At 44.9% G+C, this 144,179-nt stretch overlaps 2 protein-coding genes across 10 annotated transcripts in view; one reads left to right on the forward strand and one right to left on the reverse strand.

Annotated features, from left to right (window-relative positions):
• The window catches only part of PICALM (phosphatidylinositol binding clathrin assembly protein), a 227,370-nt gene extending 212,489 nt beyond the window's left edge, over positions 1–14,881 (forward strand). For 8 of the 9 annotated variants that reach the window (XM_082246083.1, XM_082246081.1, XM_082246086.1 and 5 more), the window contains 2 exons: positions 7,694–7,796; positions 13,984–14,881. In XM_082246083.1, coding sequence (XP_082102209.1) covers positions 7,694–7,786 — 93 coding nt within the window. In that variant the 3' untranslated portion in view covers positions 7,787–7,796; positions 13,984–14,881. The remainder of the gene's footprint in view (positions 1–7,693; positions 7,797–13,983) is intronic. The other variant, XM_082246084.1, reaches the window with a different exon arrangement.
• A 9,385-nt stretch (positions 14,882–24,266) lies between these two features.
• CCDC83 (coiled-coil domain containing 83) lies at positions 24,267–89,877 on the reverse strand. The gene is made up of 10 exons (XM_082247130.1): positions 89,751–89,877; positions 77,795–77,879; positions 77,187–77,355; positions 62,340–62,507; positions 59,472–59,563; positions 56,829–56,897; positions 42,410–42,531; positions 39,350–39,447; positions 31,401–31,495; positions 24,267–24,581 (listed from the first exon to the last, which is right to left on the reverse strand). The coding sequence occupies exons 1-10, from the start codon at positions 89,855–89,857 to the stop codon at positions 24,402–24,404; spliced, it is 1,185 nt and encodes a 394-aa protein (XP_082103256.1). The 5' UTR covers positions 89,858–89,877; the 3' UTR covers positions 24,267–24,401.
• Between the last annotated feature and the right edge of the window lie 54,302 nt (positions 89,878–144,179).

The following is a 144,179-nucleotide window of genomic DNA, read 5'->3' on the forward strand; positions in this document are numbered from 1 at the left end:
ACCTAGTTCCTTGCTGGGATCTCTGGTCCTGGCATTTTATTTTCTTTGAAATTGAACTTTTTCCTATTTTCCTAAAACTTTATTTTGTTAGGTCTGCTGTTCCAAGGGCCAATCTTCCATCCTGCTTTGCAGTTGCTGACTGTAGGGCTTGGCTGTTGAAAGCCAGGTGCTGAAGGATAGAGGTTTGTCTGCATTGGTGATTCCCGAGGCTTTTAAAGGCTAGAAAATCGACCTCTAGGAAGATCTACCATTGTACATGAAAGACGTATATTGCGTGGTGTGAGTCTCTTGAGGTTCCCCCTTTTCCTCCGAGGGGTTAAGCAGCGCCTGGCCTTGGGTACCATGAAGGGACAAGTTTCAGCCTTGGCGGTTTTCTTTCAATGTCCATTGGCCACACTTTCCTTGGTGCATACCTTTATCTAGGGAGTTCGACACTTGGCTCCTCCAGTACGGTCTCCTTTTGCTGTTACCATTTCTAGATGGGTCAGCCAGTGATTCATGCCTATTCCATTAGGGGTCAGGTTCCTCCTTTCCCTGTTTAGGTGCATTCTTCTCGGGTGCTTAATGCTTCCTGGGCCTTCTGTCATCAGGCGTCAGTGCTGCAGGTTTGCAAGGCGGCCACCTGGTCATCTGTGCACACTTTCACAAAGTTTTAGAAGGTGGTTGTGTTGGCATCTGCGGATGCTTCTTTTGGTCGCAAGGTTTTGCAGACTGCTGTTTAGAGGACCTGGTCCTCTTTGAGGGTGTATTTGTTTTTTCAGGTGAGCTCCAGTTGTTTATGGTTGAGCTCCATGTTACCTGGTTGGCTATGGTTTAGCCTTGGGAATTTTTTCTTGCCGTTCCCACCCCTCATGTTTGACACTGCTTTGGGATGTCCCAATAGTCAAGAAGATAATTGGTCAATGAACGAAAGAGAAAATGGGATTTTTGACTTACTGTAAAATCTATTTCTCGGATCGTTGATGGACACAGCACCCATCCCTCTTTAGAGTTGGCTGAGAGTGAGAGTATATCTCCTGGGACTGCCCCTTAGGCGTAGTCGAGCTTTTTACCTGCCTAGTGTCCTACTCCTCCTGTAGGGGACAGTATAACCCAATGGTCAATAAGATAAGGAGCTGTGTCCGTCAATGAACATCAGAGAAATTGATTTTATAAGTTAAAAATCACATTTTTTACAACTTCCTTTTAACAGTTTAAGCTGTCGAGGAAAATTTAAAAGAAAAGTATCCCAACACCAGGTGAAATTAATGGGGGAAAAAAACACATAGAAAATGTTTGCTGCCACATTAAAGTAGAACTTCACTCTCCCAATAAGCATGATTAATATTTAATCCTCATGCTGCTAGCATTAGTAATTAGATAGGAAAGTATATCCTATTTGCTTGTTTTTAACTTTTTTTTTTTTTTTTTTTTTTACATTTCTTCAGTTAGCTGATTTTCTTGCCTAGGCAAATTATGTCATACATCCCAGGAGTCTTCATGGGAGGAGGAGGGTCTGCTCAGCTAAGCACACCTTCCTGCATGTTTGAGCTAAGGGCAGATGTATTCCAGGAAGTAAATGCTACATTTAATCTTTTGACCTTACTCAAGATGGCCACGGCCTGAAATGCTAGGGGGTTTTTCAAAGTGATTTCTCAACAAAATAAAGCATGGGGATAGGGCTGGATGGGGAAGTTTGCTTTGCATTTTGCAAATTAATGAAATGGTGTATTTGGTTTGTGGTGCTCCGATGCAGTGAAGATCCACTTTAAGCTGCAAAAGATACCTTTGGGTTTAATAGCGCTTTTGCTAAAGTTTTCTGTCTGCCAAGATGCTTTTAGATTTTATCTTCATTGATTCTGTCTTCTGAATCCATAAAGTATGCCATGTTTTCATTTGCGCAAGAAGAACAGATATCGGTCATGAGATTGAGCGACTAATTCCCCCGTTTTTATGATGGTACCCAATTCCAGGCTCCCATTCTTAGTTGGGCTTATTGATGTGTTCCAATATCCGGTTATAACTGAGGGCTGCAAATACTTACAATCTTGAATGGTTTATTGTCAGGGCCTTGACATATTTAACCACTTCTTACCCGCCTGCCGTCAAATGGCGGCGGAGCGGTGTATCCATTGTTCTGGGACGCGGTCATATGACGGCGCACCAGAACAGCTTCTCTTGCGTGCCCCCGGGGCACACAGAGCGGTGACCGTGGCCGCGCCGTTTTGCTAGGACACAGCATGACCCCGATCTCAGTAAAAAGTCAATGAAATGACTCTTTACCCATGTGATCCGCTGTGTCCAATCACAGCCAGTCACATGTAAATCAGGAAGTGCTGTTATTCGGCTCTCCTCGCCTCACACTCTGATAGTGTGAGGTGAGGAGAGCCGATCAGCGGCTCCTCCTCGCAGGGGAGACAAGGACATGTAATCAGGGCACTGATCTTCAGTGCCCTGATTACAGAAAAGCGAAATAAAGTGCCAATCAGTGCCCATAGTGCTGCCCGTCAGTTCCTGCTCATCTAGGCACTGATGAGCACTGACTGGCAGCACTATGGGCACTGATGGTGCTGCCCATCAGTGCTCATCAGTGCCGCCCAACAGTGCCCATCAGTACGGTATATTAGTACCTCCTCCTCAGTGCCGCCTCATCAGCACACATCAGTGAAGGAGAAAAACATTTTATTTTAAAAATTTACTCACCGAAAATAAAACTTTTTTATTTTTATTTTTTTTAATTATCTGTCTTTTTTTCTTTTTTTTTTTTTTTTTTTTTTTTTTTTTTTTTGTAAGAAATAAAAAACCCAGCGGTGATTAAGGCTGCATTCACATGTCAGCGTATGGATCACGAGCAGAATCGCTGTGATTCCGCCCGCGATCTGGAAATCATTGCAAATCGCGGGACGCCTGTGCGTTGCCCGTGATTTGCAATAGTACCTCAAACGCTGAGCGATGTTGCCGCGTTTTCCGCCTGCCGAATTGCGGTAACATCGCGCGCAAAAAAAAAACCGCGGGACGCATTACGCTCCAAAGAAGCTCTTGTACTTTTTTGGGCGTAATGCGTCCCGCGATTTTTTTTTTTTTGCGCGATGTTACCGCGATTCAGGCCTTGTGTTTGACACCTGTGCTCTAGGGGCATCAGCCAAGTATGTACATAGTCAGTCATGGTCAAAGTTGAACCAATGTAACGATGTTTAGCATATCCATACTTCGGATTACCATTTAATTTGTGTGTGGTGTCAGGCATTTTTCTGTGTATGTAAGACCTAACCATGAACTTCTTGTTTGCTTCCCTTTGGTCTGTTAAATATGCCAATTCTTTCTGGCAAAAAATATTTATTTGTTTTTCCTGCTAATGTGGGATTGCGTTTTAAGGTTCCTTTTGCATGGGCAGTCCAGCAATCCATTTTTGACCTGTGATTACACAAATCAAAAACAGTCAGCAGTATATCACTGTGGATGGCTGGATGCATCATCCCACATCCAGTTTTATTCAGGTTTGTCAGAATGCATTAAATTTGTGTTGAGGTCCACTTTTAACGTCTTCCCGCCCGCCCTATAGGCAATTGACGGCGGGAAGGTGGTTGTATTATCCTGACCCGACGTCATACGTCGGGCAGGATAATGCGCTCTGCGCGCCTCCGGTGCTGCGGTGTGTCACCGTATCTCCGATCTGACGTAGGCTCTTTACCATGTGCCCAGCTGTGTCTAATCACAGCTGGTCACATAGTAAACAGGAAGAGCCGTTGATTGGCAATCAGGTCTCAGGGAGCCTGCCAGTGGTGCCTTCCCATTCAGTGCTGCCCACCAGTGCCCATTATTGCCCATCAGTGCCGCCTACCAGTGCCCTCCAATGCTGGCTATCAGTGCTGCATATTAGTGCCACCCCATCAGTGCCTGTCAGTGCGGCCTCATCAGTGCAGGAAAAAACGTATCCATTTACATTTTTTTTTTTTTTTCTTGTATTTTTTTTGTTTTAGCAAAAAAGAAAAATCCTTGCGGTGATCAAATACCACCAAAAGAAAACTCTATTTGTAAGAAAAAAATGACATAATTTTGGTTTAGGTACAGTGTTGCATGACCGGGCAATTGTCATTCAAAATGCAACAGCGCTAAAAGCTGAAAATTGGCCTGGGTCGGAAGGGGGAAAAGTATTGAAGTGGTTAAAGGCATCACCAGAGAGCGGATTTTTAGGAAAATAAATGTCTGCTTCCACTCATAGGGATTACATTACAAGATGGAGGAAAAGTGGAATGATTACAGATGCCACACATGTGATATCTGTGTTTGTTCTGATGTTATCTGACTTAACAGTGGGTCAATCTAGGATCCACTGCAGAGGAAGAACGGAGGTGCTTGGTTTTAAGTGACTAAGTGGCGGTTCACACTGGTACAAATTTGATGTGTTACAAAAAGCCTAGATTTGCATGTCATTCAAAAACCCATTGTGTTCAATGACGGTCGTTCACATCTATGCGTTGCAATTTGCTATGTAAATGCGATGTTGCAACAAAAGGGTTCTGTGCCAGTTTACTGCGTTGAGATGAGATTTTCCTCTCCATAGACCTCAATGGAAACCGACATGAAATCGCTTCTTGTTTTAAGATGTGTGCGAATACTGCTTTTTCTGTGTAGATTTTTACATATTTCCCCCTCGCAGAAATCGCAACTGCGGCCTATCCCTTCAGAAAATGCATTGAATTTGCATTACAATCACACTTAGCACACATCACAACGCAAAATCGCACTGAGCGCCAGCAAAAATCTCCAGTGAGAATCGCACCCTTTGGCATCGCATAAATGTGAACCCTAGACTAAAGGTTATATTGCATGGATCACTTAAGTGACGCATGAACTTTATTAAACAGCTTTATTGCAGTATTTTTAAAAGTATGTGATGGTTACTTCATAAAGATGCTTCTGTGCCTTTTAAAATTTTGCTGCTTTCTCTTTGGGAGATTTAAAAAGTATCCATTAATGAGACTGCAAAAAGTGGAGAAAGAACAAAATTAATGAGAAGTAAAATTTTCCAGTCGCTTGAGGGAATGAATGTGTAATGCACTGTATGGCCAAAGGTTTGTTGACACCTATTATATGACCCCATTGTATGCTTCCAACCTGGTGGTACCAGTTTGAAGGCCCGTTTCTGTATGTCTGTACCCCTGTGTACAGAGCCAGTTCTAAAAGACATTGGGGTTGATTCACTAAAACGGGAGAGTGCAAAATCTGGTGCTGCTGTGCATGGTAGCCAATTGGCTTCTAACATCCGCTTGTTCAGTTAACCACTTTACCACCGGAGGATTTTGCTGTCTTGCGTCCAGGCCACTTTTTGCGATTCGGCGCTGTGCGACTTTAACTGACAATTGCGCGGTCGTGCAACGCCATACCCAAACAAAATTTACGTCCTTTTTTTCCCACAAACAGCTTTCTTTTGGTGGTATTTGATCACCTGTGCGATTTTTACTTTTTGCGCTATAAACAAAAAAAGCGTTTATTTTGAAAAAATAACAATATTTTTAACATTTTTTTTATATGAAATTCCCCCCCAAAAATATGTAAAAATCTATTTTTTTTTACATTTTTGGCCAATTTGTTTTCTGCTACCTATGTTTGGTAAAAAAAATCACAATAAGCGTATTTTGATTGGTTTGCGCAAAAGTTATTGCGTTTACTAACTAAGGGAAAGATTTCTGGTGTTTTTTTTTTTTTTTTTTAACGAGTAATGGCGGCGATCTGCGATTTATTTATTTATTTTTTTTTGCGGGACTGCAACATTGCAGTGGACAGATCGGACCCTTGACTGACACTTTTGGGGGTACCAGTGACATTACTGCAGTAATCAGTGCTATATATATATATATATATATATATATATATATATATATATATATATATATATATATATACTGTTACTGTAAAAATGACACTGGCAGGGAAGGGGTTCATTATATTGGAGAGGGAGGGGTTAATGTATGCCTGGTGCTTACTAACGTGTGGGGGGGGGAGGTGACTGTGTGACACAAGGACAGATCGGATGTTCAGCTATGCCGAACACTCCGATCTGTCAGTCCCTGTCACTTAGGAGATCTGCCCGCTCTTTTTACACAGGCGGGCGGATCTCCAAACTAGATTCCCCGACGATCGATGCGATGTGAATGAAAACAGCGGGAGCGTGCCTCCGGCGGCGCGCGAGCGCCGCCTACAGGGGGAGGAGTCCAGCGACGTAGGTCTACGTCGCTGGACAATAACGAGCCACTGTGCCGCAGTAGAGGCACAGTGAGCAGAGGTCAAGTGGTTAAGCTTTGACAAAAAAGAAACCCTGGAATTTGGTTTCTTTTGAGAGCTGCACCAGATTTTGCAGTCTCCGGTTTTAGTAAATCAACCAAATAGTTTGGTGTTGAGGAACCAGAGTAACCTGCATAGATCCCTGACCTCAACCCTACTGAACACCTTTGGGTTACCGTTGGACTGCTAGTTGTGAGCCAGGTCTTCCCTAACCTCAGTACCTGAATTCACAAACGCTCTAATGGCTGATTGGTCACAAATTTCCACTGACACGCTCCAAAATCTTTTGGAAAGCCTTTCTAGAAGAGTGGAGGCTGGTATAGCTGCAAAAGGAGACATACTCAATATTAATGCCCATGGTTATGGAATGATATACAAGAAAAGAACAAGCGCTCTGAGTAATAAGCTAGTCGGGGTGATGCAGGACTGCAAAAAAAAAGAAACACAGATATAGCTGGACTGCAATTATAAACAGTCTATGGACTAGGTATGAAGGGGTATAAGTCCAATAAAAAGTCCAAAGGTGTAGATCAGACTGTCTAAATGCTGCTGTAAGGGCTGCTCCGTAGGACACAGTGAAGTCGGTGCTGTGGGACAATGTAAAGAAAACAGAAACGGAGCGCCTTTAAGTGCAGCATTTATTGAACAATATCAGACACATAGTAATGGCAACTCACATGTTGAAGGAAAAAGACAAGCTATGAAAGCTCCGGTGGTAGGCTGATGGAAATCCAGGGGTCCCGAGGAGTGGAGATGCCGAGAGCCGGTCTGAAGGGCGGAACTACACTGTCCTGGGAATCGTCCGTCTTCCGGATGCGGCTGAGCGCCAGAGGACCAAGCTGGAACGCAGCGTGCGCTGTGTGACGTCACCGGAGGCTATGGGATGACACAACGCGTTTCAGAGCTCGCGCATGGCTCCCACTGGGCATGCGCGCTCTTTTGTCAAGTGTAAAGCTTTCATAGCTTGTCTTTTTCTTTCAACATGTGAGTTGCCATTACTATGTGTCTGATATTGTTCAATAAATGCTGCACTTGGAGGTGCTCCGTTTTCTTTACACGGTTATGGAATGGGATCTCCCAACAAGCTGTGATGGTCAGGTGTCCACAAACTTTTGGCCATATAGTGTATCTATGTATGTAGGATTAACTGTTTTTTGATTATCAAATTCGGAGTTAAAAAATGTGATGTGTATGTTTTGAAGATAACCATTTTCATGAGAAAAAAATAAGTCCAGGCCAACTGGTATAGATGGATAGAACTGGTATAGCTGGATGTACCTGAAAGATAATCAGTTTGTGCTTTTCTTCTGCTTTGCTGTCTGTCGTCCTCATTCTGTGTGAGTCTCCATTTCTCTGGTGTCATGACATTTTCCGCTTTCATATTCTGTCATTCTTAGACTTGTTTCTCTCTGCCTCTCCTTTCACCCAGTTGTCTGCAGCATCCAGCCCATCCAGTCAGAGTCCTCACAGAGCGCCTGGGACGGACCCCTATCCACAGCTCTCATTACAGGATTTCTTGTAGGACCATTTAGGTATAGTCAGCTACAGCTCCTTGAGTCAAAGAGAACATGGTACCTTGTGTTTTTAAAAAATCATTGCCATCCAGTCTGAGCATTCACACTTCAGCTTTGGTCCAAACCCAACCTTGAGATACGCTTGTTGAAATGTGGGTTAGGAACAGACATTTTGCTTTAATTTTCCTTTTGCACACACTGGCTTCTCTAATGCATATGTTGCAGGAGGTCAGTTTTCTGCATTTTTATTTTTGCTTTGCCTGAATATATATGCTTTCATTGGTTTATTAAAATATAGAATTTTGTTTGAATTTAGTTCAGATTACATCCAGACATGTAATTAATTTTTTTTTTAATTACCTGTATAGAAGACAACTGCCAGCCTCTTCATGAGTTAAAAAGAGGAACTTATAAATGAATGGCGGTACTGTCAGCTAAAACATTGTGTCCACCCTGCCAAAACCGCTAAGATTGGGAGATGAATTGCTCCCTTTCGAACAAATCTGTTCTTCTGAAAAATACAAGAACAGTATCTCAAATGATGAATGAATAGGAGCTTTTAAAAAAGCCAGACTCTTATGTGAGCATTGATTTTCATCAGTCATTAAAGGATAAGTTAACCTTTTAAACATGTTAAATTCCCACCCGTATTTAGTGTGGAACATGTAGCCTGTTTCTAGGTCCTGCCTCCTCTCCTGCTCCTGTATGATAGCAGGCAGGGGATCTTCTCCCTGCACCTGCTGTCAGAATTTAAATACAGTGTGGCTGTGCAGGGTTCTGCCCACAGATCCCCATGAATTATTCATAGAGTACTGTGAATGAATGAACTACAAGTTTTGCCGACGGTTTGTAGTTCTCAATGAAGTATGAGGGAGCTGCTGAGCGCTCTCGTAGTCCATTGATTCTTCCTGCCATTCAGTAACAGCCTGCCCGTATTAGAGGTACAGGCAGACATTGTACTGAGAATCTGCAGGATCCTGGTATTGCATGAAAAATAAATGCACTTTTTTTGCACATCTTTTTGCATGTATTTTACTAATATATATATATATATATATATATATATAAGGGATCGACTGGCATCACCCTGGTACAGTTTTTTTTTTTTTTTTAGAGCCGACGGTCGACTTTCTTGAAGTTACAACCGATGCAGCTAAGCAGACGCTCAGCTTTTATTACAAGCGGACGTCCCGCTGCTCTGCCCGGGTCTCCCATCCCACCAGGACCCCCGAGCAACCAGCCGACACGTCGGCCAGCTGGCTGGAGACCCAAACAAAGCCAGAATTGGCTCTGATCGGGTCTCTGATGTAGTAACCGGAAGAGATGTCATGACATCTCTTCCGGTTACTGGAGCCTTAAAGGCGCCAGTTTTTTTTTAAAAAAATGACCGTATTCAAAACAGCCAAACTTGGCGTTTTGAATGCTTTTAAATGCAGAGGAGGGGTTTGAGGTCCTCTTAGACCGCAAATCTCTCCATAAAGAGTACCCGTCACTGCCTATTACTGTCACAAGTGATGTTTACATTCCTTGTGACAGCAATAAAAGTGATAAAAAAAAATGGGTCTGTAAAATGGCTCTGATCCTGCATGGCCCCTCTCATGAGTATGTCAAGGGCTCTTGACTCCGTGCGACCTCTCCCATGAGTCTGTCCAAGGCACTGACATTGCATTGCAATTATGCTCGAGAGTTCAGTGAGTAGGAGTTTTTGACTCTGACCCAATGCTGCCTTATTTAAGTCCATAAAGGCTCTGACCTAATACAGCCTGTCACCCAAGTCAGTGAAGTTCTTGTATGTGCAAACCTGCTCACTACTATTTTTTTTCCACACAGCCATGCATAAGGCTTGGAGTTTGAAGAATATAGGATAAAGCGAACGTTGTGAATGGCCTGCTTTTAAAATGTATTTCAGGGTGAAAAAAAAACATGGCGTATGCCTCAGCAATACATGCATATTTCCCATGTTTTACCCTTTTAAAGACCTTGCAAGTACAGAAAATACATTCAGCTCCCTGGTCCTGTTCTGAGAAAACACAGCATTTTTGTGGACTAAGTGGTGTCAGCCCTGCCCAGTGGCCTTTTGCTAAAATACTCAACCCCTTCCACTCTTTCAGCTCTACAATATAAAAGAAAATCATTCTTTAATTAGAAGAGAGCTGAAAGGGGTAATTATGCTCCTTGAGATAAGACAGGAAATGTGCAGGAAACACAAGACCGCTCTGAATTTTAGACATGACCAACTGGTATTTTTTGCACTTTTTAAATAATAATAAAATTATTTCAATGGTATATTTAACGGACCAGAAGGAGGAAAAAAGGGGGTGGTCAGTGTTGGAGCTTACTTAAACTTTAAGACAAATCTGCAATTAGAACAATCTCTGAAGTAAAAGAATACACTGAACTCAGGGCTATTGCGAAGCAAGAAACTGGACAACACTTAGTGTTACTAAACCTACGACATTAAAATCAGTCTGTATATTCAATATAGCAGGGGTACTCAAATGTAAACTTGAAAGGTCCACTTAGAAATTTTCCATTCAGTCCGAGGTCCGGAAAAGTGACCGTCAAATTCCAAATACAGAACGCCAACAACAAAAAAAGGCATTCCCCAAAACTTGCACCCATCCAATGCAGAGCGACCAGCGTGCGTGCCCCCATTAATGCAGAGCAACCAGCGTGCGTGCCCCCATTAATGCAGAGCGACCAGCGTGCGTGCCCCCATTAATGCAGAGCGACCAGCGTGCGTGCCCCCATTAATGCAGAGCGACCAGCGTGCGTTCCCCCATTAATGCAGAGCGACCAGCGTGCGTTCCCCCATTAATGCAGAGCGGCCATGTGAGTGCCCCCATTAATGCAGAGCGACCAGTGTGCGTGCCCCCATTAATGCAGAGCGACCAGTGTGCGTGCCCCCATTAATGCAGAGCGACCAGTGTGCGTGCCCCCATTAATGCAGAGCGACCAGTGTGCGTGCCCCCATTAATGCAGAGCGACCAGTGTGCGTGCCCCCATTAATGCAGAGCGACCAGTGTGCGTGCCCCCATTAATGCAGAGCGACCAGTGTGCGTGCCCCCATTAATGCAGAGCGACCAGCGTGCGTGCCCCCATTAATGCAGAGCGACCAGTGTGCGTGCCCCCGTTAATGCAGAGCGACCAGTGTGCGTGCCTCCATTAATGCAGAGCGACCAGTGTGCGTGCCTCCATTAATGCAGAGCGACCAGTGTGCGTGCCCCCATTAATGCAGAGCGACCAGTGTGCGTGCCCCCATTAATGCAGATTGACCAGTGTGCGTGCCCCCATTAATGAAGAGTGACCAGTGACCCATGCCCCCATTAATGAAGAGTGACCAGTGACCCATGCCCCCATTAATGAAGAGTGACCAGTGCGGATTAGAGCAAAGCATGATTATAAAAAGTCAAGTCATCAGCGGGGGGCAGAATGGAGAGGATCGGAGTGGCTGTGTCTTACACTGCCAGCGCTGCATGATTACAAAAAGCAGAGTTCTTCTGCTTACCCGGCGGAGAGGATGTCATACAAAGTCCCGCCTCCTGGACACCGGCTCCTATGATAGACGTCACCAGTGTTCTGTCTATCATAGGTAAGAGCCGGCCCAGGAGGCGGGACTTTGTATGACAGCCTCTCCGCCGGGTAAGCAGAAGAACTCTGCTTTTTGTAATCATGCAGCGCTGGCAGTGTAAGACACAGCCATTCCGATCCTCTCCATTCTGCCCCCCGCTGATGACAGAAGTAAGGAGACCGCTTCGGCGGTCCAGATTTAAGTCCGTGTGGGTCCGAAGGCGGCCCGGAGTCCACCTATTGAGGACCCCGGCAATATAGCATGCTTGTTATTCTCACTGTTGAAACTTAGGGGTTAATCCTCTGCATTGTGTAAAAAGACTGTTTGATCCTGTCTTCTCTTATCCTCCCCTTTTACTGTCCCCAATCCATCTGCTGATAGAACAGATTCTTGGAGGGACTCTGCACATGCTCAGTTTGGTATGTATTGCTAGAGAGGTTTTGGGAGAGTGCATGTGATCCGCACAGGGCCAACCAGCACCGTCAGGGGGTCATGCAGCCTCATAGGACAGTCAGAGCAGAATGAAAACTCCTCCTGCAAGCTTTAACCAGGCACTGATAGAAGTCACAAGACTGCTATATACTGCTGATGAGGAAAGGTATTTAGCAGTGTAAAGTTACTAAAATGATAGCGTTTCCATGTTCTGTGTACTGTGGGAGACCAGATATAGTGAATGTAGGCTCCTGGATTTAATAATACTTTAACTATGGGTGCTGCAAGTCCATTGAAACCAGTACGCTCACCCAATTAAAAAAAGTTGGTCTTTGGATTTTATTTTAACTTTATCTCCTTCCTGATTAATAGCTGGCTAGTAATGTTTTTGCCTGAACAATACATACATATAAGTCCCTTCATCAATTAACTTAAAATTGATCTTCACCCTCCAGATCATGATCCCTTCTCCCGTCTTCTTAAAAGAATTAGGGCTGTTTTTTTTTGTTTTTTTGTTTTATTATATATATATATATATAATATAGTCTCATCCCCCTTGCATGTCATTCGTCTAGGCGAACGATGTGCACTCTCCTCCTTTGCCTCCTTGGGACATGCACTTCACATATCCCAAGAGGCGTAACCTTTCATTGAGAATAGGAGGAGGGAGCGAGCCTTTCTATGCGTCATTGGGCGGTGTGTCGGCTCAACCCGAAATGGCTTGCAGCCTATCGATGATGTCACAGGGGGCGCTGTCAGAGAAGAGGCTCTCAGCTGGACAGCGCTTGATCCGATGGGTGGGTGAGTATCTAAAATTAGAAGAACTCCCCACCAGGTAGATAGGGGTTTAGAATAAAAAAATAGGGAGCGGAGGGTGGAAATCCTCTTCAGGGTTGGAATAGCATTGTTTTCATTTGTGTTTATGAGCTGCAGCATTGTTTGCACTGATTGTTGCAAACCACTGAAAGCAGGGTAATAGAATGGGGGTGCAGTCACTGTTGGGTGGAATTTCCTTGTGTGTAATGATTAGTTTGCATTCCGATATCTTATAAAAACATATCGTCTGGCAGGTCACCATCTGAAAGCTTTGTGGAACATTGCACTGTTTTATCTTTTGAGTGCTGCACTTGGAAACCCAGACAATTTATGCGTCTGTCACTGCATGTTGATGTGTTAATGATATATAGCATCCAAACGTCATTGTAAAGAGGGGGGCATGACTCGGGCAAAGTTGCTGACTCTTTCTGTTGACTCCTTTCCTATGAGCAGAATGTGTGCGTGTTGTTTTTTTTTTTTCGTTTTTTTTTTTTCTTTTTTTTTTTTCTTTTTTTTTTTTTTTTTGCATTTCAGTGTTGCTGATCTCCAGTTTCCTTTTAGCCATTTCTTGTCCACATGCACTAGTCCTAGCATCAGCTGCACATTATTGTTCTGGATCGGCTTCCTGATGGTGACAACAGTAGACCATGCCTGTGCCATGTGTCTACACAACTGCTTGCAGCCCCAATTAAGGGACTCAGTGATTGGCTGATAACACAGGAGCACAATTAGGAGACCATTTTCACCCCGTTCCAGGAAATGCCTGAATAAAGATTTTTATACCACCCTCTTGGTGGTGACTATTGCAACAAAAGCCATTTTATTTGATCTTTTAATGGGTTCTTTATTGGCGCTTTTCTGCTGCATGGAACCGAACGGTTCGGCTCGCTTTTGTGCTTTTCCACTGCTGGTACCACATGGTATAGTGTAGGAACGGTACGGTACGGCGGCGCTTTTCCACTGCATGGAACCGAACGGTACGGCTCTGAAAAAACAGTACCTACTCGATTTGTGGTTCCAACAGGTACCATAACTGGTACCATATCCCACAATCCTTTGCATGCAGTCACTACTAGCCACTGATTGGTCAGAGAATCCCACCCCCCCCCCAGTTGTTATCCCACCCACTTAACTTTAGTACTACTTTAGTGGAAAAGCAAACCATACTGTACCGTTCCAACACCGTACCATGCGGTACCAGCAGTGGAAAAGTAAACCGGGCCAAGCAGGGCCGAGTAGAGCCGAGCCGGTACTTGCAGTGGAAAAGTGCCATATGTTTTGTGGCTAAAGTTCTCATTTGTATAATTTTGGAAATGACATGAACATTTTATACTGGTCAGGTATGTCTTCCGTTCAGTGCATTGACCTTCTCTGTTTGTGTTCCAGATGCAGTTCATGTAATCAGCTGGATGGGAGCTCCCTTTTAGAAGAGGCTACGTAACAAATCCCTACTTCCAGTCAAATTCAAAGCTGCTAAGCTCTACACTTCCACACAAAACGGTACCAGAACGAGCTGTTGGGGCCGCCAGCAATACGGAAGCTCTCCCTAAGAAGCCAGGGGTGGGGGGGATGATAACACAGCAGTCCCCCCCCCCCATCCAGTAGTGTGCTGCGGACAGATTGCAGAGAGAGTCCTGTATTTGGCTCTGCTGTGTGAAGTGAAGGGGTACGCACATTCAATTCCCCTGGGCAGTACAAGGGAAAAAAAAAAAAAAGAAAAACACGAACACTTCTCATCAACCATGCCATCACGTCCTCTCCTCCAGATTTTACTCACGTAGGCCGTAATTAAGGGTAACACTTTCTTCCCCATCTCCACACTTTGAAATATATAAATATATTCAGTTTGCAGTAGACATTCCTTATGTATTATTTGTATTTATTTATGATTATCAGTTTAACAATTAATGTATCAAACACCTTTATGAAATATGTATGGATGTATACAGTTTTTTTTTTTTCTTCTTTTTTTTTTTTTAATTCTGAAAATGATTCCATACCAAGCACTAAATATTTTAAGTCTATACTGCTAACAGGGAGGGGTCAGGTTTATTTCCATAGTCCCACATTTTACGGAGAGTTTTTAAGATGGATATTTAAGAGATGAATTGTACGCTGCTTTATTTCCGATAGATATGTGCCTAGGAATCTGCAAGGGGGTGGGGTGTCTGATTAGGACGATCACTACATTTTAAATCGTGTCATCGGGAATTAATCTTATTGCTTTGTGCTTGGCAGAATATTATTTTACATTGACATGTTAATGCCTTTTTTTTCTTTTTTTTTTAAGAAAATACAAAAAAAAAAAAAAAAAGCAAGAAAACAAATGAATGTGAGGAATTGCTTTCACTGTGTAATTTCCTTTTAAACAAGGGGTGAGGAGTTTAAAAGGCAACCAGTCAAGTTGTCTTAATCCTTAGGGTATACAATGCCTTCAGGAGAGCTGAGATCAGGCTGGCTGTGGATTGAATTAGTTGGCTCCACTGTTGGTGACCTCGCTGCCCTGGAAGCAGACTGAGGCATACGCAAAGCTATGACTTCTAAGGCAGCATGAATTGGTCTGTAGTGGGTGCTGTGTACTTCAGAAGACTGACTGGTTCTCTTTAAATGGTCAGTACACTTGAAACTGTTTCAGGTTGAAGCTGGCAAGATCAATATCCCACTGGCTTAAAGGAGACCTGTGCTGAGGGAAACATAGAGGCTTCCATTGCTAGTTGCTTGGCTGAAAAGCTGAATCTTTGGTTTCAGCACATTGAGTCGCTTAACTGGAAAAATCCTGCAGCCAATGAAGCTGGAAATTACTAATCTGCATCCTTGTTTCAGGTAGGTGACTCAAAAACAGCTGAAGACATTAGATCGGCATGGCAGCCAGGCCATTGTCAAAAGAAGACAATAGCAGCATGCAGGTTTCCTTTAAATTCTCTCAGGCTTTCTAGGCAATGAGATCTTCTTCACCAGAGTTCCCAGCTCTGCCTACCCATTGCATCCATCGTAATCCACAAATGCAACATCTGCCCAATGTGGCACTGCTAGATGTCTTAGGTCAGTCTACCCAAAAAAAGATTTCAGCTGAAGATCAGCACTCCTGCTGGATTTTTAGATCCTCCTGCAAGTGTCGCTAATGAGATTTAGGTCAACATTTCTGGGTATGTTGCTGCCCGCCTTGGGGCATTTGCTGCTCATGCTTCCAATGGCACTTTTCCACTGCAAGTACCGGCTTGGCTCTACTCAGCCCTGCTTGGCCCGGTTTGCTTTTCAACTGCTGGTACCGCATGGTACGGTGTGGGAACGGTTTGGTACGGTATGGTTTGCTTTTCCACTAAAGTAGTACTAAAGTTAAGTGGGTGGGATAACAACGGGGTAGGTGGGATTCTCTGACCAATCAGTGGCTAGTAGTGACTGCATGCAGAGGATTGTGGGATATGGTACCGGGTATGGTACCTCTTGGAACCACAATCGAGGTGGTACTGTTTTTGAGAGCCGTACCGTTCGGTTCCATGCAGTGGAAAAGTGCCACCGTACCGTACCGAACCGTTCCTACACCATACCATGCGGTACCAGCAGTGGAAAAGCACAAAAAGCGAGCCGAACCGTTCGGTTCCATGCAGTGGAAAAGCGCTTCAACATAATTCTACTCCTTCAGTGTAGCATTCAGCAGACCAGCAAACCCAGGACCAATGGTCTCACTGCTGAGCTCCTCCAGAGAATCTGACACATTTTAGTTCCTCAGGAACTGCCAAGAATTCAAATATTCTTGGTTTGTTTTGTTCACATGGACTTTAGCTTTTTTTTTTTATCAAACTATTGTGGACATCAGGCTTTTGTAAAGATGTTGGCACACTTGGATCAGCTTTGTTGAAGCCTTTGAAGAAAACTAAGTTCCATTATAGGGATGTTTAATGTTATTGTGAGTGCTGACTCTCATTATAACCTTGTTTGAAAACCTTTTAGCAGCTTGTTTAAACAAGCTGATAGCAGGCTTCAGTAAGCACTACTTTAAAGTGACGACGTGCACTGCCATCAAGATCTCTCAGCTGAATTTAGCATTAAAGGCTTTAAAAAAGGTTTTTGAAACTAGCCCAAAGCTTTGGAAAAGCTTGCTGCTTATACTGCTCTTATACAAGCTGAAGCCAAAGAGAACAAGGCCAATCTTTCCAACAATGCTATACACACTTGGCTGAATGTTTTTAGTACAACCTAAGGAAACCATGAGACACATTTTAAATGAATATTTGCAAAAGAATTGCATTTTTTTTTTTATTATTAGCTTTTAAAGTTTTATATTGAGCCGTAGACTCTAATTATAAAGGTCCTGTCCCTACATTTTGTTAGACAGGGTACAGACTTTAGTTTGTACAACGTACAAATATAGACAGCATTGTTCATAACCTTTTATCCATTCTCTTTGGGTACCTTTAGTCTCCCTAACTTGACTAAATGACTGAAGCTGCGGGGCATCACAAGGAAATTTTGGTGACAAGAACTCCCTGCCAGAGCCCTCAAGTGGTTTAAGAAGCCAGAGTCCATGCAGATTTTAATTTTTACTTTAGGGTGGGCAAGTCTGTAAATGTTGTTGGGGAGAGCTTTTAGCAATCATCACTTTAAGTGCCATAGCATGTATTGTATATTCAAAGTTTGTAGTACGGAGAGTGAGGACCCCACCTTCCTCTTCATAATCTTGCTGTAACCCATTGCTGATGTTGGCTGGTGACACGGATCCTACAAAAGTCAAGTCGGAGCCCTCTGTCATGCAGTGCCTTACAGCCTCCACACGCGCAGTACCGTCACTCCCAAACACTAAGCTCTGTCTGGCCCCTGTGTCCACAAGGAACTCGGGAAAACCCAGGTGCTGTTGATCAGCACTTCTCATGTAAATAAAAAAAACAATAAATCTTGTGGAAGGAGCATTGGAAAGGGAAGTTCTAAGCATGAAAGCAATTCTGTACATGAATCGTGTACCTGCTGCATTATCTTTGCAGATTCTATTTTTGTTTAAAATATAAATTGTATGTGGTCAGGAATTGGTGGATTTTCAAATAAAATCAGCTTCAACAGGTTTCTGTGTGTTCAGTGTTTTATTTTGTGTTGGGCCTCTTGGCTTGTCTTTCGCCTTATATTCAGGAGAAAAAGCAACGCAAGTGCCTGTGTTTCTGTCAAGTGGTTTTTGCATTCCCAGACAAGTCTATGGGAATGTAAGATCCACTTGAAGGCCAAATGCACATTTATCCAAATATTAATGTAAAGGAAGCCTCTACTGGGGAAGTATGAAGACCTTCCATTACTGACTGTGCCTTTCATACTAATCTAAATATTTTTTTACTGTGGGTCACTGACCCAGAAAAAGTTTGAAGATCAAGAGTTCTGGCTTCTCTCTCTCTCTCTCGATTGTCCTGATGCACATGCTTTTTCCAGTATGTCCAAAAAAGAATTGGAGACCATGTTGAACATCAGGCAATAACCATTTTTAGAACAAGGTCAACATTGGAATAATTTCTTACAAAACTTAGAGAGGTCACCTGACTGGGAGCTCTTAGGTCCATATGAAAAAACTAAAACTATAATGCACATAATGTTGTTCAGCTTTAACGTCATTAGTCATGTTGTAAGAAAGGCATTCAGCCAATCTTAAACGTCCCCTCAGCAGAGATAACCTGACCCGTTGGCCTTTGGTCAGTGGAATGGACCAGCACTGGTAGAAGCCAGGAGTAGCGTTTTCTTCAGACATAATCATTCAGCCCTTCCGTTACTCTTTATTCAAGTAATTCTGATATTAAAATACATACTTTGGTTTACCATCTGTGGGGGAAGTTGCTTGCTTCAACAGTCAGCAGATCCAGAGTAACAGACAGCTGAAGTTATAGGCAAAACTGTTTTCTCTGTCGCTCATTGACAGATGCAGTCCTCTTGATTAATATCAAATCGGGTTATACTGCCCTCTACAGGAGTAGGACACTAGGCAGAAGGAAAACGTTCTGGCCACACCTTAGGAGCAATCCCAGAGGGTATATCCTCTCTCTCCCTGCTACAGGATGTCAGTTTTTTTCTGTCTAGTTAGGAGTAAGGACCTAAGTTCCTGGGATCTTTGGTCCTGGCAAGATTTTTTTTAGAAATTTTTTTTTTTTAGGCAGCTTTTTTTCTCCAGTTGTTCCTGTGAGATCTTCAAGCAAGTATGCTGAAACTGGGCTACGGGCTGGATTTTGGATCCAGTGGTCACCCCAGTCAGCCTACGAGCGCGTGCAGGCCCTAGCTCCGCGCTGGGTCGGCCGCGACATAGTCCCACTGGACGGGGACTGACCCTGCGAGTTAAACGTCTCGCCTGGACGCCAACGACCAGTTGGAAACTGAGTCACGGCGTCCGTATTGGTCGACAGCCCCCCCACTTCTGTGGAGAAGGGTTCTGTCAGGAGTTGGCGCCCGTCTCGAGGAGTAATTGGGAGGCGCCGGAAGGCGTGTAAAGGGGCGTAGCCGCCTCCTTTACCTGGGAAAGCAAGCCAAAGACTTCCTGTCTGTAACAGACAGTGCTGGAAGCAGGTTGATAGAAACCTCTGTGCATCAGGTGGTGAGCCTTGGGGTCTCTCTCTCTCTCTGTGGGGTCCAATCAGGTAACACTGAGGGGTGCTGGGGGATTAAAAAAAAAAAAAAAAAAGTTTTTTCTTTGAAATTATTTTTTTGTTTGCTGGCAAGTGTCTTATATAATCATGGACCCTGCCACACATGTATCCCCACCTGATCCCCTCGAGGTGGCCGCAGGACCCTCCAGTACCCCGCTTGTGATTGATACATTATCAGCAGTTTTGGAGTCTTTGGTATTCCGGGTGGAGGTAGCCTGTCAGGGACGGGGGTCAAGGAAGCGACCCCCGCCTACCCCTATTTCATCTGATACTTCAGATACGGATTCTGAGCTGGTCACTGCAGCTGCAGGTCCCTCTGCTGGGGCTGCTGTCTCGGGTACGGTCTCCTCAGATAGTGAGGACGTTTCTGCCTCCGCCATAGCACAAAAAGAAGCGTTAGTGAACGCACTAGTCATGTCTGTCCGGGAAACCTTAAGTCTTGAGGTTACACCGGCAGAGGTAGATGACACTGAGATTCCCTTTGGTACCAGCAAGCCTACCAAAGTGGCGAAGGTTTTTCCCTTGCCCAAATGTTTTGGTAACCTAATTAAGGAGGAATGGGATCATCCAAAACGAACCCCTGCTATTTCCAAACACATTGCTAGACGCTATCCGTTTGAGGAATCCCTCCTTAAGAAATGGACGGTACCACCAGTGGTGGACCCACCAATTTCCAGACTAAATAAAGCCACTGTTATCCCGTTGGAGGACGCTCCGTCCTTTAGGGATCCGGTGGATCGAAAAGTGGAAGCCGAATCCCGCTCCATTTTTTCCCTGATAGGGTCAACATTTAGGCCAGTGATTGCCATTGGTTTAGTTTCACAAACATTGACAGAATGGACCAAATTGTTACGCCGTGACATAAAGGGGAGAAGTATCCCCACGGCAGTAACAGATATGCTGGAGCAGATTATACAGGGGCTACAGTTCCATCTGTGACGCCACTCCCTTGCTAGGGCGTGCATCTGTTTCAGCAGTGGTCCTCAGACGTGTGTTATGGTTAAAGTGCTGTTCGGCTGATCAAGGTTCCAAAAAGACTTTGGCTAATCTTCCCTTTAAGGGGGATCGCCTGTTTGGGGCCACCTTGGATGAGATTATAAAGGATCTCACTGGGGGTAAGAGCACTTTTTTACCACAGACCGCTAAAGGTAAAGGACCTCGTAACAGGCGAGGACCTTCCTTTTCCGCTCATAAAAAGTTTGTTCGCTCCGCTGGGGCGGGCGATAAGGGGAAGTCCTCCAAAGCCCCTTCAGGGGGTTTCAGAGGGCGCTGGTCGGGAAAACAAAAGCCAGACTCAGCCAAACCTGAAGATAAGACAGCCTGAAGGTGCGCCCCCACCCATCTCTGGGGTGGGGGGACGTCTTCACCGGTTTCCGGATCCATGGCTTTCCAGAATCCCAGACAAAGGGGTTTGCGAGGTCATGCGGTCGGGATACAAAATCAGGTTTCGATCACTTCTACCGCTGCGATTCTTCCCTTCCAACATTCGACTATCCCCGGATCGCTTAAAAGCTTTGCGGGGAGCAGTAATAGACTTGATGCAACAGGGAGCGGCAGTTCCCGCTCCTTGAGCAGAACGTTTTCTTCACTTTTGCAAAAGATCACAAAAGGAGATTCTTTTCAGATGAAATCAGAATCCCGATTCTCTGGACAATCGTATCCGATTGAGCAAGCGGACCAGAAAGTCTCTGGTCTGGTAGCTTCGGTCTCCGATGCTCAGCAAGGGGAAGTCATTTCTTCCGACAGAATCCAGGTTACCGATAAATGTATTGGAAGTGAGAGCGATCAGACTTTGTCTGATTCTCTGGAGCAAGTAGCCTCAGGGCAACCCGGTTTGGATTCAGTTGGACAAGGCCACAGCCGTGGCTTATGTCAACCACCAAGGGAGCACCAAGAGTGCCCTGGCGGCCATAGAGGTGGCCAGCATTCTTCATTGGGCGGAACGGTTTGTTCCGGCTCTCCTCGCAGTATGCACTCCGGGGGTGGAAAATCGGCAGACAGATCAGGTCAGCCGTTAGATTCTGGATTTTCATCCAGAGATATTTCACCAGCGGTGCCTTCATTGGGGCACCCTGGAAGTGGATCTGTTGGCAGCTCGGCTCAACAGGAAGGCGCAGAGTTTTGTAACCCGCTCCCGAGATCCGCGACCAAACACAGCAGACGCGCTGGTCGCCCCGTGGGGACAGTATCAGCTACTGTATGTCTTCCCTCCTCTCAAGCTGAAGCTTCTTCGCAGGATAGAGGTGGAAGGAATCCCAGTTATCCTGGTAGTTCTGGACTGACCTCGTCAACCCGGGTACGCCGACTTCGTCAGGCTGGTCGCGGACGCTCCCTAGAGACTTCCTCTCAGGGAGGATCTGCGGTCTCAGGGACCGATCTTCCATCCTGCTTTACAATCGCTGGCTTTAACGGCCTGGCTATTAAGACTCAGGTGCTGAAGGACAAGGGATTGTCAACTTCAGTTATTCCTACTGTAATTAAAGCAAGGAAAGCGACTTCTAGAAAGGTCTATCATCGCACATGGAGGTCTTATATTGCGTGGTGTGAATCCTTTGGATTTCCTCCACGGGCCTATTCGTTGACCTGAATCTTGACTTTTCTGCATCAAGGAGTTGAGCAGAAGCTGGCCTTGAGTACTATCAAGGGTCAGGTTTCAGCGTTGGCAATCTTCTTTCAGAAACCTTTGGCTACTCATTCCTTGGTGCGGAATTTCATCCAGGGGGTGCGGCACTTGGCTCCGCCAGTGCGCGCGCCCTTACCACCCTGGGATCTTAATTTAGTGTTGTCGGTTCTTCAGAAACCTCCCTTTGAAAATATCAGGGAGATTCCATTGCTTACTTTATCCCAGAAGGTGACCTTCTTGGTGGCCATTACTTCTGCACCCAGGGTGTCAGAACTGGCTGCATTATCTTGTCGTTCCCCATATCTGGTGTGGTTCATAGGGATAAGGTGGTTCTTCGACCGAATCCATCCTTCCTTCCTAAAGTGGTTTCAGAGTTTCATCTGAATGAGGACATTGTATTGCCTTCCCTATGTCCTAAGCCCAGTCATCCTCGGGAGTGTGCGTTAACATTCCTTGGATGTGGTTCGGGCAATCAGGGTATACCTGAAAACTACGGACTCGTTTCGTAAAACGGATTCACTTTTTGTGATCACGGATGGCCCCAAAAAGGGGTTGCCTGCATCTGCCGCGACTATCTCCAAATGGATCAGACAGACGGTGGTACAGGCTTATTCTATTAAGGGTCGGAATCCTCCGTTCCCTGTTAAGGCGCACTCCACTCGGGCGCTCAGTGCTTCCTGGGCCTTCCGCCATCAGGCGTCAGTGGTCCAGGTTTGCAAGGCGGCTACCTGGTCGTCGGTTCATACCTTTACAATATTTTATAAAGTCTCATCCTTTGGTTTGATGAGCCTTTAAGACTTCTAGTCGGCACCGGTTGGGCCTTCTGGATTTAAAATTTTGTTTTCTGTTATCCCACCCCTCATTTGTGGCACTGCTTTGGGACGTCCCGATTTGATATTAATCAAGAGGACTGCGTCTGTCAATGAGCGACAGAGAAAAATGGATTTTTGTAAAATCTTACCGTAAAATCCTTTTCTCTTAAGCTCATTGACAGACGCAGTACCCGCCCCTCTACTTTTGAGTTGGGTTGGGTTAAATTCTGACACTGCTTTGTGACATAACTGACATCCTGTAGCAGGGAGAGAGAGGATATACCCTCTGTGACTGCCCCTAAGGTGTGGCCAGAACGTTTTCCTTCTGCCTAGTGTCCTACTCCTGTAGAGGGCAGTATAACCCGATTTGATATTAATCAAGAGGACTGCGTCTGTCAATGAGCTTAAGAGAAAAGGATTTTACGGTAAGATTTTACAAAAATCCATTTTTCCTATAAAAGCAGAGGCTCCAGAGCTTACCTATTGATCAGTGAATGGTTTTCTAAACCAAATAGGCTCATTTCAGGTAACATTTGCGCTACAATGATATATGTTAAAAGCCTCCAGAACATTACCTTTATAGACCGAATGAAGCCTGCAAACCAATACTGCATCAAGAGCCCATGTGGTCATAGCTTAAAGGACCAATAAGAAGGCTAAGGGTGGTTGAGGCCAAGTTGGAGGTTTAAATTTTGCCATCCTCCAGTCCAATGAGACTGATCATTGGACAGTAAGGGCGCTCTCATTGACTTAGGGAGATTGTATTGGGTGGAGCTGCAGAACAAAAAAGGCAGCTGCAATAAAGGATTGCAGTTGTCAGGCAGTGGATACCTATAGACTATGTGGCTTGACATGGAGAAAAATGTAAAATTATTCATGTAACTTTATTAAATAACAGACTAAAATAGATACATCAAGAAGGCTACAAGATCTATAAAATACCCTTCACCACCACCAAAAAAGACAATGTCACAACAGAAAAACCTACATATATACAACGTAGCATAGCACATATAGTGTATGTAGGCTAGGAGGGCCATCATATGAATTGTATTCCTCTCTCAGCAATACATAATCCAAAGTTCCCCTTAATAAAATGCATCTCCCGGGAAAACAAAAATAGTAACAAAGATGGCGAAGGCAAATGTTTAAAAAATGATCTATGCACTTCCAATTATGTCTACAGCACCATACTGCATTTATGGGAGTATATCTAGGTTGGTTGGTCTGTCCACTGGCTAATGTGTCAAGTAAATGTCCATTTATCTCCCAAATAGTATAGAAATGCTTGGTTAGTAAGCATAGAAGTGACGAGTGCTTGGAAATAGTTAACCGTATTGAAGACTGCCAATTACAGGTGATAGACTTGGCCAATGACACATTGGCTTGGGGGATTGCATAAACCTATAGATGTGTGTGGAGCCTAGCTATGAAGTCTGGGAAAGTCAAAGTTATAAAAGATTATGGGTTCGCTTGAAGGGTAACTTCCCCAACCCCCCTTCCAGCAAAGGTGTTAATACACCTTAAATGGTTATGCTTTGGAATTTGATCATTTTCCTTTTAAATAAACTGGAAGCCAGCTTTCATGTAAAAAAGGTCAGAATGCCTATCTTGGGAAACTCACATTGGAGGTACAGAGACATAATAGACTTTCCTGCCATTGTCCCACTTGGAAGATAACAAAGATACAGCTGAATGAAATTCACATTTATTCTACATACAGTAACTTTTTACAGGCTGGGAAGAGTAACATTTTAGTTAGGATGGAAAAGCTGATTTTATCATCCTTGCTGTAACTGGCCATTTTAGTTTATTCTGACAGGATGGTCTTTCGGTCTGATCAGGATTTTTGGCCTCTGCACTCTCCTTGTGTAGTGGCACAGCTTGTCCTTCGATGCTTAACAATTTTAGCTCCAGTGGGCCCAGGTGTAAGTATTCCTGCAACACAAAATGGGTGTTTGTTAGAGCTTCTGGCAGTAAATCAGCAGCTTTTTATAACCCTTTTTTTTTTTCCCCAGAAGTTAATAAAGCCTAAATGCCTAGGCTAAATTTAGCAGTATATATCTGGTAAGTATGAGGCTTGGGTTGTCCACCTTAATCCTTTTTGGAGAATATTTGGTTTACTGTGTTAATAAGCCCTGCAGTTTGTGTTCTAAACCAGTGGTCTCCTAACTGCGGCCCGGAGACTGGAGGTGGCCCCTTGCCTGTCTTTATCCGGCTCCTGGGGCACTATTCCCCCAATGATACCAATGAAGGGGCACTCCATCTCCCCCCCCCCCCCCCCAAATACCAAATGTGATGCAAGTAAAATGCCTACTCCCACTGGCCTCAGTCCAACCCCCCTAAAGTTTGAAGAACAATAAACTGATCCCTTGTGTTTAGAAAGTTTGGAGATCCCTGTTCTAAACTGAGAAGTGTACCTCTTTTTAAAATATACTTATGTTAGACGATTACAGCGTTAAACAGACACGCTGCAAGCTGAAACCATCTGAATGAAGGCATCAACTTCATTATGTCATAGCTTAAAATGATCAGGAACCACTTTCAACAGCTTTGATCCTCTAATGATCGGAAACAAAGCTTGAATATAAGTGCAGTGTTGGAAGTTCACCTAAAATGTATCTATAAACCACTTTTCTCTTTCGTTCATTGACAGACACAGCCCCTGATATTCTTAACCATTGGGTTATACTGCCCCCTACAGGAGTAGGACATTAGGCAGAAAAAGTCTGTCTACGCCTATGGGCAGTCCCAGGGGGTATACTCCTGTCTGCTATGGGTTTCTGCCTGGTCAGGAGAAAGAACCTAGTTCCTTGCTGTGATCTCTGGTCCTGGCAATTTTTTTTTTTTCCTCCTGGATTTCTCCTGTGAGATCTACGATCATCTGCTGGACTAGGTGACAGGCTGCATAATTTAGATCCAGTGGTCACCCCAGTTTGGCCAGCGAGCGCACGCAGAACTCTGCGCTAGGTGACCTTGACATAGCCCCAATGGACGGGGGCTGGCCTGCGAGGGTAAATGCCTCACGAGTTCGCATACGCCCGGGTCTTGGCCCGAGTTTCAGCATTCCTCCTGGCCGATAGCCCCCCTGTTTGGATGGAGAGAGGTTCTGTCTGGAGCGGTGCCCTCCCAGGTCCTGGTATGGTGAGTAGCTGTCCCCTGCCCCCCCCCTCCACCTGGAGGGTTTTGGGGTGGAAGTGGCCCCTCCTCGGGATGTTCAGAAGCCTGGTTTCTCCTCCTTACCGTCAGGCACCCTCCTTTCATCTGTCCCCCCATCCTCCCCCTCCTCCACTTATGCTGGGGCTGTTTGGGTGGTCTGGTCCACCTGGGGTGAGGGCAGGGCGCTTTACTGGCCATGGGGGCTGGCGACTCAATGATCAGCTATTTAGGGGAGTGGTTGTACCTGGTGGGGGGCTCTTGTCCTACCTGGGTCAGTCTCTGAGGCCTAGGGGTCCCTCCTGGAGCCACCATTTTATTGTAGCCTGTGTTTCTATGCATAAAGGCCATGTTTGTCCTGTCCAGTGGCCATTTTGTGGTGGTTTGCTGTTGAAATTAGCGGTGGCCATGACAGTGGAGCCCTTCCTCATCCGCTGTTGTTAACTCCTTGATCCTTTTACTGTCTGATTGCCGCGCGTGCAGGGCAGAATATACTGGTGGCTGCAGGTGCCTATTTCTACTTGATAAGTCTGGTGGGGTTCCCAAATGTGCCAGTCACCAGCGTTTTCTCCACTTTGCCGTGGGAGAGAAGCATTATCAGTTTGTGACGTTACCCTTTGATCTCGCCTCGGGTCTTCACAAAAGTGTTAGCCCAGGTGCTAGCTTTGTTACGCCAACGGGGGATTGTGGTGCTGGGCTACTTGGATGATCTGTTACTGCTCTGGTGGAAAACCTGGAGATAACCATACAAACTATGCGCTGGTTCTGTCCACAAAGCTGGACTATCTCGGCCTGACTCTGGACTTGGCCTTAGCCAGAGTGCTCCTTCCTCTGAACAAACTCCAAATATTGCATGCTGCAATTCATCTGCTGTCCAGCAGATGGTCATCCCTCCAGTTTTGCATGCAGGTGCTGGGCCTGATGGGGTCTACCTTTTTTGAGGCGGTTCCGTTTGCACAGTTCCATATGAGGTCCCTGCAAAGGAAGATTCTGGCCAAATAGGACAATATTGTGTGTATTTATTGAAGTCCTCTTTTTTGAAAAGTGTGTTGATGTAGTGTAGGTAATTAGCCCTTTTTTGCACTCCTATGAATATCGATTAATTTTTAGTGTGAGAAGGGTAGAGTCTAAATCGTTTATTTTATGTATTGGGTTTCTCTGCCTTCCCCTCCTCGATATTTAATCTAAGGTACACATGGTTTGTAGGACCTTAAGGACTTGTACTGTATATGATGTTTGGGTAATCCCTGAAAGCCTAACTGCAGGTTTAGTTTTGGCCAAGCTCGCCCAGATTAACTATTTCCTATATGCACTGATGTGGCTACTTTCAGCACTGTATTCATCTGCATATCATATACAGCACTGTGTTGTGATTCAAAGGAAGCCTTGTATTTTTATCAATGAATACAGGGCTTTCTCTGATTGGTGGTTAAAAGGATAATGCCACAGCCTGGAAAACAATATAAAGGAACAGGGCAGAGTCCATAGTGTAGTAATTAAAATTAAAACATTTTTTAGATGTAGCCAAATCCGCCTAGCCTGGAGAAGACTGTTCCTTCACACCTCCACCTCCTACCCTGACCATGAGCAGTGGAAGGAGAATACTGCCAGGAGGAGAGGACACAAGGGGTTGTTTTACTAAAACTGGAGAGTGCAAAATCTGGTGCATCTCTGCATAAAAACCAATCCCCTTCCAGTTTTTTGTTAAAGCTTAATTGAACAAGCTGAAGTTAGAAGCGGATTGGCTACCATGCACAGCTGCACCAGATACTGAGTGCACCAGTTTTAGTAAATCAACCCCACTGAAGAAATTTATCAGACGTCTTTGCTCATTCAGGTAATGGGAGTCGTCAGGAACATGTTTTGCAGAAGAAAGAAACCAACCTTCTTCAATCTGCTCTAGAGGACTACCTTCCCGCCCATTTATGTATTCGCCAATAGTAGATAAATAGACATGGGGTAGTCCTATAAATCAGGCTGATAAAGAGGATTTGTTGCACCCCCAAAACGTTTTCCTCATGACTAACATTACCTAAAGGGGTGAAGCCTGCCAATGAACCCCCATGTTTCCATTCCAGCAATGTGAGGGGGGGGTGCGTTAAACATTAGGTTGTTTAGGTGCCTGCTGTGACAAAAAAAAAAAAAAAAAAAAATCAGCTTAACAAACAAATTGTCAGTAACAAGTGAAAATACCTAAAATTTAGCCCCATAAGCATGAGTAAAAAAAAAAAAAAACTCACTAAGGAAATTAAAACCCCAAAACTGCAGCCTGAAACCAAAGCCCACTGTTTTAAAGTTGGAAGTATTAGGGCAAAAAAAGCCATATCAAAATAAACAATGGAAAGCAAGCCTTGCAGTGAAAAAAAAAAAAAAAGATTTGTATGGATGGATGGATGGGAGAGCAGCTAAAAGCTGTACAAAGAGCTAGCAATCAAAATGAAAGTACAATTTCCTACCAGACTCTAATCTCTCCCTATGTTTTCTCTACAACACTTTCCAATTCACTGACACTATAACTGCTGTGTGCGTCCCCCTTTAAAGTAAGAGAGCTGGCTTATCCAAAAGCCCCCTTATTGGCTCTTCTAAGCCAAAGTTTAGAGGTCAAGCAGTGCATTATGGCTTAAAAAAAAAAAAAAAAAAAAAAAATCTCCAGGCAAATCTGCACAAAAATGCCCTGGCACCCAGTAATCTGGAACTCCCGGGATTTGCCTCAAACCCATGGTAGCGGTGAACCTAGACCCCATCCTTAGTTTGCAGTGACCCTAATTTGCCAGGCTGTGTCAGAGTGGTTTAGGTACCTCCAAAGGGATTTCTCCTCAACTGTGATAAACTCCTCTTCAGAAAAGTTGGAGCAAATGCCTGGAGCCTTAAGCCTAGTACACATGCAACGATTATCGGCCGACCGATCGTCCGTCTTTAGTCCAGAGTGGTGTTTTGTTGGTTGGAATGTGCTCTAGACTGCACACAAATTTTCTCGCTCGACAAAACTCTACTTAAGAAGTGATGTCATGTGTTGGTTTGCTTTCTTTGTGTTCTTTCTTCTCTGAGCATGCCCAGTCTTGCGCATTAGATTTTTCCCTGTCGAAATCTGTACTGACTGCACGAAAATCGGCTGTGTTTTGACGGCGGTCAAAAATTTTATAGCCTGCACACCAGATTTTTTTCGGCCGAAAAGTCGGAGTCGGTTGTCGGAAGCATCATACTAACAAGCCGAAAATCGGCAGATTGGTGGTCGGACGAAAGTTCCCTGCCGTTTTTCGACACGTGTGTACGAGGCTTTATGCTTCAGATGAACTATTTAAACTATTATCCTGTATGGATCTTCTGTCCATACATATGTGCAAGGCATCATGGTTGTACTACTGGCATGCTGATGATATAGTTAAAAAGCATCTGACAAGGCTGGCCTTCAGAAGACGTCAAAATTGAGAGCGATTTGTCATTTTTCCCTTGCGAGTGGAGTCTTCCCCTCTGCCAGTGAGATGGCACCTTAAATCTTGGTATGAAGCATCAGGTTAATCTTCCATGCTCTCCCTTCTAGTCTTGCTGACAGGTTTCCCTGTCAAGTAGGGGGCCCCTCGTGCTTCTAGAAGCACCGGAGCTGTGGGCAGCCCCAGATCCACTTTGTGAGGCTTGAGGTTTTTTTTTTTTTCTTACCCTTTAGTTGGACTGCTGACCAGCTGTATGTGAATTCCTGTGTCCCTCAGTAGATGAAACAGAAAATGGGATTTTTGTATTTACCATAAAATCCATTTCTTGGAGTCCATTGAAGGATACAGGTCTCATCCCTCTGTGTTCTTGCTGATGTCTTTAGTACTTCTTTACCACAAAACTGAGACATGCTGGGTAGAGGAGGGATTCTACTGGGACAGGCTTAGGTTTTTCTTTCTGTTTGGCAGTGTCCAATTCTCCTGTAGACCTAAACCCCAACTGTATCTTAATTTCTTTGTCCCTCAATGGACTCCAAAAATGGACTTTATGGTAAGTAAAAAAATCCAATGGAGTCTAGATGTAAATTGTCTTCTTAATCCATTGTTCAGATCTTCTGTAGTCAGGGCAGTAATTTCTTCTTGTGTTCTGGAAGATCCTGACCACAGAAGCCAGCTTATTGGCTACTGGGTAGTCCTTGGGCACCTTGTTGGTTTTTGGTGGAATATTACCTTCTGATCAACATCTTGGAGTTTTTGGCAATTTGGACCATCCAGTAAGAGGGCCAATCTGGATCCAGTCAGACTATGCAATGGCATCCATCAATCCTCAGGGAGAAACAAGAAGTTTCACTGTAGCAAAAGAGAAGGCCAATCCTGTCCTTGGCAGAACTTCATATTCAATCTTGTCAGCCCTTTACATTACCAATGTAGACAACTGACCGGCAGATTTTCTCAGCCAGCAGCGTCCGGACCCAGGTATTGGGCCCAGGTATTTGCTCCCAGATGTGTTCCAGGATTCTCATGGTACTGCTTTGCTAAAAAAAAAACAGGCATACTGATAGTAGGAGGGGTTAAACTTTGGGCAGGCCTACAGGTAATTTGTTTGACAGTGTCAATCTTCCTGTAGGTTGAAGTATAACCCAAAAGTTTAGGGCTTCCTGTGTTCCTCAATGGACTCTTAGATAAGGATTTTGCGGTGAGTACAAAAATCATATTTCTCTCAGAGGAAGATTCCTATAAACTGAACTCGTAAGCTGGATACACACTATACAACTTTTGTTGTTAAATTTCCTTTAGATTTACCTTCAACTATGTAGTGCAAGGGCCTGCCTGACTGCAAACAAATTGAAAGTCTTTAGGTTTGACCTCAAATTATATGATTTTAGTAAATCTGAAGGAAAAAAAAATCTAAAGACAATTGTATAGTGTGTATCCAGCTGTAGGGCTCTTTCACACTGGTGAACTCAAGCTCGGTTCACTATGATGCGATGCGGGAAGGCTGCGAACTCGCAGCCTGTTCCCGCATCGCACACGCACCCCCGGCAGTTCACACTGCCATATGCGATCCGCTGGGGGTGTCAATGTAATGTTAACGACACCCCCAGTTTGATCGCATATCGCAGTGCAGTGCAAATGATGCAAAAATGAATACACCCCATAACAAAAACTACTACATCCAGTATTTTTGTATGACCTCCATGATTGTAAGGACAGCACCAAGTTGTCTAGGCATGGAATGAACAAGCTGGCAGTATATTGCAGCATCTTTTTTTTTTTTTTTTCCCATGCTTCAAGAACGATCTCTTTTTAGAGCCTGGATGCTGAATGGAGAGTGATGCTCAACTTGTCTCTTCAGAATTCCACATAGGTATTGGATTGAGTTTAGATCAGGACACATACTTGGCCACTGAATTACTCCCACCCTGTTCTTCACAAATGCAAAAATGGCCTTAGATGTGTATTTTGGATCATTGTCATATTGGAAAAGTGCACGATGACCAAGTGATGGTAGCATCTTCTCTTCGAAATAGAGCAGAACATCTGAGCAGTTTATAAAAAATATCTTTTCTTGTCTAGCTGTGATTTTTGCTAAACTCTTGGGGACATGAGATGTGACATCACACATACAACGGTAATGTGCATAGTGCAGTCATATGGAGATTCCACTTACTTTGAAATCCTTTTCATCCTCGTGATGTAAGTGTTTCAGATCAAGAGAGAGCTGGGAATCTCCACCCTCAGAGGTGGGGAGCTGCCTGTCTTCACCTAGAAGCAAAAGATAAATGATACAGATATCCATGTTCTGCTTTTTTGGTTCAAATTAAAACCAGAATGCTCCCTTGGAAGCAACATAACACCTACTATACACACAAAGCTCCAGCTAAACAGTCCACCAATATAAAGCCAATGGGTGCAGACAAGTTTGTGATTTCTCTCTGCATTCCCCATCTCTGGATACACATTGTGCACTCAGTTAAAATAGCCTTTTCTAAGAGAAATATGGGAACTTCCATTGCAGATCCCTTCTGAGAATGCTGTTGACCCTCCAGCCTCTCTACTGGAAGCTCTCATCTATAATCCGATCTTGCTGATGCATGTTGCCACACTTTTTCGGAATTTCTTTTTATTTGCCATTATTACTTTCAACGGTTAATATATGCGGTATTAATCCTTGTATGAGTTTGGGGTCTTTTATAACCGTATCTATTTAGTTGCACGGAGGTGAGGTTTTGGACAACTGTCCTCACCCTAGTCTCCCTTCCAATTCCACCCATTTTTCGGCTACTGTTCATTATATTTATTACTTTATTTATTTCAGGTTATTTGAAGTTTTTTGTCCTATATTAGGTTTGGCAATCCTACCAGGCTCTTTGCTCCAACTACAGCGCACCGATCCCCCTCGTTATTATTCCTTCTAGCCTTTAAGGCTTGATTCATCATAAGTTTCTTTCACCTGAAATATCTCTCTCAGGTACGTATTCTGTTTAATATATGATTGCAGCTCTGCTCATCCCATTAGAATACCCCATTCTACCATAATATGAAGCCTTGGTCCCTACGTTTGGCTCTATGTCTGCGGGCCTGGCTAGCACTCCCAAGCATTCAGGCTCCTTTTTTCCCCCCCTTTTCATTTCTACCCTTTCTCCCTTTCTGGTTCACTTTTATCTTCCCCCCCCCCCCTTTTCTTTCTTCTTTCTTCTTTCTTCTCTGCCCTCTTATCCTTACTTTCTTTTTCTATTATCTCTTGGTCCTCTGGTGTGACAAGGGTATGGCACGTAGCCTCAAATGTAACCATGTGTTGACTGGTCATTAGATCTATTCAGTCATGACTATATAATAACTCTTATAAAAATGTAAACATTTTGTCTATATATAAGGATATTCATTGTCATCGCTTTGTCCTTATGCAGATGTTTGCCTTCATCATATGCTCCAGAAGAAGCTTACTAGGTTAAGCGAAACATGTAGGGCAGCTGGGATTCAACCTAACATCTGCATCTACTATGTACAGACGACCCTTTGGAGACGGCTATCCCTTCTCCAGGGCCGCCTCATGAACACAGGTCATTCTTGTATCACTTGTGACTGCTGTACAAATAATCAATACCTGATAAGGCTATGTGATTTGCACAACTGTTTTGAGGCTTTGCCGCCTTATTGTAATAATTGATGTACATGATATGTTGTCCTTTTTATATGTTTCTTCTTTTGTGTTTTGCTATTTATGTGCTTTTGTAAATTTTCTAATAAAGAATATACTATTTTAATATTGGTGCCTATAAAGTCCAATCTCTTCCCTCCACTTTCATCACTTTATAATCCGATCTTAACAAACATCAGTTTTGGAGTGGTCACTGAACCCATCCCAGGATCCTTTAGAAGGTTCTGACACTATGCTCTACAACACGTGTCAAACACAAGGCCTGCTGGCAGAAATTGGCCCAGCTGAGGCACCCCCCTTGCCTCCAACCCCACCCTGTCTCAGCAGCTGACAGCAGAGAGGAGGACAGAACTCCTCTGCCAGATTCTGCACCTCTCTGTGCAGGTGCAGCAAACCCTCGTCTCCACCTCCCCTGGTCTCAGCATTCAACAGACTTCTGCAGCTGACAGCAGTCGTCCTCCAGACCCTGCATTTTATACTTCCCATTTCCACCTCCAGCCCAGTAGCAGCACATGGTACGGGGAATGCACTGTGATGTAAAGAAGACTGTTGACTTCTGATTGGGGTGGCTCTGGACATCTAGTCTTACAGATACAACTGGCCCTATGAGAGCAACCATAATGCTGATGCAGCCCGTAATGAAATAGAGTTTGACACCCTGCTCTACATGATATCAGACACAAATATAGGAAGCTCAAAGGGCTGACTGGCAGTGATATCAAAAGCACAGAGGATAGTGTATCCATTAAAAACAGTCTTGGCTTATTCCGCACACAGTTAAAAAACAAATGAGATGAACGGTGGTTACCAGTTGATGACCAACCCCATAACACAGACATGCAGGATCTACTAGGAAACCGGGTTATCGATGAGGACCATAGGATCCACGTTGGAATATTCTTGCCAACCGCAGCAAGGAGGCGGGCAGGTACACATCACCAGAAGTGACGTAGCCAGAACCTGTGGTGGTGGACACTTAGACTGTGACACAGCAGAGAATCACGCCGATTGCCAGGATAACATGTTTTTGGGGCATGCCTCTTTGTTAAATCTACTGTTCTGGTAACCACCAATCATCAAATTTGTTTTTTAATTGTGTAAGGAATAAGCCAAGACTGCCAGCCAGCCCTTTAAGCTTCTATATTTGTGTCTGATATCTTGTAGAGCACCAGTTACCAGAACAGTGGATTTGACAAAGGGGCGTGCCCCGAAACATGTTATCCTGGCAATCGGCGTGATTCTCTGCTGTGTCATAGTCTGAGTGTCCACCACCACAGATTTCCTTGTTCTGGCTGCCTGCCTCCTTGCCGCGGTTGGTGAGAATATTCCAACGTGGATCCTACAGTCCTCATCGATATCCCGGTTTCCCAGCATATCCTGCATGCCTGTGTTATGGGGTTGGTCATCAACTGGTAACCACCGTTCATCTCATTTTGTTTTTTAATTGTGTGTGGAATAAACCTAGACTGTTTAAATGGATACACTGTCTTCTGTGCTTTTGGGCTTTTGATATCACTGCCAGTCAGCCCTTTGAGCATAGCTCCCTACTGTCCCTGATTTTGAGGGACTGTCCCTCTCTTCTCATTTGTCCCTCATTTTGGTATGATCTACAGTATCTCTCAAAGGGAAGTACACCCTTCACATTTTTGTAAATATTTGATTCTATCTTTTCATGTGACAATGTAAAATGTAGTGAGTGTACAGCTTGTATATCAGTGTAAATTTGCTGTCCCCCCTCAAAAAAACTCAGCACACAGCCATTAATGTCTAAACCGCTGGCAACAAAAGTGAGTACACCCCTAAGTGAAAAATGTCTAAATTGGGTCCAATTAGCCATTTTCCTTCCCCAGTGTCATGTGACTTGTTAGTTTTACAAATTCTCAGGTGTGAATGGGGAGCAGGTGTGTTGAATTTGGTGTTATCACTCTCACGCTCACATACTGGTCACTGGAAGTTCAACATTGCACCTCATGGCAAAGAACTCTCTGAGAATCGGAAAAAAAGAATTGTTGCTCTACATAAAGATGGTCTAGGCTATAAGAAGAGTGCCAAGACCCTGAAACTGAGCTGCAGCACGGCAGCCAAGACCATACAGCAGTTTAACAGGACAGGTTCGACTCAGAACAGGCCTTGCCATGGTCGACCAAAGAAGTTGAGTGCACGTGTTCAGCGTCATATCCAGAGGTTGTCTTTGGGAAATAGACGTATGAGTGCTGCCAGCATTGCTGCAGAGGTTGAAGGGGGGGGGGGGGGTCAGCCTGTCAGTGCTCAGACCATACGCCGCACACTGCATGGCTGTGGTCCCAGAAGGAAGTCTCTTCTAAAGATGATGCACAAGAAAGCCTACAAACAGTTTACTGAAGACAAGCAGACTAAGGACATGGATTAATGGAACCATGTCTTGTGGTCTGATGAGACCAAGATAAACTTACTTGGTTCAGATTGTGTCAAGCGTGTGTGGCGGCAACCAGGTAAGGAGTACAAGTGTGTCTTGCCTGCAGTCAAGCAAGGTGGGACTGGGAGTGTCATGGTCTGGGGCTGCATGAGGGTTGCCGACACTGGGGAGCTACAGTTCATTGAGGGAACCATGAATGCCAACATGTACTGTGACATACTGAAGCAGAGCATGATCCCCTCCCTTCGAAGACTGAGCCACAGGGCAGTATTCCAACATAACGACCCCAAACACGCCTCCAAGATGACCACTGCCTGGCTAAAGAAGTTGAGGGTAAAGGTGATGGACTGGTCAAGCATGTCTCCAGACCTAAACCCTATTGACCGTCTGTGGGGCATCCTCAAACGGATGGTGGAGGAGTGCAAGGTCTCTAACATCCACCAGCTCTGTGATGTTGTCATGGAGGAGTGGAAGAGGACTCCAGTGGCAACCTGTGAAGCTCTGGTGAACTCAATGCCCAAGAGGGTTAAGGCAGTGCTGGAAAATAATGGTGGTCACACACAATATTGACACTTTGGGCCCAATTTGGACATTTCCACTTAGGCGTATACTCACTTTTGTTGCCAGTGGTTTAGACATGAATGGCTGTGTGTTGAGTTATTTTGAGGGGACAGCTAATTTACACTGTTATACAAGCTGTACACTCACTACTTTACATTGTAGCAAAGTGTCATTTCTTCAGTGTTGTCACATGAAAAGATATAATAAAATATTTACAGAAATGTTGGGGGTGTACTAACTTTTGTGAGATATTGTATATAGTTGTACAAAAAATGTGCAACTATTTATAAAAAAAAGTGTTTCCCACTGCTAAACCTTTCATCCAATTTCTAAATTGCTGCATTTGTAGATTTCAAAAGCCAGTATAAAGGGATAGTAGTGGTAAAAAAAAAAGCACTTGCAGGTTTAACAAATTATTTTTTTATGTAATCCTCCTTTAAGGGGGCGTGACAGGGGGTGTGTCCTATATCTACATACTTTTGCTAATAGGTGTCCCTCATCTCAGAAAGTTGGGAGGTATGCTTTGAGGTCTTCATATCATATCGTGCATATATGACACCCACATATCATTTCAGAAGTGCCATGTCAGAGTTATGGTCTCATGCGTTTCTCGCCACTATCCCAGTGGTCACTCTGAGGCAGCCCTTCTGGATCAATAATGGCGATGGACTTTTCATCAAGGTGGAGTCAGTCTAGTGTCTTACAAGGCTGTTTACAAATATAAAAGCACTGCTTTTTTTAGGCTGAATTCACGCAGTTCTATGCATTATAGTGTGTGTGGGGTAATACCCAGGACTTTTTTCAGTAGGAATGCAGGGGAACGCTGTTCCTGCACCTCCAGCACAAAATGTTTGTAATGGCAAAGGGTGCTTGAGTGTACTGAAGGGTCTACTGTTGCTGGCTGCTGGGGGATCTATTGTTGCTGAGGAGGTCAGTTGCTACTCGGAGGGATCTGTTATTGCTGGCTGCTGGAGGGTCTGTTGATGCTGATGGGTGTATTGCTGCTGAAGTGGATCTATTGCTGCTGGGGAGGTATTTTGTTGCAGAGGGGGGGGGGGGGTTGTTGCTAGGGGATTTATTGTTACTGACTGCAGGGGGTCTATTTTACTGCTTTTCTTGTTAGCATTAACAAATTCCATACAAAGTACTTAGCACCACAAAATACTTGTTTCTGTATTCTCTAAAAGGAGTGGTATTGGGAGGTGGGTAGGGGGCGGAATCAAGGGACGGTGCTTGAAGATAGGTAGGTAGTAGAGCTAAGGGGTGACCTGGAAGGGGATTGTAGCATGCACCTATTCTATGTAAAAAAAAAAAAAAAAAACCCTGGAAATACCTATAAGTAGATGTGTATGGACCCATAAAGTTTCCCTGTTAACCACTTGCTGACTGCCTACCACATATTTACTGTGGCAGGTCGGCTCTATTGCGCAAACTCATGTACCTGTACGTAATTTCGTGCAATACCCACTGGGTAGCGCGCCCACGCCTTCTGAGGCGTGATCATGTGCTGATTGGACACGGGGTGCCAATCAGCGGGTCTGGCAGACCCAATGTTCGCCGCCACCCACGATTGTTCCCCAGAGAGGCAGAACCGTGATCTGCCTATGTTAACAAGGCAGATCGCCATTATGACGGAAGCAGCAACACCGATTTCTGTCTTCATCCAGTCAGACCATCTCCCACACAGTTAGCAAGCACCAGCTAGGAGCACACTTAACCCTTTGATCGCCCCTGATGTTAACCCCTTCCCTGCCACTGTCATTTATACAGTAACCGTGCATATTTTTAGCAATGATCACTGTAATAAGGTCACTGGTTCCCAAAAAAGTGTCAGGTAGGTGTCCTATTTGTCCGCCACAATGTTGCAGTCCTGCTTAAAAAAAAAAATCGCTAGTCGCCCCCATTACTAGTAAAAAATAAAATAAAAACGCCATAAAATTATTCCAGAGTTTGTAGACGCGCAAACCAATCAATATACACATATTGGTATTTTGTTTTACCAACAATATGTAGCTGAATATATATTGGCCTACATTTATTAATAAATTTGAATTTTTAAATTTTTTTTTTATTGGATATGGTTTATAGCAGAAAGCAAAAAATATATACATTTATTCCAAATTGTCGCTTTATATATAGCGCAAAAAAATAACAACCGCAAAGGTGATCAAATACCACCAAAAGAAAGCTATTTTTAGGGAACAGTGTTGCACGACTGCGCAATAGTCAGTTAAAGTAACGCAGTGCCGTATCGCAAAAAATGACCTGGTCAGTAGGGGGTAAAACCTTCCAGTCCTTAGGTGGTTTAAAACACATGTGAACCAGACATAAAATTGTATTTTTACTTGTAGTGCCAAATAGAATCAGCCAACCTTCAAGGAGTATATTGCCAGCTTTAAATTGGCCATATACTGCTGAATTTAAAGAGGTTGTAAACTCGTTTTTTTTTTTTTACACCCTGCAAGAGAAAGACATAATGAGCTAGTATGCATCGCATACTAGCTCATTATGCAATACTTACCTTAGGACGAGCCCCCGCCGTGCCGCTCACTCACCTCTATGACGGGCGACATGTTCAGTCGCCCGTCTTCCGGGATCGCGGCATCCGGCCATCTGATTGCCCGGAGCCGCGGTGACGTCACTCCCGCGCACGCGCGCGGGAGCCGACAGTCACGGCACGGGGCTCTGAAGGAACGGCACGATCGGCCGTTCCTTCAGAGCGCATGCGCCAGTGACGTCACTGGCTGCATGTAAGGTAAATAGGTAAGCCTTATCATAGGCTTACCTATAGGTACAAGTGTCCGAGGAGGGTTTACTTCCTCTTTAAACTGCCAAATCTCCACAGTAGGGACTATTTGTTCTGTAGTGCAAGATAGAAAACAGCTAGAACTTGAGAATAAAGCCTCGTACACACGCAACGAATTTCCGCCAACCGGTCGTCCGTCTTTTGTCCAGAGTGGTGTCTGTTGGTTGGAATGTGCTCTAGACTGCACACAAATTTTCCCGCACGACAAAATTCTACTTCAGAAGTGATGTCATGTGTTGGTTTGCTTTCTTTGTGTTCTTTCATCTCTGAGCATGCCCAGTCTTGCTCATACGATTTTCCCCTGTCGAAATCCGTACTGACTGCACGAAAATTGGACGTGTTTTGACGGTCGACAAAAATTTTATAGCCTGCACACCCGAATTTTTTCGGCCGAAAAGTCGGAGTCGGTTGTCAGAAGCATCATACTAACAAGCCGAAAATCTGCGGATCGGTCGTCGGACAAAAATTTACGGCCGGATTTCGACGCGTGTGTACGGAGCTTAACAACGGCAGACAACACAGGGCAACTCTGAATTTCCTACAAGATCAACAGGTTTTTTTTTTTTTGCACTTCTTAATAAGATATAATACTCTCAATGATAAATTTAACAGACCAAACGTTGGGCAAAAAAGAAAAGATCATCGTTGGAGTTTACATACACTTAACTGACAATTTACTTTACATCTATGACAAACCTTCATCATCAGAGGTTGTATCCTGATCCTGTTTGACCAATCTGTCCTCCATATCTTCTGGTGGATCCAACCCAACACCCTGTGTTAGGAAGACATTCCTGGAAGAGATGGGGAAGTAGAAGAAAACTGTGTTCTGGGTTTCCCAGTCAAATTTTATTTAGGAAAAATTCCACATCTGAATTAATAACACTTCTGGTTTTATTATTCTACAGCGGTCTGGGCGTTCTGAACCCATATACAGTGCAAAAGGCAACTAGACGGATGAATAAACCTTATCTCATATACCAGCTCATTTCAAAGAGAAGCAAAATAGTAACTGATGAGATCACAGGATCAATTCTATACACTGATATACAATGGCACAAATGCCTATGTATAGAAATACGATTATATACAACCACACCAGTGTATACAAGCATGCATTCATGTATACATATTCTTACACACACTTACTGTACATACATCAAATAACACATTTACAAATATACAGACATCCATTTTCCAATGCCTCATTTACACGGGTGGCTGGGGACCAGTAAAAAAGAACAGGGCAGCTTTGATACCCCTTTTCTTCCCAACTGTGCGGTGTGGCTTGGCAAAAATTAAACCACAGGTTGTGTTCCTTGGGCAGTACCTTTTCAAGTGAAAGGGGCCATGCAACAACAACAGGAGATTGCAGTATGATGGTGCGGCCGTTCAAGGGTTAAAACAGGTGGTGAGGCGCAAAGTGTTGTCTCTGAGCTGCCTGTCAAATGCCTCCAAAAAATTATCAACTGTGGATCATTTTTCAGAGGGGTGGTGAACACCACCACAAGTGCAAACAAGCCCAACTCCAGCCCAATTTTTTTTATTCTACCCGAGTGGGGTAGAGTGACTTTTTATTAGTGATCGACCGATATCGGTTTTTCGTTGCCGATACCGATATTTTGGTCATTGCATATCGGTATTGGCCAATATTTTCATTTTTTTTTTTTACTTGACAGGTATTCTTATGGAGGGACCTGGGGGTCTAAAAGACCCCAAACCCCTCCTCTGCACTTTAAAGCATTCAAAACGCCAAGTTTGGCTGTTTTGAATGCTGTCAGTTTTTTTAATCCGGCGCCGAGTACCCGGAAGGGATGTCATGACATCACTTCATTGCTTATATCTTTAATTTGTACATATGTGCATGGCATGTTCAATAACATCTGTAAATGGAATTATGCTATGTGACATCATTTTACCCTTACATGAGCAATATTTGTAATATCGGCAATATCGGCCAGTTCCGGGGCCGATACAGATATATCAGCAAAAGTCAATATCGGCCCTCGATATATCAGCCTTGCCGATAATCGGTCGATCCCTACTTTTTATGTCTTTCTGTGACTCCAATAGGGAGATTCTCACTTGTTTCCCGTCCCCGTCCACACAGGAAATGATGGGGTGGTGGCTTCAGGAGGACAAGAAGGAGCACAGAGCCATGAAAAGACACAAAAACCAAGTCAAAAGCCGCATTCCTTTCTCGCTCCTATAAAAAAGCTTTTGTCTGTCTCCACATTGGAGAGATTTCCCATCACTTTGTGACGTGAAAGGAAGCAAGAGGAAATTTCCTCTCCTCCTAATTAGGGTTGCCACCTCATTCCTTTAAAACCGAACACATATTACTTACACAGGTTCTGTGGCTGGTTAAAGCGGAGTTCCGGCTTCAAAATCGATTTTGGGCCATCCGGTTGCTGAGGGTCACCTGAAAAAGAAATGGATGATCCCTAATTTTTTTTTTTGTTCACTTACCTTGTTTTTGAAGAAAATATACTCACCTTCCTTCCACTTCCTCCCTCTGCGGCCGCGGCCTGCGCCGTCACTTCCTCCTTGCATTGATTCCTGGGAGCTGAACGTCATCGCTCCCAGGAGTCAATGCGCCTGCACCGGCCCCGCTCGTCACTTCCGGTGCAGGTGCGTCATTCCCTGCTAAAAAGCTTGTGGGCATGCTCAGAAGCTGTGGAGGGATGCCGTGCCTGCACCGGAAGTGACAAGCGGGGCCGGTGCAGGGCATTCTGGGACTCCAACGTCACCGAAGAGGAGGCAGAAGAGGACGCTCTGGCTTCAGCTGCCCACACCTGAGATGGCAGCGCTGGAGAAAAAAATTTAAAGGTAAGTGCGACCCAGGACAGTACAGAGGCTATCCATTATGGAATGTACTAGCCCTGACTGTCCCGGGGGTATTTTTATCTAAAATTCACCCCTGAGGCAGGAACTCCGCTTTAAGGTGATAATTAAAGTCACTTGGTGCCTTATCTGCAATAAATTAGCCTCAGAACCTGTATAATGAATATGTTTTTGGGTTGAAAGGGATGAGGTGGCAACCCTACTCCTAAATAGGGACACAGCAGTAAAAACCCAAGGGGCTGTTGTTGATCCAGTTATGGTCCAATTTTAAGAAGGTGCTTAGGTCTGCTTGGAAACCCCTCCATGTAACTCCTGGCATCCAAAGAAGCCAGGTCTTGGATCCTTCGAGGATAACAAAAATAAAACAATCCCTGGTCTGATTAAGAGTCCATTCAGACAAGCGCGACTTGTCAGGCGACTTGGTCGCCTGACAAGTCGCGGTCGGTCGCTCGCCATTGAGTAGTACAGGACCCATTCTAATAGGAGCGATTCAAGTCGCTCTGACTTAGAAAAAGGGTCCTGTACTACTTTGGGGCAACCTGGAGGCGACTTGCATTGACTTCAATTATATGAAGTCCGTGCAAGTCGCGCCGAAGTTGCGGTGCACAGACTTCACAGGTCGCCCCACAAAGTCGTGTCGCGCCAGTCTGAATGGGCTGTAATGGAAACAAGTGTGTTTTGACTGCAGTCCACCTGCTGTTTTTACCAGTTTGCTCTGAGATGGGGACCCCTTCAGATCATTACACACAACGCAATCAAATTGCCAATTTTATTTTACCCCCAACATTGTCAGTTGTGTGATCCACAAGCTTCTCTGTGCTGGGAACCTGGCATTACTCCAAGGGGTTAATCCCTCCAGCATTCAAAGCTCGAAGAATATTTATTACCCCGCATGTGCACTTAGGAGCATACCTGGATATTTTTAGATCCTGAAGCCGGCAACTGAAAAGATGACTTATTAATTGCAAATTTTCTTGCTCCGTCTTATAAACAGTCTTCTCCAGATCTTGAATGTCTTTACTGTAAATTGCAACCTGGAGAGGATGAGAAATGCAAATAAAAAAAACCTTTAGGACGCAGAGCCCTAAATGGAAAACCTTTTAAGGAGAACAGGTTTTATTGATGACTGAAGATCCCCCTCATTCCTTAAAGCTGAACTCTGGGAAAACCGCTAATTACATAGATTAAATATAAATAAGAGGTCTGTTTTACCCAGCAAATAATTTTTAATACTGTGCAATCCAACATGTGACTTACACAGCTCCCGAACACAACCAGCGATCCAGACCGGACTTTTCTCTGATGTAGTTTTGCAACACAGGTCACCTCCCCGCCCCCCACTTGTGAATGAACAATAAAGGAGCTGCAACAAACCATCAAAGTAACTCTTCTGCTCTATCCTCCTGTTAGCATATTACGTGTCAGCACACTGCAAATAAAGGACCCCTGAGTGGCCCCAAGTATATAGTGTAGCACTGCCCCCTAGAGGACTGCTGGTTTGTTCACCTTAGGATCCCTCTGGGTTACTGTTAGCAACTGCAGCATGCACAAAATAACTCTTTCTCTGTCGCTCATTGACAGATGTAGTCCTCGTTGATTACTAACAACTCGGGTTATACTGCCCTCTACAGGAGTAGGACTAGACAGGAAAGAAGACATTCTGGCCACACCTTAGGGGCAGTCCCAGAGGGTATATCCTCTCTCTCTCTGCTACAGCAAATCAGTTTTTTTCTGTCTAGTTAGGAGTAAGGACCTAGATGCCTTGCTAGGATCTTCGGTCCTGGCAGGATTTTTTTCTTAGAAAGATTTTTTAGACAGCTTTTTTCTCCAGTGTTCCTGTGAGATCTTCAAGCAAGAAAGCTGGAACTGGGCGACGGGCTGGATGTTGAGATCCAGTGGTCACCCCAGTTCAGCCTACGAGTGCGTGCAGGCCATAGCTCCGCGCTGGGTCGGCGCGACATAGTCCCACTGGACGGGGACTGACCCTGCGAGTTAAACGTCTCGCTTAAACGCCAATGACCATGAGTCACGGCGTCCGTATTGGTCGACAGCCCTCCCACCCCGGTGGAGAGGGGTACTGTCAGGAGTTGGCGCCCGCCTGGTTCCGGTATGGTGAGTAGTATGTTCCCCCTTTTCCCCCTGACGGTTTTGTGGTGAACGCGGGCCCCTCTCTGAAATGGTAAGGATGGGTCTCCCCTCTATCCTATAACATGTCACAGATCCCCCTATTTGAGTGTGATTTTTGTGAACAAGAAACCAGGAGGCTTGGTTTGGGAGCTGACAATCTAATGTCATTTCAAAATTGTAAAGATGACTGAAGTCAGTGGCAGTACTAGAATATTACTGTGATAGCATAAGGGAGGTGTTCACAGGGCGATGTCTATGCATGTATAACTGCAGTCCAGATCGCATTCCTCCAGCAAGGGCAGGCTGCCTTCCGACGGCCCACGGACCGCATGCGGCCCGCCAGGGTCCGGTACCGCCAGCCAGGCTGATCACCATTAGGGTGAAGGTATGTGGGGCCGAGATACTCCCGCAGGCCGCCAGACACGCCGTTATCCTGTACAGGCCGCCGCCATTGTCTGGCAGATCGCACGAGGCCGCCATATTGGCGTAGCCTCGTGTCTCCAGCATGGGGGCGGCCATGTTTGAGGTGACCAAAACACCTCGTGGAGCTAGGGGAGGCGCCGGAAGGCGTGCAAAGGGGCGGAGCCGCCTCCTTTTTGCCCGGGAAGCCAGCCAAAGACTTCCTGTCTGTTATAGACAGTGCTGAAACAAGTTGCATTTGAAACTGAGCATCAAGTGGTGAGCCTTGGGGTCTATCTCTCTCTCTCGCTCTGTAGGGGTCCCTAAGCAGGTAACACTGAGGGGCATTGTGGCGCGGGGGTCTGAAAAAGAAAAAAAAAAGTTTTATTTTTTTTTGGCAATTGATTTTTTTCCGGGTAGTGTCTGGAATTATCATGGACCCTGCCACACAGGTACCCCCACCTGTTTCCCTCGAGGTGGCCGCGGGACCCGCCAGTGCACAGAGTAAGGATGCATTTACAGCAGTTTTGGAGTCTTTGGTGGCTCGGGTGGAGACGGCCTGTCAGGAACGGGGGTCAAGAAAGCGACCCCCGCCTACCCCTATATCATCTGAGACTTCAGATTCAGATTCTGAGATGGTCATTGCAGCTGCAGGTCTCTCGGCAGGGGCTGTTGTCTCAGGTAAAGTTCCCTCAGACAGTGAGGAGGACGTTCTTGCTTCCGCCATAGCACAAGAAGAAGCATTGGTGGACGCACTAGTTGTGGCGGTTCGGGAAACCTTAAGACTTGAGGTTTTACCGACAGAGGCAACTGAAATGGAAATTCCCTTTGGTACCAGCAAACCTACCAAGACGGTGAAGGTTTTTCCTTTACCCAAATGTTTTGGTAATAAGATTAAAGAGGAATGGGATCATTCTAAGCGTACCTTTACTATTTCCAAGCGCATTGCTAGACGCTATCCGTTTGAGGAATCCCTCATTAAGAAATGGACGGAACCACCAGTGGTGGATCCACCTATTTCCAGACTGAATAAAGCCACGGTTATTCCGGTGGAGGACGCTTCGTCCTTTAAGGATTCAGTGGATCGGAAGATAGAAGCGGAGTCCCGCACTATCTTTTCCCTGATAGGGTCAGCCTTTAGACCAGTAATTGTCATTGGTCTAGTTTCTCAGACATTAACGGAATGGGCGAGATTGGTGCCCCAGGACCTGAAGGGGAAAGGTATCCCCCAGGCAACATCTGATTTGATGGAACAGATTATACAAGGACTACAGTTTGTCTGTGACACAGCCTTGAATGCCACCCCCCTATTAGGGCATGCATCTATGTCAGCGGTAATCCTCAGACGTGTGCTGTGGTTAAAATGCTGGTCAGCGGACCTAGGTTCCAAAAAGACCTTGGCGAATCTCCCCTTTCAGGGGAATCGCCTATTTGGGGCCACCCTAGATGAGATCATTAAGGATGTCACTGGGGGCAAAAGCACTTTGTTGCCACAGGCTGCTAAAGCTAAAGGACCTAGTAACAAGCGTGGACCTTTCTTTGCCGCTCATAAAGGGTTCGTTCGCTCTGCTGGAGCGGGCGGGAAAGGCAAAACCCCTCTAGGAGGGTTCAAGAAGCGCTGGTCGGACAAACAAAAAACCGACTCAGCCAAACCTGAAGCTAAGGCTTACACAGCCTGAAGGTGCGCCCCCACCCGGCTTGAGGGTGGGGGGACGTCTTCACCGGTATTCAGAGCACTAGATCGAGCATCAATCACTGCTACCGGTGCGTTTCTTCCCTTCCAACATTTAAGTACTACAGGAAGCGGTAGTTACCGTTCCCTGAACAGATCATTTTCTTTACCTTTTCCAAAGATTAGTCTCAGTTCCCCACAGGAATCGGATCCGGTTGAGCAGACAGACCAAGGAGCCTCTAGCCGGGTGACTTCGGTCTCTAATGTTCAACCAGGAGAAATCATCACTCCTGATAGGAATCAGGTGTCTGATAAATGTGTGGGAACAGAGAACGATCAGACTTTGTCGGATTGCCTGGGCCAGATTGCTCTAGGGCAGCCTGGTTCGGATCCAGTCAGACAATTTTTTCAAGGCTGCGTCACAGACAAACTTTAGTCGATCACCAAGGAGTTCACCATCTGTGTCTTCTTCAGAGCATCCCGGAGGCGCGGAGATTGGTAACGCGCGCCCACGATCCTCCAGCGGACGCAGCAGACGCGCTGAACGGCCTGTTAAGGCAGTGTCAGCTATTAGAGGTATTCCCTCCTCTCAGATTGCTGCTGAGAGTTCTCCGCAGGATGGAGATGGAGGGAACTCCAGTTATCCTGGAAATTCTAGGCTAGCCTCGTCAAGCCGGTCAGGCCGACTTATACATGCTAGTCGCGAACGCTCCTTGGAGACTTCCTCTCAGGGAGGGTCTGCGGTCTCAAGGACCGATCTTCCATTGTGCTTTACAGTCGCTGGTTTTAATGGCCTGGCCATTGAGACCCAAGTACTGAAGGACAGAGGTTTGTCAGCTTCAGTTATTCCTACTCTAATTAAGGCAAGGAAAGCGACTTCCAGCAAGGTCTATTATCGCACATGGAAGACTTATATCGCGTGGTGTGAATCTTTGGGATTTCCTCCACGTATCTATTCGGTGACCCGGATCTTGGCTTTTCTGCAAAAGGGGGTTGAGCAGAAACTATCCTTGAGCACCATCAAGGGTCAGGTTTCAGCATTAGCAATCTTCTTTCAGAAGCCCTTGGCTACTCATTCCTTGGTGCGGAATTTCATTCAGGGGGTGCGGCACCTGGCTCCACCAGTCCGCGCGCCCTTACCGCCCTGGGATCTTAATTTGGTTTTGTCGGTTCTGCAGAAACCTCCCTTTGAAAACATCAGGGAGATTCCCTTGCTTACTTTATCCCAGAAGGTGGCCTTCTTGGTGGCTATCACTTCTGCACGCAGGTTGTCAGAACTGGCTGCATTATCATGCCAGTCCCCATATTTAGTGGTTCATAGGGATAAGGTAGTTCTTCATCCAAAGCCATCCTTTCTTCCAAAGGTGGTTTCAGACTTTCATCTGAACGAAGATATTGTGCTACCTTCCTTGTGTCCTCAGCCCAATCATCATCGGGAACATGCGTTGCATTCCTTGGATGTGGTTCGGGCAATCAGGGTATACCTGAAGGCTACGGAATCGTTCCGTAAAACTGATTCACTTTTTGTGATAACGGATGGCCCCAGAAAGGGGTTGCCTGCATCTGCCGCGACTATCTTCAAATGGATTAGACAGACGGTGGTACAGGCTTATTCTATTAAGGGTCGGAATCCTCCGTTCCCTGTTAAGGCGCACTCCACTCGAGCGCTCAGTACTTCCTGGGCCTACCGCCATCAGGCGTCAGTGGTCCAGGTGTGTAAGGCGGCCACCTGGTCGTCGGTACATACCTTTACAAAATTTTATAAAATTGATGTGATGGCATCGGCGGATGCCTCATTTGGCCGCAAGGTTTTGCAGGCCGCAATTTGAGGAGACCGGTGGTCTACCTCGAGGGTTTTTTTCCGTTGGAATTTCTGTTGAGTCTCATCTTTGATTGATGAGCCTTTAGAACTTCTAGTTGGCACCGGTTGGGCCTTCTAGATTGGATTTTGATTTCCATTTTCCCACCCCTCATTTGTGGTACTGCTTTGGGACGTCCCGAGTTGTTAGTAATCAACGAGGACTACGTCTGCCAATGAGCGACAGAGAAAAATGGATTTTTGTAAAATCTTACCGTAAAATCCTTTTCTCTTAAGCTCATTGACAGACGTAGTACCCGCCCCTCTGTTTTTGGGTTGGGTTAAATTTTCTAAACACTGCTTTGTGACATAACTGATTTGCTGTAGCAGAGAGAGAGAGGATATACCCTCTGGGACTGCCCCTAAGGTGTGGCCAGAATGTTTTCTTTCCTGTCTAGTCCTACTCCTGTAGAGGGCAGTATAACCCGAGTTGTTAGTAATGAACGAGGACTACGTCTGTCAATGAGCTTAAGAGAAAAGGATTTTACGGTAAGATTTTACAAAAATCCATTTTTACTCTCTGGCTCAGTCAATGTACAGTGTAGGGGATGTAGTTGTTTTTGTGGTTTTATTTAAATTAGGGATAGGAGAAGGGAAGAGTGGGATACTCCAGAATTGAACTATTCACAAAAGATGAGGACTCCTGTCTGTAGATGCAGCCAGGCTGCTGGTTCATCCTGCCACTAGATGAACTTTAGGCTTAAGTCTCTGAATAGATGACTTGTTTGGATAACTATCTTCAGGGTACACACCTAGCACCCCTTTTCACTCCAACAGCTGACACCCATCCTCTGACTCTACTATTCCGGGGTGGCCCCCTCTCAGGTCAGGCCCCTAGACATGATCTCTTGTACTAACAATACTGTTTTTCTAGGGTCTCCAGTGTCTCAACCCCTCCAGTCAGTACTCCTGGACCTCTAGGTTCAACTCCTTCCTTCTGGTTCACCAGGCTGACAACCTGTGACCACACACCAACTGCTAGAGAGGAGGAGGCAGCCGAAACCCTCCTTCTGGGACTCTGCTCACCAGCCAAAGACCCCGAGCACATTTGCTCCTGGGTTTTATACCACACTCCAGAATGCACCAAGACAACCAGTCTGTGCCAATCACTGAGGCTGTATCAAAATCTGTGTACCCATTGGCCTGGTTTCCTCCACTGTCCAATATGCCTCCCTATTGGGCCAGTGTGAAACACTCCCTAGACCAGATGAATCACACACTGAGCACCATGAGCAGATCTAACTCACAGATCCTGCTCTCTGTTAAGCAGAAAGCTATATAGAATTTGCCTTCTGCTCCTCTGATAGGCAGACAGAGCCAAAAACTATACTCTCTCTCTAGCACCTACCTAGGAGGATGCTACACTCAACCCCTGGCAAACCGAGTCATGTCCTCACTGGCTCTGGGGCAGCCGCCTCCTACAAAAATTATTTCTCAAAATTTCCAATGGAGTATCCCAGTAACCTGGAAAGGGGGGAAAAGGGAAATAACAAATGTACCCAGTCAATAGACATAATAAATAACGTGGAAAAAATATATACATCTCTGCTGTACAAATATTCACAAGGTTATCTACACACAATAGGTGCATTTAAATCAATGCACCCCCCCAAACAAAAATTTGTCTGTACAGGTAAGAATAGCATCCTGTTTGACTAACTAAATACAATATTGACATTGCACAAATGATGAAGGGCCTAGCCAGACCCGGAAATCCAGAGCAAGCCTGCAAAGGAAATGTGAATTAAGCATGTATTAAGCATGATTATTTGAACCAGTGAGATTGTCCTCTCCTTGGAGGCGACCTTCTCACTACGTACTTTTCAACTATACATTCATGTAGAAGTCACTTCCAACACACTTGGCTCGGCGTTCGACTGTTACTCCTGGGTCAGCTAAGAATGGAACCCTACCAAGCTATCTATCTATCTAGACTTTACACACCATTCTTGGTGACTTAATGATAGGCACAGTCCCTCTTCCAGCACTAGGCCACTGACTCTCCACCTATCACAGTCAAACTCACAAGTTCAGAGTGAAGACATGCGTAGTCCACCCGACTGATGCTGACAGTGTCCTCTCCTCCTGTAGCACCGAGGCAACATGTCTTCTATTTTGCTGGAGCCTGAGCAAGCTTGTCCAACCTTTGAGTATTACAGGTCTCTCCAAGGGGTCCCACTCATCCTGACATCCCCTTCTCCGAAGATACTCTAAGCCACTACCTGTTCTCCTGAGGTAGTAACTTACATAAAGTTCCTTCCTACTGGTCCGACAGAATCTTCACAAAGTGTCCTTTAGGTAAAGTATCTTTGTGAAAGGATCCTCTTCCTCTGTACTTCCTCCCATGGCCTGATGGCCCAAGTCTCTTTGTAGAGTGTCCCCTTTAAATTTGAGGTAGTGAATGATCCTGGCCCAATGGCCCAAAGGATCTCCAAAAATTGTTCAGTACGAATAACATCCTGTAGCAGCTGAAGAATAGATCTGCACAACTACTGAAGTCTTTTGAACAAAGAGTCTCTTTCAAAGTTAGAGGGTCAGCCCTCTCTTGGTGATACTACCCAGTGGTAGCAGTTTAGTTGATTTCTCGATCCCTTTTGCAAGGATAAGAGGAAAAGGATTATTGGGAACAGGGCTTTGGCCCTAATAGCAACAGCTTGAACCTTGAATTTTAACTTTAACTGTAACTTCGGGCTCTCTAGCCCTTCTTCTTCTTCAAGAAATTCTTAGGCTAGCCAGCCTTAACACTGAAACCCTGTAAAGGTGAAATCCTGCATCTTCAGCAGTAATAGTCTGGATGAGGGATTCGGACGGTTTTCTCCTCAGGGTCCTTGACATGGACAGACCAAAACTGGCCAGATTAGTTTTGGGGGCAGACCTCCACGCAGTCTATGTAAACAGCTCGTCCCAAGTTCCAATTTATTTTTACAGAACAAAAAAGGTGTCCCATATATCAGGCCTCTCCTTGTTCCGATACAGTCTAGGAATGTACAGGAACCTCCCAAATGGCATTTTTGCACCATTCTTCCCTCTTGGCCTCAATCTCCAGCATTATCTCCCAAGGAGCATAGGGGTAATCGTACCCATCCTCTAGGGCCACCTTCCTCTGAATGACGCGTTGGCATCTTGAGAACCTGGGGAGGGTCTGCCTGTTTCCTCTCCCAGGTGCGGAATATAGGGCTTCTTCTCTCCTGATGAGATTAGCAGAAATTCATGGCGCATGTCATGCGTACCACTGAATCCCTCGTCTCCTCATCAGGCAAGCTAGGACTGGCTGAACTACTCCTCTCATCCATTCCCCAGTCCCACTGTTTCCTCCTCCGACTTCCAAACATCTATCCCTTACTCCAAGGATCCATACTGATGTTGAAAGCTGGGGGACCCTACAATGGAGACCCTACAGAGGGCCCCAGCCTCCTCTTCACTCGTCACACTGGAGGCCCTCTTTCCGGGGGCCCGTTGATTCCCCTCTGTCTTGGTTGGAATTCATTCTGCCTGTGCAGAGCCCTTCTTCCAGCCGCGACTCGGCCTGAAACACCTGGGTGCACTTCACCTCCGAGGTGTGTCTACCTGATCCAGCATACGGCAGTGTAAGTCTGCATTCCTGGCCCCGGCTCCAGCAGCGCTCACAGCTCCGCCCTTCCTCTGCCTACAGGGATCCTCATGGGCATCAGCACTTCCCGATTGACTCCCGTCTCCCACATCACACACAGCTTTCTGGGCTGACAGTCACTCTTCACAGCCTGTCACCACAGTGTCCGCATGGACTCCAGGCCTGCAGCTGCATGGACACATTCAAGCACCGAACACATACCAGTCCCAAGTGCTCCTTGTCCTTTCCGCTGCACATCGCCAGTCCTCCCCTGGGCACCAACCGCACTCAGGTGTCCCACGGACTGATTCCGGTGACTCTTCCAACCATTCAGGTACTCCGCCAACACGTGGGATAATCTCTGTGCTCCGGCTAACTCCGGCACTCGCCATCTTCCTCCTCCACACATGTGTCTCTCTCTCAGCTACACCCAAAGGTGGAAGTGATGTCTTGGCTCCCTTCCCCTTTCGGATTGGCAGCTGGTGGGCGGCGACTCCACCCACAACTCCAAATTAGCTGTCTCTCTGGCAGTGGCTCCTCCTGTTAGGCAGATCTCTTCAGCGCGTGCTTTACCGCGCAGTACAGTAACCTCTTCACTGCTGCTCCAACACTGTTCAGCCAGTATGAAGATCACTGTACAGCAGATTGTGTTCCCCAATCCACATGCATCCGCCATTACTGTCTGTACCTGGGCCTCAGTTGCACTTCCATCTTGCCAAGCCAACTGATCTCCCTTGCTGCTTTGGAAAATTGTTCCGCTGTCATGAATTGCACGGCGAACATTTTTCTTTACAGCACATGTACAGACATAACTTCCTATACTGTTTTGGGAAACAGTCCTGCTGTCATGAATTGCACGGTCAACATTTTTATTTGCAGTATATGCACAAATATCACTCTCCACACTTTTCAGGAAAACTGTACCGCTGTCAGGAATTGCACGGTCAACATTTTTCTTAATAGTGCATGTACACACACGACCCCCGACACACCGATCCCTTTTTGCACAATATGGTGCATCTCCTTTTCATCAATTCTCCTGCACCTTTCTTGTAAGAACAGATTTTTTCCTTGACAAAAGTCCATCCGTTGCCATTGGCAACCATCATTGTGAACTTGACCTTCCATCCCACTCTCCCTGGTCCCTATAGAGCCAAAATCACTCTTCACTGACACTTCAGCACATTTCTTGAAAAAGCATGACGTTATTTTGCAAGATTTTCTTTTGCGGTAACCCAGAGGTGAATCCCAGACGAGCCCCCAAATGTAGCACTCTGTTTACTCTCTGGCTCAGTTAATGAACAGCCTAGGGGATGTAATTGTTTTTGTAGTTTTATTTAAGTTCGGGATAGGAGAAGGGAAGAGTGGGATACTCCAGAATTCAACTATTCACAAAAGAGGAGGACTCCTGTCTGTAGATGCAGCCAGGCTGCTGGTTCATCCTGCCACTAGATGAACTTTAGAAATAAGTCTCTGAATAGATGACTTGATTGGATAATTATCGTCAGGGTACTCGCTTAGCACCCCCTTTCACTCCACCAGCTGACACCTGTCCTCTGACTATACTACTCCGGGATGGCCCCCTCTCAGGTCATGCCCCTAGACACGATCCCTTGTACTCACGATACTGTTTTTCTAGGGTCTCCGGTATCTCAACCCCTCCATTCAGTTCTCCTGGACCTCTGAGTTCAGATCCTTCCTTCTGGTCCACCGGGCATTACTCCTGCTGCTCCTCTGATAGGCAGACAGAGCCAAAAACTATACTCTCTCTCTAGCACCTACCAAGGAGGGTGCTACACTATCATATACATATATATTAGTTAACTGCTTGGCTTGGTGTCTTCCTGTTCATATAAACAAATAATATAATTCATTAAAATATCAGACACTGAGCTCCTGTGTTTAAAGAGGGGTTGAAGGCTCATGTGTTACAAGTCATAGACTGGGCACCAATGAACTATATCAGCATTTTTCAACAGTGGCGGTGTTTGGGCTCCCCCATGGTGCCGTGAATATAGGATGCTGTTTGCCCTGAATCAGCATCATGTGTCATGGTGCAGGCGGGCTGACCACCAGCACCATAACAAACCAATATGTCTCTAATGGCACTGATCTACAGTGGGTACGGAAAGTATTCAGACCCCCTTAAATTTTTCACTCTTTGTTCTATTGCAGCCATTTGCTAAAATCATTTAAGTTCATTCTTCTTCCTCATGAATGTACACATAGCACCCCATACTGACAGAAAAACACATAATTGTTGACATTGTTGCAGATTTATTAAAAAAGAAAAACTGAAATATCACATGGTCCTAAGTATTCAGACCCTTTGCTCAGTATTTAGTAGAAGCCCCCTTTTGATTTAATACAGCCAGGAGTCTTTTTGGGAAAGATGCAACAAGTCTTTCACACCTGGATTTGGGGATCCTCTGCCATTCCTCCTTGCAGATCCTCTCCAGTTCTGTCAGGTTGGATGGTAAACGTTGGTGGACAGCCATTTTTAGGTCTCTCCAGAGATGCTCAATTGGGTTTAAGTCAGGGCTCTGGCTGGGCCATTCAAGAACAGTCACGGAGTTGTGGTGAAGCCACTCCTTCGTTATTTTAGCTGTGTGCTTAGGGTCATTGTCTTGTTGGAAGGTAAACCTTCGGCCCAGTCTGAGGTCCAGAGCACTCTGGAGAAGGTTTTTGTCCAGGATATCCCTGCACTTGGCCGCATTCATCTTGTCCCTGCAGCTGAAAAACACCCCCACAGCATGATGCTGCCACCAACATGCTTCACTGTTGGGACTGTATTGGACAGGTGATGAGCAGTGCCTGGTTTTCTCCAAACATCCCGCTTAGAATTAAGGCCAAAAAGTTCTATTTTGGTCTCATCGGACCAGAGAATCTTATTTCTCACCATCTTGGAGTCCTTCAGGTGTTTTTTAGCAAACTCCATGCGGGCTTTCATGTGTCTTACACTGAGGAGAGGCTTCCGTCGGGCCACTCTGCAATAAAGCCCCGACTGGTGGAGGGCTGCAGTGATGGTTGACTTTCTACAACTTTCTCCCATCTCCTGACTGCATCTCTGGAGCTCAGCCACAGTGATCTTTGGGTTCTTCTTTACCTCTCTCACCAAGGCTCTTCTCCCCCGATAGCTCAGTTTGGTCGGACGGCCAGCTCTAGGAAGGGTTCTGGTCGTCCCAAATGTCTTCCATTTGAGGATTATGGAGGCCACTGTGCTCTTAGGAACCTTAAGTGCAGCAGAAATCTTTTTGTAACCTTGGCCAGATCTGTGCCTTGCCACAATTCTGTCTCTGAGCTCTTCAGGCAGTTCCTTTGACCTCATGATTCTCATTTGCTCTGACATGCATTGTGATCTGGAAGGTCTTATATAGACAGGTGTGTGGCTTTCCTAATCAAGTCCAATCAGTATAATCAAACACAGCTGGACTCAAATGAAGGTGTAGAACCATCTCAAGGATGATCAGAAGAAATGGAAAGCACCTGAGTTAAATATATGAGTGTCACAGCAAAGGGTCTGAATACATAGGACCATGTGATATTTCAGTTTTTCTTTTTTAATAAATCTGCAACAATGTCAACAATTCTGTGTTTTTCCGTCAATATGGGGAGCTGTGTGTACATTCATGAGGAAGAAGAATGAACTTAAATGATTTTAGCAAATGGCTGCAATATAACAAAGAGTGAAAAAGTCCCCTTTTTTTTTTTTACTTTTCGAACCCTATTGGTATCCCTCTGGGTGCCTCGTTTGGTTCACAACACATACGCCATTTGACTATCCTTGTCTTATCTCTCCTCCACATCCGTGGGTAAGACGTATTGTGGGGATCCCGGGCTCTCTTCCTCCTTGGTGCACTGCCGGGTGACGATTTGTGGTGATGGGCTGTGCATTGTATACACAGGAGCCGCATGTGCATGTTTAACCATTAAGTTGTATCTTGTTTGTTTGTTTATTACCTGTTTTGTTTCTACATAGGTCTATTAAGACTCTCTTCTTATATAGCATGTTACAGACCCCTGAAGAAGCAGCCCCAAATAGGCTGCGAAACATGTTGGGTTAATTCTCCGAGGTCCTGCACATCGGATGAGCTATATATTTATCATCGCCTATTGTCTATACCTTTGTTACTGTATTGTATGTACTCGTTGATATGTTTTTATACATTTACAAATGTCTTCCCCTACCTGGTTTTTAATGATGTATAAATAAAATACTTGATTTTATCACCTCTTCTATGATTTTTTCTACGGTACCATTAAAATCCCACCAGCCCTCATCATTTTTTCTTGGATCTTTGTTCTGCTCCCCTTTTTTTTTTTCTTCTTTTTTCTCATCTTTCTATTCTTGCCTCTTTGTTCTTCTCTTTCTTTCTTTTTCCTCTTTTTCTTTATTCCTTCCTTGTTCTCCTCCTGTCCCCCTTCTCTCCCCCTCCATTTTCCTTCCTCTCCATTTCCTTTTCTCTCCCTTTTTTACCCAGCCTTTGTTCTTCCCCTTCTCTACATCTCTCTCCTTTCTATGCTCATTCATGGCCTTCCATGTATTTTCTGGATGAAGGCTCGGACACCTCGAGCCCCCATCCATCTTTTTTGGTAGTCTTTTTCTACCACAGATTGATTAAAGAGTGAAAAATTTAAGGGGGTCTGAATACTTTCCGTACCCACTGTAGGTAAGGCGGCATGCAGGTAGAGGAGAGGACAAAAGTCCATCACTGCCCAGACTTGCAATGCCTCCAGCTACTGTAGGCAAGGATTATAACAGCCTTTGTTGCCGATTCCTACCTTTTGTTATTCTGAAGAAATCACTGTTTGTTTATCTGTGCCCCTGTGTTGAGTGGGTCTTATGGGAGTGGTTTCATAATTATCAATCTGCTTTGCAGCTGCAGAGCACTAATGAGGAAAGCTGGTGGGTCTGCATCCCTTTAGGCGTGTTCCTATTGGGAGTATCCCACCAAAAATTACATTTTTGTTGCAGGGGATGCCTGAAATCTGATTTGTATCTTAGGCAGACTTCTGGGAAAATCAGTTAGCCAATCACACCAGCAGGAAATTATGTTTCTGGGGTGTGGTCAGTATACATTCTGTGTACACAACACCTCCAGGTGGCCATATTGCATTGCATTTTCAGAAAATGACTGATTGAAAAGGAAAGGTCATTTTAATTACTTTTAATTACAATATGATTTGTGTTGCATTTGTATATGCTATATTTTTTCTTTATTTGCTATTATTTTTCTCCACCAAAGTGGAGTAACCCTATAAGGTAAGGTTCTGATGGGAAAGGTAATGGGGTGTCTATGATGAGAGGACTCTAATGTGATGGGGGACTCTCATGTACTGGACAGGCTTTGATGTATAGGGGGAACTCTGAGGGAAAGTAGAGGGCTTCTGATCTGATGTGGGGGCCTCTGGTGGGAAGGGAGACTTCATATGTGATTGGGGAACTCTGATATTACTGGGGGGAACACTGATGTGAAAAGAGCTTCTTATTTGAAGTTAATTTCATCATGGCATTGTCTCAGGCTCTGGTTTCCCATTGACATTTTCATTTTTTACATTTTAGACTGGGGTGACTTAAGATTTTGCATATTGGTAAAGGATGCCACAATTAAAAAAAGGTGAGAAAAACCAATCTATTTAGACCATTCTGGAAACATATAATTTCATACAGCAAGGCCCTAGTTACCTCTCTCTTCATCCACTCATTCTCTTTGATTTCTTTCTGGCTTTCCAGGTCAATATGCTTCACTGCGTCCTAGGAAAGTATTAAAAAATAAATGTTCACTTTTATCTTCTGTTCTCTGCCCAACATACTTTTATGGCTAAAATGTATTAATTGAAGAGACAAGAACTCACTGCTCAAGGTGGTGTAATTGCCTGATGACTCACACCGGTGCATGCCCCGGCTCGCCTCCGTGGAAACTTGATAAAGGAAAAGGAATTGGCAGCACTCCAGGTTGAGTCAAAACCAGATTTATTGACTGGACATCCAAATATGACAATCGTGACAAGGTAGACGCGTTTCACACACTGACTGTGTGCTTAATCATTACCTAATGATTAAGCACACAGTCAGTGTGTGAAATGCGTCTACCTTGTCACGATTGTCATATTTGGATGTCCAGTCAATAAATCTGGATTTTGACTCAACCTGGAGTGCTGCCAATTCCTTTTCCTTTATAAAATGTATTAATGCAGGCAAAGTTGCTAAGAGTATACGTGATCTCCCCTGTGGTCAGCCATTGCCGGCTGACAGAGGGGAGCAAGATGATGTGATTGGACCAGTGGGACCCTGAAAATAGGTAAGTATACAGATTTTTCCTACAAAGGTTAGTCAGAATAGGAGTTAGGAGAGGGGAGGGAGCATTTTTAAGAGGAGTTTTTAACTGACATTCTACTTCAGGAGATTTTACCACAATCCATACACAAACTCCAGCAACCTTAGCCCAAGCCCTGATGAAGAGGTGATTCTTTGACCCCAGAAAGCAGTTACTGCATTTCTACTGGTTGTTATTGTACTGTCGAGAATAAAGATAAACTTCATTGTCAAAAGTATTGGGATGTCTGCCTTACACGCACAGGAACTTTAATGGCATCCCAGTCTTAATCCTTTCTTTCTGCACTGGTGCTCATGTTGGAACAGGAGGGGGCCATCCCCAAACTGTTTCCACAAAGTTAGGAGCATGAAATTGTCCAAAATGTCTTGGTATACCGACGCCTTAAGAGTTCCCTTCACTGGAACTAAGGGGCTAAGCCCAACCCTGAAAGACAACCCCACACCATAATCCCCCCTCCATCAAATTATTTGGACCAGTGCACAAAGCAAGGTCCATACAGAGCGAGTTTGGGGTGGAGGAACTTAACTGGCCTGCATAGAGTCCTGACTTTAACCCAATAGAACACCTTTGGGATGAATTAGAGCAGACTGCGAGCCTTCTCACCCAACATAAGTGCCTGACCTCCCAAATGCGCTTCTGGAAAAATGGTCAAACATTCCCATAGACACACTCCTAAGCTTTGTGTACAGCCTTCCCAAAAGAGCTGAACCTGTTATAGCTGAAAAGGGTGGGCCAACTCAATATTAAACCCTAAGGATTAAGACTGGGATGCCATTAAAGTTCATTAGCGTGTAAATGCAGGCGTTTTGACAATATAGTGTATATGGACTTTTGAGCTGATCGGTTGGCTCTCTATTTCTTCTGAAGTTGGGAGGATCCCATGCAGTAGGATCATCCCCATATTGTGTTTTCCAAGTGGTCGAGGTCAAGCTGGTAAGAGTTATCGTCAATTTGTATATGAAATTGATGAGACAGCCAATTTTTAGTCCAGCGCCTTCATTTTTTTCTTTTTTCACCTGTTTCAAACTCTATACTCCCATATGCATGTCCTGACTTTCCAGAAATGGCCAAGATTGACTCTAACCCCCACCCGCTTTCCTATTATTAGTTGATGTCATGCTTCACATTAAAGGACCAATAAGGAGCCACAAGAGGCTGGAAGTGACAGGGCCAGACTTTATTTGAAAAAAGATTTGCATATAACTGTCTCTATCTGTAGATCTCTTAAACGCTGAAAAATGGGGCGGACTCAGCCAGGAGTCCGTCTACTCAGCTGGGAATCTGTCCACTGATTCCCGCTGAGCAGGCAGATGGCTTGTCCATGTCCACTCTGCTTATGCAGAGCTGTCACAGACACAGCATGCTGTCCTCTATGGGCAGTCTGATCCACCAGATGGATGGGGAATGGATCCCCCATCTGTCTGTTTTTGCTGAATAGGATTGGATCAGATGTCGGTGGGTGTCAACAGACACATGTCTGTTGACATCCGCCGCTCCATAGAGGGCAATTGATGTTCCGATCAGGTCCGCCTAAAAGACTGACAGGTGGACCCGATCTGTCTGCGTGTGTGAAAGGGGCCTTCAGTATAAATGTTTACACACATACAGACAAAACTTAGTGCAAAAGTCCATACAGAGATTTGATTAGTCTGGTGACCGATTCACATTCAAGTGATTTATCACTTTAGAAATAAAAAAGCTGCAAGCAGATATAAATTGCATGAACATACCTGCAGTAGCTATAATATAGTTTTGCTATGGCCCAATGTCAGGCCATTCTATACAGACAAAGTTTTGACATTTCCAGGTAGTGTTGGAGCCTGCCTTTGCCCTCCTATTTTGTTTAAATCTACCACTATGATGGGCTGCCACATTGGCCACCAGGAATGCGTGTGAAGCCAGGGGGTGTAGGCAAGTTCTCTCACTTTGGTGCCCTCTTAGGGGCTTTGATTATGCCTGAAGTAACAACTATAATGAAATGCCATGTATACCAATGTGGCCATCTCTCTTGTCAAACCCATCTTCCTCTCGGTCTCCTGGTCTATCTTTTCTTTCGTCACCTGCAGGTTTTTTCTGAAATGCTCTGGATGAATAAGAGAAGAAAACAGAAACATTTAACAAGGGGTTTTAAATGCATAGAAAGAAATAAAAAATATATATAGCTTGATTCCCTCCATGTCATTTTTGGTTGTACACTGGCCTAGGTGTTACCCACTCCTGCGCCCTGCGCGATTGCATTTCTGAGTCCTGCGCCCTGTGTAATATGCACTCCTGAGCCCTGCGCCCTATGTGATATGCACTCCTGCGCCCTATGTGATATGCACTCCTGCGTCTTGTGTGGTATGCACTCCTGAACCCTGCGCCCTATGTGATATGCACTCCTGTGCCCTGTGTGATATTCCCTCTTGAGCCCTGCACCTTATGTGATATGCACTCCTGCGCCCTGTGTGATATACCCTCCTTCACCCAGTACTATTGAGCTCTGTGCCCATGTGATATGTACTACTGAGCCCTGCACATTATGCGATATTCACTCCTGTGCTCTGTGCCTTATATCTGTGGTCCTCAACCCTGGCCTACAGGGCCCACTAACAGGCCAGATTTGCAAGATAACTGAAATACATCCCAGGTGATATCATTTGCTGCTCAGTGATTGCAGTACTCTAGTCTGCATCTCCCCAAGGTAATATTTAAAATCTGGCCTGTTAGTGAGCCCTGAGGACCGGAGTTGAGGACCACTGCCCTATATGATATGCATTCATGAGCACTATGCCCTATAAAATTCGCGCTCCTGGGGCCTGCACTCTGCATTACTCCTGGACCTTGCACCCTGTGCAATATGCAGTTTTGAGCCTCGGCAACACCTACCATTTGAAGCGGCGCACACCACTTTGCTGTTCTCTCTCACACACATTTTCTAAGAAAAAGCCCTGCCAACCAGAATACATGTCTGATGAATGTAATGATCTGATTAGTAATTATTGGCTGCCATGCATCAGTGCTCTTTGAGTTGCTTGAGCGAGGATAGTGTTAGAATAAAAACTTTAAAAAACATGGCTCCTACAAAGAAGATGTTTAAAGTACACCGATCAGCCATAACTTTATTACCACCCACATAATATTGAGTAGGTCCCCTTTTTGTCACCAAACAGCTCTGACCCATTGAGGCATAGAAGCTACTGGACATCTGAAGGTATGTTGTGGTTTCTGGCACCAAGCTGACAGTAGCAGATCCTTTAAGTCCTGTAAATTTCGAGGTGAGGCCACCATGGATCACACTTGTTTTTCCAGCACATCCCAAAGATGCTCAATTGGATTGAGATCTGCAGAATCTGGAAGCCAAGTCAACAACTCAAACTCGTTGTTGTGTTCCTCAAACCATTACTGAAACATTTTTGCAGTGTGACGGGGCGCATTATCCTGCTGAAAGAAGCCACTGCCATCAGAGAATATTGTTTCCATGAAGGGATGTACTTGGTCACCAACAATGTTTAGGTAGGTGGTACGTGTTGAAGTAGCATCTACATTAATAGCAGGACCCAGGGTCTCCCAGCAGAACATTGCTCAAAGAATCACACTGCCTCTGCCAGCTTGCCTTCTTCCCATACTACATCCTGCGCCATTTCTTTGCCAAGTAAGTGCATGATTCATTAGACAAGGACACCTTCTTCCATGGTGACTTGATCCAGTTCTGATACTTACGTGCCCTTTGTAGGCGTATTTCAGTGTGGACACGGGTCAGAATGGCAACTTGACTGGTCTGCGGCTATGTAGCCCCATGCACCACAAACTGGGATGCACATTTTTATTTCTTTTGCTTTCAACTCATCAGCATCAGGTACAAATTGTTTACTTGCTGCCTTATACAGTATATCCTACCAACTTTCAGATACCATTGTAATGAGATAATCAATGTAATTCACTTAACCTTAATTAGTCCTAAATTTATGACTAATTTGTATAGCCAAAACTTTTTTTTTTCATTTTGGATACCATCAGGAAGGATGAGAGCCACTACCAGGTTATTTTTTTTTTTTTGTTGTCTGCATGTGATTGGGGAAACTTCTCTTCACTTCCTGTCCCAGACACAACACAAAGTTAGTAGAAATCTCCCAAAGTGAGGAAAATTACCTTCTTGGACAGTTGTCCCTTAACCAAGTGTCCCCAATATAAGATTTCCACCTACCTCTTGTTCTGGGAATTTTATGCTTCGGTGAAAATGGTCACCAGTACAAATCGAGGGGTGAATCTCCTCAGTGGGGACATAGAAAACAGTCCAAAACTAAAAAAAAGATATTTGCCTAGAGATACGTTTTCATACTCACCTCTACTGCATTGAGGAGAAGACACCCATGGAAGAATTTTCTGAATCCGACACTTCTAGGAGTGTCAGATTTATGTCCCCCCCCCACTGCGCTGAGGTTTCTTCCACCATCCTCTACAACATTGGTTCTCAACCATGTTGAGACCAGGGCCTGGTAAACTGTAGGGGCTAAGGACTCTCAGGGGGGCATGAGGGAAGTGTGGGAGGTTAAGGGGCAAAGTAGGCCACTATGAGGGGGTGGCAGTATGGGAGCTGATAGGTGCTGTGGGAGGTTAGGGAATCTGCAGCTGGCTAGAGGCCCAGGAGGATGGCGGCTGCAACTTGTTGGTTGAGAACCACCACTCTACCAGATACAGTTGTGACGCAGGGGCTGGCGGAAGGAACCTCAGAGCACTTGGGGCCAGGAGCCTGACACTTCTGGAAGTGTCAGATTCAGAAGATTCTTCTCCTTATTACCGCTGGAGCAATCAGTGGTGCGGGTAACAGGAGAGGCGATTTTTAAACATTTTTGTACTTGAACTCATCTGGGACTGACCATTTATCTCTGTGAAGTTCTGTGACATATGCTTGATTTCCTCTTGCAGGAGATGAATCTGCTTGGCATGCTCTGGGCTCCCCACATTCTTATATTCTTGCCAATAATCCCTCTCTGTCTTTGCCACTGTAATCTGTTTGTCCAGATGCAATATTTCTTGGCTGATCTCTGAAAAGCAAAAATTGAAGAATAAAAAGAAACGTTTACAGAGATGTGCTTTTCTTTCCACGTGGAGATGCGTGCCTGAGCTCCCTGTGTGACCCCGGCACAGACATTTCCACTTCAAGGTCATCACTGGAAATATACAATCAAGGTGGTCATGGACGCTGCATTTTTGTGGCAATGTTTGCAGTTTTTCTCTTTAACCACTTTACCACCGGAGGATTTTGCTGTCTTACGTCTGGGCCACTTTTTGCGATTCGGCACTGTGCGACTTTAACTGACAATTACGTGGTCATGCAACGCCGTACCCAAACAAACTTTACGTCCTTTTTTTCCCACAAACAGAGCTTTCTTTTGGTGGTATTTGATCATCTCTGCGATTTTTATTTTTTGCAATATTAATAAAAAAATGCGACAATTTTGAAAAAATAATATTTTTCTACTTTGACAGTTAAAAAAATATCCAATATATTCAATTTTTGTCATATATTTAGGCCAAAATGTATTTAGCTACATGTCTTTGACAAAAAAATTCTCAATGAGCATATTTTTAACCGCTTTAAGACCGGAAGATTTTACCCCATTCCTGACCAGGCCATATTTTGCGATTCGGCACTTTGCTAATTTAACGGACAATTGCGCGGTCGTGCGACGCTGTACCCAAATTAAATTGACGTCCTTTTTTCCCCACAAATAGAGCTTTCTTTTGGTGGTATTTGATCACCTGTGCGATTTTTACTTTTTGCGCTATAAACAAAAAAAGAGCGACAATTTTGAAAAAATAACAATATTTTTCACATTTTTTTATATGAAATTCCCCCCCCCCCCCCCCCAAAAAATGTAAAAATCAAAATTTTTTAACATTTTTGGCCAATTAGTTTTCTGCTACATATTTTTGGTAAAAAAATCGCAATAAGCGTATTTTGATTGGTTTGCGCAAAATTTATTGCGTTTACTAAGGGAAAGATTTCTGTCATTTTTGGTGTTTTTTTTTAACGAGTAATGGCGGCGATCTGCGATTTTTTTTTGCGGGACTGCGACATTGCGGCGGACAGATCGGACCCTTGACTGACATTTTTTACACTTTTGGGGGTGCCAGTGACATTACTACAGTAATCAGTGCTATATATATGCACTGTTACTGTAAAAATGACACTGGCAGGGAAGGGGTTAATTTTTATTGGAGAGGGAGGGGTTAATGTATGCCTGGTGCTTGCTAACGTGTGTGGGGGGAGGGGACTGAGTGACACAAGGACAGATCGCATGTTCAGCTATGCTGAACCCTGCAATCTGACCCTGCCTGTCACTTAGGAGATCCGCCCGCTTTGTTTACACAAGCGGCGGATTTCCACACCAAGAGAGGGGAATGTCTGGTGACGTAGGTCTACGTCGCCAGACGGTAACGAGCCACTGTGCCGCAGTAGCAGCACAGTGAGCAGTGGGCAAGTGGTTAATTTCAGGTAAAATACAGGTGAATCTCATAAAATTAGAATATCATCAAAAAGTAATTCAATTTAAAAAGCGAAACTCATATATTTTATATGGATGTGTTCCACACAGAGTGATATATTTCAAGTGTTTCTTTCTTTTAGGCTCCATTCACATATAGGCATCTCGGATCGCGGACAGAATTGCCGCGATTCTGCCCGCGTTCCCGAACCATTGCAAGTCGCGGAACGCCCATGCGATTCCTGTGACTTGCAATGGCACCCCAAATGCGGCACGATTTTGCCGCGATTGTCGTCCGACGAATCCCGGTATAATCGCGCAAACAGATGCCTGTCGCCCAAAAATAGTACAAGGACTTCTTTTGGGTGTCAGGCATCCCGTGATTCTGTTTGCATGATTTTACCGCAATTTGTTGGGCGACAATCACGGCTAAATCGCGCCGCGTTTGGGTGCCATTGCAAGTCACAGGAATCGCACAGGCGTCCCTCGACTTGCAATGGTTCAGGATAGCGGGCTGAATTGCGGCAATTCTGCCCACGATCTGAGACGCCTATATGTGAATGGAGCCTTAATTTCGATTACAGGCTTACAGCTAGTGAAAACCCAAAATTCAGTATCTCAGAAAATTAGAATATTAGATAGGACCAATTAAAAAAAAGGATTTTTAATACAGAAATGTTGGCTTACTGAAAAGTATATCCATGTACAGTATAGTATGCACTCCAATAATTGGTCGGGGCTCCTTTCGCATGAATTACTGCATCAATACAGCGTGTTATTAGGGGCGATTAGCCTGTGGCACTGCCAAGGTGTTATGGAAGCCCAGGTTGCTTTGATAGCGGCCTTCAGTTTGTGTACATTGTTGGGTCTGGTGTCTCTCTTTTTCCTCTTGACAATACCCTACAGATTCTCTATGGGGTTTAGGTCAGGCGAGTTTGCCAGCCAATCAAGCACAGCGATACCATGATCATTAAACCAGGTATTGGTACTTTTGGCAGTGTGGGTAGGTGCCAAGTCCTGCTGGAAAATGAAATCAGCATCTCCATAAAGCTGGTCAGCAGAGGGAAGCATGAAGTGCTGTAGAATTTCCTGGTAGAGGGCTGCACTGACTTTGGACTTGATAAAACACAGTGGGCCTACACCAGCAGATGACATGGCTCCCCAAATCATCACCGACTGTGGAAACCTTGACCTCATGTAACTTATGTTCTGTGCCTCTCCCCCCTTCTTCCAGACTATGGGACCTTGATTTCCAAATGAAATGCAACATTTTCCACAGTCCGTGATCATTTACGGAGTCATGTTGTCTGCTAGTGTTGCTCTACTGTGTTTTATAAGACAGTAATACACTGTCTTACCCTTCTATGCACATGTTCAGTTGCTCTCTATTTTTAGGCACTGCTGAGCTTAGAGAGGCCAATCTGCTGACAGTCTTAACCACTTGCCGACCGCTCACTGAGCTGGTACTGCATCAAAGTGGCTCATTATCGTCCAGCGACGTAGACCTACGACGCTGGATCCCACCCCCTCTCGGCGGCGCGCGCCGGAGGCTCGCTCCCGCTGTATTCAGACACAGCGGGAGTCGGGCCATGGGAGGAGAGCCGGGGATTGAGTGAGGAAATCCGCCCACTTGTGTAAACAAAGCGGGCGGATCTCCTATGTGACAGACAGGATTCAGCATAGCTGAACCTGCGATCTGTGTCTGTGTCACACAATCCCCTCCCCCCACACACGTCAGTAAGCATGAGGCATACATTTAACCCCTTGATCACCAATAAAGTTAACCCCTTCCCTGCCAGTGTCATTATTACAGTAACAGTGCATATTTATAGCACTGATTACTGTAGTAATGTCACTGGTACCCCAAAAGTGTCAAAAATGTCAGTCAGGGGTCCGATCTGTCTGCCGCAATGTCGCAGTCCCGCAAAAAAAATTGCAGATCGCCGCCATTACTAGTAAAAAAAAAAAAAAAAAAAATGATAAATCTTTCCCGTAGTTAGTAAACGCGATAACTTGCGCAAACCAATCAAAATACGCTTATTGTGATTTTCTTTACCAAAAATATGTAGCAGAAAACAAATTGGCCTAAAATGTTAAAAAAATTAGATTTTTTAATTTTTTTTGGGAATGTTATATATCAGAATGTAAAAAATATTTTTTTTTTCTTCAAAATTGTCGCTCTTTTTTTCAAAAATTAAAAACTGCACAGGTGATCAAATACCACCAAAAGAAAGCTCTATTTGTGGGGAAAAAAGGACATAAATTTATTTTGGGTACATCGTCGCACAACCGCACATTTGCCCGTTAAAGTAACGCAGTGCCGAATCGCAAAATATAGCCTGGTTAGGAATGGGGTAAAATCTTCCGGTCTTAAAGTGGTTAAAAATACGCTCATTGAGAATTTTTTTGTCAAAGACATGTAGCTAAATACATTTTGGCCTAAATATATGACAACAATTTAATATATTGGATATTTGTTAACAGTCAAAGTAGAAAATGTCAATTTTTCTGCAAAATTTTTGCTCTTTTTTTATTAATATCGCAAAAAATGAAAAGCGCAGATATGATCAAATACTACCAAAAGGAATCTCTGTTTGTGGGAAAAAAAGGATGTAAATTTTGTTTGGGTACGGTGTTGCATGACCGCGCAATTTTCAGTTAAATTCGCGCAGTGCCAAGTTGCAAAAAGTGGCCTGGTAGTAAAGCAGGAAAATCCTGCGGTGGTAAAGTGGTTAAAGCCTAATTAAACCCTCCTATCCTTTACAGCCAAGGAAGCTGCTTCTGTTTAATCTGCAACTAACAGTTTGGTTGAGGACACAAGCAAATGTAAAAGTTAGCAATCAAGGCATTCCAGGAATGTAACTTTTTTTTTTTAAACCGCCGAGTTTAGTTTAGCCTTATGATTTACTACTGTTCAGGGGCTCTTTTAGCAAAATGGCAGCCTTCAGCAAGAAGAAACAGGAGCAATGCTGGAGGCAATTTACAGCACACACTAATTTTGGAAGCATAATTAATAATGTGGAATGTATGTTCCTTTCTAAAGAATATTATTTTTTATCACATTGTCATGGGTAAATTTTCGCTTTACAGTGGATCATTCAGTAACTTTAATGGGTATGCACATCTTTTCATGAAAAATAAAAAGGTGAACTTGCTCCAGGTATCCTGGCTACCTTTCCGCACCCTGCTGCATATAGTTGCTGCGGTGCCCCGCGCTGCTGGTGTAGTGGTCCATACACCAAAATTACACAGCCTCGGAGTGATTATCCATCAACATGCTCACAATGGCGACTGCTCATTGATCAGCAGAGCTATGTGACCATGCTGACCAATGACAAGTGCATCTGAGGCTTCTCTTTCTGGTAAGGGCTTTTCAGACAGGCAGTAATGCTTACTGTTCTCTGAAAAGCAATCAGCAGTTGATCACTTTTCAGAGGGTGGCATACCAATGGCAGTCAGGAGGTGCTACTACTGCCTTTTTTTTTTTTTTTTTTTACTTTTTCTAAATTGTAGAATTACAATTTTACATTGTGGGATTACTGATCCCAAAGGAAGCGTTAAAACTGCCACTACATATTCATTGTCCTGTCAGACCGTAATGTTAGAATTCTGGTGGGTGGCCAGAGGGTGTTAAAATTGCAGCTCAGCCACCTGTTTTTTACTGATTCTTTGGCTGCCAGTGTGAAAGAGCCCTTTACCATCCAAGGAGAAACGAGCACTTTGGGGTTGATTTACTAAAACTGGAGAGTGCAAAATCTGGTGAATGCTGTGCATGCGTGGTAGCCAATCAGTTTCCATGTTTTATTGTCAAAGCTTAAATGCTCAAGCTGAACTTAGAAACTGATTGACTACCATGCAGAGCTACTCCAGATTTTGAACTTTCCAGTTTTAGTAAATCAACCCTAATGTGGCAGGGTGACAATGCAGTGGTACATTTTGGAGACGGGGACAGGGCATTGTCCCCCCCCCCCCCATTACAGGAATTGCCTGAGCAAGGATCTCTAAAGCAGGATCACTATTTTAAAGAGGTTGTAAACCCACATATTTTTTTTTCTTCACCCTGAAAGAGAAACACATAATGAGCTAGTATGCATCGCATACTAGCTCATTATGAAATACTTACCTTAGAACGAGCCCCCGCCGTGCCGCCTGCTTACCTCTATGACGGGCGACATGTCCAGTCGCCAGTCTTCCGGGATCGCGGCATCCGGCCATCTGATTGGCCGGAGCCGCAGGAACGTCACTCCCGCGCACGCGCGCAGGAGCCGATAGTCACGGCACGGGGCTCTGAAGGAACGGCACCAGCGGCCGTTCCTTCAGAGCGCATGCGCCAATGATGTCACTGGCTGCATGTAAGGTAAATATCTCCTAAATGGTACATGTTTAGGAGATATTTACAGTACCTATAGGTAAGTCTTATCATAGGCTTACCTATAGGTACAACTTGCAGAGGAGGGTTTACTTCCTCTTTAATAAAGGGGTAGGCAACCTCAGGACTCCCAGAGGCAGAGGCATGATGGGATTTGTAGTGGAGAGGTTGCCTATCCCTGTTTTGTTGAAAACTGCAGAATTTAAAATATTGAAAATTGGATTGGTAATGACATTAACATGTAAAGATTAGATTACATTTTGGTGATTGGGCTAACATCTACCTTTCTTCTGCAGCTCACTCATAGGAGACTCTTCTGCCTGCCTGCATCCATCATATTGTTTTTTTTATTTATAACTGACCACATTCAGTAAAGCTATTTTAATCTACATAATTGAAAGATTATATATATATATATATATATATACAGTATATATATATACACATACACACACCGATCAGCAAAAAAGTTATGACCACCCACCTAAAATTATGTATGGCCCCCTTTTGCTAAAACAGCCCTGACCCATTGAGGCATGGACACCGAAGTAACAACCACGTGAATGGCAGGACCCAAGGTTTCCCAGCAGAACATTGCCAAAAGCTTTACATTGCCTCTGCCGACTTTCCTTCTTATACCATATCCTGGTGCAATCTCTTCCCCAGGTAAGTGACGCACACGCACCCGGTCATCGATATGATGTAAAAGAAAACTCATCAGTAATTCATCAGACCAGGCCACCCTCTTCCATTGCACCATGGTCCAGTTCTGGGGTGCACATTGTATAAGCTTTTGGCTGTGGACATTGGTCCATACACAACAAACTGCGATACCCATTTTTTTTTTTCACCACAATATATCCACCTAATATATCCCCTCAATTTGTAGAACAGTGTAAATTTGCTGTCCATTCAAAATAACAAACCCAAACACACCTCCAAGACGACCACTGCCTTGCTAAAGAAGCTGAAAGTAAAGGTGATGGACTGGCCAAGCATGTCTCCAGACCTAAACCCTATTGAGCATCTGTGGGGCATCCTCAAACGGAAGGTGGAGGAGCGCAAGGTCTCTAACATCCACCAGCTCTGTGATGTCCGTAAGTGGAAGAGGACTCCAGTGGTAACCTGTGAAGCTCTGGTGAACTCCATGCCCAAGAGGGTTAGGGCAGTGCTGGAAAATAATGGTGGCCACACAAGATATTGACACTTTGGGGCAATTTGGACATTTCAAATTAAGGGTGTACTCACTTTTGTTGCTTTGTTGTTTAGACATTGATGGCTGTGTGTTGAGTTATTTTGAGGGGACAGCAAATTTACACTGTTACAGCCCATTCAGACTGGCGCGATCCGACTTCGAGGGGCGACTTGTGAAGTCGCGGTGCACTTGCAGGGACTTCACATAATGGAAGTCTATGCAAGTCGCTCCCAGGTCGCCCCAAAGTAGTACAGGACCCTTTTTCTAAGTCGGAGCGACTTGTGTCGCTCCTATTAGAACGGGTCCTGGGCTAATCAATGGCGAGCGACCGAGCGCGACTTGTCAGGCTGACAAGTCGCGCTAGTCTGAATGGGGTCTTATACAAGCTGTACACTCACTACTTTACATTGTAGCAAAGTGTCATTTCTTCAGTGTTGTTACATGAAAAGATATAATAAAATATTTACAAAAATGTGAGGGGTGTACTCACTTTTGTGAGATACTGTATATATATATATATATATATATATTTTTTTTTTTAATAATAATAAAAATATATATATAAATATAATCTAAAAATCTATACAATCTAAAGCTATATAATTTCCTCTGTATGGTGCCTCAGTTACAGTCTCTCATCTGCTGGAGTAAAAATACAAGTCTCAGGCTGAGTCTCACTCCTCCGCCGTCGGCTGGATTTAAATGCTCCTGAACTAACAGACTTGCAGCGAGGAGAAGGAACAGGGGAGGCTCGGAGCTCTGGGGAGATAATTGTTAAGTATTAAAGCTGCGCTGTGCTAAGAGAAAAGACAAATATAAAAATAACTTTATTCCCCAGCTAATATCAATGGAAACTCTGCAGAAGAGAGAGGAGACTGCAGAGTGATGCTGTCATGAATTCTAAATATTTCCGACAGCAGGCAGCAGTATAGAGGAAATAAATTCCTAGAAATACTCTATAAACAGTCTATACAATCAAAAGTGCTATTTCACATATAGGTGGAGTCTGGCAGGCTAGATCACCTAGAGAAAGCAGAAAGCAGCGTCTACTAAATGTAGCTTGTACAGTTTAATGAGGGTTTAAAAAGGTAATTCACTCACAAGGATAAAGGATAAGCCAGCATAGTAAGTATGAACAGGTTGTCTGCAGTATCTCTTTGGACTGGTGACGGATGATGGAAGTGGCTGTGACGATGCGCTGATGGCTGTCAGCGTCTTCAAGCAAGCGATGGTGTTTCCACGGCGCCCAGGTCTGTGCAGAGGCGCGGGTGACGTCACATCAGACAGCTGAAAAAGCAAAAGGAATTGGCAGCACTCCAGGTTGAGTCAAAATCCAGATTTATTGACTGGACATCCAAATATGACAATCGTGACAAGGTAGACGCGTTTCACACACTGACTGTGTGCTTAATGATTAAGCACACAGTCAGTGTGTGAAACGCGTCTACCTTGTCACGATTGTCATATTTGGATGTTCAGTCAATAAATCTGGATTTTGACTCAACCTGGAGTGCTGCCAATTCCTTTTCCTTTATCAAGTTTCCACAGAGGCGAGCCGGGGAATGCACCTGTGTGAGTCATCAGGCAATTACACCACCTTGAGCAGTGAGTTCTTGTCTCTTCAGCTGAAAAAGCAGGAGGAGCGTGCGTTCGGCGCATGCGTGCTCCTTCATTAGGCTCTCATTGATAACTGTTTTGGACCTTTTCATAATCAGTCTCATCCCCAACAGTTGTCTTATTATATACCAGCAGTCCTGTCTACACTAGTAGAGCACCATAATATATTGTTGTAAACTAGATCACCTGCAAGCATCTTTTATCCCATGGGGGACACCCACCAGAGATGTATGATGAGTCTTTTTTTTTTTTTTTGCAGGCTGCTTGTTTAAGAACTCCAGATAGATATAAAAGACACAAAGTAAAGCCTGGTACACATGTTTATTTTTTGTTGAACGAAAAAAAAAAACTGAGGTCTCTGTAGTAACTATGCAATGTTGGTATAGCGATCTCCCCGCTGTGCTATTGTGTTCTAACAGAGGGACCGCCCCCCAGCCAGAACACACCCATCAGCGCTCGCAGCCATTGGCTGAGAAACCTGATCGGATGCCATTCTGCTGCTAGTTTTCCAGCATGCCCGTTGGACAGAAGCTGGTCGTGAGATCAACTTCTGTTGGACAAGCAGCTCTACACACGGGCCAAAAGTCAGCCGGTTTTTACTGTAGCAGCTGATAATTGGCTAGTGCACGCATGTTTAACAAATCGTTTTAGGCCTAAAATTTATGTAAAACCCCCCAAAATATTATATATTTTCTGAAAGTAGACACCCTAGAGAATAAAATAGTGGTAGATCAAATTTTATATGCAAGAAAATATTAACACAACAGTTTATGAAATGCAAAATTTCATACATGCAATAAACTACCCAATTTATTTGGTAAACAAAAAAGAGATGAGGTTGCGCCAAGTAAATAGATACCCAGCACGTCACGCCTTAAATTTGTGTGTACCCGTAAAACGGTGACAAACTTTGGTACCCTATATTTTCCATAGGAGATGCTTTAACCACTTACCGCCCGCCCGCCGTCATATGACGGTGGGACGGTGCGGCTATTATCCTGGGCGGCCGTCATATGACGTCCGCCCATTCAAGCAGGGCAGGCGCGCGATCGCGGGCGCGCCGCCGTGCATTGCCGGTGTCGGCGTGTCCCCGGGACACAGCCGATCACCGGCAGGGGGGAAACAGTCAATAGGCATGGCTGTTTCCCACGTGATCGGCTGTGTTCCAATGACACAGCCGATCACAATGGAGGCGCCCGGGAGATGACCGCGCATGCGCGATCAAGAGCGCGCAGCGCGGTCATGTCGGTGGCACTGTGTTCCGTAGGAACACAGCTGTCACCGGCGGTAGTAAACAGTCACTGACAGTGACTGTTTACTATGTGATCGGCTGTGAATCCATTCACAGCCGATCAGAAAATGTAAACAAAGAGCAGTAACTCAGTGTTACTAGCTCTTCTCTCCTCATACAGTTTCCAGTATGAGGGGAGAAGAGCTAGAAATAGTGAGTTACTGCTCTGTACCCCTGTAAAAAGTAAAAAGCACACAAATAAAGGTCCCCCACACACAGTCCTCAGCCCCCCCCAATGTCCCCTGTCACCCAACAGTCACCTCATCAGTGCCCAGAAATTGACACCCATAACGTTCACATGTGAGAGTAGCGATCGCAGGCAGAATCACCGCGATTCTGCCCGCGATCCGGAAATCATTGCAAATTGCGGGACGCCTGTGCGCTGCCCGTGATTTGCAATAGCACCCCAAACGCTGTGCGATGTTGCCGCCATTTCCGCCTGCCGAATCACGGTAACATCGCACAAACATCGCATGACGCCCAAAAAAGGTACAAGAGTTTCTTTGGGGCGTCATGCGTTGTTTGCTTGATGTTACCTCGATTCGGCAGGCGGAAATCGCTGCAACATCGCACAGCGTTTGGGGTGCTATTGCAAATCACAGGCAACGCACAGGTGTCCCGCGATTTGCAATGATTTCTGGATCACGGGCAGAATCGCAGTGATTCTGCCCATGTTCGCTACGCTCACATGTGAATGTAGCCTAAAGTTCACCGGTCACCAGAGACTGCCATCAGTACCGCCGTGCACCGTTACCTGTCACCCATCAGTGACCATCGCCCGTCACCTGTCACCCCATCAATCACCGTCACCTGTCACCCCATCAGTCATCGTCACCTGTCACCCCATCAGTGATCGTCACTTGTCACCCCATCAATCATCGTCACATGTCACCCCGTCAGTGATTGTCATCTGTCACCCCATCAATCATCGTCACTTGTCACCTCATCAATCATCATCACCTGTCACCCCATCAGTCATCGTCACCTGTCACCCCATCAGTCATCGTCACCTGTCACCCCATCAGTCATCGTCACCTGTCACCCCATCAGTCATCGTCACCTGTCACCCCATCAGTCATCGTCACCTGTTTGCCATATACATGCAATCACTTACTGACCGCCTAACGACTATATGCGTCGGCCATTAAAAGCTAAATACTGGGGTTATGGCAGCAGATAGCCCCCATAACCCCGGTATTTTTTGAAACGGCGGGCGGTCGGCTTTCAGATAAGGGTGGTCCCAGTGGCAGATTCACCGCGGAATTACCCTTACGGTGCAGGGGAAGAGGTGCCCCCCCCCCTCCTCCTGCCGCGTCCCAGACGTTTTCCCAGCTTACCGGACCCGCCGGCAGCGGGGAAAACTATCCGGTCCCGGATCCTCAGAGACAGGAAGTCGAGTGAGGGCAAGATGGCCCTCACTCAACTCTATGGTCTTGGAGGACCGGAGCTACGTCAAAAGACGTTGCCTAGCAACCGGTTTAAAGGGCCGCTTTTTTTTTTTGCTTTTTTTTTTTTCCTCTTTCAACAATTTTTTTTTTTTTTTTGCTTTTTTAGTGTAGTTGTGAGGTGTGAGGTCTTTTTGACCCCAGATCTCACAATAAAGAGGACCTGTCATGCCTATTTCTATTACAAGAGATGGTTACAAAATGATCAAAACATTTTTTTTTTTAAACTGTGTAAAAATAAAAAAATAATAAATAAAATAAATAGAAAAAAAAAAAAAAATTAAAGCGCCCTGTCCCCGTTAGCTCGCGCGCAGAAGCAAACGCATACGCAAGTCCCGCCCACATATGTAAACGGTGTTCAAACCATACATGTGAGGTATCGCCGCGATCGTTAGAGCGAGAGCAATAATTTGAGCCCTAGACCTCCTATGTAACTCTAAGCTAGTAGCCTGCAGAAATTTTTAAAATGTTGCCTATGGGGATTTTTAAGTACCAATGTTTGGCGCCATTCTGTGAGCATGCGCAATTTTGAAGCATGACATGTTGGGTATCTAATTACTCGGCGTAACATTATCTTTCACATTATGGAAAAAAATTGTGCTAAATTTACTGTTTTCTTATGTTTTAGTTCAAAAAAGTGAATTTCTTTTTAAAAAAAAACGCATTTGGAAGACTGCTGCGCAAATATGGTGTGATAAAAAATATTGCAACGATCTCCATTTTATTCTCTAGGGTCTCTGCTAAAAAAAAATATATAATGTTTGGGGGTTCCAAGTAGTTTTCTAGCAAAAAAAAATGATTTTAGCTTGTAAACACCAAGTGTCAAAAATAGGCCCAGTCTTAAAGTGGATAAATGGACAACTTTGTGTAAAGCGCTACTTGGATGTTAGGCCTATGTATGTGGCCAGGCTGTGAAAAAGTGTTACAAATGTGGTATCGCCATACTCAGGAGGAATAGCAGAATGTATTTTGGGGTGCAATTTTTGCTATGTACATGCTATGTGTTAGAAATATTGCATAAATGGACAGCTTTGTGTAAAAAAAATTTGTTTTCATTTTCTTTCCACATTTTCCAAAAACTTGTGGAAAAAAATGACATATTCAAAAGACTCATTATGCCTCAAAAATTATACGTTGGGCTGTTTGCTTTCTAAAATGGGGTCATTTTATGGGGGTTTCCATTGTCCTGGTGCTCCAGGGCCTTCAAAAGTGCGATAGGTTGTCAGGAAATTATATGTGTAATTTGTGCTCCTAGAATGCCGGACGGGGCTACTTGAATGTTAGGCCTTTGTATGTGGCCAGGCTGTGAAAAAGTCTCACACATGTGGTATCGCCATACTCAGGAGGAGTAGTAGAATGTGTTTTGGGGTGTAGTTGCAAGTATACATGTGCTGTGTGAGAGAAATAACCTGTTAATACGGCAATTTGTAAAAAAAAATAAAAAAAAAATAAAAATCTTCATTTTGCAAATCATTGTGGGAAAAAATTACAACTTCAAAAAACTCACCATGCCCCTTATTAAATACCTTGGAATGTCTACTTTCCAAAAAGGGGTCATTTGGGGGGTATTTGTACTTTCCTGACTTTTTAGTGTCTCAAGAAATGAGATAGGCCTTCAGTACATCAGGTGTGATCAAGTGTGATCAATTTTCAATGATTCGCACCATAGCTTGTGGACTCTATAACTTTCACAAAGACCAAATAATATACACTTACTTGGGTTATTTTTACCAAAGATAAGTAGCAGTATAAATTTTGGCCAAAATTTGTGAAGAAAAATTACTAATTTGCAAAATTTTATGACAGAAACAAAGAAAAATGCGTTTTTTCACAATATTTTCAGTCTTTTTTTATTTATAGCACAAAAAATAAAAAACCCAGTATTGATCAAATACCATCAAAAGAAAGCTCTATTTGTGTGAAAAAAAGGACACAATTTTTGTATGGGTACAGTGTCGCATGACTGAGTAATTCTCAGTCAAAATGTGAGAGCGCTGAAAGCTGAAAATCGGTCTGGGCAGGAAGGGGGTGAAAGTGCACTGTAGGCAAGTGGTTAAAGGTCTTCAGTTTAGAGCTAACATTGAACAATGATCCTAGAATTATTGCTCTCACTACAGCATGCTCAGAGCTATGTAACATGTGTAGTGCAATCAATGTTTTCATGTGTAGGTGCCCAAGTTTTTCTTTTTGCGGGGGGGGACTTCTAGTGCACTGGTGTATCTTTAATTTTTTACACTTTTTTTTCATCACATAGGAGACAAAGAGTCCCCCAAGTGATGGATTTTTGGTGACAGGTTCTCTTTAATGAGACATCAGGGGACTAAAATACCCCTGATGTCTCGGCAATCCTCCATTGAAGCTAATGGATTGCAGATCACACTCTGTTAGCTTCTTCCCCAGCCATACTGGGGAAAGTGACACTAGGACCCGGGTCGTTAGCAGGATCTTCCTCCTCTCTCCTCGGCAGCACCTGCCACACCGGTCCCGGGTACGCTGATGGGCACACGGAGGAGCCCAATAAACATTGCCGGGGCGCATGCAAGGGGCAGGAAACTGACACATACTGGGTGCACAGCCGCTGGATCACTTCACAGTCAGTTTTTTCAGATTTGCACACACTCCCAGCGGCTGCAGTACATATGGCAGTGGCAGAAAAAGGGTTAATGCAGAAATGTATTCAATAAAACATCAACAAGTGCATCTTTTAAAGCCTAAGGGCTCTTTCACACAGGCGATCCGATCAGATCCGCCTGTCAGTTTTTTAGGCGGATCTGATCGGATCCTCCATGCAGCTCTATGGGGCAGCGGATGTCAGCGGGGGACACCTCCACTGACACCCGCTGCCATCCGTATCCGATCCTGTCCGTGAAATCTGGACGGATGCAAACTCTATTTTTCCATCCGTTCAGTAATCGGATCGGATCGGATGAGAGCGGACAGGCGGTCCGCTCTCATCCGATCCCCCATAGAGGGCAGCGGGGGTCTGAGACACCTCCCTCTCCACTCTGCAAGCGGAGACGGAGCTGTCATCTGCCGGCTCAGCGGGGATCGCGGATCGATCCCCGCTGAGCAACACGGATCCGCCTACGGAGGCGGACCGTGTGAAAGAGGCCTATCTGAACTTTTAATTTAAACCAAGTGCTTTAAAACAAAAGGTGTGTAAAGTCTTAGGGGCTGTTTATATTTTTGTGGTGCGTTAATGTGCATTATGTCGTGTGTTGCCATGCATTGTGGTCCGGTGCAATGAATGGCATTGTGATGCAGTAATGCATGCAACATGCTGCTGCACGTTACAGATATGTGGATATATTTGTTGTACCTTCAAGCAGATTCTCCTTCTGCCGAATAAAATCCCATTTCTCCTTCATCAGCTCGTCGACTTCTTCCCGGTTGACGATCTCTTTCTTAGCCAATTCCCGTTCCTGCGCTTTGGCTTCATTTAAGAGTTCCTTGACATGCCCTGTCTGCTCGGCCTTTAGACGTTCATTCTGGATGCAAAAACACAAGTTTTATCTGGATGAATTGGAGAGATTCCCACAAGTAGAAAAGCATTGGGGAGAATCTCAACAAAAATAAAGTTCCTATTGCAGGGGATTCCTAAAATTTACTTGTAACTTATTGGGGCCCCCCAGGTCACCAGGACTAGTTTCCCCACTGGAAAGTTTTACTCCATTACTTTTCTAGGGACAACCCAAAATTTAGGATTTTTTCTTTTTCTTTCACTTTCAATAATAATGGTAAACAGGATAAATAGATAGGAGGAATCTCCTCAACGGGGGCACAGACTGCAATAAAAACGGACGGGTGTTCTAATCCCTCTACATTCTATTCAAAACTAAAAAAAAAGTTTTGCCTTTAGTTATACTTTAACTAATTTAGAAGCCTAACAGATTCTCTTTAAGCGCATTCCCTTATAATAGCACATACCCGTTCCTTGTATCTCATATTCTTTTCTTCTATTTGTTTCACCTCAGCCAAGAGTTCTTCGATCATAGACTCCTTCATCTGAATTCTGCAGGCAGTTATATAATACAATAATCAGTTTCCTGTTCATTGTGAAATTATAGTTACAGTATATTAAATTTACCTAAAAATGTATTTTCTTTTGAGATTGTTGCACCAGGTTTGTGCGCCTATACTTTAAATGATGGTAATGTAAAGTTTATATCATTATATAAATGTGTAGATGCACCTTCTAGAGCAGGGGTATCAAACTCAATTTCATTGCGGGCCGCATCAGCAGTATGGTTGCCCTCAAAAGACCGGTTGTATCAGAGGTGCGCTATGTACAGAGTACAGGGCTCAGGAGTGCGTAACATACAGAGTGCAGAGTTTAGGGGTGCGCTATGTACAGAGTACAGGACTCAGGAGTGCATTACGTACAGAGTGCAGAGTTTAGGGGTGCGCTATGTACAGAGTACAGGACTCAGGAGTGCGTTACGTACAGAGTGCAGAGTTTAGGGGTGCGCTATGTACAGAGTACAGGACTCAGGAGTGCGTTACGTACAGAGTGCAGAGTTTATGGGTGCGCTATGTACAGAGTGCAGTTCCAGAGGTGCCTTATGCACAGAGCGCAGGGTTAAGGGATGTGCTATGTGCAGAGTGAATGGTTTAGGGGTGCGCATTGAACAGAGTGCAGGGTTCAGGAGTGTGTTACATACAGAGTGAAGAGTTTAGGGGTGTGCTGTGTACAGAGCTTTCTTTCCAAAGCTTTCTCGCATCTCTCTCTCCTACCTGGCCTGGCTCTAGTACCTCCATGTGCATGCAGCTCTAGTGCATGCAGGGATCTGTTAGATCTGGAAGCCGCTGAGAACAAAGCTCTCTCTTATGAACACAGAAGGCTTCTATATTTACAAGTGAGAGCTGGAGGTAGCAGAATGGAGTTCCGCCATGTTTCAGCTGTGAAGGCCACATGACCAGGCCTTGTGGGCCACATATTTGACACAGTTACATAGTTAGTCAGGTTGAAAAAAGACATAAGTCCATCTGGCTCAACCAATAAAAAAACAAAAAAAAAACAGTACTGAAAACCCAACCATACAATCCCATATACACAATCCTATACCTGCAGTTGATCCAGAGGAAGGTGAAAAAACCCCAGCAAAGCATAATCCAATTTGCTACAGCAGGGGAAAAAAAATTCCTTCCTGATCCCCCGAGAGGCAATCTGATATTCCCTGGATCAACTTTACCTATAAATATTAGTACCCACTTATAATAAGTACACCCAGGAAAGAATCCAGGCCTTTTTTAAAGCAATCTACTGAGCTAGTCAGAACCACCTCTGGAGGGAGTCTATTCCATATATGTGATCTAAATGCCTACAATTACCTGTATTCCAGGGGCTGTCACACTCCCTATTCACAGGAATTATTAAAGATGAGGGAAGGCTGGGATACACAATTTATTCTAAAACCTTCAGATACAATGCAGTGAACACGTTTCAATTGTGAATGTGGTGCAGAAAAGGCTCAAAGGCAGCTAGTTTATAAAACAATCATTATAAAAATCATTGATTTTTCTATTTGACAGTGACTAATATTTAAAAGTGATCCGTGTCACCATATGTCATTACTACCATTGTTACTAAGACCTGATTTTCTACTGAATTATGGGAAATTCAGATATTATGTGTACAACAGGGAATGAGACTTAGGCCAATGAGAACTGTGCATGCCCTTTTTAGCTGTGACAAATCTTTTAACTATAGAAAAGTGATAAATGATTGAATTGATCCATTTATAAATATTCTCCCTTACATCACCACCCTTGTAGTCCAGCGTTAACTTCTTCTAGCCCCATAACTGAAGGTCTGTATCTCCGTGTGGACCTGGGACTGGAGGAAGAGTCTGAAGTCAGGAGCCTATACCACATTGCACTGGTCATGAATGTAGGACCAATGCAAAAAATTGAAAAATGCACATTTTTCCTTTTAACGATGTAGGTGCATTTATTAATTTTTTTTGCAAAATCTGACTATGCACTCAAGTCCTATATTCTGCATAGTAGACACCTAGAGCTATATTGTTATATATATATACTGTAGAGTTCCACAGGAGGCACAAAACGAATGAAGCGCTAGTATGCAAATAGCAACTGTAGCTACACCACACTTGGGAGCCGCAGGTGAATTGGGATCCCCCACCCTGCACAGCCAGGTACACTGAATCTACACAGTATCTCCGCAGTGTCAAGAAACAGTCCAGTGCTTGCTTTTTTGTTTTATTGAGGGGATAAAACTTGGATAGAGTAGAGAAAACTATGGGATGCCCACTTGACTTCAGAACTCTTTGGGGACAACTTTCCTATATACATTCTATATGGGGGCTCAAATTTCAAGTCCTGAGCTATTAGCCAGACCTTAAAGGTTACTCGCCACCAGTTGCCTCACCCAACTGCTATCTTGCCTCGCCCCTAATTCCCCCCCTAAACACGCCCTCATAAATTATGTCATGAAATGACACTCTTAAATGTTTTATGGAGAATTAAGTTTTAAAAATAAATACTAACAACAACTTTTTCAGTGCCCATCAATGCAGCCTCACCAGTGCCCATCAATGCAGCCTGATCAGTGCCCATGTGTGACTGCAGCCGGCTCTCCTCTTCCTCTCCACTCTCTTTCCCAGGTTCCTTGGGCGAACGGCTCCCATTCAACCCCGCCTGCCGAAACTTTTTCCACTTGCCAAATGTGAGCAGGCGAGTGTAAAAATTTGAGGGCTGGTCTATATACACTCCTTTTCCTCTAGTACTCAGGTGCTTGCAGAAAACAACACAGACCCAGCTTGAACGCTGTTTGACGAATCTGACAAAAGGCACTTAATCAGATTAAGCATAAGCCCTTTACAAGCAAGGACCGCTGGGCGCTTTGGTTGTATAGAGAAAAGTCCAGTGTCCAGCTACATTCCTGTGGCTACTGATCTCAGCACCACCTCTCCAGGCACTGCAAGCCGGCCTGGCTGTAGCTGCCTCTCTCACTCGCCCTCTTGGCTACTTCTCCCACAGTTCTCACAGACTTTACACTCATCAGCCCACCTGACTTCTCCTGCAGAATCCTGGATGTGCTAGCTTACTCCTGCTGTCCTCACTCTTGCTCCCATGCGTCTGGACAGGACTCCACAGTGTGTTGTAAAAGGACCCCACCAGCACCCGAGCCCCAGGTCCGAGGTCTTCCCCCAGCAGACTAGGGAGCACCCTCAAGGGCCTCCAACAGCTTTCCCAACAGTTCTTCTCCATCTTCCACCCAACTGCCCTATCACGTACCTGGTGAAGACTGGAATGTTGTGGAAGTCTCTCTTGCACCTCCCGCCTAACACTTCTGAATGTGGGGATAGGGAGTGAAAAGGCAAGGAATGGCATGAGTGCCGTAGCAGCTAGCTGGTGATGTCCACTCTGTAGGTGGGTAGAGCTGGTAGTTGCAGTCCTTAGAACTGGATGCAGTAGCAGCTTGGCACCAGAGCCTGGGATGGGAGCAGAACCAGGAGATGAGCAGCAGTCAGCGGCAACTGGGCAGTTAGGTACCGACTCAGCAGGCAAGCAAGTCCAGGATTTAGGCCAAGGTTGTTAACAGCGGGGCAATGCACTACAAAGTCAGCAGGCAGATCAGATCCAGTAAACAAGCCAAGGTTGGAGTAGTAGGTAACAGAGCTAGAGTATGTCCAAAGGCAAGCAGGGTCATACACGGGTAAGCAGAAACAACAGATCAGGTCTTGGGAACACAGGAATGAGCTGAAGACCATTCAGCAACTGCTCACAGTAATAGAGCAGTTTAAATAGGCCACTGGGCGCCAAGTGCTAATTAGTATGTGCACAAATTCGCGCATGTGCACGATGAACTGGTACTGCAGAAATGACATTGGTCTTTTGCTTATAAATATTAGCACATGTGCAATGTGCATGATAATGAGCACAAATTTGCACTGGCCTTTTGGTGGTAGAAATCTGGTTTACCTTACATGCTCCCTGCTGGAATGACCCCAGAGTATTAAGAGGAGCCTGCCACCTGCCAAGCCACTTGCTGTGGATTGGCTGGGGTCCTCCTTAATACCCCAGAAAGCTCCTTCTAACCTCCCTTCTATTCTTCTGGAAGCTTCTCCAAGGTTCCAGCAGGCTGGCTAATGAGTCATCCAGCCTTGCTGAGTCACTCGCCCTGACCCAGATTCAACACAGGCATGGCTATCAGCCAAGCCTAAATTTACTTGCACTAGCAAAAAAAAAACTATATACAGCCAGCACACTAAACTAGAGGGTGCAATACAACTTTAGTCTCAATCCCTTCTGCACCTCTCTATTGGCCAGTGACCCTGTTCATTACAATGATGTGCAATAGTAGGACACTGAAGGTGTTGAGGGGTGGAGTCAACAGAAAGTCAGGAACTGAAAGGAACACTATTTGAATAATAATAAAGGTCTCTGGTTTTGGGGATCCCTGGTATCTGACGATGCACACAAGCAGTGGTATAACTATAGCGATAGCAGCCCACGCGGCTGAGATGGGGCCCCAGAATGGAAGGGGGGCCCAATTAGGGAAGATGTTAAGGCAAATTGAATGGGTAATGCCTGGAGATGTGACTTCTCTCATAGGTTTTAATGGCCCATCTGTTGTTGGTGCTCCCTTCTCTGAGTTATGTATTCACACAAAATGTCCTGATTGTTACTTTTATTGCTACTACAACTCTTTTTTTTTTTTTTTTACTACTGTATATTGAATGCAGCTTTCAGCACCTGCCTGATGTACAGTCTACACTAAGTCCCTGAGTCCTTTTTTTTAACAGTTATGTTTTTTTTATTTAAACTTTTTCCAGATTTAACCATTAAAGGCTGACTCCGGGAAATCTGAAAATCCTCCCTTTGCAGTTGTGCCATGGCCTCACTGCAGGGATTAACTGTTCCTTTATTCTAGGGGAGAGTAAAAGCATTTTACTTACCAGATCCTCTGCTCCCCGGCAGATAATGCTCCCCCTTTCACCAGCGGTGGACTATGTCTCCGTGTCATCATGTCCAATACAGGTCTATGGACTCTAAATTGGTCTTCATGCCAAGCCACTTGCTTGGCATGAAGACCTTAGACTGGAAGAGCATAGGGGGGAAGATGCTGTAGGAGTGGAGTGTCAGATAAGTAGATCTTCTTTTCCATGTCATGTAGTACCCTCCTCTAGTTAGGCTTCTAGGATAAAATCAAGTTTTTTGGGCTTTACTGCATTCACTGAAGCAGTAATCAATTTTTTTTGTCTGGTCCTGATTTCCTAGTGTTTGATTCCTCTCACCTGCTTTTGGGAGAAGCTTCAAGAATATAGGGCAGGGAGAGTCTATTGTCGAGTATTTATTATGTCACAACCAATCCCTGGAAGAGGGAATTCTAGGGAGGTGATTTTCTTTTCACGTCAGGGTTACATTTCTTCAGGGGCTGCTGCCCCTGGGAGGCAGCTATAGTGAGACTGCCTCAACAGGTGCTAAGCTGAGACCCTGGAGAAGATTAATAATGGATTATTGCTGGAGGGCACTGTCCTGAAGTCGGTATCAGGACAATATTCCCCTGGACATTATCCCCCGGGCAATATCCCCTGGGACAATATCCCCCTGGGACAATATCCCCCCGGATAATATCCCCCCGGGACAACATCCCCCGGGCAATATCCCCCGGGACAATATCCCCCCGGAAAACATCCCCCTGGACATAGGATTAGGGTTAGAGGGGGGATATTGTCTAGGGGGATATTGTCCAGGGAGGATATTGTCTGGGGGGATGTTGTTCAGGGGGGATATTGTCCGGGGGATGTTGTCCAGGGGTGATATTGTCCGGGGTAATATTGTCCGGGGGGATATTTTCCAGGGGTGATATTGTCCGGGGTGATATTGTCCGGGGTGATATTGTCCGGGGGGATATTGTCCGGGGGATATTGTCCTAGAATCCATATACTTACCAAATTGCTTTTTACCAATAGGTGAATGGACACTGGCAAACCAATAGACAGGAAGTTCCCCCTATATAACCCTTCCCATACAGGAAGAACCTCCGTTTTTTTTGCCAGTGGCTTGAAAGTGATGGTCATTTTTTTTTTAAAAGCTCTTCAACCTAAATTATGTCCAAGTAAAGGGGTGTTGTGTCATTGTACTCCTTAAAAAATTCAAGGTAATGTTGTCCAATGTAAGGCCAGGTTACGTCAGATGTCTGCAGATAGGTGATGCAGTAGGTAAAAAATAGATGACAGGTGAGGGGACAGGTACTGTGTTTGTTTCATCTCACCATGAGACATTAAACAATGAATGACCTATTATAAAGCCATCGGGAAATGAGGAAGTGATCATGTAAATGTTGATCTATGTATGCCTGACATGGAAACAATATGTGCATTGTGCGTTTATAATCCTGGACTGTGTTTTCACAAGCATGGGGTGTTTGAACATGTAAGTCATTTCCTTCTATTCTTTTCCTTAAGAACATTTCCTTAGCCTAATCAGAGAGCCTTCATGCTTCATTACATTATAAGCTAAAAGATTTAAAGATGAATTCCACCTCTTACTGTGTTTTTCATATAACCCCTTCTACACAGTCCAAATTTGCTTTACAAGAGTCTGCAGGAGCTAACAACATATGGCACTTTTCCACTGCAAGTACCGGCTCGGCTCCACTCGGCACTGCTTGGCCCAGATTGGCTCAGTTTGCTTTTCCACTGCGTGGTACGAGTCGGCACCTTTCAGCACTGTATAGGCTCTACTCGGCTTGGTTTGCTTTTCTACTAAAGTAGTAAGTGGGTGGGATTACAACAATTCTCTGACCAATCAGTGGCTAGTAGTGAAAAACAATCAAGGCTGCATTCAAAGGATTGTGGGATATGGTATCAGTATGGCCCGCTTGGAACCCCAACCGAGGTGGTACTGTTTAAGCGAGCCGTACCGAGCCGTACCGAGCCGTAACATGTAGTGGAAAAGCGCCGATGTACCAAACCGTACCGAACCGTTCTAACACGTACCGTGCGGTACCATGCAGTGGAAAAACGCCAAGCCGAGCCAAACAGAGCCGTACCATGCAGTGGAAAATCGCCTTGACTGCTAGACATGAGTACTAAGAACCTAAGGTAGAACAATAGGGAAAACATTTTTTATTCACCATATTTGGCTAATATGTATTCGGCTACATGTTTTTGGTAAAAAAAAAAATCCCAATGACCGTATATTGATTGGTTTGTGCAAAAGTTACTGCATCTACAAACTATGGGATAGATTTATGGACTTTTTTTTTTCCTACTAGCAGTGGCGGCGATAAAAGATTTTTAGACATTTTTAGACATTGCGGCAGACAGATCGAACACCTAACTGACACTTTTGACACTTTTTTGTGACCAGTGACACCAAAACAGTGGTCAGTGCTAAAAAAACGCTCAGTCACTGTACTAATGACACTGGCAGGGAAGGGATAACATAAGGGGCAATCCAAGGGTTAAATGTGTTCCCTGGGAGTGCTTTCTTACTGTGTGGGTTATGCTTTAACTGAAGAGAGGCAGAGATCCGGTTTTCTGCTTAGCAGAAACACACGATCTCTGTCTTCCTTACTAGCAGAATGGCGATCTGCCTGCCTTGTTTACATAGGCAGACCGCTGTTCTGCCTCTCTCAGATTGATTCCTGGGGGACCCGATGACCTGAGCGGGCCTCCGGCGGCGTGCATGCGACCCAGAAATCAATCATATACAGGTACATGATTTTGCACTTAAGGACCACCCTGCCTCAGTATATGTACATGGGGCGGTCCTTAGGCGGTAAGGGAATCTCTTGGGGACCCCCAGGTCACCAGAACTATTGGAACATTTTCTCTCTATTACTTTTCTGGGGACAACCCAAAATGTGTGATTTTTCTTTTTTACTTCATTTTCAATGATAATGGTAAACAAGACAAATGGTGTGGTGGGGGGGGGGGGGGGACAGAAAGCAATAAAAACTGACAGATGTTCTAATCCATCTCCCCACTATCCAAATAAAAAAATAAAAAGTTTTGCCTTTAGTTCTACTTTAAGTTGACAGGATAGAGGGGGGCAGCAGTGTGGTAGTATTCAGTATTTTCAGCATATCCAATATCCCAAAGACTTTCTTTTATTTAACATATTTTATTTAAATTGTTATTATTTGAAATTTTTACCGGTATTTGCATTATCTGGTGATTTTATATCTGCCTGAAAGTAAGCTTTAAAGACAAATTTCGGGACACTGAAAAATGATCCCTTGCAGCGTTTTTTTTCTCACAATGCAAGGGTTAATTGCTAAATTAGGTCTAAGAAACTGTAGCGCTCAACCAGCACAGTCACACGCATACCCACAATACAGGCTCAGTCTAGGAGATGCCTTTTTAGAATTTATTGAGGAGTAACTTGAAACAGAAGAGGTGTTTAGGGGTTCAGAACAAACTTCAAGCACGAATCCTTATAGCTGCAGACACACGTGAAAGTCCCAAACACAGGTCTTACTCACAATGTCCTAGGAGCTGTATGCCACACAGCTTCCTTGGGTAGGTCCTCAGTGGGTGAGGTAAGAGATCATTTTCAAGACCAGGACTTCAGGGATTCTAGGACAATATCCCCCCGGACAATATCCTCCCTGGACAACATCCCCCTGGACAATATCCCCCCGGTCCATATCTTCCCTGGACAACATCCCCCCGGACAATATCCCCCCCGACAATATCCCCCCGGAACATATCCTCCCTGGACAACATCCCCCCGGACAATATCCCCCCAGACGATATCCCCCCTGGACAATATCCCCCCGGACCATATCCTCCCTGGACAACATCCCCCTGAACAATATCCCCCCCGGACAATATCCCCCCTGGACAATATCCCCCCGGACCATATCCTCCCTGGACAACATCCCCCCGGACAATATCCCCCCCGACAATATCCCCCCGGAACATATCCTCCCTGGACAACATCCCCCCGGACAATATCCCCCCAGACGATATCCCCCCTGGACAATATCCCCCCGGACCTTATCCTCCCTGGACAACATCCCCCTGAACAATATCCCCCCCGGACAATATCCCCCCGGACAATATCCCCCCTGGACAATATCCCCCCGGACCATATCCTCCCTGAACATCCCCCCGGACAATATCCCCCCCAGACAATATCCCCCCGGACAATATCCCCCCTGGACAATATCCCCCCAGACAATATCCCCCTGGACAATATCCCCCCTGGACAATATCCCCCCGGACAATATCCCCTTGGACAATATCCCCCTGGACAACATCCCCCCTGGACAACATCCCCCCTGGACAACATCCCCCCTGGACAATAACCCCCCGGACAATATCCCCCCTGGACAATATCCCCCCTGGACAACATCCCCCTGGACAATATCCCCCTGTACAATATCCCCCCTGGACAACATCCCCCCGGACAATATCCCCCTGGACAACATTCCCCCGGACAATATCCCCCCCTCTAACCCTAACCCTCTAACCCTAACCCTATGTCCAGGGGGATGTTTTCCGGGGGGATATTGCCCGGGGGATGTTGTCCCAGAGGGATTATGTCCAGGGGGATGTTTTCCGGGGGGATATTGCCTGGGGGATAATGTCCGGGGGGATATTGTCCGGGGGGATATTGTCCTGATACCAAGTATATGAGTAGGGATGAGGCTTGGGCGTGTTTGGATGCTCTTCTGAACCCATGTGGCCAAGCCAGAAAGGAAGCTGTCATCTGTAATGGGCCAATCATTTGCGGCTGAGTTATTTCCCTTTCCACATCTACATGTATACAATCTGCAGGTATATGTGTGGCTGCACGGCAGGGAATGCACATACTTGTTTGCATGTTCCCAGGCTCCATGCAGTCTCAGATATTCTCCCATTGTTCCTCTAGGGAAATCCACCAAACAATGGCCATCTTTAATTAATTAACTCTAGTGAAGAATATACCTAATGTATATTGATAGCCTAAGTACTGTATATTGGATTGCACGGAGCAGTGATTGCCATTTATTGCTGCTTTTACTGTGTATTGTTTTACTGTGCTTTTGATCTACAAGTTAAACAAGCCTTAATGTAGAAGTCCACCCTTACACTAAAATCCCTGCATCCATAGACCTCCACAATCTAACACTAACCTATCTAGCCCTGTAAAGAAGAAATCAGTATACATACTTTTTTTAAGCCGATCCGACCTGATCCCACGCTGAGCTGTCAGCGGCGGCTTTGCTGTGGAGGCGGGTGCAGAAGACTCAGCTGACAACGGAAGCCCCATGGTAAGTCTATGGGTGACGTCACTCTCTATTACTCTCCATTAATTTCCATTACAGCCGTACTCTCCATTAATTTCCATTACAGCCGTACTCTCCATTAATTTCACAGCCGTTGCTGGCTGTGTCCTCTGCAGAGCTTCCGCCACTGAAGACCGGGTCGGATCGGCTTCAAAAAAGGTAAGTATACTAATTTCTTCTTTACAGGGCTAGATAGGTTAGTATTAGATCGTGGAGGTCTATAGATGCAGGGCTATTAGTTTTAGGGTGGACTAACACTTTAAATGGTATTTCCAATTTTGCAGTCAAATTGGAAAAACAGGGATAACACCTTTTTTATATTTTCTACAAATCCTCATTCACATAGCATAACTTAAAAAAATATTTAAAAATTTCAGCTTACCTTTTTAGATGCTCTATTCTGGTACCCTCTAGCAAGAAAAAAATCCTACATAGTACGCTTTGTTTATGAGGGGGCTAGGCAGCTTTTTTTGCTATAATTAACCCTATCTGTGCTGTGCATCTTCATTATCAGATAATTCAATTTGAACATTGTCTGTCCTAACAAAGGGTTAAATGTGTAGGGGCTGGGGTTCTTGCATTGTATGTTAATGAAGACAGACTTGGGACAGACTCACTATCATAACCTTTAAGTCAGCCATGACACCTCCTTCTGAAAAACATCTATTATGTAAGAAATATTTAAAAAAATATGCATGCCGTGTAAATGGGAACACACATATAGTTGGGTTTTCACAAACTTGACTGCAAAAGTGGAAATATGCTTTAGATGCATCTCAAACACAAGGTCGTTTTTTAACTAAATGGATTTTAAAATGCAAAGTATTTGACTCCCCCCCCCCCCCAATGATTCTGATGCCCAGGTGCTATAACCCTCGGTGTCTGATCATGTAAAGCAGGCATGTCCAACCTGCGGCCCGAGGGCCGCATGCGGCCCAGAACCACAGGCAATACGGCCCACTGCCCCCTTACAATTCCTTTTTTTTTGCTGGGGGGGAAGGAAGTCGAGTCGGGAACGGCCACAGTGGCTTCCAACCAACTGTAGGCAGAGGCTGCCTCGGAGCCTCTGTCAATGATAGACAGCACATTGGTGACATCTATCATAGGAGCCGGCTCAGGAGGCAGGACTTTGTATGACAGCTGTTGCCGGATACGCGGGAGATCCCTGCTCTGTGTAATCCAGCAGCTCTCCTCTCTCTTCATTGCAGACTGCATTGGATGGGCACTGATCAGGCTGCATTGGATGGGCATGTACTTGTGAGGCTGCACTGGATGGGCACTGATCAGGCTGCATTGGATGGGCACGCACTGGTGAAGCTGCATTGGATGGGCATGCACTAGTGAGGCTGCATTGGATAGGCATGCACTGGTTAGTCTGCATTGGATGGGCACTGGTGAGACTGCATTGGATGGGCATGCACTGGTGGGGCTGCATTGGATGGGCACGCACTGGTGAAGCGGTGCGGGAAGGGCGCGGCGGCGTTTTATTACTTATATACCTTAACTGTAGTATATATTTTATATGCGGCCCGAGAAAATTTCTCTACACTCAATGTGGCCCAGAGAAGCCAAAAGGTTGGACACCCATGATGTAAAGGGTCATGCCACCCAGGTGACTGACAGGATACTGACTGATAGGCCAAGAGAGCTTCCGCAAACGTCATTTTGTCTTCCTGAGATTTTTTACTTCCTTTCTTTTTCTTTGTTCCTTTCTTTCCTTTCTTCTCGCTCTTCCCCATGGCTGAGGTTGCCTGGAATGAGAAGAATGACAAAAATGTAAAAAATATATTCCTTCCTATGAACCGTATTCTCAAATATGGATATGGAAAGTCCAATTGAACAGTTAGTTCAAAGAATTTTAGGCATGGATATTTCTACATAGTTACATTGGTTCAGCTTGGACAATGTAACTATGCATGTACCATACCTGTGGGATTACTCTAGAACAGGGGTCTCCAAAATTTTCAGTGTGAGGGCCACACTATATATTTCACAAAAAAAAAAATCAGACCCCCCTCCACAAAAAAAAAAAAAAAAAAAAATCAGTTTAAAAATGAAATAATAACAGTTATATGAATGAATATGTTTTACTTGGAACATTTTTTGTAATCAGCATGATATGATTTGGTACAAAAGAGAAAGAACGCCACTAAAGCAAAGGAAAGCAAAGAAATTACAAATACATTTTAACCATTGATAAAAGGTAAAAAATAAAATAAATTCAGTCTGTATCTTTCTCATCAGCTTCCCTTATTACATCAGGGTCCCCCCCTTACATCAGGGTCCCCATCAGAGTCCTCTCTTACATTTGTGTCCCCATCAGAGTCCTCTCTTACATTTGTGTCCCCATCAGAGTCTCTCCTTTTATTAGAGTCAACCCTTACATCAGTGTCCCCATCAGAGTCTCTCCTTATATCAGAGTCCTCCCGTACATTAGTGTCCCCATCAGTCTCTTCTTATATTAAAGTCCCTCTTACATCAGTGTCACCATCAGAGTCCCACACTAAGCAGCATCCCCCATCAGAGAGTCCCCATCACAGTCTTTCTTACATCAGAGTCCCTCTTGCCCCTGTATTTAGGCTAACAGAGGGCAGAGGAAGTTCCATCCCCCTGTGAATCCTGGGGCAAGCACATCACTGCTTCGCAGGACACAGGCGGAGCCTGTGCTCCTGAAGACTGTACTGGGGAGAAGGGGAAACAGAGACTGTAATGCATCAGCTCCCGGCTGGAAAAAATCTTGTTCCTTCATTTTTTTCATTGTCACTTTAAAAAAGCTCAAAATTTAAAAAAAATAAAACTTTTTTCTTTAGCGTACATCACGGGACACAGAGCAGATCATAATAATGACTATCTGGGTTATAGGCCACCAATAGGTGAATGGACACTGGGAAACCAATAGACAGGAAGTTCCCCCTATATAACCCCTCCCACACAAGAAGAACCTCCGTTTTTTCGCCAGTGTCTTGACGATGATGTTCATTGGTTGTTTAAAAGCTCTTCAACGTAAATGATGTCCCAGTAAAGGGGCATTGTGATTGAATCCATTCGGATGGCTAAGCGCTAAAAGGACTCGAGCCTTGGATGGAAAGGAAGGAGGTCTTGCCTGTAATGCGACCCACTGGGTGCTGGACCCTGATAGTTGGAACCTGCCATGATGGGTGAAAATTGGGTCCTGTTTCAGGATCCTGCGGCGGGACTGGTAAGTTTTTTCCCTCTCCTTTAAAAAATAAAAGAGGTGACAGGGAAAAATGTGTGCACTATTACCTCTCCAGTGCCTGCAGTACCGTGTTTGTCTACTAGGGGTCAGTAGTCTCTGGACGAAGATGCCTTGTATAGTGTTGCCTTGTTCTTGTGTTTTTCAGTGATGAGCTCAGCTTTGCCACACACCTGGGTGGACCGTGAGGTTGGTGAGCACACACACGTGCATGCGACAAACCTCCTCTGAGCATGCGCACGCACACTTGATAAACGTGTATGGAAAAGTGTGCGTGTGATGTCACGAGCGTGCACGTGGCACGCTTATTGGCTTGAAAGGTGGGCAAAGTTCGCAGAGCTGCTGGCTGAAGCTGCAAGGAACACAGAGCAGGGTTCACTGGGGCATGTGAGTCTATGGGGCTTGGAAACGGGTGCAGGTACTAGTTTCTGGAGGGGTAGTAACTGTGGTAGCTGCGGAAGGCTGGATCACGGTTTCCTACACAGGATAGTGCAAAGAGGCTTTTACCTCAGATCTGGGTCTTACTTAAAGTAAGCAATGTCTTCCAGAAAATGAAGTGTGGGTGGGCGCAAGCAGGAAGGGGAACAAGTGCTCCACCATCAGGATTGGAGGGTCCTAGTCTTTTTCCTGCTTTGCTATCTTTGCCTGATAATCCTGAAGCAACTAGCCAATCTGAGCGGTCACGCTTGTCAGGTATTGTTGCTACCTCCCATGCCTCTGCCTCAGCCTTTGTCACAAAGGATGACTTGGCTGGTTTGAAGGGTAAAATAGCCGGAATAATTGCCTCTGTATTGTGGGGGGGGGGGGGGGGAATGGTATAGATCTCCCTTTCCTGAGTCTGGGCCCAGCAGGGATCCAGCTGAGCACCTGGACATTTAGGCCCGAGGGGGGACCCCTGGGTTAGAGCCAGAGTGGGTATAGGATATTAAGGAAGTATCTGCATACGACCTGGAAGATGGGCAGGCTGGAGATTCCTCTTCAGAGGGTTCAGGCTCTGAGGAGGCATTTTCAGCCTCTCACTCTGAGGTTGCTGAATCAGTCTCTTACCGAAAGGGCCTGGGCTGGCTTTAAATTGCCCATTAGAGGTGTCAGAAGCCTCCTTCTCTTCATTGGGCTTCTTACGCCCTCAGCAGAGTTCCCAGGCTTTCCCTTTACATCCTCTACTGGAACAGCTGGTGTATGCAGATTGGGATAACCCTGATAGGGCGTTTATGCCTCCAAAAAGATTTTCCTTGCTATATCCTATGGAGGAAAAGTTCAAAAGAAATTGGTGTATGCCTTTGGTAGATGCTGCTATTTCTTCTGTGTATAAAAATATAACCTGTCTGGCTGACAATGCCCAGGTATTTAAAGGTCCCAGCGGATACAAAGTTGGAGTCCTTACTAAAAGCCTCATTTGCCCTTACCGTGTTGGCAGTTCAACCGGCAGAAGCGGCAATAGGAATTTGCCAGTCCTTAAAAGATCGTTTTAAGAGGTTGGCTAGGAACCTGCCTACTCAAGGGGAAACTACCGAGGAATTGGCAGAGCTTCTTGCACCTTGTTTTTTGCAATAGATGCTCTCGAGGATTCGATTCAACAGGTGTCTCGCTCAGTATACTGTACATGCGCAGAGTCTTGTGGCTGAAGAATTGGTCAGTGGGAATTGCTGTGTAAGAAGTTACTGACGGGATTCCCATTCCATGGGGAATATCTATTTGGTGAGGATCTGGATAAATATATCCAAAAGATTTCAGGTGGAAAGAGTGCGATGTTGCCGGTTAAAAGAATAAATAAGCATCCATCTTTTAAAGTCCCTAGTGTTTCTGTGCCTCCTAATACGTCGCCTTCCAAACAGTTTTGACAGCCTCACCCTGTGGGGGTTTGGGAGACCTCAGGGTCAGGGTTAGAAAAAACCCTGGGTCCAGAGGCCTGCCAGGACAGGCTTCAAGTTTTCTTTATGAAGGGGCGCCCCCACTCACACGGGTGGGGAGAAGGCTTCTACAATTCTCAGAGGCTTGGGAAAAGGTAGTACAGGACAGGTGGGTCTTGTCCACGGTGGCTCAGGGCTACAAGATACAGTTTCGGGAGTTCTCTCCCTTTCGGTTTTTAGGTTCAAATGTTCCCACAAGTCCAGTAAAAAGGAATTGCTTGTTCCAGAACCTAGAACACTTGTGCATACGGGGCGTGATTGTGGAGGTTTCCGACCAGCGAAAGGTTTGCGGGTTTTTACTCAAATCTATTTTTGGTGCCAAAACCAAACGGCGAGGTGAGACCCATTCTGGATCTCAAATCTCTGAACCAGTTCTCGATTCTTCTGCATGGAGTCAATTCGTTCAGTGGTAGCTTCTCTGAAGGAAGGAGAATTTTTTGGCCTCCATAGATATCAAAGATGCGTACCTGCATGTGCCAATTTTTGGGCCCCATCAAAAGTTTCTGCGTTTCACAGTGGGGGAGTGTCATTTTCAGTTTGTGGCCTAGCCACGGCTCCCTGGGCATTTACAAAGGTCTTAGCCCCGGTGTTGGCATTCTTAAAATCTCAAGGGATCTCAAAAGTGGGATATCTAGAAGATCTATTACTCAAGAATCGATCAGGCCTAGGGATAACATGGAATGTAACCCTGACAGTCAAGTTCTTGGAAGACCTAGGTTGGATTCTAAACATAGAAAAATCAGCATTGCGGCCAGTTTATGTTTTAGAATATCTGGGCATGATTCTGGACACAGCTCAGGCATGAGTTTTTTTTTTTTTGCCTCCAGCAAAAGTCGTGGCCATAAGAGGTCTCATCTGGTTTACAAGAGGGAGGAAATTTACCTTTTATACGGCTGTGCATGAGATTGCTGGGCATGATGGTCTCCGCGTTCGAGGCAATCCCTTATGCGCAGTTTCATTCCAGAACAGCATTCTGTCCGCTTGGAACAAGAAGCTCCAAGCGTTGGATTATTCAATGGTTCTGTCTCCAAAGGTGAGGCAGGATCTCACCTTGTGGTTGATACCCAACAATTTAGGGAAGGTGAAGCCTTTTATGCCAATAATCTGGAATGTAGTGACCACAGAAGCCAGCCTATTGGGCTGGGGGGCTATGCTGGAGAAAGCATCTGTCCAAGGAAAGTGGTCTCAGGTGGAAAAGCTCTTACCCATCAACATCCTGGAGATCCGGGCAGCTTGGTTGGCACTTGTATTTTGGACTGCCAGGCTGTAGGATTCAGTCCAACAATGCCACTGTAGTAGCTTATATCAACCACCAGGGGGACACCAGGAGCCAGGCAGCCCAGAAAAAGGTGAACTACATTGTAGCATGGGCAGAGAAACACGGACCGTTTCTGTCAGCAGTATTCATCCCGGGGGTGGACAACTGGCAGGTGGACTTTCTAAGTTACCAGCAGTTGTTTCCAGGGGAATGGTCCCTACATCCCAAGGTGTTTCAAATGATTTGCCAACGTTGGGGTACCCCAGACATAGATTTTGTTTAACAACAAGCTGGACAAGTTTGTATCCAGAACCAGGGATCCAATCGCTGTCAGAACAGATGCGTTAGTGATCCCTTGGCATTGGTTCTCCCGATCTATGCCTTTCCTCCAGTCAAATCTCTGCCACGGCTGCTGTGCAGAATACAGGTGGAGCGGAGACCGTGATCCTGGTGGCTCCACCCTAGCCCAGGAGGCCTTGGTACGCAGAGATTGTAAAATTGGCCAAAGGGGAGCCATAGTCACTTCCATGCCGTCCAGACCTACTTTGCCAAGGTCCCATATGCCATCCTGCTTTACGGCCGCTGAATTTGACGGTCTGGCTATTGAGACCAGAATCTTAAAAGGATCCAGGAATTTGAGGTCCGGCTCTAGCTACATTGATAAATGCTAGGAAGCCTGTCTTTAGAAAAATCTACCAAAGATTCTGGGCATCTTGCATCTCCTGGTGTGAGTCCAAAAGATGGCATCCTCTCAAGTATGTTATTGGAAGAATTCTTGCCTTTCTGCAATTAGGAGTGGAATTGAAGCTGGCATTAGGAACTATCAAGGGGCAGATCTTGGCCTTATCTATTACCTTTCCTAGACCGATAGCAACACACTCGATGGTGCAAGGATTTCTGCAAGGTGTGATTCGCATGGTTCCGCCGGTCAAGCCACCCTTATGCCCCTGGGACCTAAATCTTGCGCTCTCTGTGTTACAGGAGCAACCGTTTGAGCCTATCAGGCATGTTCCCTTGGTTCTCTGGGTAAGGAAATTGGCTTTTTTGGTCGCCGAAACTTTGGCTAGAAGGGTGTCAGAATTAGCGGCCCTTTTTTGCAACGAGCCATTTTTTGGTCCTGCACCAGGACAGTGTCCTTGTGTCACCATCCAAGCTTTTTGCCCAAAGTGGTTTCCAGTTTTCATCTACGTAAACCAGGATATCACTATGCATTCCTCTTTTCCGAATCTGCGGACCACAGAAGAAAAATTATTACATTCTCTCGACGTAGTACAGGCAGTCAAGGTCTATTTGAAAATGTTTCGAAGCACTGATGGTTTTTAAACTGACCTACCTGATTCCTACCCCTTCCATTGGGGGGGCGGGGGGGGGGGGGGGCTGTCACATCCTCAGCTCTGGGAGGCTCATGCTAGGACCTGTAGTCCTTAACTTTTGGGGGGGTCAAATCCCCCAAAAATGAAGGACTACAAGTTCCAACATGAACTCCTTAGATCTAAGGATGGGACTCCCTCCAAAATTGGATATAACCCAAATAGTCATTATTAAGGCCTGCTCTGTGTCCCGTGATGTACTCCAAGAAAAGGATTTTTCACCCTTACACCCTTAGATCGCAGGGGTTCATGCTGGGACCTGTAGTTCTTCATTAGGAGGATGGAATCAGTGGCAGTGGTGGGGGTGGATAGAAGAAAAGGATTTTACAGTTAAATTATAGGAAAAATGTAATTATTATATTTGAAATACTTTGTACCAGAATCATAATTTTAATGTCATTTTTGAATAGGATAAATAATGTATACTTTTTATCTGCAGTAGCAATATATAGTTTTAAATTAACACTGATTGTCCATGGATTGCATAAAAAATAAAATTATTTTTACAAGACAATATCAGAAAAAAAGCATTTTTTGTCCTAAAAAACAATGTTAGTATTACTATTTTATCTTCAGTAATGACAAAGTACTTAAACGTGAAGATTGCTGTGGGGGTTGTACAGTGTGAGAGTTGAGCTGCTTAACTAGTTGCCGACCGCCGCAAGTACATATACTGCGGCGGTCAGCGCCGGCCAGGCAAAGTGACGTACTGGTACGTCACTAGCCTGTCACTTACTTGTGAGCCAATAGCGGGAGAGTGCGCACCAGCGGAGGCGCATGCCCACCCCTGCTCGTTCCCTCGGAGGTCCGTGCGTGTGACCGGCGGACCCGATGTCTGCCAGTCACTCGCGATCGTCCGCCGTGAAGGGAGAAAGGCAGGCGGCTAATGTAAACAAAGCCGCCTGTCATTCTCCCCTGTGTAGGAATAGTGATCATACGGTTCTACTATGTAGGACCGTTGATCACTGTTCCTACACCAGTAGCCATGTCCAATCACAGTTAGAAGCACGCCCCTAGGGACACACTTAACCCCTCCTTCCCCAATAAAGTTAACCCCTTTCCTGCCAGTGTCATTTTGCAGTAACAGCAGTGGCGGCCGGTGCATAGGGGGCGCCAGGGCGCCGCCCCCCCCTGAAAAAAGGAAGAAAAAAAAAAAAGATAAAAAAAAAAAAAAAGATTGCAAAACGAGCAATAAAGTTTGAAAAAAAAAAAAATTGCGTTCGCCGCCGCCGCCGCCAGCCGATGTGGAGGGGGTGGGGGGGTGGGGTTACCACCCAGAAGAGGCGCCGATTGGCTGCCTTCTGGGGGGCGTGGGGGGCGTAACCTGGGCGCAAGGCAGATTCCTTGGAAACCCCCACTTCGTGGATTCCTGGCTGTGATTGGTCCAGCCTCCAGCCTGGACCAATCACAGCATCCAGGACATCCAACGCTGACCCCGCTGACGTCACTCGCAGCAGTGGACCGGACCGCGGGCGATGGAGTCGGGTGGACACCGGACGGGAGTGACGGCGGCACCGGAGAGGAGACCAGACCACCGGAGGTCATCTGCTGGAAGAAGACATCACCACCGGTGAGTCCTCGTGGTCCTCCTGTCCTGTCAGTCCTCCATGACCATCCATCCAGCTTTTCCACCGCCATCCCCCTATGCTCTGCCTCATCCCATGAGTCATGGGATGAGGCAGAGCAGAGGGGGATGGCGGTGGAAAGGCTGGATGGATGGATGGTCATGGGATGAGGCAGAGCAGAGGGGGATGGCGGTGGAAAGGCTGTATGGATGGTCATCATGGGCCATGACCATCCATCCATCCATCCATCCAGCCTTTCCACCGCCATCCCCCTCTGCTCTGCCTCATCCCATGACCATCCCTCCCACTGCCATCCCTTTGCCTGATCCCATCTCTCCCACCACCATCCCTCTGCCTGATCCCATCTCTCCCACTGCCATACCTCTGCAGGGGGCATGTACGCTGGTCACTACATTGAAAGGGGGCATGTACGCTGGTCACTGTATTGAAAGGGGGCATGTACGCTGGTCACTACATTGAAAGGGGGCATGTACGCTGGTCACTGCATTGAAAGGGGGCATGTACGCTGGTCACTGCATTGAAAGGGGGCATGTACGCTGGTCACTGCATTGAAAGGGGGCATGTATACTGGTCACTACATTGAAAGGGGGCATGTATACTGGTCACTACATTGAAAGGGGGCATGTATACTGGTCACTACATTGAAAGGGGGCATGTACGCTGGTCACTGCATTGAAAGGGGGCATGTATACTGGTCACTACATTGAAAGGGGGCATGTATGCTGGTCACTGCATTGAAAGGGGGCATGTACGCTGGTCACTGCATTGAAAGGGGGCATGTACGCTGGTCACTACATTGAAAGGGGGCATGTACGCTGGTCACTACATTGAAAGGGGACATGTACGCTGGTCACTGCATTGAAAGGGGGCATGTACGCTGGTCACTACATTGAAAGGGGACATGTATACTGGTCACTACATTGAAAGGGGACATGTACGCTGGTCACTGCATTAAAAGGGGGCATGTATACTGGTCACTACATTGAAAGGGGGCATGTATGCTGGTCACTGCATTGAAAGGGGGCATGTACGCTGGTCACTGCATTGAAAGGGGGCATGTACGCTGGTCACTACATTGAAAGGGGGCATGTACGCTGGTCACTACATTGAAAGGGGGCATGTACGCTGGTCACTGCATTGAAAGGGGGCATGTACTGTGTGGTCTGTGCTAGGGGGTCTGTACTGTGGGGTTTGTACAAGGGGCCTGTACTGTGGGGTTTGTGCCACTCTGTCAGTGTATCCCATAATAGGGCCCCTGCTCCCTATTATGGGATATACTAGTACTGATGGAGCCCTTAATATGTGATATATTGGGAGAATTGGTTCACGCAAGCAAAATACAGGGGACAAAATGGGTGGGGTCTATAAGGGGTGTGGCTTCTGAGAAATGGGAGGGGCCAAAATAGAAGGGCGGGGTCTTGCGCCCCCCCATCTTAAAACTTCACCAGCCGCCACTGAGTAACAGTGCATATATATGGCACTGATTACTGTAGTAATGTCACTGGTAACCCCAAAAGTGTCAAAAATGTCAGTCAAGGGTCCGATCTGTCCGCTGCAATGTCGCAGTACCGCAAAAAAAATCACAGATCGCCGCCATTACGCGCTAAAAAAAAAAACACCAAAAATAACAAAAATCTTTCCCTTAGTTAGTAAACGCAATAACTTTTGCTCAAACCAATCAAAATACGCTTTTTGTGATTTTTTTTACCAAAAATAGGTAGCATAAAACAAATTGGCCTAAAATGTTAAAAAATTTAGATTTTTTAATTTTTTTGGGGGGAATTTTATAAAAAAAAGTTGAAAAATATTGTTATTTTTGCAAAATTGACGCTCTTTTTTTGTTTATAGCGCAAAAAGTAAAAATCGCACAGGTGATCAAATACCACCAAAAGAAAGCTCTGTTTGTGGGAAAAAAAGGACGTCAAATTGGTTTAGGTACAGTGTCGCACGACCGCGCAATTGTCCGTTAAAGTCACGAAGTGCCGAATCGCAAAAAAAACCCTGGTCGGAATGGGGGTAAAATCTTCCGGGGCTTAAGTGGTTAAATGTGACAATACCTTCAGCATGTTCCTGATCTATTTCTTAGTAAAAATACTATTCCAGAACAGGTGGATACTTCATTCCAGTTTTATTTGAGGCAGGTTCTTGCTTAAAAAAAAAAAAAATTGGCCAGTAGCCCAAGATGGAAAAGTGTCGTCATTGGAAGGTGCTCAGGGATGAATCACCTCTTTGATGAATTGGGATAAACTCTGGTCCTGTTATTGGTGAACAGCTGAGAAGACAGGAAGGGAAGTGGTCCATCCCCGGCCAGGGCCGCCAACAAAAATTCATTATACTTTCATGTTTAGCTCGTCCTGAAAGGCTCGTCTGTGAGCTGACTTCTGAGCCGCCGCTGGATTACTATGCTACACGGGAAATGCTGCTTTAAAGGGGCTTTTCATTGGGTTCCCTCTGCAATGTTAATTAGATATAGAAAAGCATGATGGTCGAGCGCCCAATAATAGAGTCCAACGCTGTCATCTAATAGGGAACATCACAGGGGAGAGTGAGGAGGAAAGTGGGGTTATGTATGAATAAATAGAGTGTACGTACATCCCAACTGGGGGGTTAGGATTCGCACAATATTAGGATTCGCACACTATGAAAAACTCCTGGGCTCCAAGGGTTGGACCATTCCTGGACATGAAAGGGGTTATTCATGGCTGCTACCTGTATCTGTCATTTATTAGGCCTGGTTTACACTGATGCAGTGCGAATTGATGTGATTTCACAATGCGATTTGTGTTTTGACAGGTGCAAATTGAATGCGATTTTTGAGGGGACTGGGCAAAGCTGGGGATTAACCACTTCTGGACCGGAAGATTTTCCCCCTTAACCACTTGCCGACTGCCACACGACTATATACGGCGGCAGTCAGCCCCTCACAGGCAAAGTGACGTAGGGGGTACGTCACTAGCCTGTGAGGCTCTAGGGGGCGAGCGCGCGCCGCCGGAGGCGCGCTCCCACCCCGATCGTTCGCGGACCCCCCCCCCGCGTGTGACCGGCGGACCCGATGTCTGCCGGTCACTCGCGATCGTCGGGTGGAGTGGGAGAAAGGCAGGCGGCTAATGTAAACAAAGCCGCCTGTCATTCTCCCTTGTGTAAGAACAGAGATCATACGGTCCCGCTATGCAGGATCGTATTTCTCTGTTGTTACACAAACAGCCACATCTCTTCACAGTTAGAAGCACGCCCCTAGGGACACACTTAACCCCTCCTTCTCCTATAAAGTTAACCCCTTCCCTGCCAGTGTCATTTTTACAGTAACAGTGCATATGTATAGCACTGATTACTGCAGTAATATCACTAGTACTCCCAAAAGTGTCAAAAATGTCAGTCAAGGGTCCGATCTGTCCGCCGCAATGACGCAGTCCCGCAAAAAAAAATCGCAGATCGCCGCCATTACTAGTTAAAAGAAAAAAAAAATGACAAAAATCTTTCCCTTAGTAAACGCAATAACTTTTGTGCAAACCAATCAAAATACGCTTATTGTGATTTTTTTTTTTTACCAAACATAGGTAGCAGAAAACAAATTGGCCTAAAATGTTAAAAAATTTAGATTTTTAAATTTTTTTTGGGGGGGGGGATTTCATATAAAAAAAATGTGAAAAATATTGTTATTTTTGCAAAATTGTCGCTCTTTTTTTGTTTATAGCGCATGATCAAAAAATCGCACAGGTGATCAAATACCACCAAAAGAAAGCTCTGTTTGTGGGAAAAAAAGGACGTCAATTTCATTTGGGTACAGAGTCGTACGACCACACAATTGTCCGTTAAATTCACGCAGTGCCGAATCGCAAAATAGGCCCTGGTCAGGAAGGGGGTAAAATCTTCCGGGACTTAAGTGGTTAATGACCAGGCCATATTTTGCGATTCGGCACTGCGTTATTTTAACGGACAATTCCGCGGTCGTGCGACGCTGTACCCAAATAAAATTGATGGGTTTTTTTTTTCCTCAAACAGAGCTTTCTTTTGGTGGTATTTGATCACCTCTGCGATTTTTATTTTTTGCGATATAAACAAAAAAAGAGCAACAATTCTGAAAAAAAAAAAACAATAATTTTCACTTTCTGCTATAACATTCTCAAACAAAAAATTTAGAAATCAAAATTTCTTAACATTTTAGGCCAATTTGTTTTCTGCTACAGATTATTGGTAAAAAAAATCGCAATAAGCGTATTTTGATTGGTTTGCGCAAAAGTTATCGCGTTTACTAACTATGGGAAAGATTTATGTCATTTTTATTGTTTGTTTGTTTTTTTTTACTAGTAATGGCGGCGATCTGCGATTTCTAGTGGGACTGTGACATTGCGTCGGACAGATCGGACCCCTGACTGACATTTTTGGGGGGACCAGTGACATTACTACAGTAATCAGTACTAAAAATATGCACTGTTACTGTACTAATGACACCGGCTGGGAAGGGGTTAACATTGTGGGGGATCAAGGGGTTAAATGTGAGCCTAGGGGAGTGATTCTAACTGTGGGGGGCGTGGCTTGTGAAATGATCATAGAGACCTGTGATCCTATATAGAAGGATCATAGGGGCTCTGTGATCATTCCAGGGAGAAGAACGGTTCAGCTACGTCGGTTTGCGCAGGAGGGCTGCACTGCCGCAGTAAATAGGTGGCGGTCGGTCGGGAAGAGGTTAAATTTGCACTGCACCCACACTAAACTCGCACAGAACCCTTTTTTAACCAGATCAAAATCGCAACGCATCAAACCCTAACTAGACGACAAAAGCACTTAATATACTATTAAAGCTGCACAATTTATTGTTAAAAAATCACGATCTCGATTCTACCCCCCTCACAATCTTAATCTGGCATAACCACTATTCATGTAAGTGCAGAGCCGTTCTCTGCTCAGAGCTGTGAGCTGTAAAAAAAAAAAAAAAAAACAGCTAGTTAAGTTTATCACAACATTGCTCAGCACTGAGATAAAGAGAAACATTGTATCATTTTGTTCTTTTAGATCAATGGGATGAACTTCGGTCTGTAAATGAGGTCAGTTTAACCACTTAAAGCGGTAGTATCCCGCTTTTTTTCACTTTTAACTACAGATAAGCCTATAATAAGGCTTACCTGTAGGTACAATTATTATCTCCTAAACCGGCACAGTTTAGGAGATATTTCCCCTGCATGCAGCCGCTGACGACTGCGGCGCATGCGCTCTGAAGGTCCGGGGGGACCTTCAGAGTTCCTTGCCGGGAATTGCCGGAAAATCACTCCCGCGCGCATGCACGGGAGTGACGTCATCGCGGCTTCGGCCAATAACAGCGCCGGAGCCGCCGAACCCGGAAGAGACGCCGAGGGATCATGTCGGCTCCCACAGCGATGTCCGGGGGTCCGTGTCAGGGCTTCCTTCTAAGGTAAGTATTTCATAATTAGCTAGTATTGCTAGTATAGCTCATTATGCCTTTGTCTTGCAGGTTTTTTTTTTTTCTTGGATGAGTATACTACAGCTTTAAGGGCCCTTTCGACTTTGACTGGACTTAAAGCAATGCCTATGTCTATGGACCTCAAAACGCAATAAAATCAGCCCAAAATAGTGCAGGGACTACTTTGAAGGCGTTGCGACTTGAAGTCACACAGATATCAACGGTACTCATTGGAAATCATGGAGTACGACTTGTCATGCGAATTTGCAGTCCCAAGTCGCAGGACAAGTCGCACAAGTGTGAAAGGGGCCTAAAGACAATTCCTTTTTCTGACATTTGTTGTTTACAAGTTAAAAATCAGTATTTTTTGCTAGAAAATTACCGTATAGTGCCCATACATGCAGCCTCGCCAGCGCCAGTCCCCATAATTGCAGCCTCGCCAGTGCCAGTGCCCATAATTTCAGCCTCGCCAGTGCCCATAATTGCAGCCTCGCCATCGCCAGTGCCCATACATGCAGCCTTCGCCAGTGCCCATAATTGCAGCCTCACCAGCGCCAGTGCCCATAATTGCAGCCTCGCCAGTGCCCATAATTGCAGCCTCGCCATCGCCAGTGCCCATACATGCAGCCTTCGCCAGTGCCCATAATTGCAGCCTCGCCAGTGCCCATAATTGACATAATCCCATAAGACGCCTATGATTGACGTCGGCATAGGAGGCGGGACTTCCGATGACAGCGCGTCCTTCCTTCTCCTCGGCGCCGCCCACCCCGTTCTACCTCTCGGCGCTGCTTTCTGGACATTTTCTTTTATATCGGCGTATAACACGCACAGCTACTTTTTCCTCCATTTTTAGGAGGAAAAAGTGCGTATTATATGCCGATAAATACGGTACTTAGAACCCCCAAACATTATATATATATATATATATATGTGAGTGTATATATCATTTTTTTTCCAGAGTCCCTAGAGAATAAAATGGTGATCATTGCAATATTTTTGTGTCACACTATTTGCACAGCGGTCTTTCAAACACAATTTTTTGGGAAAAAATACACTTAAATTAATTAATAAAAAACAAAACAGTAAAGTTTGCCCAATTTTTTTGTATAATGTGAAAGATAATGTTACGCAGAGAATCCTAAGAGATTTATGATCTTTTTTCTAAGCAAAAAAAATTGTGATCCTCATTTTATCCAGAATCGTGCAGCTCTATACACTATATTACAAAAAGTATTGGGACGCCTGCCTTTCCACGCACATGAACTTTAATGGCATCCCAGTCTTAAGCTGGACACACACTATACAACTTTTGTTGATAGATTTCCTTTAAATTTACCTTCAACTATGTAGTGCAGGGGCCTGCCTGATTGCATAGAAATTGAAAGTGTTTAGGTGTGACCTCATATTATATGGTTTTGGTAAATCTAAAGGAAAAAATCTACAGACAATTGTATAGTGTATGGCCTATAAGTCCATAGAGTTAATTTTTGAGTTGGCCAACCCTTTGCAGCTATAACAGCTTCAACTCTTCTGGGAAGGCTGTCTACAAGGTTTAGGAGTGTGTCTATGGGAATGTTTGACCATTCTTCCAGAAGCGCATTCGTGAGGTCAGGCACTGATGTTGGATGAGAAAACCTGGCTCGCAGTCTCTGCTCTAATTCATCCCAAAGGTGTTCTATTGGGTTGAGGTCTGGACTCTGTGCAGGCCAGTAAAGTTCCTCCACACAGGGGCCCAGAGACAGCAGAACACAAGTAAACTGGATAGGAGGAGTGGTGGGGGCAGCATACAGAGGAACCAATCTCCTCCATTTTCCTCCTGCTGCTACAGGAGGAAAATGGAGGACAGTGATTTCTCTATGTGCTGCCCCCGCCCCCCTCCTATCCAGGTGTACAGGGGAGCCGCACAGGCCCCCTGGAGCATGGGGCCCGGTTGCAACTGCAACCCCTGTAGTTACGCCCCTGGAGAGGATCGAGGCTTCAGGCGGCCGCATCGCTGGATCGTGGGACATGTGAGTGGATGTGTATTAACAGTCAGCGGCTTCACTTTTTGTAGGTGCTGACTTTTAATAAACACAAAAATGAGTGGAACCCCGTTTTACATTTTTGACTACTTCAGGAAGAATCAATTCCATTCCAGCTCCCTCCCTCCTGGAACGTCACAGCGCTCTCCTCTTCTCAGAGTGTATAATTACTGTCTATGCTGGCCCAGCTCCCTTTTTCCTCACCTCCCTACTAGGAATGAGCCAACGGTTCAAACTGAACTTTGGTTGTTTGAGTGTTCGGACGAACGCCTGAACTTTAGCCTGTTATTCTCCCATTCAACAGGGGCTGGAAATCATATATTTCTGCCACTTCTACCCAAGGCAATGCCCAACTCCCTGGCTATTTTTTTTTTTAACCCTCCTTGACCTTGTCTATTAGTCCAGAAATGTAGCATTTTTCATTTGATGTATTTCACTCCCATTGATTTCAATTAAAATCAATCAAGTTCACCAAACCCTGCTAAAAACGAACCCAAGGAAGTTCTGCTCATCACTACTCCCTAGATAACATTCTATTTAGCTGCCAGGAAAACATTAAAGGGTAAAAAAATAAAAAAGTGGTTTCCAGCCTGGGGGCACCTAAAAACATTTTTGCAATGGTAATAAAGCTATGGCAGCAGTAAGCCTGGGACTTATGTAGGTATAGAATTCTATGCGCTACATCACAGGTGTCAAACACAAGGCCCGTGGGCCAAATGCGGCCCCCCAGGCCCTCGCACCTCTCCTTCAGCTGCGGTAAGCCCCTTGTCTCTGCCTAAACCTTGTCTCAGTAATCAGCAGCAGAGAGGACAGAACTCCTTTGCCAGATCCTGCACTCCTCTGTGCATCTGCAGAAAGGCTTGTCTTTGTCCCCCTCCCCCTTCTCAGCAGTCTGCACTAGAGAGGAGGGCAGAACTCCTCCTACAGATCCTGTACTCTTATGTGCAGCTGCAGAAAGGCTTGTCTTTGCCCCCCCTCCCTTCTCAGCAGAGAGGAGGACAGAACTCCTCCTACAGATCCTGTGCCTCTCTGTGCAGCCACAACACCACCTTGTCTCTTCCTCCCCTGGTCTCAGCATTCAGCAGAATCTGGAAGCTGACTCCAGCCCTCCTCTGGTTCTCCTCCAGACCCTGCACTTTCTTCTTCCAAAATTCACCCGCATCTTCTTCCTGGCAGCAGCACAAGGTAAGGGGGTGCATTGTGATGTAAGGAAGTGTGGGTGACTCTTGACATCTCATGTAAGGGTGAAAGAGGGTGTGGGGTGCTCTGGACATCTAATCTTACAGATATAACCGGCCCTTTGGGGGGCAACCATAATGCTGATATTATTATGCTACATTATTATAAGAAATAGGAAGCAGCTGTGTCCCCACATCACACATTTGAAGTGGCGCTATGCTTCCAAATTAAAAGAATAATAAAACTACATAAAGAATGCAAACAGTAATATCACATGTGTCTGATCTCTCAAGATAGATTATGAATAACATAAATAATAATAAATGATCTACTGAGTTTGTGCTCAAAGTGCCAGTGCTGCAACAAACTTGTCATCGAGGTGTGCAAAATAATGCAAATAAAAATAATATTCTTATGTCTTATCACAATCCAACATTCAAATAAAACCCTACTGGGTATTGTAGCCAAAAACAGCAAATAATGCAAAATTGTGCAAATAAGCAAAAATACATTAAACATTATTCAATACAGTAATAAAGTGAAGGGAAAAAAAAAACAAACAATCCAATTTAGAGTTAATAGGGTTCACTGCAAAGCAGGGGCGTAACTACAGGGGTTGCAGGGGTTGCGATTGCTACCGGGCCCCATGCTCCAGGGGGCCCAGTAGCAAACCAGTGGGTGAACTTCCAGGATTGCAAAAGTCACACTTGCGACCGGGCCCTGGCATTGCACCACTGTGGGGAGGCCCCAAGATTGCAGGAAGGGAGCCCACTGCAGAACTTGTGAAAGGATCCTGCTGCGGGACCGTAATAGAAGGCCATGCAACGAGAGTAAAGAGCCCCAGGATTAGTGGGAAGAGCCCTGGGCTTGAAGGGAAGGGCCCCGGCCAGGGATCTGGGGGGGCCCTTCATGGTTTCTTGCATCAGGGCCCTGAAGGCTCTAGTTACGCCTCTGCTGCAAAGTTCTCAAGCTTCGGGCAAGAGTCACAATACTGTTCAAAATCTGAACCCGAGCCAATTCCCTCATCATTACTCAGTAACAAGAAATAATATCATCCTTGGAGCCGAGCTGTCAGTGTTAGTTTCAAACAACATTTCTTCCATGCAGGCTTCCTTTACCATTAGAACCCCATACAGCTGATTGACCTTATACAGTGCAGACATAGAACCTTATATAGAACAGAGATTACCCCTATAGAGTTCAGAGATGAACCCCTATACAGTCCAGAGAAGAACCCCAATACAGTTCAGAGATGAACCCCTATACAGTGCAGAGATGAACCCCTATATAGTACAGAGATTACCCCTATAGAGTCCAGAGATGAACCCCTATACAGTTCAGAGATGAACCCCTATACAGTGCAGAGATGAACCCCTATACAAACCAGAGATTACCCCTATACAGTTCAGAGATGAACCCCTATACAAACCAGAGATTAACCCCTATACAGTGCAGAGATGAACCCCTATACAGTGCAGAGATGAACCCCTATACAGTCCAGAGATGAACCCCCTATACAGTTCAGAGATGAACCCCTATAGAGTCCAGAGATCAACCCCTTATACAGTCCAGAGATGGACCCCTATACAGTCCAGAGATCAACCCCTTATACAATCCAGAGATGAACCCCCTATACAGTCCAGAGATATCCCCCTATACAATCCAGAGATGAACCCCTATACAGTGCAGAGATGAACCCCTATACAGTGCAGAGATGAATCCCTATACAGTCCAGTGATGAACCCCTATACAGTGCAGAGATGAACCCCATACAGTCCTGAGATATACCCCTATACAGTGCAGAGATGAACCCCTATACAGTGCAGAGATGAACCCCTATACAATCCAGAGATGAACCCCTATACAGTCCAGAGATTAACCCCTATACAGTGCAGAGATTAACCCCTATACAGTGCAGAGATGAACCCCTATACAGTCCAGAGATGGACCCCTATACAGTCCAGAGATGGACCCCTATACAGTCCAGAGATCAACCCCCTATACAATCCAGAGATGAACCCCCTATACAGTCCAGAGATATCCCCCTATACAATCCAGAGATGAACCCCTATACAGTGCAGAGATGAATCCCTATACAGTGCAGAGATGGACCCCTATACAGTCCAGAGATGGACCCCTATACAGTCCAGAGATCAACCCCCTATACAATCCAGAGATGAACCCCCTATACAGTCCAGAGATATCCCCCTATACAATCCAGAGATGAACCCCTATACAGTGCAGAGATGAATCCCTATACAGTGCAGAGATGGACCCCTATACAGTCCAGAGATGGACCCCTATACAGTCCAGAGATCAACCCCCTATACAATCCAGAGATGAACCCCCTATACAGTCCAGAGATATCCCCCTATACAATCCAGAGATGAACCCCTATACAGTGCAGAGATGAATCCCTATACAGTGCAGAGATGAACCCCATACAGTCCAGAGATATACCCCTATACAGTGCAGAGATGAACCCCCTATACAATCCAGAGATGGACCCCTATACAGTGCAGAGATGAACCCCTATACAGTCCAGAGATAGACCCCTATACAGTGCAGAGATGAACCCCTATACCGTGCAGAGATGAACCCCTATACAGTCCAGAGATGAACCCCTATACAGTGCAGAGATGAACCCCTATACAGTGCAGAGATGAACCCCTATACAGTCCAGAGATGAAAACCTATACAGTGCAGAGAAATGAGATGTGAAGTATAGGTAAGGATGAGTGGGGTCAGTAGAAAAATGTGGAATTGAGTTGAGCACATAGGTGAGCCCTCATGTCCTCTATGTGTGTGCCCTGATCTGCCTCCTCTATACTCACATGTACCCAGCAGGTGACAACCTGTCCACTCTCCTGCAGCTTGAGTCTCACACACAACACTCACTGTTACCATGGCTACAGCATAACTTCCGGTAGTTGGCTGGATACTTTGCATCCATCCTGGAATCTTCGGAATGTGCAGTGATATAGCGCCATCTGCTGGACCAACTGTAGATAATTTAACAAATTGTAGCAAAAAGGGAATCTTCTGAGTGTGTGGTGTTATAGCGCCACCTGGTGGACTCCTTGCAGACAATTCAAGAAATAAATTGCAGCATAAATAGAAAGAAGGGGGCACTGAGTGTAACAATGAAGAAAAGTCAACACTAAATATTGAAGAATATGGAATATATTACCCAATATATATATGGGACAGCGCCATGCATCAGGTTACAAAAATAATAAGGTCTGATGTATGGAGTTGTCTCATGTATATACACTATATTGTCAAAAGTATTGGGACGCCTGCCTGTACACACACATGAACTATAATGGCATCCCAGTCTTAGTCCGTAGGGTTCAATATTGAGTTGGCCCACCCTTTGCAGCTATAACAGCTTCAACTCTTCTGGGAAGGCTGTCCACAAGGTTTAGGAGTGTGTCTATGGGAGTGTTTGACCATTCTTCCAGAAGTGCATTTGTGTGGTCAGGCACGGATGTTGGTTGAGAAGGCCTTGCTCGTAGTCTGCACTCTAATCCATCCCAAAGGGGTTCTGTCGGGTTGAGGTCAGGCCAGTCACGTTCCTCCAACCCAAACTCGCTCATCCATGTCTTTATGGACCTTGCTTTGTGCACTGGTCAAAATCATTTGGTGGAGGAATGATTATGGTGTGGGGTTGTTTTTCAGGGGTTGGGTTTGGCTCCTTAGTTCCAGAGAAGGGAACTCCTTCTCTGGAATACCAAGATATTTTGGACAATTTCATGCTTCCAACTTTGTGGGAACAGTTTGGGGATGGCCCCATCCTGTTCCAACATGACTGCGCACCAGTGCACAAAGCAAGATCCATAACATGGACATAGACATGGATAAGCGAGTTTGGGGTGGAGGAACTTGACTGGTCTTCACAGAGTCCTGACCTCAATCCGATAGAACACATTTGGAATGAATTAGAGCCGAGATTGCGAGGCAGGCCTTCTCGTCATCAGTGCGTGACCTCACAAATGCGCTTCTTGAAGAATGGTCAAACATTCCCATAGACACTCCTAAACCTTGTGGACAGCCTTTAAGAGTTAAAACTGTTATAGTTGCAAAGGGTGCGCCAACTCAATATTGAACCCTACGGACTAAGACTGCCATGCCATTAAAGTTCATGTGCGTGAAAAGGCAGGTGTCACAATACTTTTGACAATATAGTGTGTGTGGTATCATGTTTTATTGTGATTATTCATTTTTATCGGATGTGGTAGTAAAAAATGTTGATACTATTTTTATACATTTTTGTGTTGGCTTTTTCTCATTGCTACATTCAGTTCACATCTTCCTATTTTGCACCCTGTACATTACACACACCTGACCTGACCTCTGCACTATGTACATTACACACTCCTAACCTCTGCACTATGTATATTCAAAACACCTGACCTCTGCACACTGTACATTATACACATCTGACCTCTGCACTCTGTACATTACACACACCTAACCTCTGCACTATGTAAATTACACACAGCTGACCTCTGCACTCTGTACATTACACACACCTGACCTCTGCACTCTGTACATTACACACACCTGACCTCTGCACTATGTACATTACACACACCTGACCTCTGCACTCTGTACATTACACACACCTGACCTCTGCACTATGTACATTACACACACCTGACCTCTGCACTATGTATATTTCAAACACCTGAACTCTGCATTCTGTACATTACACACACCTGACCTCTGCACTATGCATATTACACACACACCTGACCTCTGCACTCTGTACATAACACACTCCTAACCTCTACACATCATATAGTCCTGACTCCTGCGCTCTGTACATTAACACCTTTCCGCCCGGCTTATAGCAAAATGACGGCCGGGTGGGGGTTTCCTTGTTCTGACTAGACGTCATATGATGTCCTTCAGAACAAGCCGCTAGTGCGTACCCCCAATTGGTGGTGCGGTGTGTCGCTCGGACACTGCATCTCCGATCACAGTAAAGAGCCTATGACGAGGCTCTTTACCATGTGATCAGCTGTTTCCAACCACAGCTGATCACAGTGTAAATAGGAAGTGCTGGGTATCGGCACTCCTCTACTCGCACTGACAGCGCGTGAGTAGAGGAGAGCCAATAAGCGTCTCTCCTGACGGTAATGGGGGGCGGGGGGCTGTGCTGATAATCAGTGCATTTATTATGAGTGCACTCCCACCAGTGATACCCACCTGTGCCCACCAGTGATGCCAATAAATGCCCACCTCATAAAGACTGCCCGTCAGTGTTACATATCAGTGCCGCCTATCAGTATCCTCAGTGTCTCCTCATCAGTGCCCATCAGTGCAGCTTCTCAGTGCCCCTCAGTGCAGCCTCATCAGAGCACATCAGTGAAGGAGAAAAATTACTTATTTACTAAATTTTGCAACAGAAACTAAGAAAAACTTTTCTTAGTTTTGTCAGTTTTTTTTAATATGTTCAGCAAAAAATAGAAAAACTCAGTGGCGATTAAATAACACCAGAGGAAAGCACTATCTGTCTCAAAATAATGATAAAAATTTAATTTGTGTACAGCACCTAGCAATTGTCATTCAAAGTGTGACAGCACTGAAAGCTGAAAATTGGCCTCGGCAGGAAGGGGGTGAAAGTGCCCGGTAGTGAAATTGTTAAACACACCTGACCCCTGCACTCTGTACATTCCACGCATCTGACTGCTGCACTTCATACTTTCCACACACCATGACCCCTGTACTATGTACAGTACATTGCATACACTTGTCCCCTGTACTCTGTACATTCCACACACCTGACCCCTGCACTCTGTACATTACATACTCCTGACCCCTGTACTCACTACAGTCAACTCAGCTGACCACTGCACTCTATACACTTCAAACACCATGACCCCTGTATTATATATATTGCACACACCTGACTTCTGTACTCTGTACGTTTGACACTCCTGACCCCTGTACTATGTACATTTCACACATCTGACCCCTGCACACTTTACATTACATACTCCTGACCCCTGCACTCTGTACAGTCCATGCATCTGACCACTGCACTCTATACATTCCAAACATCACGACCTCTGCATTATGTACAATGCACACACCTGAACTCTGCGCTATTTACATTTCACACACTTGACACTGCACTCTGGACATTACATACTCCTGAGCCTTGCGCTCAGTACATTCCACTCATCTGACCACTGCACTCTATACATTCCAAACACCATGACCTCTGCATTATGTACAATGCACACACCTGACCTCTGCACTATGTAAATTCCACACACCTGACCTCTGCACTCTGGACATTACATACTCCTGACCCCTGCACTCAGTACAGTCCACTCAGCTAACCACTGCACTCTATACATTCCAAACACCATGACCCCTGTACTATGTACATTTCATACACCTGACTTCTGTACTCTGTACATTTCACACACCTGACCCCTGTATTATGTACATTGCACACACCTGACTTCTATACTCTGTACATTTCACACACCTGACCCCTGCACACTGTACATTACATACTCCTGACCCCTGCCCTCTGTACAGCCCATGCATCTGACCACTGCACTCTACACATTCCAAACACCATAACCTCTGTAGGTTTAAAGGGAAAGAGTTTGTATTCGGCGCTACCTGTTTGAGCAGATTCTAAAAAAAAAGGGGGGGGAGTGACCCCTATGTAGGTGTGTGTACACCCAAAGAAAACTTAATAAAGTGCTTTGTGCAGTAAGTGGATATTATACCACAACTCAAAAGGAAAAAAAAGTGCAATGTGACTAATAGCCAGTATATTCAAACAATGTATTTTTTAAAACGTAACTGCTCATATATTATATATCGTATAAAAGTAAGTGACATATAAAGTGCAAGTGATAAATGTGCAAAAATGCGAAATAATGCCAATATATCAATAATTTTATTTTAGAAGCATACCCTATAAGTGAAAGTGGGTACTGGTGAATAAAGTGAAAAATCAACCACAGGGTGTATTTCGAGTGAGATGCCCAGGTGTCCGCGTTCCACAGCTCCGCCCTATGCATTTCGTCATCAGACGTCAACAGGAGCGGTGGTTCGGAGCCGTGGAACGCGGAAGCGGAAGCGTCCCGGGGTCCTGTGTACAGCTGATGCGATCAGTCCGAACTGTAAGTCACTCTGCACTTGCTTTTGTATTTCTTATGGATTGCTATGCTATTGGGGTCCCATATCTTTCTGCTTGAGCACCACAGCTTGTAAAGGGGGGCAACTCCCAACGTTTTCTCTGCCGAGCTGAAGGATTGAAGATACCCCTGATTTTGGATTGTTCTGTGGTGTTTAGGCTATTAGTCACATTGCACTTTTTTTTCCTTTTGAGTTGTGGAATAATATCCACTTACTGCACAAAGCACTTTTTTAAGTTTTCTTTGGGTGTACACACACCTACATAGGGGTCACTCCCCCCCCCCCCCCTTTTTTTAGAATCTGCTCAAACAGGTAGCGCCGAATACAAACTCTTTCCCTTTAAACCTACATCTTGCCCTTGGTTCTCCAGGGGTTGGTTTGTGGCTGCTTACACCTGTATTTAATTTGGTTTATACTGGAGATATTCCGTAGCGCTGGTCATCTTTCATTGTTACACCATAACCTCTGTGTTATGTACATTTCACACACCTGACCCCTGCACTCTATATATCACATACTTATTACAACTGAACTCTGTACATTACATACATCTGACTCCTGCACTCTGTATGTAGATTTGGGTTTTAGGACCAACACCTCTGGAGGAAGGGTAGCGGGGAGCCCTGTTAGGTAAGCTATAAGAGCCCCAAGATTTCCAATGGCAGTCCTGCTTGTTGACCACCACAGGAATATGTATCCACAGTCTTCTGTTGCCAGGAATTCCTCAGAGTTTCTTCAGATATTAGCTTTCTATTGTGGTTAACACACATTGATCTTTTTGTATGGGAAAGGGGGGGGGGGGGGGATCATGATTATAATCAGTGATCTCTACATATAGTAATTATTAGCAGGGGTTCCTTGAGGGTCAGAATTGGTGTTGGGGTTACTGGGAGGTTTATTGTCACAGGTAGAATTACTGTTAGGGTTGGGAAACCAGAAGAGGTACCGTGTGTTGGGGGTATAGCAAAGGTTAGTTACAGGGTTACAGGAAAAGTTAGTGTTAGGGTTTCAGGGAGTCTTAGTTTTAGGGTTACAGGAAAGGTTAGTATTAGTGTTAGGGGGTTCAAGAAGGGGTTAGTGTTGGGTTTACTAAAAGGGTTAGTGTTGGGGTTATGGGGAGGGTTGGTGTTAGTGTTGGGGTTATGGGGAGGGTTGGTGTTAGTGTTGGGGCTATGGGGAGGGTTGGGGTTATGAGGATGTTTGGTATTAGTGTTGGGGTTATGGGGAGGGTCGGTGTTAGTGTTGGGGTTATGGGGAGGGTTGGCGTTAGTGTTGGGGTTATGGGGAACATTGGTGTGTGGAGTACAGGGAAGATTAGTGTAAGTGTTAAGATTATCTGGAGAGTGAGTATTGCAGGCAAGATTACTATCAGGATTACAGGAAGGATTGATGTGAGGTTGCATGGAAGGTTGTGTTAGGGTTACAAGAAAGAGTAATGCAAGGGTTATAGGGAAGGTTAGTGAGAGGGTTACAGGAAGAGTTAGTGTTAGGGGTTATAGGAAGGGTTAGTGTTAGTGTTGGTGTTACAGGGAATGTTAGTGTTAGGGTTACAGGAAGGGTTTGTGTTAGGTGTTGGGGTTACAGGGAAGGTTAGTGTTGGTGTTGGAGTTACAGGAAATGTTAGTGTTAGAGTTACAGGAAGGGTTAGTGTTGGTGTTAGGGTTACAGGGAATGTTAGTGTTACAGGAAGGGTTCGTGTTAGTGTTGGGGTTACAGGGAAGGTTAGTGTTAGGGGTTACAGGGAAGGTTAGTGGGAGGGTTACAGGAAGGATTCATGTTAGTGTTGGGGTTACAGGGAAGGTTAGTGGGAGGGTTACAGGAAGGATGAAGGATTCGTGTTAGTGTTGGGGTTACAGTGAAGGTTAGCGTTAGGGTTACAGGAAGTGTTCGTTTTAGTGTTGGGGTTACAGGGAATGTTAGTGTTAGAGTTACAGGAAGTGTTTGTGTTAGTGTTGGGGTTACAGGGAAGGTTAGTGTTAGGGGTTACAGGAAGGGTTAGTGTTAGGGGTTACAGGAAGGGTTAGTGTTAGGGTTAAAAGGAGGATGAGTGTTACAGGTTGAATTAGTGTCAGAGTTACAGGAAGAATTAGTGTATTGGGGTAACAGGGAGAGATAATATGTGTCTGGGTTACAGGAAAGGTTAGTTTCAAACTTACAGGAAGGGTTTATGTTAGGATTAGGGGTCAGGTAAGTATTAGGGTTACAGAAAGAGTTAGTACTACTCTTAGGTGGTTACAGGAGGGGTTTATGTTGGGATAAGGGGTCAGATAAGTTTTAGGATTACAGAAAGGGTTAGTATTAGTCTTAGGGGGTTACGGGAGTGGTTTATGTTAGGATTAGGGGTCAGGTAAGTATTAGGGTTACAGAAAGGGTTAGTATTAGTCTTAGGGGGTTACAGGAGGGGTTTATGTTAGGATTAGGGGTCGCTTTCCTTTTAGGGTTACAGAAAGGGTTAGTATTAGTCTTAGGTGGTTACAGGAGGGGTTTATGTTAGGATTAGGGGTCAGGTAAGTATTAGGGTTACAGAAAGGGTTAGTATTAGTTTTAGGGGGGATACAGGAGGGGTTTATGTTAGGATTAGGGGTCAGATAAGTATTGGGGTTACAGAAAGGGTTAGTATTAGTCTTAGTAGGTTACAGGAGGGGTTTATGTTAGGGTATGGGGTCAGATAGGTATTAGGGTTACAGAAAGGGTTAGTATCAATCTTAGGGGGTTACAGGAGGGGTTTGTTAGGATTAGGGGTCAGGTAAGTATTAGGGTTACAGAAAGGGTTAGTATTAGTCTTAGGGGGGATACAGGAGGGGTTTATGTTAGGATTAGGGGTCAGATAAGTATTGGGGTTACAGAAAGGGTTAGTATTAGTCTAAGGGGGTTACAGGAAGGGTTTATGTTAGGGTATGGGGAGGTTTAGTTTTAGGATTACAGAAAGGGTTAGTATTACTCTTAGCAGTTACAGGAAAGGTTAATATTAGTGTTGAATTTACTGGAAGGGTTACGGGGAACATTAGTATATAGGGAGCTGAGGACAGCGCTTTTATCTCAGCTCCAGGAGCCCTGCTCCAAAAATCTTTTGCAATTTAAAGCCGAAGAACTACGACCATACAACCTGTTGCAGTACATTAAAATAATATCTAAAGATGAGTACAGAGTGTATCTTTACTTTGTGATAGTTTATGGCTTTAAAATCTTACGCCAGAATGAAATACTGCACTGTACGTACTAGGAGGAGGAATATGACCAAGCATTAGTAGAAATGGCTCTTATGACCAGTAGAGGGCATCCTTTCATCTCTGAGGTTTCTCAGTAACTGGTAAAGTAGGGTATTTCCCATGCCAGATGCTTCTCATTGCTGGGATGTCTCACAGAAGGGCTTGGCTTTGGGTTTTTGAGAAACTGATGAATCATAGAATGGCGGAGAAAGTGAACGACTTTCCAGGTATAATAAAATGATGTCATTATTTAAAACTCCATGTGTCTTGTAGCCTTTAAGTCTTTAGGTAAACTCGGCATCAAATATAATTTTTCATGATTATTGCATGCATGGTAAGTAATGTGTTACAGAATTCCTTCCATGTAGCGGTTATCTCTCACAGAGATCACAGTACTTCCCCTGACAATGACTTCATCTGCTTATACCTTCAGAATGACAGCACCATCTTTGTTTAGGTATCATCCTGTGTCTTCTTGGATTAGGATGCCAGCTCAGAGATTTCTAATAATCAAAATCCTGGTGGTTTGTTCACCAATGTCTTACACAGATCAGCCCCTGCTACAGCCTCTCCCCTTGTTACTTGCTACACAGTTACAAAGTTGTAGTCCCATCACTAGGGGAGGAGACCGAGGAAATGCTTCCTTCTAGGCAAAGTCACTAAAAAGGCGCACAAGGACTATGCTTAACCACTTTACCACCGGAGGATTTTGCTGTCTTACGTCCAGGCCACTTTTTGCGATTCGGCGCTGTGCGACTTTAACTGACAATTGCGCGGTCGTGCGACGTTGTACCCAAACGAAATTTACGTCCTTTTTTTCCCACAAACAGAGCTTTCTTTTGGTGGTATTTGATCATCTGTGCGATTTTTACTTTTTGCGCTATAAACAAAAAAAGAGCGTTTATTTTGAAAAAATAACAATATTTTTCAAATTTTTTTTATATGAAATTCCCCCCCAAAAAAATGTAAAAATCAAAAATTGTTTTAATTTTCGGCCAATTTGTTTTCTGCTACCTATGTTTGGTAAAAAAAATCACAAAAAGCGTATTTTGATTGGTTTGCGCAAAAGTTATTGCGTTTACTAACAAATGGAAAGATTTCTGTCATTTTTGGTGTTTTTTTTTTTAACGCGTAATGGCGGCGATCTGCGATTTTTTTTTTGCGGGACTGCGACATTGCGGCGGACAGATCGGACCCTTGACTGACATTTTTGACACTTTTGGGGGTACCAGTGACATTACTGCAGTAATCAGTGCTATATATATGCACTGTTACTGTAAAAATGACACTGGCAGGGAAGGGGTTAATTTTATTGGAGAGGGAGGGGTTAATGTATGCCTGGTGCTTACTGACGTGTGTGGGGGGGGGAGGTGACTGAGTGACACAAGGACAGATCCAGGGTTCAGCTATGCTGAACCCTGCAATCTGACCCTGCCTGTCACTTCAGAGATCCGCCCGCTGTGTTTACACATAGCGGGCGGATCTCCAGACTCGATCCCCGATGATCGGGTAAGAGCAGCGGCGATCACCGCCGCTCCTCCCCTGGCCCGACTCCCGCTGTGACTGAAAACAGCGGGAGCGAGCCTCCGGGGGCGCGCGCGCGCCGCCCACAAGGGGCGGAGTCCAGCGACGTAGGTCTACGTCGCTGGACGGGAACGAGCCACTTTGCTGCAGTAGCAGCAAAGTGAGCGGAGGTAAAGTGGTTAATGATAAAAGGAGGAGACTTACTGTTTCCTATTTGTATTTTCAAAAATTTTCAATAAAAACCATTGAAAACGAAAAGGAGGAGACTTGTTTGAAAAAGGTATTTTGACATGTCAGGAATGTCTTCATACAGATTTCTATGTAGCACCCTCCTAGGTAGGTGCTAGGTAAACACATATGTGGCCCTGTCTGCTTATCAGGAGGGTCTGATCTATTAGTTTAGCCTGTTACATGTTTCCAGGTGTGATTCACTGAGTCTGAGGGAGTGTCCCCACTGTAGCCAATGAGGGAGCTCATTGGACAGTGGAGGAAACCCAGCCAGTAGCACACTCTGTTTTATGTCAGTTCCAGTGGGCGGGCATTCCTGCAATGCATCCTGGGATTGCACATAAATAGGAAGGGAGCATGTGACAGGGCGTCTTTTGGCGGGAGCATCAGTCCCAGGAGGAGGTGACGGCTGTCTCTCCTCCTGTCAGAGAGTGAAGGTGGTCCAGGCAGTCGGCCTACGGGGACCAGAGGTTGAGCTGTGCTGCAGAGAGGGATCCAGAGTGTTGCTGACTGAGTGGACCTGCTGGGCAGAGACCTTCAGGAAAAACTGTGTTGTGAATACTCAAGATCTGCCCAGAGGGGTCTGCCTAAGAAAGGGGACCACTTCAGAAGGTCAAGGGGATCCAAGAGCCAGCTAACCAGTAGTATTGGCAGTGAAATGGGGTGCCAAGTGTTCAAAGCCCTGAAGATAGGGAAGTGAAAGGGGGTGCCAGTGTGGGCCCTGAAGCGTTTAGCAGTGCAGCAAAGGTGTACAAGTAGCTACCTCAGGCGAGAGTACCTCAGGGAGCTAAAAGGGACTTCCGTAGTAAAAAGGGAAGTTACAGCATCAATTCAGCGTTAACCACCATTCGGCCAGCGTCAGGGCTGGATTAACATAGGGGCTATTGAAGCTGCAGCTCCAGGCCCCTACCTTCATATAGGCCCAGCAGGGCCTGACTGGCCATTTGGACAATGTCGCTGCCCTACTACCATCCACTGCCCTACTGATGCCATCTGCTGCCAACCCCCCAACATCACCCCCCTTTTTTTGAAATGGTACATATATCTAAAAAATTAAATTGGAAAAAATAATACAAAATTTAAATTGCAAAAAAAGTAAAATAATAAAATAAAAATAGTATTGATACTGTCCCCTGCCCTACTGACACCATCCACTGCCAAACCCCATCACCCCCCCCCCTTTGAGAAAATATATATAAAAAAAATTAGATTGTAAAAAATAGTAAAAACATAAATAAACTAAATTGTAAAAAAAAAATGTGTAAAATAAATAAAAAAAAAATAATAAAAAAAAAACTACTGACCCTGTCCACTGCTCTACTGACACCATCCTTGCCCCCCAAAAATGCATTGTGGGAAAATGTAAGTAAAATTAAACAAAATTATAAAAAATGTGGGTTCATTCACACTGGTTCTCTTTCACATACAGTGTGAATGAGCGGTAAGTAGTTCGTTTTAATAAAACATTTTTTTGCTTTTTTAATTTATTTTCATAAAGAAGGCCCTCCGAAATCCCCAGCACCAGGCCCATGATGCTCTTAATCCGGCCCTGTCCAGCGTTAACCAGCATCAAGCCAGCGCTAATCAGCGTCAAACAGCATTTATTCAGAGTCCCCGTCAAGTTGTGTATAGTTCAATTGCAGGAGTATCCCACTTATCTCTTCTCCCATCCAAGTTCCTAAATAAACCTAAAAACCCAAAGATACTGGACTGGTTCTTGTCTCAGTGCTCACACTTGGAGAAACATGTGCAAAGGTACTTTTGTTGCACCCGGGGGGGGCGATCACCTATGCTGTGAATTGTGCTACATCTACGTTTAGGTAAAGCACCCACTTTAGGTACTAGTTTATGATATGGAGTTCTTTAACCACTTCACCTCCGGAAGGTTTACCCCCCCCCCTTCAAGACCAGGCAATTTTTTGCGATACGGCACTGCGTTACTTTAACTGACAATTTTGCCGTACTGTACCCACATAAAATTGATGTCCTTTTTTCCCCACAACTAGAGCTTTCTTTTGGTGGTATTTGATCAACTCTGTGGTTTTCATTTTTTGCGCTATAAACAAAAAAAGACTGACAATTTAGAAAAAAAAAATATATATATTTTTTACTTTCTGCTATAAAACATATCCAATAAAAAAATTTAATCTAATTTCTTCATAAATTTAAGCCAATATGTATTCTGCTACATATTTTTGGTATAAAAAGAATCACAATAAGTGTTGGTTTACGCAAAAGTTATAGCGTCTATAAACTATGGGATATATATTTTATTTTATTTATTAGTAATGGCAGCGATCAACGACTTATAGCGGGACTGCGATATTACAGCGGACATTCTTTTTAGGAACCAGTGACACTAATACAGTGTAAAACAAGCACTGTACTAATGACACTGGCTGGGAAGGGGTTAACATCAGGGGCGATCAAAGGGTCAACTATGTGCTTAGCCAGTGTTTTACCACAGTACGGGAGGGGCTTTTACTAGGGGAAGAGATGGAATTTATTCCATGCTTTGCAGGGACGCTCCTTCCCTTACCCCCCCCCCCCCCGCCGCCCGTTAGAACAGCGATCTCCCTTGTTTACATAGGCAGATTGCAGTTCTGTCTCTTTGCCTGACGATTGCGTGTAATCATAGCGGAAGCGAGGCGCCGATGGTGCGCATGCACGCCCTGTACCCGGAGATGCCGGATCACGTACTTTATATTAGGGATCGACTGATTATCGGCAAAGCCAATATATCGAAGGCCGATGTGCACTTTCCTCGATATATCGGAATCGGCCACCAAGGTGGCCGATATTACTGATATTTCGGAAACTGCGTGTAACGGAGTGATGCCTGCAGCTAGAGGCATCACCCCCGGTACCGGCGTTTATAGCCGACGGTCGGCTGTCTTGTAATGACAACCGATGCGGCTGAGAAGTCGCTTGGCTGTCATTACAAGGAGCGGGAGGGGACGTCCCCCCCCCCCCCCCCACTCCCTCCGCCTTCCGCGGCTCGCCCGGGTCTCCCGACCGCCGAAGACCCGATCAAAGCCGCATTCAGCTCTGATCGGGTCTCCATGCCAAAACCCGGAAGTAATGTCATGACATCACTTCCGGGTACTCAGCGCCAGATTAAAAAAATGACAGTATTCAAAACAGCCAAACTTGGTGTTTTGAATGCTTTTAAGTGCAGAGGAGGGGTTTGGTGCATTTTAGACCCCCAGATCCCTACACAAGAGTACCTGTCAAGTAAAAAAAAAAATATTTTTTAAATGTTCGAAAATATCGGCCCATATCGATACGCGATGACCAGAATATCGGTATCTGTATCGCCAATAAAAAAACTATATCGGTAGATCACTTCTGTATATATACGTAATCTGGCGCACAGGTCCCACCCTGTAGCAATAAAACTCCATGCAAAAAAAAAAAAAACACATGATGAAAATAGATTGCCCAATAAAAGATACCATTACATGACTAGCCGCAGAGTGGTCAGATGCGGTGGATTGAGTCTCGTCATGCTGCACTGAAAAAGATGCCGTTGATTTTTTGAGCTCACACCACCTCAGCATGCCGATGTGAACTGGCCCCATTCAGAACAAGGCTTTTTGTCTAGCAGAACAAATATTAATGACAATAACAGTATACAATGTCAAGCAGCAGTTGCAACAATAACAATTTGCAAACTGGATAATATTAACCACTTCAATACCGGGCACTTTCACCCGCTTCCTGCCCAGGCCAATTTTCAGCTTTCAGCGCTGTTACACTTTGAATGACAATTGCGCGGTCATGCAACAATGTACCTATATGACACTTTTATCATTTTTATGAGACAGGTAGAGCTTTTCTTTGGTGATATGTAATCACCACTGGGTTTTTTATTTTTTGCTAAACAAATAAAAAAAATAAAACATTTTTCTTAGTTTTTCTTTTGAAAATAAGTAATTTTTCCTCTTTACTATTGTGCTCTGATGAGGCTGCACTGGTGGGCACTGATAAGGCTGCACTGGGGAGGCGGCACTAAAAAGGTGCACTGACGAGGAAGCACTGATAGGCAGCACTGATATGCGTCACTGATATGCTGCACTGATGAGGCTGCACTAAGGAGGCGGCACTAAAAAGGTGCACTGACGGGGAAGCACTGATAGGCGGCACTGATATGCTGCACTGATGAGGCTGCACTAAGGAGGCGGCACTAAAAAGGTGCACTGACGGGGAAGCACTGATAGGCGGCACTGATATGCTGCACTGATGGGGCTGCACTGATGTGTGAGGAAAGAAATGCTGATAACTGGTAAGTCTGTTTACATGTGACCAGCTGTGATTTGACACAGTTGATCACACGGTAAAGGGCCGCCGTACCATCTCAGGCTGTCCCTACAGCCAATCACAGCTCCTCTCTTCTACTCCCTAGGCAGTGGGCGGGGCCTCTCCAGCAGCTCCAGATGCAGCTTTTGCAAATCTATAAACTCTCTCCCTTCAAACAGGTATTCAGAGCCCAGTCCCATCACTGTTCCTCAGCTTCAAGTACCTATGGCAGGGGAGAGAAGAAGAGCAGTCTCCATTGATGGTCCTGCCTCAGCTGTGTGGCTGCCAAGACAGGGGCACCACTAGTTATGCAGGGCTATAGTTATTTAATGGTATAGTCTTCTTTTAAAGACTATTTTTAAAGAAAAAACCAAACCCCTCTGGGTAATCTATGTACATTGCAGAGATTTTAACAAACCTTGTAGCAGATTGATTCCTATCTTTTGTTAGCTTTTTGCTTCACCATGTCCTTTGCAGGTTGATCCGGAATTGGGAGGGTCTGGTTCACTATATTCACCTGGTGCACTCACAATGTTCTAGGGAGGAAAGTCGCAATGTCTGCATCCTCCCTTTAAAAGTATTTTACCTTTAGTTTGTATCTCACCAATACTGAAATTCCTGTTGCAGGGGATGCCTAAAAAGTTACTTGTATCTTAAAGCAGACTTCTGGAAAAATCAGTGAGCCATAAAAGCAGAAAATTACATTTTGGGAATTTCTGTACAGCAACATTGTACAGATCTCCTCCAGGTTGCCATACTAAATTGAAAAATTACAGCGGCTGCAGACTGAAATGAAAAGGTAAATTTCTAATGACATTAAATTACAAAGCAATTGTAAATACTGTTTTCTTCTTTTTTAAATGTGCTATATTTGTGTAGCACTACCCCCGTAGGGGCCGTTGGTGATTGTGGTCTGTCTCCCACCCTGCACAGCCAGTCACACAAATTTCCAAACACGCTCAAGAAGAGAGTCAAGAAAAAGTCCTTGCACTTTGTTTTTTATTGTTTGTTTTAATAGGGGAATTAAATTTGGATGGGGATAGGGTACATATGGGATGCCCACTTGATTAAAGAAATATACAGTACATAGGGACTGAACTATATACAACACTGGTATATACAACTTCTTCTCTTCTCCTCCAGCACATGCACTTGCTTGCAGACTAATACTCTCGAGACCAACAAGCACTGTGGCTGGGGCCTGACACTGGTTCAGCCAGGCCCAAAGCAAATGCCCTTTGCAGGCAGGGACCGCCAGGCCCACGGGCCCCTATGGTGTAGCAAAAATGGTAGTAGTTCTTAGTGTTAGCTGTCTCACATGTGGCTACTGCTTCCAGTACCACTTCTTCAGCTCTCCTGCTTGCAGCTGCCTCTTTCCACTGCCTGTGCCACCACAGTCCTCCTGACTGGCTCTACACTCATCCCAGACAGGTCCATCCCAGTCCTCTCAGTCCTTCTGACTGTGTGTCATTTACCAGCCCTCCTGGCTGTTCCTTGTTCCTCCTGCAGACTTTACCGGCAGTGTTCTCCCGCTTTCCTCTCCTTGCTCCTGTGCCTCCTGACACCTCCATGTGCTTTAACCACTTAAGCCCCGGAAGATTTTACCCCCTTCCTGACCAGGCCCTATTTTGCGATTCGGCACTGCGTGACTTTAACGGACAATTGCGCGGTCAAACAAATTTGACGTCCTTTTTTTCCCACAAACAGAGCTTTCTTTTGGTGGTATTTGATCACCTGTGCAATTTTTTGATCATGCGCTATAAACAAAAAAAGAGCGTCAATTTTGCAAAAATAACAATATTTTTCACATTTTTTTATATGAAATTCACAAAAAAAATGTAAAAATCAAAATTTTTTAACATTTTAGGCCAATTTTTTTTTGTACCATTTGTTTGGTAAAAAAAATTGCAAAAAGCGTATTTTGATTGGTTTGCGTAAAAGTTATTGCGTTTACTAACAAAGGGAAAGATTTTTGTCATTTTTGTTGTTTTTTTTTTAACGCGTAATGGCGGCGATCTGCGATTTTTTTTTGCGGGACTGCAACATTGGGGCGGACAGATCGGACCCTTGACTGACATTTTTGACACTTTTGGGGTTACCAGTGACATTACTACAGTAATCAGTGCTATACATATGCACTGTTACTGTAAAAATGACACTGGCAGTGAAGGAGTTAACTGTATTGGAGAGGGAGGGGTTAAGTGTGTCCTAGGGGCGTGTTTCTAACTGTGATTGGCTGTGGCTTGATGTGTAAGACCAGTGATCAACGGTCCTACATAGTAGAACCGTTTGATCACCATTCTTACACAGGGGAGACTGACAGGCGGCTTTGTTTACATTAGCCGCCTGCCTTTCTCCCGCTGTCACGGACGATCGCGAGTGCCCGGCAGACATCGGGTCCGCCGGGCACATGCAAGGGGGGGGTCCGTGACCGAGCAGGAGCAGAAGCGCGCATCCGGCGGTGCGCGCTCGCTCCCAAAACCCTTACAGGCTAGCGACGTAGCCCTACGTCGCTTTGCCTGTGAGGGGCTGACTGCCGACGTAAATAGTCGTGCGGCAGTCAGCAAGTGGTTAAGAGGGCTCTGTCCGCAACCGAGCCCAGACCCAAGGTCACACCCCCCCCCCCCGCCTGACTGAGGAGCTCCCTCAGCCTAACACGCCATCTCCATCTTCCACCCGAACACAACTCCTCCCCAGTCGGGCTGACCCTGAGTCTTTAAGGGGGCCTGTCCCCTGCCAATCTAAGTTGGGGATTGGTCAGGGCCCTCAGAATACTCCGGGCAACTCCACCTTACCTTCCCTCCCATTCTTCTGGAAGGTACCAGAGAAAAAGGGGGGAGGTCTCAGTGATGCTGCCTGTGATTCTTCCAACTCTCCCTGGATTTCTGCCCAATCCAGGAAACAAACAGAGACAGGCTTGGCTGCCAGCCAAGCCTGCATAAATTTATCTACACTAAACAAAACCTAAATCTAAAATTATAGCACTATAGGGTGTTGTCCACTATAGGGTGCTATGCTTGTTTCCAGGAAAGAGCAGTTATCCTTTGCGCAGGGTAAGTGATGACTTCCTTTTGAGTATTTATCCTTGTGTTGTACCTGTGGCGTGTAAATTAGCAGTGCTGTGAAATTGATTTTTTTTTTTTTTGAAAAATATTGTTATTGTGTTTTTATTCAACATACAACATGTGCCCATGCAGGGGCAGGGCGGTAGTCCTAAAGAAAAAAACATCTCAAATGCAAGACAAAAAAAAAACAAGAAAAACAAAGAAAAGAAACAACCCCATAGAGGTGAATGGGATCCACTCAGGTACATAAGGCTCAGCATCGTAAAGAGTGAACTTAAATAATACTGGTTATTGTTACACAAGGCAATTCACTGCCTCAGGGCTAATGTTCTAATGAGTGTCTTCAGCTACTGCCGCTGCCGTTGCTGTAGATGTGTCCTCTATCCAAGAGGACCAGACTTTTTTGAAATTTACGGGGGCATCCTCTCTTGGCGTAGGTAGCCTTGTAGAGAGGCAAACTAGAGTTGACCAGCCGCATACAAAGGGACACTGTGGGGGGGATGCTTGTTTCCAACACATCGTTATTGCTTTGTGGGCGTAAAACAATAAGAGGTTGACCAAGGTTTTCTTTGCCACCATCACTACCAGCTGCTCCACCAAACCAGGCAAGCGGTATTTTGGTTCAAATGCTACAGTGATATGTGTCGTGTAACTAATGACCTCTGGAACATCGTGCCAGTATCGAACTATACCCGGACAGATCTAAAAGATATGGAAGAAGTCTCCTGGTTGGTGAAAGCATCTCCAGCAAGCTGGAGACTGTGAGGCAGACATCTAGTGGAGCCTATGCGAAGTATAGTATGCTCTGTGCAGAATTTTAAATTGTACCATTTTATCTCTGGCAGAGACTAGGGAGGAAAAGGGAAAGTCCCAGATCTCTTTCCAGTCATCGTCATCTAGTCCCGGGATATCTACAGTCCATTTCTGGTGTAGAGAGGATAACTCTGGACTAGCTACAACAGACAAGGTCCATACAATTGAGAGGTAGGTTTATCTAGACCCGGGGTGCGTAGAATAGTTTCCAACTCTAAATAGGATAGGGAAATTGGTTGACCCAGAAATTAACATCCAAAGGCATGTGATACCTGAAGATACCTAAAGTGGTAATTAAATTTAGACCAAAGAATACTAAAGGGAGATAGGCCCGAATTACTTACAATATGCTCCAATTATTTAATTTGGTATTTTGCCCAGGCTTGTGGTTCGGGGATGGATTAAAAGTGTGGGAGAGTGGGATTAAGCCAGAGAAGGATGGGAGAGGACACTCTGGCCCAAATGGTGGTGTACATGGAAGGAGTAAGAGGATGAGGAGACCTCGGTCCCCTAAATAGGAGGTCCTGTAGGGCCTCCAGAGACTGTACTAAATAGGAGGTCCTGTAGGGCCTCCAGAGACTGTACTATTGCTGCCTCAAGATCTATTGAGGGGTTAGTGCTGTGACAACGCCGCTGTTCCAATTCACTGGAGAACGAGCAGTGTTGTCACCTTGTTACAGGAAGGAGAAAAATAACAGATCTACTGGCAGGAACAATAGTTAGAGTCAGTTCACACTATGATAAAGGAAAAGGAATTGGCAGCACTCCAGGTTGAGTCAAAATCCAGATTTATTGACTGGACATCCAAATTATGACAATCGTGACAAGGTAGACGCGTTTCACACACTGACTGTGTGCTTAATCATTAAGGTAATGATTACCTTACATTTTCCACAGTCAGTGATGATTTCTGTATTAAAAAAACTTTTTTTTATTGGTGTAGCAACGTTCTAGGTAGGTACTAGGTAGAGAGTATGGTTTTTGGCTCTGTCTGCCTATCAGAGGAGCAGCAGGAAATCTATATTGCTTTCTGCCTACCAGAGAGCAGGATCTGTGAGTTATGTCTGCTCTGTGTGCTCAGTGTGTGATTTATTGGGTCTATATAGTGTTTCACACTGGTCCAATAGGGAGGGATGTTGGACAGTGAGAGGAAACCTGACCCATGGGTACACAGGCTTTGATACAGTCCCAGTAATTGGCAGAGATCGACTGTCTCGGTTCATTCTGGAATACTGTATAAAAGCCAGGAGCACATGTGCTGTGGGGCCCTTGGCTGGTGAGCAGAGTCCCGGAGGGAGGGTGGTGGCTGCCTCCTCCTCTGTAGCAGTGGCACGTGGTCACAGGCAGTCGGCCTGAGGACCAGAGGAACAGAGCTGAACCCAGAGCTCCAGGAGCTGACTGAGCGGGGAGACACTGGAGACCCAAGAAAAACAGTATCGTGAGTACAGGGGATCGTGTCAAGGGGCCTGACCTGAGACGGGCCACCCCAAACGTCAGTGGACGGGTGTCAGCAGTCCAGAAAGGGGATACTGAGGAGAGTGTCCCAAAGATAAATATAGTTCACCAAGTCTTCTGGCAAGAGACTTAAACCCAAAGCTACCTAAGTGGCAAGGTGGATCAGCAGCCTGGCTGCATCATCAGATAAGAGTCCTCGCAACTTGTGAATAGTTAATTTGGAATATCCCACTATTCCCTTCTCCCATCCCTATTTAAAACAAAACACCAAAAACAACTACATACCCCTGGACTGATCATTGACTGAGCCAAGAAGTAAAGTGTTAATCTGTGAATGCCAGTGTTGCTAACGGTATCCCAGGGGGACCCGAGAGTGTATTATCCAGCAGTCCTCAAGGGGGCAGTGCTACATTGGTCTTATGTAACATTCTAATTTTCTGACATACTGAATTTTGGGTTTTCACTAGCTGTAAGCCATAATCATCGAAATTAAAAGAAAGAAATGCTTAAAATATATCACTCTGTGTGTAACACATCTATATAAAATATATGAGTTTCACTTTCTGAATTAAATTAATGAAATAAATTAACTTTTTGATGATATTCTAATTTTATGAGATGCGCCTGTCTTTATTGCCCATAGTCATACTATAATTATCAAAATCAGGAAAATATCCAGAGATAAATATTTCCAGGGACAAGTTTACAAAATTAGGGACTATTGCCTGCAGCTTGGGCTACAAAAGTGCAGAGCTATTACAGACGCCATTTAATTAGCATCAGCCTGTGAGAGGCCAGAAGACTAAATTCCAAAGCGTGAGAAATAAGATTTCAGATCTTCAGAGGCAAATCACAAGCAGCAAATATCAAAATCGCTCAGTGGGAGTCAATGGCACCAGGAATGTATAGTGTATTTACAGTGAACACATACTCTGAATTATTACTGTAACCCTAAAACTGGTTTTATATGATTTTCACATTTTTGTAAGCCTGCCCTCTGCATATTTCTGTTATTGTATTGTCAATCTGAAATCAAAATGTTAAGATTTCCTGTCTTATAGGGAACATTTAGTAATGTTAATTGTGCCTAAACTACCCTAAAATATTTTTCTTGAATTCCACCTGAAATAGCAATCGTTTCCTGTGCTGTAGCCTCGTAGCTGTATATCTTCAGTATGAGATCTAAGGCATTGCTTGCCTCACCAGATTTGCCGTGAGATTTGGTGCTCAGTGTTCTCCCTACTGAAGGTGATGGCCAGTGTGCAGTAGTGCCCCCCTTTCATCATATCTTTTATTTGGTGTTCAGCATATTCTGATCTTTTAGTTGGTGGCCAGAGTGTGCTTCCCCTTTCGGTGGTTAGGTTAGTGTCCCCTTTTTAGTTGGTGGTCAGGGTACTGCCCCCATTTTATTTGGAGGAATGCATAGTGTATATTCATCATAGTGTTTTTTTGGCGATGAATTTAACACTATTTTAGTTGACTAAAATACGACTAAAACATTTCAGATGACTAAAATATGGTTAAAACTAAAATGCCATCTACCCTCTTTCCCCCTCCTTTCCTACCCCTCTTCAACCATACCTCTCTTATATACTAAGGACACTCTCCCCTCCCCCTTTTACCTTCTAATGTCCTATATTCCCCAAAAACCAATTGTATCCGGACTACACGGAATATCACGGTAGACTACCTCAATACAGTTTCTTTTTCTCAACGTATAATCACTAATTGTACTCACACATGTTACAATCTTTATTTTTGATTTTATTTCAGCTTACACTTTGACTGTCTTTTTCTATGTACTTGTTTAAATAAAGAATTTGAAAAAAAAGAAAAAAAAACTAAAATGGCATTTTAGTTAAAAGACTATGACTAAAACTAAATTGAAAGTTGATGTCAAAATTAACACTGGTAATACAGTATATTACAATGGCTAAATCTGTGTCTGTAGTGCACATTCAAACCTTAATACCATAAATAATAACATGTTTTTAGAGTTTTACTCCAGGAGTATATAATGAGTTTGCAGGGATTCCCAAACTACGGCCCTGCAGCTGTTGCAGAACTACACATCCCATGAGGCATTGTAAAACTCTGACATTAACATACATGACTAGGCATGATGGGAATTGTAGTTCCTGAACAACTGGAGGGCCGTAGTTTGGGAATCCCTTCTCTAGAGAAATGCTTAAATAATTAATTACAATTTAATTAAACCTATTAGATTTTAGTCGACTAAAATACAACTAAAACTAAAACAATTCAGAAAACTAAAATGGAGTTTTAGTCAAAAGACTATGACTAAAACTATATTGAAATTTGACGTCAAAATTAATACTGGTTCCCTGAGACCTAGAAAGTATGTTTGGGGTTCCTCTGGGGAACCCCAAAACACTGCTGTAGGTGGACACACTGGAGGGTAAGTGTACAATAATGTGCAAGTATATGCAGCAGGGGCTGCCATACATGAGAATGAGCCCCTACTGCTCATTCCTATGCATAGAAAAAGGATGTTTTTAACGTGGTTGTAAAGTCGATCTGTTCTACCAAGGTATACTACACACAGGGCCGGTGCTACCACTAGGCGAACTAGGCACCCGCCTAGGGCGTACTGCCACCTAGGGCGCAGCCATGGCCAGTGCCACATTTTTCTCCTGTCACCTCCTTATCCCCGGTGGATGTCACCTCTAGAGAGGGGTGCAGTGTGTACAGGAAGGGAGGTGTAGGGTTAAAGGGGGGCAGTGTGTATAGGAAGGGGGGCTGTAGGGTTAAAAGGGGTGTAGCAATAAAGGGGGGCAGTGTGGGCAGGAAGTGGATGTAGCATTAAAGGAGGGCAGTGTGTGCAGGAAGGGAGATGTAGGGTTAAAGGAGGGTAGTGTGTACAGGAAGAGGGGTGTAGGATTCAAGAGGGCAGTGTATACAGGAAGGGGAGTGTAGGGTTAAAGGGGGGCATTATGTGTAGGAAAGGGGGCAATATGTACAGGTTTTTTTTTGGGGGGGGGGGCGCAAGTAGCTGGTCTTGCCTAGGGTGCAAAATAGTCTAGCACCGGCCCTGACTACACAGTGTAAATGTTTGTATAAAATGATGCCGCTCTTACAGTCTGGATTTCGCTGGCAGCACTCCACAGAAAATTCTCTCCTAAAACTCACAAATGACTTACTAACTAACTAAAATTACTTACTAACAGCTAAAACCAATGGTCACTACTCCGTACTCCTACTCTTGGACCTCTCCACTTCCTTTGATACAGTTGACCATCCCTTCCTCAATTTGCTTGGTCTCCGTGACTGCACTCTCCGTTGGTTCGAATATTACCTATCTCACCGCACCTTCAGTGTCACTTACAATTCCACTTACTCCCCTGCAACTCCCCTTACTGTTGGGGTTCCCCAGGGTTCTGTCCTTGGACCTCTACTATTCTCAATCTACACCTCCTCCCTGGGTCAGCTGATAACCTCCCATGGCTTCCACTACCATTTCTATGCTGATGATACCCAAATCTATCCATCAGCTCACCCCATCAGTCTCCTTCTGCATCACTGATTTACTAATGGACATATCAGCCTGGATGTCTCACCACTTCCTCAAACTGAATCTATCTAAAACCGAGCTCATAATATTTCCTCCTCCACGTGCCCCTTCCCCTGAATTCTCTGCCAAGATCAATGGCACATCTATCAGTCCTTCCACACATGCCAGGGTGCTAGGGGGTAACCATGGACTCTGAACTGTGCTTTCAGGCCCACATCCCATCCCTATCCAAATCTTGTTGCCTTAACCTCCACAGCATTTCTAGAATAAGCCCCTTTTTAACCAGCAACACCACCAAAATTCTAATTCACTCCCTGGTTATCTCTCCAGGATTTCTCCAGAGCTTCTCCCATCCTTTGGAAATCTTTACCCCAATCGGTCCGACTGTCCCCTAATCTATCCATCTTTAGACGATCCCTGAAAAACTTTCTCTTTAAAGAAGCCTATCCGGCTTCTTACTAATACACTTGCTCCATCAGCTCATTCCCCACAGCTATTATTTTTGTATCAATTGACCCTCCCTCTTGGATTGTAAGCTCTAACGAGCAAGGCCCTCTGATTCCCTTTGCACCAAATTGTATTGTAATTGTAATGTCTGCCAAAACTGTTGGCGCTATATAAAACCTGTATAGTAAGAATAATAATAATAATAAAAAACGAAAACCTTATTTCAAATAAGGTCACTTGACCTACGCCTGCTCTCCTCCCCCCGATCTAAGGGCTACAGCAGGAGGGGCCAAGATCCCCCTCTAACGTCAGTCGGGAGGTCAAGTGACCAATGTGCTGTCCACTCAGTCCCTCCCGCTGTAGCCCTTAGAACAGGGGAGGAGAGCAGTGGGAAGTCACATGACTGCAAAGAGGCAAACTGAACTAAGGTATTTAGCGGCATCATTTTAAACATTCATTAACGCTGTGCATTATACCTTGGTAGCACAGAGGGGCTGGCAGTAACCCTAATCTGGCTTTACTGCCAGCTACTAACAGTGGCAGGAGGGGAGGGGTGGGAGAATGCTCACACACAGGAGCTGACAGGCAGAGAGGGAGGGAGGGAGGGAGAGAGGAGAGACTGGGGGATGACAGAGGCACGTAAACTGAACACAGCATCATGGATCAGCAACTATGATTACCATGATCAGCACACTAAGGGGGACACAGGAACAGGCAGGATCAACCAGGTTATTTACAGCAAAGAAAAGGACAGACTAGACAGCACAAGCCCTATGATGTTTAACCTGCTTTAAAGGAACAGGATCTCTCCTTTTTTTTAAGTGTTACAACCTCTTTAACCACTTTAAGACCGGAAGGATTTGCCCCCTTATTGACCAGGCCCTATTTTGCGATTTGGCACTGCGTTACTTTAACGGACGTGCGGTCGTGCGACGCTGTACCTAAATAAAATTGATGTCGTTTTTTTCCCATAATAGAGCTTTCTTTTGGTGGTATTTGATCACCTGTGCGATTTTTATTTTTTGCGCTTTAAGGAAATAAAGAGCGACAATTTTGAAAAAAAAAAAACAATATTTTTCACATTCTGCTATATGACATTCCCCAAAAAATCTACATTTTTTAACATTTTAGGCCAATTTGTTTTCTGCTACATATTCTTGGTAAAAAAAAAATCGCAATAATCGTATTTTGATTGGTTTGCACAAAAGTTATCGCATCTACTAACTACGGGAAAGATTTATGTCATTTCTATTGTTTTTTTTTTTTATACTAGTAACGGCGGGGATCTGCCATTTTTTGCGGGACTGCGACATTGCGGCGGACAGATGGGACCCCTAACTGACATGTTTGACACTTTTGGGGGGGCCAGTGACATTACTACAGTAATCAGTGCTAAAAATATGCACTGTTACTGTAATAATGACCCTGGCAGGGAAGAGGTTAACACTGGGGATGATCAATGGGTTAAATGTGAGCCTAGGGGAGTGATTCTAATTGTGGGGGGGGGGGCGTGGCTTGTAAAATGACCATAGAGACATGTGATCCTACTGTATATAGAAGGATCACATGATCTTTATGATCATCCCAGGGAGAAGGACGGTCGGCTGTGTTTGCAACAGCCGACTGTCCTTCTAACTCAGCGGGAAACGATCGCGGGTGTCAGACGGCAATCGGAGGCGCCTGACCCGTGCCTGGGCTTCCCCGCTGCCAAGTGGAGGCCGGAGCTCGCCGCCAACGGCACACATTTGCCCCCTAGCTTTCCGTGCACGACCGACGTAGATCTACATCAGTTTGCGCAGGAGAGCCACCCTGCCGCAGTAAATCTGTGGCGGGTGGTTGGGAAGTGGTTAAGCCCAATAACACAAAAGAAATAAAAGAAAGCTGTAGCATTGAAAACAATATTCATAACTCACGGTAGGTGCAGCTTAATATTCTACTAATGTGCAAAGGTAAAAATGGCCAAAATGCTTTTTCTACTACACTATACAAAGCATAACCTAGATATTTACCCAACTCATTTGTGTCACCTCATATCACCTCCCAGATGCCAACTGAAAAACATCTACATTGTGAATAAAGAGTTCAAAGTCCTCAGATTTAAAGAATGCAAAGAATCCCAATAAGCCCTGTAAAGCAAGTTAATCTTTTGGGGGACGTTGTGGGCATGAATTTTCTAGCATGGCTGTTTGTGTGGGTTATAGATTATTTATGACAGGGGATTATGGGAGGTGGGACAGACGTGGTTCCCATGCGGTTAATGAGCTTAGAAAGAAGGGTAATACACAACAAAAAAATGTGTGCAGTAACCAATAACAGCTAATAAATATATAAATTAGCAATCAGATCAATAAATGTTCTTTGACTCAGGGTGCTCAAATCTGTTGGGTACTTTTGCAAGAGTAACCTAGCGATAAATGATTTACACGGGATTAGCATATTAAGCACATTGTCCTATATCTGTGCAAAAATATGTCTTATAAATAAATGTGTGTGCATTGATGAAATTTATGATGTCATGCTAATTTTCTTTCTAAAAAAATACACCAATATTTTATGAAAACATATACGTTTTAATAAGGCTGGATAGACATCTGTGCGATGCGCCAGTGCACATTTTTTGCTGCATGTTTTTGTGTGTGCTACTGTGCTTTGTGGTGGGCAGCCCATTCATGTGTATGGACTGCCTGCATTTAAATCGCACCGAAAAAGGGCATTACACTTTTTTAAAATCGCATTGCATCCCAACACATGGTAATACCCATGCATTGGGGTTTAATGCGATGGCTTGGTGCATTTGGATACCATTAGGACATAATACAGCACATATAATCTTGTGTGATGTAGGAACACGTGTGGGAATTCATGCATCGCAGAGATCTGCACAGAGTCTAAAGTCCAGTTTAAGTGTAAATAATCGAACTACATTCTAGGTGTGTTGAAACAAAAGGTGTGCCAAGTCTTACTGTGACCAAAGTGTAGCACTGCCCCCTTGAGGACTGCTAGATAATACACTCTCGCGTCCCCCTGGGTTACCGCTAGCAACATTGGCATCCACAAATTAACACTTTACTTCTTTGGCTCAGTCAATGATCAGTCCAAGGGTATGTAGTTGTTTCTGGTGTTTTATTTTATATAGGGATGGGAGAAGGGAATAGTGGGATACTCCAAATTAAACTATGCACAATGGATGAGGACTCTGTCTGAAGATATAACGAGGCTGCAGATTCAAATTGCCACTAGATGAATTTGGTTAAGTCTCTTTGCAGATGACTCAGTTGGGTAGATTATCTTCAGGATACCTGCCTAGTATCCCCTTTCACTCCACTGACTGACACCTGTCCTCTGACTATCCTACACCGGGGTGGCCCCCCTCAGGTCAGGCCCCTAGACACAATCCCCTGTACTCACAATACTGTTTTTCGAGGGTCCCCAGTGTCTCTACCCCTCCAGTCAGTTCTCCTGGACCTCTGGGTTCAGTTCCTTTCCTCTGGTCCTCAGGCTCAGAGACAAAAACTATACTCTCTCAATAGCACCTCCCCAGGAGGGCAAGGCCAGATTAACGTAGGGGCTATTGGAGCTGCAGCTCCAGGCCCCTACCTTAATATAGGCCCCGGGTTGGCCATATTCACTGTTACCGCTCTTCTGTCACTTGTAAACACAGAAGTCTGGCTTCTATGCTCGCTTCCCCAGGCAGCTCCCTCAAAACCTCCCCACACAGCACGAAGGCCGGACAAGGAGGGACAGTTGCCGATGCATGGATGTGTTTATGGGCTTCAGAGACAGCATCCCATGTTGAATTGGGCATGCATGGCTGCACCCTTCCTCCTCTGGGTGCATGCCAAGGCACGGCCCTTAAGGCCCTTCAAAATCCTCAGCACCAAGCCCATGATGCTCTTAATCCGGCCCTGCAGGAGGGTGCTACAACAGCATACGTAGAAAAGTCTTCCCCCTCCTAGCATGCTGCAGAGAAGGATCCTTAAAGCGAAGTTCCGGCCTGTTTTGCAACTTTAGTGATTCCTGGAGTGCTCGCTATGCTGATCAACAATTGGGCATTTTCAATTTTTTTCGGGGGTCCCTTACCTTATTTTCAGGGCATTTTTGATTGTACTTCCTTCTTCTCCCCCCTCTGTGGCCACCGCCGCCGACATCACTTCCGCCTTTGCATTGCATCCTGGGAGCTGTTTGTCATCACTACCAGGAGGCTGGAATCAGGAAGAACTCCCAGAACACTCCCTGGAATCAGGAAGGAGGACACAGCAGATTACACTGCGGCTTCAGATGCCCACATCCAAGATGGCCACGCTGAGACAGCGTTTTTAAAAGTAAGATTTTGACTAAAATCCAATACTATACACCTTGTAAGTATGAGAATAGCGGTTCTGTAAAGGGCGATGGATTAGTATTATAGGGGTATTTTTAGTTAAAAAAGGTATTTGAGGCTGGAACTCTGCTTTAACTTGTGTGTAACCAGTGGTCTCTCTGCAGAGGTCTGATGCTTCCCCTGCTGAGTCAGAGCTAGAGCTTTCCATTCCAGAGGGAGCATGAGCTTTGCTGATTGTAGCTGTATAGGTTGGACTCAATAAGGTGTTATGGATGTTATGTTTTTTATATGCAACTTTATTTTGAATCTCTGTTGTACTTCCTTCCTGTGTTGTGTTTCCTATTCCTGCTGATTATTATTCAATGAACATGGCTTCTGTGCAGTAATGGCTTGTGCTGTCTTTACTTTCATTACATGAAACATGGTGCCAGAAGTATCTGAATCTGCTCTGTTTCTACCCATTTGATGCTGAAAGCCTGCTAGCCTTGATATGAGAGTTCTTGGAACTGATTATGCCTCCTCTAGCAATTACAGTCCTGTCCTGGAAGCTGAGCATTTGAAGCATAGAAAACGGCATCATGGCAGCTAACAGCATTCCATTGCCTGAGGCGAGGAGTGGAGATATCAGCAGTAACTGGGACAATTTCAGAGCTGAGTTTAACCACTTCCCGACCACCCGCCGCCTTTTTACTGCGGCAGGGTGGCTCTCCTGCACAAACCGACGTAGATCTACGTCGGTCGCACGCGGGAAGCTAGGAGCCACGCCTGTCGGTGGCACGCTCCCGACCCCACTCGGCAGCGGGGACTCGGATGCACGGGCCAGGCAGCTCCGATTGGCGCCTGACACCCACGATCGCTCTCCGCTGAGAGAGGACGGTCGGCTGTTGTAAACACAGCTGACTGTTCTTCTCCCTGATTCTTCTATATAGGATCACATGTCTCTATGGTCATTTAAGAAGCCACGCCTCCCCACAGTAAAAATCACTCCCCTAGGCTCACATTTAACCCCTTGATCATCTATACTGTTAACCCCTTCCCTGCCAGGGTCATTATTACAGTAACAGTGCATATTTTTAGCACTGATTACTGTAGTAATGTCGCTGGTACCCCCAAAAGTGTCAAAAATGTCAGTTAGGGGTCCAATCTGTCCTTTCGATGTTGAAGTCCTACAAAAAAATCGCAGATTGCCGCCATTGCTTGTAAAAAAAAAAAAAAAAAAAAAAAACAATAAAAATGACCTAAATCTTTCCTGTAGTTAGTAAAAGCAATAACTCAAAATACGCATATTGCAATTTTTTTTTTTACCAAAAATATGTAGCAGAAAACAAATTGGCCTAAAATGTTAAAAAAAAAATGATTTTTAAATTGTTTTTTTTTTTGAGAATGTCATATAGCAGAATGTGAAAAATATATATATTTTTTTCAAAATTGTCGCTATTTATTTGTTTATTTTTTTTTATATTATTATTTATTTATAGCGCAAAAAATTAAAATCGCACAGGGGATCAAATACCACCAAAATAAAGCTCTATTTGTGGGAAAAAAAGGACGTAAATTGTATTTGGGTACAGCGTCGCACGACCGCGCAATTGTCTGTTAAAATAACGCAGTGCCGAATTGCAAAATAGGGCCTGGTCATTAAGGGGCCAAATCCTTCTGGTCTAATCCCTAGCCACAGGGCTAAATGAGAAGCCTTCGGCAGTGCAAGTAGCCACACTGAGGAGGGTGATGGGGCAGTGAATTCAAAGAATATTGGTGCTGCGCTGTCAGATACCAGCTCATAAGCCTCAAACAAAATTAGCAAATGCATATAATAAATGGAGAAATGTGAATGGTTACAAGCGAGATACCAATAGATGAAAACAAATAACTCACATGAGTGTACAAAAAATGAACAAATATAGCTCAAGGAAGTGAAGAAAATATTGAATCAAAATATACAATAATATAAATGATACACTATAAATGAAGAAATGTGAATATATAATTGCCAGATTGTGATGGATGAAGAGAAATAGCCTACGTGAAAAATATTGAATCAAAACACTGCCAACGAAAGAAAATAATCAATGAACTATACTGCTCAGGGGCGTAACTACAGGGGTTGCAGGGGTTGCAATTGCTACCGGGCCCCATGCTCCAGGGGGCCCGGTAGCAAACCAGTGGGTGAACTTCCAGGATCTCAAAGGTCACACTTGCGACCGGGCCCTGGCATTGCACCACTGTGGGGAGGCCCCAAGATTGCAGGAAGGGGGCCTACTGCAGAACTTGTGAAAGGATCCTGCTGCGGGACCATAATAAAAGGCCATGCAATGAGAGTAAAGAGCCCCAGGATTAGTGGGAAGAGCCCCGGGCTTGAAGGGAAGGGCCCCGGCCCGGGGTCTGGGGGGACCTTCATGGTTTCTTGCATCGGGGCCCTGAAGGTTCTAGTTACGCCTCTGATACTGCTATATATTGAGAATAAGTCCATGTATGTAGTAAAAACAAGTGATGGACCAAAACATCAAAAAGTCCAATGTAAATAGAAGTAGGTCCAAGTGAATCCCTTCACCCAAGGAGCAACAATGACTGGTGTATAAAGGATCAATGGGGTGACACCTCTGTGTGTACTGGCCTCTCACCTTACTGCTGTAAGGTTACAGCATAACTAGAAATCCTGCACTATGGAGTCCTATGTTTCCCACTACTTCCAGAGAAGCTTTCACAAACACTCACTTTTACAGTGGTGGTGCAGACTTATCATCCACGAGCAGCGAGCTCGTCATCCCCCGACACTTCCGGTTTGTCTATCGCTCAGTCCCAAACTGGATTTCTGTCCTTCCACTATATCAAATCATCAGCTGAATCCACATTAGAAGGATCCCTGGATTTTAACCGCTTGCCGACCGCCGCACGACTATTTACTGCGGCAGTCAGCCCTCTACAAGCAAAACGATGTAGGGCTACGTTGCTCGCCCACGAACCTCTAGGGGGCGTGCACGCGCCGCTGGAGGCGCGCTCCCGCCCCCGCTTGTTCACTAACATCCCCGCGCGAGTGACCGGCGGCTCCGATGTCCGCCGGTCACTCGCGATCTCCCGCTGGAGAGGGAGAAAGGAAGGCGGCTGATGTAAACACAGCCGCCTGTCATTCTCCCTGGTGTAACTGCAGAGATCATACGATCCTGCTATGTAGGATCGTATGTCTCTGTGGTTACATCACAAGCCACGCCCCCCACAGTTAGAATCACGCCCCTAGGGATAAATTTAACCCACTGATCACCAATAAAGTTAACCCCTTCCCTGCCAGTGTCATTTTTACAGTAACAGTGCATATTTATAGCACTGATTACTGTAGTAATGTCACTGGTACCCCCAAAAGTGTCAAAAATGTCAGTCAAGGGTCCGATCTGTCCGCCGCAATGTCGCAGTCCCGCAAAAAAAAAAAATGCAGATCGCCACCATTGCTAGTAAAAAAATAAAAAAAACAATAAAAATGACATAAATCTTTCCCGTAGTTAGTAGACACAATAACTTTTGCGCAAACCAATTAAAATACGCTTATTGCAATTTTTTTTACTAAACATATGTAGCAGAAAACAAATTGGCCTAAAATGTTAAAAAATTTTCATTTTTACATTTTTTTGGGGGAATTTCATATAAAAAAATGTGAAAAATATTGTTATTTTTGCAAAATTGTTTCTCTTTTTTTGTTTATAGCGCAAAAAATAAAAATCCGACAGGTGATCAAATACCACCAAAAGAAAGCTCTATTTGTGGGAAAAAAAGACGTAAATTTAGTTTGGGTACAACGTCGCACAACCGCACAATTGTCCGGTAAAGTAACGCAGTGCCGAATCGCAAAAAATGGCCTGGCCATTAAGGGGGCAAATCCTTCCGGTCTTAAAGTGGTTAAAAATGTCCATCTGAAGGTGGGTGTAGTGCAGCATGGCTCTCCGTTGTTGTGGGTCCGCAATGGGGCACAACGTATGTTCTTGTACACAGGAACATCTTACTTGCAGAACTGGGGTCCTTGCTTTGAATCCCATCCATGATGCTATCTGCATGGAGTTTGCATGTTCTCCCTGTACCTGTATGGGTTTCCTCCCTCGTTCCTAAGACATGCTGGTGGGTTAATTGATTCCTGTATACATTGGCCCTAGTAGGTGTGTGCAATGTGCATGTGAGATAATGACCTTAGACTGTAAGCTCCTGAGGGCAGGGACTGTTGTGAATGTACAGTATGTAAAATACTGGATGTTTGGTATGAAGGGTGACTGAGTCACCACATCCCTAAATTGTCATATCCAAAACCAATCCCTGTAAAGGGCTGGGACTTTAAAGGTGCCAAATACAAGTATGGAACCCTTTATTAAAATTGTATATTGAATTACTGTTAGTACAATTGTATTGTTTTAACATAGGGTTTTAGTCTTGAATTTGGCACCTTTAAAGCCCCAGTACTTTTTGTAAATTGTTGCTGCTTTATATACCATTCAGTCAACATTATAACCACTGACAGGTAAAGTGAATAATATTGGTTATCTCCTTACAGTGGCATCTGAAAGTGGGTGGAAATAGATTAGGCAAGTGAACATGTTGTCACTGAAGTTGATGTGTTGAAAGCAGGAAAAATGGGCAAGTATAAGGATTAGAGTGAATTTGACAAGGGCCAAATTGTAATGGCTATACCATTAGGTCATAGCAACTCCCAAACTGCAGCTCTTGTGGGATGTTCCTGGTCTGCAGTGGTCAAGACCTACCAAACATGTTCCAAAAAAGGAAAACCTGCAAAGCAGCATCAGAGTCATGGGTGGCTAAGGTTCACTGATGCAAATGTGGAGCAGAGGTTGGTCCGTGTAGTCCGAACCAATAGGAGAGCTATTGTAACTCAAATAGTTAAAAAAAAGTCAATGCTGGTTCTTATAGAAAGGTGTCAGAACACACAGTGCATCATGGTTAGTTGTGTATGGGGCTGCTTAGCTAAAGACCGGTCAGGGTGCCCATGCTGAACAGTGTCCACCGCCAAAAATGCCCACAATGGGCACATTAGCATCAGAACTGGACCAGGGAGCAACGGAGGTAGGTGGCCTGGCCTTATTATTCACTTTTATTTTACATCATGTGATGGTCACTTACCTGGGGAAGAGATGGCAGCAGGATGCAGTATGGAAATGCAGCACTACCCCCGTAGGAGCCGCTGAATAGTAAAGGACTTCTGTGCCTATTATGACCTTCAGAGCACTTCTACCCTCATGACATTCTAGGTTTAGGAATGCGTCCTGCAGCCACACCAAGGAGTTTGTCTTAACTAGTTTTCAGCATAAAATAAAATAGTATTTGGCAAAGTAATAAAATAGAATTCTGCTGTATTGACATAACTCAACTTAGCGGCAATGTTAGCAATTAGGCACATCGACAACTGTAGATAAACAGTGATAAAGGGTAACCGTAACCAGGGGCGGACTGACAACTCATGGGGCCCCCGGGCAATAAGGGATCATGGGGCCCCTTGTGTCCCGGTCCACACTCAAGCAGCTTATCAATGCAGCCTCACCAATGCCCATCAAAGGCAGCCTTATCAGTGCCCATCAAATGCAGCCTCATCAGTGCCCATCAAATGCAGCCTCATCAGTGCCCATCAAATGCAGCCTCATCAGTACCCATCAAATGCAGCCTCATCAGTGCCCATCAAATGCAGCCTCATCAGTGCCCGTGAAATGCAGCCTCATCTCTGCTTATGAAATGCAGCCTCATCAGTGCCCATCAAATGCAGCCTCACCAGTGCCCATCAAATGCAGCTTATTAGTGCCCATTAATGAAACCTCACCAGTGCTCATCAAATGTAGCTTATCAGTGCCTATCAATGCAGCCTCACCAGTGCCCATCAAATGCGGCTTATCAGTACCCATAAAATGCAGCTTCATCAGTGTCCATCAAATGCAGTCTCACCAGTGCCCATTAAATTTAGCTTATTAGTGCCCATCAATGCAACTTCACCAGTGCCCATCAATGCAGCCTCAATAGTGCCCATCAAATGCAGCTTATTAGTGCCCATTAATGAAACCTCACCAGTGCCCATCAAATGCTGCTTATCAGTACCCATAAAATGCAGCTTCATCAGTGTCCATCGAATGCAGCCTCACCAGTGCCCATCAAATTTAGCTTATAAGTGCCCATTAATGAAACCTCACCAGTGCTCATCAAATGTAGCTTATCAGTGCCTATCGATGCAGCCTCACCAGTGCCCATCAAATGCGGCTTATCAGTACCCATAAAATGCAGCTTCATCAGTGTCCATCAAATGCAGCCTTGCCAGTGCCCATCAAATTTAGCTTATTAGTGCCCATCAATGCAACTTCACCAGTGCCCATGTATGCAGCCTCAATAGTGCCCATCAAATGCAGCTTATTAGTGCCCATTAATGAAACCTCACCAGTGCCCATCAAATGCGGCTTATCTGTACCCATAAAATGCAGCTTCATCAGTGTCCATCAAATGCAGCCTCACCAGTGCCCATCAAATTTAGCTTATTAGTGCCCATCAATGCAACTTCACCAGTGCCCATCAATGCAGCCTCAATAGTGCCCATCAAATGCAGCCTTATCAGTGCCTCTTAAATGCAGCCTTATCAGTGCCCATCAAATGCAGCCTTATCAGTGCCCATCAAATGCAGCTTTATTAGTGTCGGTCAAATGCAGCCTTATCAGTGCCCATCAAAGCAGCCTCACCAGTGCCAATCAAATGTAGCCTTACCAGTGCCCATCAAATGCAGCCTTATCAGTGCCCATCAAATGTAGCCTTAAATGTGTCCATCAAATGCAGCTTATCAGTGCCCATCAATGAAGCCTCACCAGTGCTCATCCAATGCAACTTATTAGTGCCGATCAAATGCAGCCTTATTAGTGCCGGTCAAATGCAGCCTCATCAGTACCCATGAAATGCAGCCATATCAGTGCCCATGAAATGCAGCATCACTGTGCCCATCAAACGCAGCCTATAAGTGCCCATCAAATGCAGCTTATCAGTGCCCATCAAATTCAGCCTCACTGTGCCCATCAAATGCAGCCTCACTGTGCCCATCAAATGCATCTTATCAGTGCCTCATCAATGCAACCTTACCAGTACCGTCAAATGCAGCCTTATTAGTGCCCATCAAATGCAGCCTCACCAGTGCCATCAAATGCAGCCTTATTAGTGCCCGTCAAAGCAGCCTCACTGTGCCCATCAAATGCAGTTTATTAGTGCCCATCAAATGTAGACTCACCAGTGCCCATCAAATGCAGCTTATTAGTGCCCATCAGATGCAGTTTATCAGTGCCCATCAAATGCAGCTTATCAGTGCCCATCAAATGCAGCCTCACCAGTGCCCATCAATGCAATCTCACCAGTGCCATCAAATGCAGCCTTATTAGTGCCCATCAAATGTAGCTTATCAGTGCCATCAAATGCAGCTAATCAGTGCCCATCAAATGCACCCTCACTGTGCCCACCAAATGCAGTTTATTAGTGCCCATCAAATGCAGCCTCATCAATGCTCATCAATGCAACCTCACCAGTGCCAACAAATGCAGCCTTATTAGTTCCCATCAAATGCAGCTTATCAGTGCCCATTTAATGCAACCTCACCAGTGCCACCAAATGCAGTCTTATTAGTGCCCATCAAATGCAGCTTATCAGTGCCCATCAAATGCAGCCTCACTGTGCCCATCAAATGCAGTTTTTTAGTGCCCATCAAATGCAGCCTCACCGGTGCCTATCAAATGCAACCTCAAAATTGCCCATCAAATGCAGCCTATTAGTGCTCACCAATGCAACCTCACCAGTGCTAACAAATGCAGCCTTATTAGTGCCCATCAAATGTAGCTTATCAGTGCCTATCAATGCAGCCTCACCAGTGCCCATCAAATGCGGCTTATCAGTACCCATAAAATGCAGCTTCATCAGTGTCCATCAAATGCAGTCTCACCAGTGCCCATTAAATTTAGCTTATTAGTGCCCATCAATGCAACTTCACCAGTGCCCATCAATGCAGCCTCAATAGTGCCCATCAAATGCAGCTTAT

Source organism: Pelophylax lessonae (assembly GCF_965119305.1).
Source record: "Pelophylax lessonae genome assembly, chromosome: 2".
In the NCBI taxonomy this organism is placed as follows: domain Eukaryota; kingdom Metazoa; phylum Chordata; class Amphibia; order Anura; family Ranidae; genus Pelophylax; species Pelophylax lessonae.

Excerpts from the sequence above, each read along its gene's own strand:
- CCDC83 (XM_082247130.1), bottom strand. The coding sequence starts at position 89,857 with ATGGGGAAGAGCGAGAAGAAAGGAAAGAAAGGAACAAAGAAAAAGAAA. Across the intron at positions 77,880-89,750 it reads GAAGCTCTCTTGGCCTATCA|AATTCAGATGAAGGAGTCTA; the intron begins GTCAGTATCCTG and ends AACTGCCTGCAG. Across the intron at positions 42,532-56,828 it reads ATGAGTGGATGAAGAGAGAG|GTTGCAATTTACAGTAAAGA; the intron begins GTAACTAGGGCC and ends CATCCTCTCCAG.